Source organism: Aythya fuligula, chromosome Z (genome assembly GCF_009819795.1).
Source record: "Aythya fuligula isolate bAytFul2 chromosome Z, bAytFul2.pri, whole genome shotgun sequence".
Classification (NCBI taxonomy): domain Eukaryota; kingdom Metazoa; phylum Chordata; class Aves; order Anseriformes; family Anatidae; genus Aythya; species Aythya fuligula.
The window spans coordinates 13,761,610-13,905,788 of NC_045593.1; the positions used below are offsets into that span (position 1 = coordinate 13,761,610).

The 144,179-nt window shown below is 40.7% G+C and overlaps 2 protein-coding genes across 6 annotated transcripts in view; one reads left to right on the forward strand and one right to left on the reverse strand.

Annotated features, from left to right (window-relative positions):
• The first annotated feature begins 19,049 nt into the window (after nucleotides 1–19,049).
• Nucleotides 19,050–94,065, forward strand: EGFLAM (EGF like, fibronectin type III and laminin G domains). 2 transcript variants are annotated; one of them, XM_032206368.1, is made up of 24 exons: nucleotides 19,050–19,295; nucleotides 36,919–37,031; nucleotides 38,944–39,027; nucleotides 40,843–40,869; nucleotides 45,238–45,355; nucleotides 46,001–46,136; nucleotides 52,650–52,816; nucleotides 61,071–61,186; nucleotides 61,424–61,760; nucleotides 64,324–64,424; nucleotides 66,906–67,006; nucleotides 68,108–68,252; nucleotides 70,847–71,036; nucleotides 74,704–74,829; nucleotides 75,581–75,824; nucleotides 80,346–80,457; nucleotides 82,268–82,384; nucleotides 84,868–85,048; nucleotides 86,954–86,977; nucleotides 89,013–89,091; nucleotides 89,903–90,046; nucleotides 91,392–91,475; nucleotides 92,474–92,577; nucleotides 93,078–94,065. In XM_032206368.1, exons 1-24 carry the CDS (start codon nucleotides 19,175–19,177, stop codon nucleotides 93,230–93,232), a joined length of 3,126 nt encoding a protein of 1,041 aa, XP_032062259.1. In that variant the 5' UTR covers nucleotides 19,050–19,174; the 3' UTR covers nucleotides 93,233–94,065. The 2 variants fall into 2 exon arrangements, with proteins under 2 accessions (XP_032062259.1, XP_032062260.1); XM_032206369.1 differs by lacking the exon at nucleotides 86,954–86,977.
• An 11,951-nt stretch (nucleotides 94,066–106,016) lies between these two features.
• The window catches only part of LIFR (LIF receptor subunit alpha), a 50,971-nt gene continuing 12,808 nt past the window's right edge, over nucleotides 106,017–144,179 (reverse strand). For 3 of the 4 annotated variants that reach the window (XM_032206698.1, XM_032206699.1, XM_032206700.1), the window contains exons 3-21: nucleotides 135,755–135,909; nucleotides 134,956–135,076; nucleotides 132,746–132,897; nucleotides 130,316–130,479; nucleotides 128,727–128,901; nucleotides 128,176–128,445; nucleotides 125,228–125,357; nucleotides 123,199–123,362; nucleotides 121,849–121,994; nucleotides 118,859–119,024; nucleotides 118,641–118,711; nucleotides 117,991–118,204; nucleotides 114,993–115,172; nucleotides 113,287–113,388; nucleotides 111,549–111,716; nucleotides 110,752–110,913; nucleotides 109,613–109,706; nucleotides 108,977–109,055; nucleotides 107,383–108,149 (exon numbers count right to left, since the gene is read on the reverse strand). In XM_032206698.1, the coding sequence (XP_032062589.1) occupies nucleotides 107,511–108,149; nucleotides 108,977–109,055; nucleotides 109,613–109,706; nucleotides 110,752–110,913; nucleotides 111,549–111,716; nucleotides 113,287–113,388; nucleotides 114,993–115,172; nucleotides 117,991–118,204; nucleotides 118,641–118,711; nucleotides 118,859–119,024; nucleotides 121,849–121,994; nucleotides 123,199–123,362; nucleotides 125,228–125,357; nucleotides 128,176–128,445; nucleotides 128,727–128,901; nucleotides 130,316–130,479; nucleotides 132,746–132,897; nucleotides 134,956–135,076; nucleotides 135,755–135,836 (3,279 nt within the window). In that variant the 5' untranslated portion in view covers nucleotides 135,837–135,909 and the 3' untranslated portion in view covers nucleotides 107,383–107,510. Of the gene's footprint in view, nucleotides 106,666–107,382; nucleotides 108,150–108,976; nucleotides 109,056–109,612; nucleotides 109,707–110,751; nucleotides 110,914–111,548; nucleotides 111,717–113,286; nucleotides 113,389–114,992; nucleotides 115,173–117,990; nucleotides 118,205–118,640; nucleotides 118,712–118,858; nucleotides 119,025–121,848; nucleotides 121,995–123,198; nucleotides 123,363–125,227; nucleotides 125,358–128,175; nucleotides 128,446–128,726; nucleotides 128,902–130,315; nucleotides 130,480–132,745; nucleotides 132,898–134,955; nucleotides 135,077–135,754; nucleotides 135,910–144,179 lie in introns of those variants that run through there. The other variant, XM_032206701.1, reaches the window with a different exon arrangement.

Here is a 144,179-nt window from a genome sequence, read left to right on the forward strand (position 1 = left end):
CTCTGATTGAAACTAGAGCAAATGTGTTTTAAAATGAAATCCTTTATAAGTAAATGAAATTGCATAACTCCAGGAGCTGGAGCTTTGCAATGGACATGAAAAAGTAGGGTAAGCTGGCAAACAAACAGGGTGGACTTCATTATAGAAAGGTAAAATCTCTTCCATCCTTTCCAGACCAGGCAGCAGCACACTGAGACAGCAGCCCCCGGTGACCAATTGGTCTCTGGTTTGTTGCTGAAGCAACACAGCTGTCTGGTGCTTCCTACCCAGGAATAAAGTGAGAGTAAAATGGAAGCCCAGAAAATGGTGTATTACAAAAGCTGTTATTAGATTGGTGCATAAGCGATGTTAGAAAAGGCTCCCACAAAGAGTCTGTTGTCTCTCTACTGAGTATTATGGTGTGGAGCAGCACTGAGCCTTTCACTGTACCAAAATTGCTCTTGTTTGGGTGGTTAATAACCCCCTTCTCCTACCCCAAACAAGCCACTCTCTCTTCCCATCCAGATTGATCTCACATGAACTGCTGGATGCTGCTCTCTTCAGTAAGCAAAAAAAATCACTTCTAACAAAATCTTTAATGGAAAGTGAGAGAAGTATTAATTCACTGCACTGCATGTATTCCATTTCTTTGCTGAAATATATATTAATTCCACACCTTAAGTCACTTTGGTATTCAGGCTTTATGGTTTCCTTTAAATGTTTCCTTTAAAAATTGAGAGATCCAGAGCCCCTGTAGCTTTTTTAAGAGAACTGTAGTTCTGAGCTGGTTCCTTTACTCTCATCTTTTACTTCCTATCTTTTAAATCTAATTCAGAATGAATGTTTCTTTCTAGCACACTCCCTGATCCTGTTCAATGTCCTCTGACCTTACATACCCTGCACACCTTTGCCCTGGAGTTTGCTCTTCACTGGTCCTGTTCCACCTGGCACTCACTTCCTCTGTCTATCAGGATGCATCCTCTTTTCAAATGTGCCTCTCAAATCTTCCTGTTTATGGTTATGCTGAGCACATTTCAGGACTGTACCCAAATACTTCCACCTTTGCCTTGCAAACAGAGTGGATTTTCTCTCTTCTACTGTTGCCTTTTTTTTTTTTTTTTTTTTTTTTTTTTTTAAATTGCCTCTGTTTGCACAGTATATCTGTGTTTATATACCATGCTAAACTGACTGTTTTTCATGTCTGTCTGACAAACATTTTCTGTCTCTCTGGGAGATAAATACCACATAAGTGTAACTATAGTATTATGTTGTGGATGTTAGCACCATTTTCTTGCATGCATCCATTAGTGGTATTTTTTATTTTCTTTTCTCCTTGCGATTCATGGTGGGTATGGAATTACCTTGATTGTGCATTGGCCATGCAAATTGTTAATTAGGCATATTTGCATGCGCTATTTTAGCAACCGTGCATATTAATCTTGCTTTGCAGTGACAGTTTCACTATTTAATAGATTAACTTATTACATTGAAGATCATGTCATTCAGTCACTAGAAGTGATCCATTGCACATCTCCACCAGCTGAAAATACACCCATTTTTACCAAACAGTAATAATCGAACTACACACATTTCTAATGGATGAAATGGAGACTGTCTTCCAGGTGAGATACCATACAAGTAAGTCAAAATTAACATGGCTAAATTGACGTCTAATCAAAGTCCTGGTCCTCCCTTGTTCTGGGGAGGAAGAGAGGAACCCTACTGCCACTGCTGGCATAGAAGTATTTCTCTTTAGCAATCCCTTCAGTTCAAAAGGGAAAAGTTTAGCTGTGGTATCCCATCTTTGACCATCCTTTCTCTGCCCATAGCACAGGAGGAGCAGCTATCACAATGGGTTGTTTATATCTTAGACTTGGTTGCAACACTCTGGGTTGGAGGTCAGGATGAAGGACAGCATCAGCTAAGCCTACCAATTGGTGCCAGATCATGAGGGAGGGGGAAATTTGTAACTTTCCCCATTAGTTTATTTACACAGATAGGAGTGAGTGGATGGGTCAGTCGCTTTGCTTATGAGAACTGCTTTTGAAAAGGCAGATGTCCCAGGTGCCTGCAGCTGTCCAACAATTTTGCTGATTATCCATGTGCATTTTCTCTTTCTCTCCAGTGTATTTTCTGGGGTTTATTTCCTCAGAGTTTTCCAGCCTTATTATCCTCTCCAAGATTTTCCATCAGAGAGACTAACTGACCCATCAAACCCAGGAAAAGAGAGCAGTCCCTAGGGCTGGATTGTGAATCTACAGTGTGGACTGACCTGGACAGGAGGAGGAGCAGAACTTTGGGTGGAGATCAAAGTGTAGACTTTAGCCTTACTTCCTGCTCCTCCCTGTGCTCTGGAAAAGCACATATCTATATCTCTCCTCTGTGTAATTCTTTCCTCTGTCTGTCATCAGCCCTCTACAGTGGCTGGTATGCTCAGGAATGGGAGCAACTCATTTTCCTCCATTCTCTTGCTGCCACTTTTTTAGATAAGTGGGACACAACTTTCCTTTTCATGGTACCAGAAAGATGTCTTCTTATTTACTTAGCCCACTAAGTCAAGGCCATGATGATTTGGTTCTCAAGCAGCATGTCACACTAGAAAATAAATAAACAGACAGAAACAATCCCCTCCAGCTTTCAGAGACCCGCACACTCCGGCATTCTGATTTCTAAGGCTCTTGCTGCAGCTAATTGAAAAGTTCTGTTTATAGTTTCACTACTAATCACTCTGCTTGACATACAAACTATCTTGTGTACATGGAACATAGGTAGTGAATTTAAATGCTTATAACATGTCTGGGTACACATAAGTGTACATGTGCCCATACTCCCACTGCATCCCATTTTTCGTTTGAAATCCTTCTTGTTCAGAAGACAACAACTAGACAATATTTTTATCCCCTAAAACAATTTTTCTTTTTGTTTCTCTAGCATTCATAAACAATAGGTTTGCAAATAGCAAGAGAAGTGGTTACAGCATGTGATTACAACCAGCTGCAAAGCATGTCTGGAAGGATTGCCACAGCCATAGTGACACCAAGTCTATCACACTTGAAGGTCATAGTCCTGCCTTTTGGGTACGGATGTCCACACTATTCCAGCTACTTCAAAGTTTGGGGCATGACTGCAGAACAGTTTGCTATCTTGTGGATATGTTTGTGAGAAAGCTGTGGGTTCTCTGGTGTGGGTTCTGGGCTCTGGCAGCGAGTGGTGCTGCAGGATGGCTATGAGCTGCAGCTTGGAGTGAAGGGTGGTGCAATGCCAGAGCATCCTGGGGAGATCAGAGGAGGCAGGGCGCTGTAAACACCCTCCTTCTGCTACAGCTTTCTGGTTGAGCTGGACGTAAAGTAGGAGTTATTTTAGAAGTAAAGTCTGGTTCAAGTTAGTATCGGTTTAATAGTGAGTGGAAAGGTTACAGTATTGGTTTTCAGCAGTAAATATTGATGCAATACCTCTTCAAACGAAGATGAAACCATGTTAGGCTCCCAATTATGTGCTACATGGGCAACACCCAACAGATCTGTTTAGTCAAGATCTGGAGGAACTGACAGGCTATGGAAGAGGAAGGCATATACAGCTTGTTGGACAGGAAGGTTAGAACAGTGACCCTGGAATAACTGGAATATTATTGCATGTATAGAGGACAGCAGTAGACAGATCCAAGTATCTATCTCAACAGAAAATAGCACAACTTACTTACACAAATAGAAATAAAGAAAAATGTTTCCCAGAAAGCTGTAGAACTATATTCTTGGGGGAAGAGACCTCATTATGCCATCAGCAAAACAGGGTTCAATACATTTTAAATTGGCTTCATCCAAGAACCAGCATGATGCCTCACAGATGTGATACAACAGATGCAAGCCTCTATCTATTATTTCTGCTAACAAAGTGCATCTGGAAGCCTGTAAAGATCTGACAAGTTTTATGGGCTTAAGTTTGTTTTGTATTTCTTTCTTCTGAAAATGTCTTTCTTTTTTTCTGAAGGTAGGTGAAGGGAGTACAAACATGCATATATTTTTTCTCTGTAAAGTAAAAAGTCAAAATAGTTTGTAATGTTAAATATCACATGAGAACATTAGAATGCTTTTAAATATTAAGAAGACATGGTCATCATTGCCTTTCACCTCGATGAGGTGAGAAAAGAAACCTTGAGGATTTTGAGGAAAAGTTTGGAAAAGACAAGCAACATCAACACCAAAATATTTTTTCATGTATAGGCTGTTGATTTCTAGTCCCCACATTGCTGTAGGCTAATGTGCTGAGTTCAAACCCCTGGTCACTGCAGAATACTGTTTTTTGTTTGTTTGTTTGTTTGTTTTTTGTTTTCTGAAGTTGATGTGGTCTCCAGGGAGCTGTCCTGGCATAAACCTACAGAGGATCTGGCTTAATCATAGAGTCATAGAATCACTGAATGGTTTGCTTTGGAAGGGACTTTAAAGATATCTAATTCCAACCCCCCTGCCATGGGCAGGGACAAGTCCTTCTACACAATGTTACCCAAGGCCCCATCCAACCTGGCCTTGAACACTCCCAGGGATGGAGCATCCACATCTTCTCTGGGCAACCTGTGCAAGTGCCTCACCACCTACAAGGTAAAGAATTTCTTCGAAATATCTAATCTACATCTACCCTTCTTCAGTTTAAAGTCATTCCCCCTTGTTCTATCACTTCATCCCCTGACAAAGAGTCCCTCTCCATCTTTCCTGTAGACCCCCTTTATGTTGCAGGAAGGAGGCTACACAGTCTCTTCAGACCCTTCTGCAGGCTGAAGAGCCTCAGCTCCCTCAGCCTGTCCTCACAGGAGAGGTGCTCCAGCCCTCTGATTATCCTCACGGTCCTCCTCTGGACTCGCTCCAACAGGTCCATGTCCTTCTTATGCTGGGGACCCCAGAGCTGGGTGCAGAACTCCAGGTGGGGTCTCACAAGAGCAGAGCAGAGGGGGACAATCCCCTCCTTTGCTCTGCTCGCCACGCTGCTTTTGATGCAGCCCAGGACAGTGTTGGCTTTCTGGGCAACAAGAGCACATTGCCGGCTCACATTGAGCTTCTCACCAACCAGCAGCCCTCAGGTCCTTCTCAGGGGTGTTCTCAATCCATTCTTCACCCAGCCTTTGTGATTGAGATCACCACAGCCCAGATGCAAGACTTGGCACTTGGCCTTGTTGACATCCATGAGGTTCCCAGGCCCACCTCTTAAGCCTGCCCAGGTCCCTCTGGATAGCATCCCTTCCCTCCAGCGGTGTCAGTCACACCACACTGCTTGGTGTCATAAGAAAACTTGCAGAGGGTGCACTGAATTCCGATTAAACAGATGTTAATATATTACAAAAGACAGCATGGTTCATGTACAGAGGACATACATTTATATCCTTATTGGCCATCTGTCTGTTCAGCAGCAGCAGCAATGCTGACATAAGGAAAGGTAGCTGCCAAACAAATATATCTGTGGTATTTATTGCTATTGCAGGTTTAGATGAAGCCACAAACTGGAGAGTTACACAGCAAAATGTGACTTGGTATCTCCTCTTAACAACATCCTTAGAATTCTTGCACCCAGTGGCCATGAGATTTGACTTATTTATGTGAAGCATCCTTTTGTAAAAAAATAAAAATAATAAAAACTAAAAAGAGTATAATAGTGCCATCTAGTAATTAGAATTCTGAAAATAGCTCAGTTTATTGTGCTTAGTCTGTAGTTATTTATATGATCTTTGTTATTTATATTGCTCTTTTTGAGACTGATTCTGAACTGAAAAATGGTAGTGTAAATCTAGAATAACTCCACTGATGTAGTTACACATGGATAGATTATTCTGGGTATAAGCTGTTGTATTTTCATTTTTCAAGCTTTGTAAAAGTCTGTATTTATTTCCTTCTTCAAAGAAGGTTATTTATCTAATTTTTGATAGAACTAATCACTTACTAGAACATAAATGTGAAGTCGACTGTTACCAGATATAGTTAAAGCAACCATTGGTCTGTGTTTTCTTGTTCTATCTGGGAATTTTGTTTGGGCAATATTTAAACTTACTGACTTTTTCTAGGATTCCTGGGTATCAGCTCTAATTTAGCAGGCTGATTAGGCTGATGTTATCTTTTTGAATTTCAGCAGCTTTGATACTGTGTCGCAGTATCCCTCTGGACAAAATGTCCAACATACAGCTAGAAAAATACATAAGATGGGTAAATGATTGTTTCATGGATCAGGGTTCTAGTAAATGGGGTAACAACAGGCTAGTGGATAGTCACTAGTGGGGCTCTGCAGGGCTCAATTTTGGGGCCAGTTGTCTTTAATGTTTTCATAAATAACTTGGATACAGGACACAAATGCATATGAGGTATGTCTATGGACAACACTAGAATTGGGAGGAGCTGTTGAGTCCCTCAGTGGAAGAGAATGCTTACAGGGAGGTCTTAACATGACAGAGGGCTGAGCAATCACCAACAATATGAAGTTTAACAAGAGCAAGTGCCAGATTCTGTTCCTGGGATGGGTCAACCATAGCTATACATACAGGCTGGGGGATAAGAGGCTGGAGAGCAGCACCACAGAAAGGGATATGGGGGTTCTTGTCAACAGTTCAGCATGAGCCAGCAGTGTGCCCTGGCACCCAAAAGGGCCAACTGCACCCTGGGGTGCATCAGACACTGCATTGCTATCTGGTTGAGGGAAGGGATTGTCCTGCTCTGTTAGGTGCTGGTGTGGCCTCACTTTCAGTACTGTGTGCAGGTTTAGATGCCACAGTATAAGAAAGAGATAAAACCGTTAAATAGTGTCCAAAGGAGGGGTATGGGGAAGGTCTAGAGGGGAGGATGTATGAGGAGCAGCTGAGGTCCTTTGCCAGAGGCCCAAAAAGAGCAGGCTGAGGGGAGGCCTCATGGCAGCCTGCAGCTCCCTCACGAGGGGAGCGGAGGGGCAGGTGCTGAGCTCTGCTCTCTGGGGACAGTGACAGGACCCGAGGGAACGGCATGGAGATGGGACAGGGGAGGGTCAGGCTGGGGGTTAGGGAAAGGTTCTGCACCCAGAGGGTGGTCAGGCACTGGGACAGGCTCCCCAGGGCAGTGGCCACATCACTGAGCTGCTGGAGTTCAGGAAGCATTTGGACAATGCTCTGAGACACTTGTTTTGTTTTTGGGTGGTCCTGTGTGGAGCCAGGAGTTGGACTTGTTATTCCTTGTGGGTCTCTTCCAAAGTGGGATATTCTGCGATTAAGTATCCATATCACATCTAGTACATATACTGTTTGTACAAGCAGAAAGCAGGCACTACACAATCCACCTGCAGATGTGTTTCTGAAAAGAACGCTTGGAAAAAAATCAACATTACCAGTGAAATGATTATATTATTTAGTTGTAAAACAAAGTATTTTTGAAACGTGGCATATTGTAAGGAGATCCCTCTCAGTTCCTATAATATGCAGTCTTAAAAGAGAAAAAGAAAAAAAAAAAAGGAAAAAAAAAAAGAAAAAGAAAGAAAAAAGAAAATATTTTCCCCCTTTAATCTTTTATTTTAGTCAGTATTACAGCTGGTTTAGTTCAGCTGTCTTTACTGTGCTTGTTGCATATCTGTGCAGATTTTACAGTCTATAGGAGAGCCTATTAATCAGGCATGTACACCTGAAGAACTGAACAGGGCAGTGTATAGAAGCTCAGATCATAAGCTTCTTGTTCTCTATCTCTCTCTCTCATCTTGATAAGTTGAAGCATAATTTGTTGCTCTTTAACTTTTTATTAGGAAGTAAATTTCATTGGTTCTCTTTCCAGCAGAAGCTGTTGAGAGCAAAGTAGTTCAGAGACCTTCATACTTTTAGGTAGCTACATATGTGCATAGATCAGAAAATGGGAAAGGAAGTTTCTATATTACAGCAGCTGCCCTTTCTTTTCAACTGCAATAGGAGCAGAATGGTTGCAGCTTCTTGTTGTCACAGTCAGAGGGGTGTCATAAATTATGCCCCGAACACTTAACATCCACTTGACAAATGCAAAGTCCACTGAAGTCACTACAAGTCTTTCCATTGACTGCACCAGCTTTGGATCAAGCCCAGTAAGGCTATTGCATTAATAAGGTCTACAAAACTATGTACTCTGAGTTACAAACAATGTGTCTTTTTCATATTGGATCAATAATAACAAATACTAATTCAGAGAAAGGAAGAATCCATCTTCAAATTACAAGCTGAAAATATATTTCTGTCCGTTCTCTCTGGCAGAAAATAAATCAGCAGGTTCAATATGATGAGCCAGAAAATGGGATATCTGGCTTATCATGTCTGTCCTCTTATCTTCACTTGGTGAGAAAGTTGTCATCTCTGTTCTGTGGCATCATGGTCTGTTGTGTGGGACAGGGATAGGCAGCAGTGTGATACTGGGAAGAGACTGCATATTCTGGAATTCCAAACATAACTTTTAGTTTAAAACCACTCTTTCACAGTACCTTTACCCCTGCACTTAGGATGCCATGTTTCTCAGCAGTGGGCAGCAGAGAAGCTAAGATTAGGAAGCTCAACAGTGAAACTGGGCTGTTAGGTTTTGTGGAAAATGAGCTCAAGATACATATGGAAGCAGTAGCACACTGTCATACACCCCACTACCCCACACCATGATGGGGAAATTGAGTAGAAATTCATGCCTCAAAACTGATCCTTGGCATTAGACACCTGTGGTGGAAAACCTCTGGCCTTGTATTTCCAAGGTTGAATCAAAAGAAATTGAGACAAAAAAACAGGCCAGAGGGCAGCACAGCTAACCAATACTTGATGTATTTTTAAATACACTAGACTGGATATTGCACACAATGTGAGTACAGCTGTTCTGTAAAAATAAAATAAAATAAAATAAAATAAAATAAAATAAAATAAAATAAAATAAAATAAAATAAAATAAAATAAAATAAAATAAAATAAAATAAAATAAAATAAAAATAAAATAAAAAAAAATAAAAATAAAAATAAATCAACCAGCTTCAAACTTATGATTAAACTAGCAAAATAGTACCATGATCTTTGGAAATGGTGCACAGACCAGTACTATTTTCCACATAGTGTTTGGCAACTTCTTGTAACTGGTGAGACCTGAAACATGAATCCACTACATAGTCATTATGAATAAAAGTGAAGCTGGATGATGTTTTTTTCATAGCCCATACAATCTTCTGCTAAATGGCAAAGGTTTGTTAGTGGTCTTATGCTACATGGGAAACAAAGAATCTCCTGGCTCTTATATATTAACAGCCTGATCTGTTCATGTGCCAGCAATTGCATGCAAACAATTGTTTAATAACCACATATGAATGATTCTTTCCCTCAAGAATTTGGTGAAATTGGTATTAACCTATGTAAATAAAGCAAGAAGAAGTACTATATATATTTTGTAAAACATCTTTTGGCCCAAAGAACCATGACTTTATGATAAACTGAGTGTCTCATTATTATAGAATCATAGAATCATTAGGATTGGAAAAGACCTCACCAAGATCATCTGGTCCAACTATCTTCCTACCACCAATATTAACCACTAAACCACTAAACCCTAAGCGCCACATCTAACCTGTCCTGAAACACCTCCAGAAACGGTGACTCCACCACCACCCTGGGCAACCCGTTCCAATGCCTGACTGCTTTTTTTGAAAAGAAATGTCTCCTAATTTCCTACCTGAACTTCCCCTGGTGCAACTTGAAGCCATTCCATCTAGTCCTATCAGTAGTTATCTGTGTGAAGAGGCCAATCCCCAGCCCTCCACACCTTCCTTTCAAGGAATTGTAGAGAGCAATAAGGTCTCCCTTGAGCCTCCTCTTATCATTAGCTCACTAGTTTCATATTTACATATGTAAAGGGCTTTTCTGATGCCAAGAAAAGGATAACATTATTTAAGTTAGTCTTACGAAATAAATAATGCAACTTTCTTGTGTATTCTTGGCCAAAATTGGAAAAGTTAAAGGTTTCTTGATTTCTTTACTGTGTAATCTTGTCTTGGTGCTGCCAGTATCTTAATGGCCTATTGATTGGATCTTGCTACCTGCTGTTTTTAAAGTATTATTACTCTGTTAGGGCAAACATGAAAAACTACTTTTAAGGATCTTTTAAATTTTTGTTTTTTCAAAAGCTCCTTATAGAGGCTTATCAAAATTGAAGATGGCTGAAGCTACCTCTACAGTATTCCCTTTGTCTTCATTTCTGACAGAATGAATTAATCTGTGGCAAATAAACTTTTCAGTGATCTTTGGGAAGAGACATAGGAGGAACGTCTGAGATGAATCAGTAAAAAAAAATTAGTAGGAGACCTCTTATCTTTCACATTCATGCAAGCTGGGAGACCATCTGATGCCTAGAAGTTTTTTAAATGTCAGCCCTTGGAGGTGAGCTGGTGTGTGATGGAGTGTGTTGCATACGAGGTGATCTCACATTCAAAAATGGAGGCATCATGAATATGACTGGGCTCCCACAAAGTACTTGTTGCTCATTTTGAAGTTTTTGTCCTGATTCTCCAACTTAGAAAGAAAATTCAATTTCTTCAAAATTTATCTATTTCCTCCAGCACAACAGCACCCTGTTGAAGGAGCAGAAGAGGCTTCCAGAGTCTGTTCTAGAGAAGAGAAAAGACTAGGCCGAAAGGTCTTGTGGCCTTCTGTTTCTCTTTCAATGGCCTTGCTAGGAACAGCATTCCTTCTGCAAATTCATCCATTACCACTCTTTCCTGCAAGCCCAAGTGGTGAATTTCAGAATATGAAATGGAAAATCAGGTAATTCCTTGGGGCACAATGAATTAGTGAATAGGTCCCACAAATGAATAAGGAAAATGAAGTGGCATACATTTGTTCTTGCTACCCTTTGCCTCTTAGAAATGGCATCAGCATAAGAGGGGAGTGATAAAGTGGGAGCAGTATTCTCCCCTTCAATCTTCATTTTTCCCTAGCAGAGATTAATGAAAATGATATTCCTTCTACACGTAAAGCGGAAGCAGACAATAGAGCACTTGTCTCTAGTGTATGGGTACTCCTTCCAACAGAATGGAAATTAACAGCCAGGTTGAAAAAAACATGAATTCTGTTACTTCTCATGACTTGTTTCTGCAGAATCTATCATCTCTCCCCCTTATTAACTGTAAATAAACTATGCAAGTCCAAAGATTTATGGTGTTCTTTGTAAAATCTGGATAAGTTTTTTGTGATCTGTCTCTTCTTTCCTCATTCTGATATCCTGATCAGGAAATCAGAGAAAATACCCCTAGGAGATTATGTTATAAACACAAGCTGTGTACCGGTCTGTGAGACTGACACGAGAGGACAAGAAGTGCATACGTATTACATTAAATAGAAAAACAATGAAAGTAACTCTTTGAAGGTTTTTTTGTTTGTTTTTTGTTTTTTTGTTTTTTTTGTTTTTGTTTTTTTTTGAGAGCAGCAGTAAGACTGCAATGGGAAAACAAATACAAAGATGATGTTCTGAACTCCCCAAAGCACTGTCGATCGTTCATTTTTCTTTATGTCATGATCATAAACTGAAAAGAAATAAGAAAATAAGCCTATATTGGGCAATGCATCATTTGCCCAACACCTCCCAGACTTCCAAATACTGAACGTGTAATATTTGGTGCAAACAAGTTTAGTGAGTGTCTAAAGTAATGCTTATGTTTGTGAAAGAGCTCATTTCTTCTTTTTGATGCTTTTCATTACATTTACCGTAGGTCCCAAGTCTGGCAAGAATTCATTTGCTAACAAAAAGAATGTGCTCCATTAAATCACAATGAACATAACTTGTAAATAATTGACCTGAGATGAGATGATGAGAGAGATTTATAACAATACACTTAGATTCTTAGGTGACAAATTTTTGTAATTTGGGTCTTTGTGCTTCTGTTGGTTCTTTGTGAGATGAGTAAGTGACAACATAGACAGTTTTCTGAGCTCAGAACAATGTATTCTTCACCTTACCAAAACCAAGCAATAGAAGATAAAAGGAGAAGGAAAACACTTAGTAAAACTGGAACCTATAAATCCTCAAACAACACTGATAGAAAGAATAACTCAACAAATTTCTTATAAACCACGAGTGTAAGATTTGGCTTTTACAAGCTACTCATGTTGCTAGCCTTATTGTAAATGAAATGTCTCCTTGTGTTTATTGTTATGCCCATCCTGAGGTTAAATTTGTTCATATTGGGAGATGTTTGGAGCTTATATTTGAGCATTTTTAGCATACTGGCATCATAAACCATGGCCAAAGTACTGTAAAATAACTTGCTATACAAGTAATGAACAGAACTATTTATAAAAATGAACATGCGGGATAAAACTTCAGTATTTGAACACATAGACTACAACATACTTCTGGAGTCCCGGCACAAAGGAGTGATTGTGCTCACTGCTCATTACATTTAGTTTAAACTATAAACAAAGTAATAAAGTGGGGGCACAAGTGGAAGAAAGGAGCATTTAATGTTTATCCAGTATAATATTGTTGTTTTAACAGTATAATGCATACTAATTCTTAATTATAAATACACTATTGATGCTTGACAAAGCATCATCCTATGACTAATAAAAATATATAGCATGTTAGTAAAGAACACTTTATAACATGATAACCAATAATGTGATAATCACTAATGTATATGGGAAAAACTGAAAAGGAGTGAGGGCTGAAGAGTGAGATAATAAGGAACATGATAGCTTACAGTGGCCAGGTAACTGCAGGCCTATAAATATTAATCTGTTTGCTTATAATCTTCTCATTGCTCCTTTGTATTCTCAGCATTTACTGGCTGCATTGTCTAAAGTTTTGGGCACAACAAGGATATTTACATTATCTATTTGTTTCTGTGCCTATAACTACCAATCTTGACTGTAATTTGTAAATCTTGAAAAAGTAGAAGTAACCAGGGACATGTGGTTAGTAAGAATAGCCTGGAATATAGTAGGAAGCAGGGAAGCTCAGGGGCAGAGCTGAGAGCATAAACAAATCAAGGGACAAAAGACTGTAAAGACTCTCATCTGATGCAGATGTGGTCAGTAGAAGCCTTTTTCTGTATTCCTTGCAAAAGTATGTGATGTTCACATGAACTGAAATTCTGGCTATGCCACAGGCAATCTATATGAGAGGCAATGGAAGAAGGAAAGACTGAATGCTGGGAAGGTGTAATGGGCTTAAACTGCCAATATAGTGAGTAAATGTGTGGCAAATATTTATTTAAGAGTGGAAAGACAGAAAAATGATGTTTCTTTGTTTTTGTATATTCACCATTTAACACTTACAAAAGCGTAGTATGTCTCTGATATATAATCATTTTTATACTAATAATGGCAGGCAAAGTTTGGTTTGTGCTCTTCCTTCCTTCCTTCCTTCCTTCCTTCCTTCCTTCCTTCCTTCCTTCCTTCCTTCCTTCCTTCCTTCCTTCCTTCCTTCCTTCCTTCCTTCCTTCCTTCCTTCCTTCCTTCCTTCCTTCCTCTCTGTCTCTGTCTCTGTCGCTCTTCCTTTCTTTCCCGAATTAACTAAGTCTAGTCTCCACAGTTTCATGGAAAATAGTGAGGGAGAGAACAAGAAGGCTCAGTTCAGATCCAGATCTAAAATAATTAAATGGTGTCAGAAGTTAAGAACCTAACAGGATAAACTCATCCCTTTCACCGTTTGTAGTTGAAATTTACATTTGCCTCTATGTGTTTCCTGCTAATATCCTAAGAAGGAAGCCTACGAACTCTGCAGGGAAACTGGTGTTTCCACAGCCCTCACTCCTAAAGTTTGCAGGGCAGCTTGAAATCCATTCCTGAACAGTTCAGCAGTATGCTGGCTGTAGTGCCACTTTCCCCTCTGGAAAAAAAGCTGAATTTTGGAGGCACTCTATATATGTGTTATAGACTTCTCTGGTATTCTGGACAAGAAAAAGTGCTCTTAAATACTCTCAATTGCTATCCTGTGTACAAATCAGAAATCTTTCTATCCAAGACACTCTACTTAGTTAAGCCAGAGGGAAATTGTATGCAGAAGAGTTATGACTTTAGATGGCATATTGTAATATGCACTCTACACGCATCTATGACATTATGTAAGTGATAAATGAAATAATAAATGTAAACAGCTATTAAATTGCAAGCTAATGAATTACTTATTTGTTTTTTTACCAGTTAGGCAATTATTTATTATAATGATTAGTAGAAGCAACAAATATATATATTCATGAAACATTACTGTTTTCTAATTGAATTATAATAAGATACAAATTACTGTGATTTGTTTGTTGTTGCTATAAAACTAAACATGAGCTGCTAAAATAAAGTTTGCTGGTTTTAACTGACATTTACATTTATCATGTTTGTATATGAAAAACTGGTAAGTTAATGGTCCTTCTATTTTCCATAAATTTACCAAGTTGCTAAAGTCATAAAAAGATCCTCAAATCTATATAATTCTATATATCATTATGTATGTATCATGATATAGTCAATATCTCATCCTGGAATTAGTAGCAGAATGGTAAAATAAGTAGAATGACCTTGGCACACTGAGAAGACCTTGGAAGATCAGGAGGTAAAATTTAAACAGGAATCTCTATGCAAATGACATAAAAACATCCTGTTTAGATTGTGATACACTCAGAGAATTTCATTTGGCAGGTTCCAACACAACTTTTAGAAACTCTAATCACAGTGGAGAGATAAGTAAAAGGAATAGAAAAGCTGCAGTTTGGAAGGAATGAGAGAAAAAATCTGTGAGATAAATGACTAGTTTACCTATAAGCAGAAAATGCATCCACCGTGTCTGAACTGGCTTGCTTTATGTTAACCTTTCTGACTTCCTATCATTTGCAAAGTCTAAGAGACTATGTATGCATGGTGAATATTTCCTAGGGTCTCTAAGAGTTTTATGTACTTCTTTTAAGAGAGATCTATGAAAAATTCCTGACAAAAATATATAGTGGATTATGGTTGAAGAGACATAATTTTATGTATTCTGAATTCACCTTTTCAAAATCTGTAGACTATAAAGAAAAAAAACAGAAAAGAAAAAAAAAAAAAAAAAGAACACCAAAATTTTTGAGCCTTTAGTTGAAGAGAAAAAAAGATCCATAATTTGTAATTAAGAAGATGCACAGACACATTATTCTTAATTTACTTAGCTGAGCCCTCCATTGCCATAATGAAAATGTCTAGATACATCTCCCATTTCACCATAGGTGCTTCCATTTCTGTACTTCTATTTCAGAAGACTTCTTCACTGATTTTCTTTTAATCTTATTCCGGACTAATGTGTCCACATATGGAGTTACTCTGGAAAATGCTATAAATTCATACACTCCTTTTATCCCAAATATCTTTCAAGTGAAGACAAGCCCTAAAGCAAAGACATATTTGTTTCCCTATGAATCACAATGGAAAAGCCTGCTAACCCCACTGGCCAGACTCCTATTCTCTGCAGCTCCCAGTCAGCTCACTTAACTTCCTGCACTTTTACCAAATAGTTTTTGGGTAGAAATCCTGCTTTAGCTCCTTTAACAGCAAACTGCTTTGTCAGTGACTTATTGTAAAATTAGTTGAAAATAATTGTATATGTGTGTGTGTATATATGTATGTTATTATATATGTATATATTGTGTATATAAAGCATATATATATAATGTATACATATATGATTTATAGCGATATATATATATATTTAATATATATATTTTACTGTGAATGAATAATGGTATAGGTCATTGCTAAAAACACTTTGTGTCATCATGAGACTTGATGTGCCCACTCTGATGTTCACAAAAATAATAAAGTCATGTTGCACCAGACCTTCAAAAACTGCAAGAGGATCTATTGCCATGTTTGAACATTTGGTGCCTTACATTCATTTTATTTTTATCTCTTACTTCTTCAAAGAACAGGGGTGTCTCTTGATTTCAGCACTTGCAAATTACATGTGACATACCACTGCAATGCAATTGCAAGCTGAAATGAGTCAGCTGTTCTAGACATAGAGAGCATCAGGGTACTCAGAAGTATGAGTGTTTCTTCTGCCTGCCCAGGCTGCCCTCAGACATCGTTCCTTGTATTCCTGTTCCTTTAGGCACAGAGATGTGTTCCCTCTTAGAGAAGAGATATGGGAGAAAATCTCTGTGCACTGTGTTTATCTCCTTACTTCCTAGAGTAAGACACTATGTAGACTGGAGCCTGGTTCCCTCCCATACGTACGGCGTGGAAGAAAAGAAATGGGATATCTCACCTGAACACAGGTCTAATGTACCCAGATTAGTGTGCTGATTTAGAGTCTTTCTGGTGGAGTATGTTCATTAGATAATGATGAAAAACCACTTCCACTCCCACCACTGGACTCCTGGTGTTACACACCCTTGAAAGGTTGTGTCTCAGTCCTTATCAACTATATGCAAATGCTGGTGAGCATGTGGTGAATAGTTTACACATCTACTTTTTCTTCATGGGAAAAAAAAAAATAAATCTCATCACTGTCATGGAGATGGCTCTGAAGATAGATCCAATTGCAGACTATTGGCTAAAGTTGAATGCAGATGAAACAGAATTTCAGATAAGGACAAGGAGAAGCAACGATGCCACCACGGTGTGTCATTCCTGATAGCTGCACTTCTGTGACACAGCAGTCCTCCACAGTAAAGGCAATGTTTTTGTCTGTAAGTGGATGATGTATCTCAGAAAATGGGTTCAAACTGGCAAATGAATTCCTCCTAAAGCTCAGGGTCATCAGATGTACATGGTACACTTCTCTCATCATGTCTTCTCTGAGATGGGTGAGCAAGGTATATATTTGTCTTCTAAATCTAATTCCAGGTTTTAGTTCTAGATACTGCACTAAGACTTTTCTTCCTCTGGAGAGAGGTTGCAATAACCAATCTATGCCAAGTGTTAGTCATGTATGCTACTGGAAGACAACCAGTGACTATGCCAATGAGGACAGAGTAAAACCTTACCAGTGAGAAAGCCACTGGGAATCTTTATGTATTTTGGAGGAAACTCAATAAGCTTGCAGTGGATTACCTTTGTTGGAAGGATTTTCCACAACAGTAACTGTCCATGAACCCAAAACTGAATATTCCTCTTCCTTCTAGTAGAAGGCAAGCTTCCAGCATGGCTGCAGAGATAATCTTCCAAAGCTGTAATTAAAATTAAAAAAATGGCTGAATCTGACAACAGCCTGAAACTCAGAGGTATGAACTTTTGTAATATTTAATTTAGCCTCACTACGTCCAGCTGTTATTTTATCACAGATTACTTTTGGTAGGTAGGCATATGTGAGAAAGAAGACAAACTACAATAGCAGCCAATATGAATGCTGCATGAGAGGGAAGAAGACACCAGAAAAAAGAGGAGTGAAAGAACTACAGATGGAGTTCAAAGAAGAAGAAACACGGAAGTAGCAATGACAGTACACTGTACAAATGCAAAACAATTGCTTGGACACTATATAAAGGACAGACTTAACTTTTGTCTATGCCTTGCCATGACCTCTTTGCTGCTGCTTGCCATGATTTCTTTGCCCTTTTTGACAACAAGTTAGCAATCACATGCAGCTTTTGGACAGACGTGGAGCCCTGAGTTATTTTGTGCCTTATGAAGTACAGGAACAAAATGCAGTGCAGTCTGTGACCCAGCTGGGAATTCCTGCCATGGGCTCTGCACTTCTTGAACATGTACTGATTCCTCCAGCCCTGCAAGGCAGGCTGATAAGGGTGTGAGAGGAAAACCACTGGCATCTCAAATACGCTAACAGAACTATTCCTCAGATGTAAGTCCTACGGCCTTGAGCATGGTCTCCTTATGGAGATCTTTCCAAGACTGCCCTTTCCAGGAGGACCAAGCTTCTGTCTCCTTGCCTTGTCCCCGGGGAACACAAGGTCTGTCCTCTCCACTGTCTCCGGTGGGGACTTTGATTTCGCCCTTAAAAAACTTCTTGAGGTTCTGAGAGTGTTTTTACAGGATATGGGCTCCAACTCCCTTCCTCTGATCTTTTGTCCAAAAGGACTTCATCACCATTTCCTTGTCTTCTCTCGTACCCTGAGAGGGTACAGCTTTCCATATTTTCCTGTCTCAGCATTGTTCCTGCAGAGAGACAGTTTTTATTCTGATCCCCCCCCTCCCCTCCACACCCCTCCCTATGCCATGCCATAAAATTAGAGCCTGAAACTCACTGAACAGTGTCAGTGTTATGAATTTAATAACACTCAGAAAGGGACTGTATAAATATGCATAATTTATATGGACATCAAAACCACTTGCAGCTATCAAAGTGAACAGCAAAACAAACAAATGAAGTTCATTTCCAAAACAAAGCCCACACAAACCCTGAAGACATAACAACTCTGATGTCTCGGAGTTTAAACTGATCTCTAACTAACCGAGATTAGGATGAGACCTAAAGCCGGGGGGCAGGCTTTTTTTTAATCCTGTGTCTGCCTAATGCGAAGTTTCTCGCACCTTCACTCTGTCTGTTAAATTTCAAAGAAGAGATACTGGGTGTGAGTTTTTGTCCCACCAACATTATATTGCTCCGAAGGGATGCTTTGGGTTGCTCCTGGCTCAGCCCTTCCTGTTTTTTTTTTGGGATCCTCGAACACCATGACTTCCCCTTGCCTTCCTCCCCCCATCCCCTCCAATCTTCACCGAGCTTCTATATTAGTCTGAGTGGCCGGGATAGGTCTCAGCCTCCATCTGGGGCGATTAAACTCACTTCATCCTCTTAACTCAGCAACAACTTCCTCACCGAATCCTCTCCCCGCCTTGCCCCGGGCTTGGCTTCCACCCCGGCCCCGGCCCTCCCAGGGGAACCGGGGAACAAGTCCGGAGCCCCCCACCCGAGCTTCAGCTCCAGCGGGACGAGGGGCAGCCGATCCCAGGGTGCCGGGGACCGGGGGGGGGCCGAGGACACCCCAACCTCAGCGGGAGGGCAGGGCCGGGGGGGCGGCACCGGGGGCTCCCTGCGGGGGGCTCTGGGCGGTCCGGGGCCGCCGCCCGCCCCGAGGGGGGCTGTAATCCCATCAAAGCGCCGGACCCAGCCGCCGCCTCCTCCTCCTCTTCCTCCTCCTCTTTCACCTCCTCCTTCTCCGCTTCCCTTCCCGGCTCGGTAAAAGCCCCGCCGCGCCCGCCCCAGCCCCGCTCCCCGCCCGGCTGCCGAACACAGGGGGGACGCCGGTCCCGGCCCCCAGCCCCCGGCCCGGGGGGCGGCGGGGGATCGCGGAGCACATGGAGGTGCCGGGACCCTGTCCCTGTCCCTGCCGCCGCCTCTCCTCCTTGCTGCTGCTGCTGCTGGCTTCGTGCATCGGCTGCGCGGCCGCCCCGCGGAGGAGCATCCCCCGCCGGCAAGGTAAGGCGGGGGGAAGGGGGGGGCGGGGGGCAGATTTGGGGTGCCTGTTCTCCCAGGTGCTCGCTTTCTTCGGGAAGTTTTGCCACCCTTTAAAAGCAGAGTCGCCCCCCTCGGAGCACCCTTTCCCTCTCGGAGCGTCCTCGCCTCCTGGAGCATCCTCCCCGCCGGGACTCCAGCGGGGCCGTGCGGGAGCGCACGCCGGGGATAAATTTCTCGGACTTGTCCGTCTGTCCGTCCTGGTCCGTGAAGCACCGGGCAGGACCTCTGGCCTCCGTGCCAGCCTCCGGTCTCGGCAGCGAGGCTGCGGCGTGGGTAGCGAAGGATGCAAGGCAGGGAGCAGCAAATGTGGGAGAAAGCGCCAAGGAGGCGAGAAGTGCACCTAAACCCGCAGGTACCCCGAACCGAGGCATCCCAGCCGGGCGGTGCGCGGTCCTCGGCGAAGAAAAGTTAAAAGCCTAGACCCTGGGCAGCCGCCACAGCCCCTGCAGCCTGTGAGACGGGGAGGTTAAACCGAGGGGGGACGCGGAGCATGGTGAAATTTGGGCTTCCTGCACTTCCAGAAATCGCGGTGCGCAGCGCCAGGGACTAAACTGGGGCTCAGCGCTGGTTTGTGTCGCTGCCTTCAGCGGGATCAGACCAGTGGAAAGTTTAACAAGTTTAAGTACGTTTTGCCTTGGCTGTCAAAACGTTTGCAGGATGAGACCCTGTCTGTGATAAAACGTTTCTGTCGCTGGTTTTTTTTTTTTTTTTTTTTTTTTTTCTTGCTCTCGGGGGAAAAAAATATGCCCATACAGTTGGAAACTTAATACTTAAATGCAGCCTGAGCTTAAAGCCCTCACTGGACAGATGGCTAATTTTACTGGTCTGACCTTGTCTCCTAGGGATCTAGTCCCATGATCCTTGGTGATCATAATAGCCACAATTAAGTACTTGAGGAAATTAGGTGGACAGCAGTTGTGAATGAGACGATTAACTGATTGCATTAAAATACTGGATTTGTGGAGTTGGGGGTAGAAAAGTGTAAATATTTTTAGAGATTTCTTTAATGTACTGGTCTACTTGCTTCACACCAGGACAAAAATGGTGGAAACGTATTCCTGCGCATTAAATTATAATAGTTTAAAGCTTGGAAACAAATTAGTTGAGGTACTGTGGAGGAGATGAATTAGTATGGTACACACTTGTGCTGTGTGTACCATACTTTTGTTAGCTACATATTATTTTTTTCCTTACTTATGTTCTTTCAGGTTTTGATTGATTCAATTATACATTTTCTTTCTCTTTTTCCATATAAGTAGTCAGTTTTATCTGGAAGCATTTTTCAAAACCTGTGCAAACATTTTAAAATCCACTTGTAGCAAGATTTGAAGAAGGAAGTCTCCCAGAGAGCTTCTGTGCAGCAGTGTATAATTTAAATCCCATCTGCATTCTGCCAAGGGCTATTGGAATTGCAGGCTCCCCAGAATCCCGTGGCTGGGTCTGTGCTGTGTAACGTCGTTGTCAAAGCACCGAGAACAGGTGTAGCTCAAGGTAACCCACATCTCTGTCTTGTTCCTGCAGCTTGTCATATGCTTGACAGCCAAGAGCAAGAGGGAACCGTCATTTACTTGCACATCCAAAAGTCGTGGATGAAGAAGAGAAACAATACTAAAAAGTTCTTTTAAATGTTTCTTGTTCCCCTTTCACTTTGCCTTTTTAATAGCACTGGAAGTTGGTCTTGCACAGAAGTTGTATCTGAGGTGCAAGCAAAAGGTCGTATTGAGAGAAAAGCAATAAAACCAATTTCCAATAATGGGAGCTGGCTGGCAGGTCTTGTGCATTGAAAGAAAAAAGGTAGCCTAATGCATCTCAATTTTTCCAAATTTTTCATTCAGAGCGCAGCTTACAAAGATCAATTTTGTAATTCCAAGAAAGCAGCAGAGTGAAAAATGTATTAGTGAAGTTAAAAATAAATAATATAGGAAAATTGCCATAAATGCAGCTTGTTAAATTCAGGAAAAAAAGCTGTTGTACTCAAATTTGAAACATCCTGATGACTGTTAAACTCATTTGAACATTTATTCACAGTTACATGATACATTTGCTGGAGACAAGGAAATGGTATGCCAGACACTTTGGGAAGGGCTTAAAACAAATCCTTAGACACCGTGTGGTGAGCAGGGTAGTTGGGAACAGATTAGGCTGGGATTCTCTAAATCTTGTTCTCCCAGAAGCTGGCACTCATGCTGCTGCTTTTAAATTGTTTTGTTTTCCTTTTTTTTTTTTTTTTTTTTTTTTTTTTTCCTTTTGCCTTCCACAAAGCCACGGATTTTTCTGTTTTAAGTTTCTATCAACTGATTGAACGCTGAAAAGCCTAAACCTAGCCTGCAATGTGTAACACTACTACTGATATAAACATATATCATTGAATCTTAATGGTTCTATAATTTTAGGGAATTATAGAGGAAAGAGCCAACTCCTTAAGTGATTTCCCATGGATGCTCATTGCATGAACTTGTTGCACTGTGCTGTGTTAATACTTCTTTAGTATCAGAGTGTAAAGTTCCAAAGCCCTATAAAATATTAAAACCCTTGAGTTGGTCTGCATGGAGTAAATAAGATATTCATATCTCATGCTTTGGGATTTGTTGTTGTTGTTATTACGCTTACCAATCAATATAAACATAGATCGGACTTGAATTGCCTAGCTTGTAGCAGTTTCCCAGATGACCATACTGGTAGACTTGGTGTGTAAATGCAGGAAGAATCAGACCTATTAATGTCTGAAGAAGACTTTACAAGAGTGTAGCACTGAATATAAGGGCCAGATTTTCAAAAGGGCTCAGCTCCCAGGTCAGCAGTACAGTATACAACTTTTTTTCCAGAGAACTTGGCACTGAAGTAGTTGAATTCTTTAGAAAATCTGGCTATAATAAGAGCTGCTGGATATGGAACACTTTTGAAAATCTAGCCCTATTTAGATATCAAAATAGGTCAGGCTACCCTGAAAATCAGGCCTACACACACGGAAAATGTATCTGTCTTTGGGAAAGAAGGTTTTTATTTTACTTTTTAAAATATAGTAAATTTGGGGGAACAATACTAGAATGGGTTGTAAATCTCCATCTTATTAAATCTCACATGTAAAGCATGTAAGGATAAGGCTGACCTGCTGCTGAATCCAAAATCTCTTTAAGAAAAGGAATGAGTTTGAAGAAGGGATGATTCCTGATGCTAGGGCTGCAGCGCTGACAGAGACACTGTATATCTGCGACATAGAACCAATAAAGAAAACATGAAAAATATATCTGGGGGGAGATTAATATAATTTTTTTATTTTTCCAGGCATAGGTCAACATGTGCTATCAGAATACACTGTTCAATGTCTTGAATGTCAGTAAATTCAACAAACAGTAACTATGTATGGATTTGGTGTTGTTCGTCATGTAAGAGTATAAGTAGTGTCACAACATTGTGTGACATTTTCATTTTGCTTGGGCTTGGTGTTATAACTCTGTGGCCTGTATTCTGGTAATTGTTGCTAACTTTGATCAATCCCACCAGCACCTTGTGAAGGTGTTTCTTTGGGAGCTACCAGCATTCTCTTAATGATCTCTGGGAAAGAAAATAACCTTTTATCTGGGAAAGCACAAAATTATTTCACTTTAGCATGTTACTTCATATGCCACTGTTAGTCACTCATTTTGAATTATGTTTTCTGATTTTAGTTAATCTTATTCACAGCACAGTGTGTTCAGTTCTGTCCATCCTGAAGTCATTATCTTCCACTGTACAAGGAAACTTTGGCTAAGTGTGTTTCTTAAGCAGCATTTTACTGATGCCGCCTCCAAAACTACAGTACAGCCTTCCACCACTACTCAGAAAGGTAAAACTAGGTAACAGAATTTTAAAAATTGGTGACATTATACCTGTACCAGAGGTTGAGTTTCCCCCAACCTTAGGAGAAGAGGGGTGATGTGGGAGATAAAGGTGCTAGAGTGAGCCTTGGAAAATCATCCTGTCCTGAGGCTGCTACAGACTTGCTTTGAGGCTTTGCCAGTCCTTCTCAGGCCAGGCTTTCTGTTTTAAAAGTGGAGTTAGGCTGGTTTTGTACTTTTATCCTTTTCCAGTCATGCCACATTAAAGTGTAGGAAGACTTTTATATGCTGGTCAACACAGCTCAATTTAGTCAAGGCTGATAGGCTTAATTAATATTATTACCTTACTAATATTGTGTAGGTGAGTGTCTCCGTATCTTGCAGTGTGTCTTGCAGAAAAAAACTCTCCTTTTCTCTGGACGATGCATGGTAATTACACTAATAACAGATATATTGGACTAGGCAGGGCACATTATATAGCCTGTATATCTCTTTATGAGTGAGCACATCTAATGCTCAAATTAATGTTTTTAAGGTTAAACTTAATGTGAAGGATTCTGAGTACTGGTCATCTGAGAGATCAGAAGGAGCAGGAGAAAACCCTGTTTTCTTAGCACAGAAAATTTCAATGGATGAGGTCTCTTCAGTGCTCCACAAACTCATCAGTTAGCCCAGAGTATTCCTGGGAGTTTCCCATTCCTTAGATCAAACTTATATTGGGCTCAGCCTATAACTGAGGGCTTACACCCCTTTGAAGTGGTTAATAATTTGATTATTTCATACATAAAAGTGCACAATTTGGTCCCCTGTTTGTTGGTGAATATGTAGCAATGCTCTGTGATTATGTAATAAAAGACTTCCTAAACCACAGGCATGCAGGAGACTATGTTAACTATGTGATCCTGATTCAAATTTCCTATTTTTTTTTTTCCTGTGCAAACAAATGTTCTTTCTGGAAATAACAAACAAACAAACAAATAAATAAATAAAAAGCAAACAATACCTAAAACCTGTTCTTCACAATTAATTCCAACTGGAAGGAAATACTTTTGGCTAAGAACAGGCGAGAATTGATTTCCGCTTTATTTTTAGTAAAGATACTTACACATGAAAACCAAACTAGTTCTTTCATATAAAACAAAATCCCTATACCTCCTAAATGTGAACAACCAAGACACAGAAAATGTGAATGTTCTTTTTTTTTTTTTTTTTCTTCAGACTTTTCAGGGTCTCTGAGCTGAGAACAATCACAGCAGAGCTCATCTTTGAAAGAAACTGCTTCAGGATGGCATAAGCCACTGAAAATTGGAGGCTTAGGGGGAAAGCTCCATTGAAGCAGTTAGCTAACCCAAAGGTAGCTAATGATACGGTGTGTGGTGATCCATAAAACCCTCCAGGTGAGAAGTGTGTAGTGTGAAATACACTAGGTTCACAGCAGTTCTTCTACAGAGCACTGTGTAATTACACTCAGGAGTAAGGACTGCACATGGGGAATGCTCTTAAGGATTTTGGCCTTGAAATGAAAGAGATCCACACAATATTGACCCAGGGAACATTTTATCCAACAGGAAGAGGACCACTAGCAGGCTGTGGGGAAAACCATTTCTTCTGTTAGTGACTTGCTGGACATGTAATTGGACAATCAGAAGACACTGGCTTTGTTTTCTTAAAAAAGATCTTTCATTCAGGCATTGCCAAAAGTTATCCCGGATAATTTTTAGACCTGGAAGAGATGAACCATGACAAGGTGCTATCACATTCTGGCTTTTTGTGATTCATATGCCAAGTGTTGATAGATTATCTTCTAATATACCTTGCTGTGTTTTGAAACAGTGCAGACAACAGTTGTGTTAAAAGCAATAGCCCTGAAAAGGGAACAATGAGTTCCCAGTGTACTCAGAGGATAGTGAAGCTGGTGTAACTCACAGAGAAAGATCTCCAAGGCTGGAAGAATCCCAAGGCAAATTATCCTGCACACCTCTCATGATTTTTAAAGTCACTTAAATTTTCTGACACCTGTGAAAATTATGGTGCAGTCAAATATCAACATCTGTGTATGTTTTGAACTTGCAATTTGAATTGCCTTTCTAAAATGAGGGGAAATGAGCATGTTGTGAATGTTGAGCATGCACCTTTCAAATACAGAAATTATTCCAATTTTTCTGATGTGTCGGAGGCATTATTGCACATTATAAAGTTATAAACTGAGACCAGCTTTGTGTTGCTGGTCTTCTGAAAATAAATAAAAAAAAACCCTAAAGGCAAAGATTATAGAGAATTTCACTCAGATTATTCCTGCTTACATGACAAATTTCAGCCAAAAGATCATTTTAGGAAAAAAAATCGAACAAAGCCCATACACTGCAAATGATTGAAAATTAGGATCCAAACTTTTGTGATATAATAAGAGTTACCAGAAGCCAGAACTTGTTACTTGGAACAGAAATGTTAGTTCTGTTTCATATCCTGCTTTCTAGATACTCACAGAAGGCAACATCTTTCTAAAAATAAGCAGGCTTTTTACAAAGATAGCTGTTTTAAGAGGTGATGGTTTTGCAGCTGGTTCTCCAGTCATGTACATGGAGACCAGCATCCTGCTGGCATTTTTAGTTCACGTTCTTGTTTCCTGACATTCCTGTTCCTACATGATCCCATTTCATGCAGGTTGCTGCTGTTTTCATCTCAACTGCACAGTCATGCTAGCAGCACCATGGTATGGGGAGGTGTATGGTCAAGAACTGCAACTCTGTTCATATATACGTGTAGGTTAATGGACTTGGCTTGGTAGCTTGAGATGAGAATGTCTGAGCCATCTACATCTGTGGAGTAGTAAGACATATAAGAACAGTGAAAAAAGAAATCTGCAATATATTAGGGGAAGAAAGTCACAAAGGACTGGGCAATGCTTAAAATGATCAGAAATGGGTAAAGAAAGATGCATTTGAACCAGATAATGCCAAGAGAAGGACACAGCTTGTGTGGTGAGGCAGCTGCTCTGGTGAGGTTTAGGGCCAAGGACTTGAGTATAAAAGCTGTGGAAATCACCAGAACAGGGAACACTTTGAGAGGAGCTGGGAGTATTAGATATTAGCTCTGTTGGTATTGTGGCTGTGCATGGGTCATTTGCTGTTTGCTTTTGTAGCCAGTCTCTTCTTACACTGGGATGTATTTCCATGTCTCATTGTCTTGCAGCAAAGGTTTTTTCTCTCACTGTCACTCTCTCTGCTTCCACATACCAGTTCTTGATTCTGGTTCTTCTGATATATGGCCATGTCCTATGCTACTTTAGTGCAGGGATTCAGGTTTAAAAAACAAACAAACAAACAAACAAACAAACAAAACCCTTCTATTTCTGTTACATATTATTTTCAAATAATTTTATTTTACTTATACATATATATATATATATATATATATTCCTGTTAGAAATAGTTTATGGAGAGACTCGCTGTCTGCAGAAGATAGTGGAATTGTCCTAATCCTTATGGAGGAACTGATGTGGAGAATAATTTCCTGCTCCTTGAGAAGATGCCACATTTGTTCCCTGACCTGTCTTCCTGTAGCCTTTAATAAAACCACAGTTGCATTTGTGCTGGCTTCTCCAGTCATGTTAGGATCATTATACAGTGCTATCTAACTATGACTTTCTGTCAATGCACAGAAGTTATGGTGTAGGTTTAGTGCCATAAGTTAGTATGTTGTTACATAACTCTATTCTTGTAGAAACTCAGAAATTTCTAGTCCTTGTCTGAGTTTGCTTTTATATCTATGAGACCCTCTTCCAGAGTAGAGGGCTGGCTCCACCTAAGTGGTGCAAAAGCATCTTTGCCATTAGGTTGGATGTACCCATGAGTAGGGCTTCAAACTAGGAATGACAAAGGAGAGAAGATGCGACCCCACAGTCAGGTGAGGAAGCAAAGGGTTGGGTTGACAAGAAAAGCAAATGTGGGACCCTGAAACCAGCAACTTGGGAATGGGTCCCATCCCAAATGTATGTACACCAATAAAGAAGTGCAGACAGGACATCATTGTAGTGGAAACTTGCATAAAAAGAAAACATACAAGATGTGGAAGCAGGGTAAGGTGACCCAGGAGGAATACAGACTGTGTCTGAGCATGCAGTATTGTGGTTAGGAAAGCCAAAGTTCAACCTGGTAAGGGACATGAAGGGCAACAGGAAGACTTTCTGCAGTTGTCTCAGCAGCAGGATGAACTGTAGGGAAAATGCAGATGGAAAGAGAACTGGTGACAAAAATCATGCAAAAGGCTGAGGTGCATATTGCCTTCTTCACCTCAGTTTTTACTGGCAACATCAACTGTTAAATATCCTCATGAATGACCTAGGTGGTGGGACAGTGTAACCTCCACAAATTGCTGAAGATACCTAACTGTGAGGAGCTGGGTGATACATCAAAGGGTGGAGTCTGCCATTCAAAGAGACCTCAGCTGGATGGAAAAATGGTCTGACAGGAACCTCACTGAGTTCAACAAAGGGACATGTAAAGTCCTGCATCTGGAGAGGAACGGCCACAAACACCAGTATGTGCCGGGGGCTGACTGGCTGGGTAGCCGTGGTTGATGTGCCCTGTCCTCAGCCCACACATTTTTTGCTTGTTGTATGGCCAGCTTTGACCTCTTTGTACCTTAATCTTTATGTATGAGTGCCGCTGTGTGTGTGTACATAATACACTTGTGTTTGTGAGGTTTTTCTCTCTGAGAAATTTCAATTTTTCCAGAAGCCCCCCTTGAATTTTGTTTCTTGTACAAAGTGAACTACTCCTTCGAGAGTTCACTTTTGCATTTTGTATCTAAGGAACATTGAGAGAGAAATTTTTCTTAGGTAAAGCAAAGAGATTAAGAGACATCAAGGAGAGTATTTTTCAAGTAGCATGAACAATTTTGCTGTGGTTCCAATTGAAGATAATAAGCTTTGGATAGTAAACTCCTGAAAAAATACAGCTTTAAGTGTTATTTATTGATGGGAAAATAAAATTTCAAGTTATTTATTTGGCATTCTCATAGTTTAATAGGCCTTTATACATACATATATATATATATATATGAAGCTATTTTTTTTTTATAATTAATATAGCCTTTGATATGTAGCCTTTGATATATTAATTTGATAATTAATATAGCCTTTGATATGTAGTTACCCTATACATTTACCCATAAGGACTAAGAAAAAAAGTAACAGTCTGATTTTCATCCTTATTTTATCATTTTATTTCAGAATAGTAAAAGTCTACTTAGTATGGATTATTTTTATCAGTAATGCCTAAGAGTTGTTTATGAGCTTTAAGCACTGAGTGATCAGCTTTGCTCATGTTCTCTGGTTTCTGCTTTTGATATAGTTTGGAGGGCCATATGTCTCAGTGTGGCTTATGGCAAACATGCTTGCCATAAACATGAAGAAAACTTCTTAATGTTTAGAATATTAGACTAGACTGAATATTATCAGTGTGGATAAATACTAAACCATTGTAAAATTTAATATAAGCTTCTTGTGATAAAATATAAAAGGAAAGAATAATAGCAGGAGGAGTGACCTGCTCAATTTAGGCACATAATCCATTTTTAATCTTTACGGTCAATGAAACAGTTTTGCTAAAGCAAGCTCCCAAATCTTCCGTGTATTTAATCAGTAGTGGGCACCTGTGGAGAGGTTCCCAGTGCCTGTTACTTAAAGAGGGAGGTGGGCACTTCAACCAGAACATCTGTTTAGAAAGGGTCCCTATCCCACCTGCTGTCTCCTCCCACGTCCTGGTGTCCTGTCACTTGCCCTGTTCTGCTTCTGGAGCACATCTCACAGTTGTGCTCCTAACATCTCAGTTACATATCCCACAAGAGAACAGAGAATAGCATTTTTTCTTCCGTGGAAGTGGGTTGAGTTCCATCAGATAACACCCAAGGCAGCACAGAAGGTGAGGGTGCAGCAAGGTGTCTGCCAGGCTGGTGCAGCAGAGACATCAAGAATTGTGGCAGCCTGCTCCAGAGCTGGGGCTTTGACAGATGAAGTGCAAGCCTGGATTTAGGATGTAAGTGTTAGATTTTGGCTCAGGCTTCCAGAAGTACACCTGATGTTATGCATCCTGAGTGTCTTGGTGGGGCTTTTAAAATGTGTCTATACCATGTCTGTACTGGAAGTAGGAAACACTTCCATTCGGAGAACTATTTCAATTAGTATCTTATATGTGGTTATAATTCATGTAATTATTTTAGCCTTCTCATCAGTAATTATCAGAGACAAAAGGTTGTAAGAGTTATGTGGAGATTGCCCTGTCTGTCCCTCCTCACAAAGGCAGGATAGGTACAAACCAGACCTTTATCTGGAGATAATGCTTTACCCTGCTTTTAGCCTTCAGCACCAGGAATTCCCCACAAAGCTGTGCCAGTGCATAACTAACCATGGGTAGACTATTTTTTTCTTATATCTAAGCTCTTCAGAAATTCTTTAAAAAATCAGTTTCTGATTCTTCTCACAGCTGGAAGGCTGGGTCACTGTGCACCATGCAGAGCTGCTGGCAGCAGAGCCTGGCTGGAGGAGCTCAGGGAGGCAGTGGGGCTTCTCTTCTCTGGCCTTCTTTCCTGCAGTCTCCATGGTGAAGGCAAACCAGGAAAAGCCATGATGAAGTCACCACTGACGTTGTGCCTTCTTGTTTTTAATAGGATTCCCTGTGTTGTACTGTAACTTGTTGGGAGCTTTGCCTCTTTTCTTCCTTTTCCTCGGGTTATAAAAACTCCCAAGAGCATCACCTCAAGTGTACCTGGGGCGGATAACAGACAATATATACTGCAACAGAAAAGCATCGTGTGGGTCCAAAACTGTCATTATGTTGATGTTGAGGTTTTCTGCTGGTTTTATTACAGTATTTTAAAGAACTGAGCAAGATGGGGCTCATCACTCCAAAGGTTTGTGCAGTGCAATCTGGATTGCTGAACAACCGTGCTGCCCCTGTAGTGCCATAATATCTGCGGTGTGTGCACTGTTGCTTATGGTGACGACGTGTAGGTGATCCAGTGGGTCTCCTCATGTCAGGATCCCATGGGTTAGCAATGGTGTGAGGATACACGTTGTGCTCTGATCTGGGCTCTGCCAGGACTGTGACTGGGAAAGGAACCAACTTTCTGCCCCATGTGCAACATCCATCCCCTCTTGCATTACTCTCCAGTAGGCGACTCATGCAGAGCAGTGACCATCAAGATTACTGCATTTTCTGATGCTTTCCATGTTGGTGCTGCTGCTCAGTGCACCACGAGCAGGATCAAGAGGGACCATCTGAGATTCCCTTATTTCAGTCATCATCTTTTGTAATTATTGCGGTTGGGAGATTCTTGCTTTCTTATGTACCCAGCAGTGGGAGCTGGAAAATTCTACAAAGAGATGAAAAGATGGCACATTTTTTTCATTTAGGATTTCCTGACCTTTTTTGGTCTGTCACACTGTCTTCGTGCAGCTGTGGTGTTTACGTAACCAAGTTCAGTCTGTAAAAAGCAGAGAAAGGAAAAAAGACCCTATCATCATTTCAGTGGGAGAGTGTATTATGGGCCACAATACACTTTGTTTCAACACTAGGAGTGGATAGAAGTTTTTTCTCAAAATCAACTTTTCATGATTAAGTACCATTTCAATAAAAATCATTTTTTGATGAATTAATGAAATTAATTAAGTAAAGCTTGAAACAAAAAGAATTTCTCTTTCTGGAGAAGATTTGTTCTGAAAACTTCATTGGAGAATTAGTTGGAACTGTCTTGCATAAGGTTTTTATTCCTGTTTCCTTATTTCACGATGTTTGTAGTGACAGCCAGCATTTCAATTGCAAATTTATCTTGTTTCATGGGACACACATAGAAGGCACATCAACCCAGAAAATATAATCCTTCAGTCAGTACCTCTTAGCAGTTATCCAGAGAAATTGACAAAAAAAAAATAATAATGAAGAAACCATTTCATTTTATTGACCCATAGTCTAAAGATTTTTTTTTTTTTTTTTTTTTTTTTTCTGAAGAGGAAACTAATAAAGATGAAATGAATCATCTTGTTCACCTTAAATGAGTTACCACAGTATTGCAGGTGGCTTGTATCCCTTATATTATTTTTATATTATTTCAGGACCATAAGTACCTTTGCCTAACTGCAAGTCTTGAAACACCATAAAAGCTAAAAAGGAAAGAAAAGATCAAATGCATAATATAATAAAATTATAAACTAAAATATTACAACTCTGATTTTTCAGATATTCCATTCATGAATACTTTAAAAACCACCATTATCTGCACCGTTATAGCCTGTTTCCAGTGTAATTCAGAATGAAAATCAAACTTGAAATGTCCACTAAAACATGATGAGCTTTATCCAGCTCAGCTGAAGCACTTTGGTATTGAAGCTTGTAGACATGACGTATGTATTTGTTTTAAAGGTTATTTTTCACCAGATTTTCTCAGAAACTGCTCTCTTCTGTAGTAAGATTTTGGGGTCACCTCTTGACTGGGAGGAGGAAGGAACTTGCCTCTGTCTGCACTAGCAATTTTCTTGCCGTAGCTGGAGCAGGCACTTCTCTGGTAGCTACCTTGATGGTTGCGTGTAGGAGTTCAATGCACGGGCAGAGGACAAGTTGCACGCCTGTTGGCCTCTGGGGGAGAGCAAAATGCTGCTAGGCACATGGCTGATTTGCATGGATGTATCCTGACCTCCTGTCAGCACCCTCTGAAAGGCCACCAGCACCTCATCTCTCACCCATGGCAAGTGAGAGGGAGCAGGAGGACCATGTCATCCTTAAACTTCTAGGAATCTGTCAGTTCTTTGAATACAGATTGACTTCATTGTGAGTGTTTCCACTGTAAGTAATGGAGGGTGAGCTGAATGAAGGCTGGGGCAGGGTGAGTCGCAATAGCAATGACACCTCTATAGGTGGGATAAGGTAGTTATTTGTTTGTTTGTTTGTTTTTCAAACCATTTTTTATTACAGTTGCTCTTGTGAAGGAGAAATTTAAATAATGGTAAAATTAACTCACGTCAAGAGAGAGTATTTATGTATTCTTCTGCTCCCATGGAGAGCTTGTTTGCTTACTTCTTCACAGTTTTAGCTGTTTTTGTGTATTTTAGGAAGTACAAAACCAAATAGATCTATAAACAAGAAACTAAATAGCTGTAAATGGTGAAGCAAATATGAAATTATCAGTTCAGCACTGTTCATCTATAGCTGAGTCCTCATGCCCTTCTTGTATTTGCTATACTCTTACAGCACATAGTCCTAGTATGTGTGCAAGTGCTCCCCCTCGGTTAATGGCTTCCTTGCTTGGGCCCAAAGGAATTGCTTCCATTACTGGTCTCATCAAAGCATTTTGGACAATGTCAAACTTTCTGTGCTTGGCTGGCTGGAAAGGAGAATGACCATGTTTGCACAGAATGTGATTCATTTTATTTTTATATAAATTGTTCCCCCCTTTTTAATTAATTAATTAATTTATTTTTTAAACAGAGCTTTCTGAGTTATTCACAGGATCCAGATTCAGAGGACAGGACATTTGCAGGGGGGACCACCACTGAAACAGGTCTTCTGTCTGGCAAGAGCTGAGGCAGATGGACTTGTCTGAGGGACAGGAGCAGGGGAAACCTGTGAACATTTGTCCCTTGTTCCAGATGTGTTCCACGGCCCCACGTTGCATCAGCAAGGTGACAGTGAGTGGCCAGCCAGCAGGCAGGCTCTCCTCCAGCAACTCCTTTAGGTTTTGCACTGAGCAGGGTGATGCCTAATTAATTCAGAGAGATTTCATGCTGAATATTGAGATGAGGGGTACTTCTGACCTAAACTGTAGGGGGAGCTACAAGCATCCAGAGTTTTACCCTTGAAAACTCTAACTGTATTTTATAATCTAAGCATGATCTTTGTATTATACAGCCATAAATGTTTAGACCAGTTTCCACGTCGTTTTTAGTGTGCTTACTACTTGATGTTCTGTAAAATCTTACAAAATACCTCAGGCACGCATTTATCTCAAAATAATGTGTTAGTAAAGCAGTAAACATATTGCAGCAGTTGTGATCAGCTGACAAAATGTTTTGATATAATGCTGCAGCATGGCTGTTTGGAAGCCCTGACATCTTCTGTATCTCTGTGGCATAAACATTGCTTGTGTCAGATCCTGCAGCCCCTTTGTCATGGTTACGAAGGAAACGTTCATCCAAAAATGGACATTCTTTGCTCTCTGCCAAGCTGTGTGAAATTCGGACTCTGGCAAGCAAGAAGCATCTCTGAATCCCCAGACGCCCATCAATAAGCTGCAAGATCGGTGGCGGTGACCATGGAAAGCTGTGAGGACAGCCAGGCAGCCTTGCCGGGGCTGGGTTTTCCTTTTTCTCTTGGCTCCTGGTTTGGTCAGGAGGCAGCTGGGTACCAGGCAGGGTAATCGCACACACTCCCCAGGTATTGCTCAGCCACTGACCATCAGCTGGGGCTGCTCCTGGAGGCAGTGCCAGGCTCTGAAGGCACCGATGCCTGATTCCCCAGCATGGGGAGAGATTTTTTAGGGAGAGTCAAGCAAAGGGGATAGAAGCATTGACCTCTCTGGCCCCTTGCTCTCATTTTCACTGGCATAAGTTAGGACTTTTCCTGCAGTGACAATTTACAGGCTGGTGTAACTTAGGTCAGTATTTGGCTCTCTGTGACTCTTTGATCATCTGCAAACTGAAGATAATAGTGTTTAGTAGGGCTGGGTGAATAATTCATGGTGCAGCTCTTTACCAACAGATGTTACCTCTCTGTGTTTGCAGATAGTCTGCAAATGGTTCGCATTTTTTTTCAAATTTATTTGTTGTTCCAAATTATTCACCACATACTTTCTGTAAATAATTTTATTGGCCTACAGTGTGTTCAGAATATGAATCTGAAGCTGTTTTACATGAGTATTTGCCACTGCTGGTTAAAATCTGTTATTTCAGCAACCGTGCCTCGCAGCAAACTTGTCTGATCGAACCTCCCCAGAAAGTAATGTATTAGTTTCTGGCACCTCAGGAACAAGTATAAAGGCCTGTGGGTTGCTCAGCTGCATTGCCTGAAGCACTGGCTGGTTGTTTGTTTAGGACGTGCTCTGCTCCTCCTCGTCCCTTCTCTGGGAGCTGGGTGAAGGGAGGTGCTGACCTGTCCCTGGGAAGAGGCTGAGGGAGGCTGCAGCTCCTTGCTTACTGCCTGGGAAATGGGACAGGCTGGGATGCAGTCTGGGAACGCGGCTGGAGGGTTGTGTTTGTGGAGTAATGCTCTGCTAGCACAGGCTGCAATTCTTTGCAATGCTTCCGTTAACTCTGCTTACACCGTCCTAGTGAATAAGGACAATTCATGCAGTTAGAGCAGCAAGCATGTTTTCCCTCCGTAATGTACAAGTGCAGCATTGTCCTATTACGTCCACAAGATGCTATAAGAGTGAGTTAGTTTTCAGGATTTCTTCCAGGCTGAATTGACAGGAAAGATTCTTGGGGTGTGTAGGAAATGCAAACCTGTAGCATACAACTGGTCATGCCTTTTTCTGAGAGTGTATAATTTGTTTGTTTTCCTCCCCTGTATTGTTTCGATAATAAAATAATTTTTTTTCAAAGACAATTCTTGATGAAGTGCCTGCTGGATATGGCCCTTGTACAGCCTTGCCCAGGACATGGTCACCTTGTTTCCTAGGGATTTTTTTATTATTTTATTTTATTTTTTTAAAGTAAGAATGGCTGAAGCTTCAAGCATAAGGAATGAAAGGGAAAAAAAGTTTGGCCCTCTTAGACCTTGTTTATATTTATCCTTTCATGATTGCATGTAGCACTCTCTGGGACTTCTTGCAGTGGGAAAGAAAAATAAATAGGCAAAAGGACCAGGAAAATAAGGGACTGATAATGTTAACTGAAAGACATAGACCCTAGCTGGTCACCTTTGTTTGTTGCAGTTTAAAAAAAATCATAAAACAAAAGGTTTCCTATCAGTGGGAAAATGCAAGATCACCTTGAAAAGGGACAGAATATCAGGTTTGTTCTTGGTTTAACTTCTTGAGTATTGATATTGATCAATACGCTGCAGAGTTTGTAAGCTGCTAAGTTTTGTATCCAGCTTCAAATCAAATATGTTGGTGGAAGTGACAAGTGTAAATCTGATGTGGGCTTGCTTCACATCTAAAAATGACCTTTACCGTAGCTTGGTTGCTCTTGATGGTTTGTCAGACCTAGGGGGGAAGAAAACATTTTTTCTTTGTCTTTATTTACAATTTTCATAGGTAAGAGAATGCAAAAACATAAATATAATAAAAACATTGTCTAGGAAAAAATGAAGCTGCTGTTAAAACATTTTAATCAGTACTTTGTTGCAGCTGTTTGTTGTATGGGTTTGTTTTCAAGACACTAAATGATGTCTGTTTGGAGAACTTGTGCTAAAAACTTTTGCCTGTTCTTTTCACAAAATGCAAACATGGTCACACCCAGTACGATCCCCACTGATTCACACAGGAGCATTGGTTGGGAGGTCGCCGCCTTGCATGATGACATGTATTGTATGGAGTGGCAAGTGGCTACGTTCCTTCAGGCGGGAGAGCTGCCCTTGCCAATGCTGCCTCTCTCCACAAGGGATCAGCTTTTGCTGCTAGCCCCATGCCACCATTGCAGCACCTTCATTGTTTGTTTTGCCCACAGAGGGCTGATGCTAGCCCCATGCCTGCACAACAATTATAGGAGAGGCCCTGGGCACAGTCTCCCTAGGTCTGATGAGAAATGGAAGAGTTTCTTCTCAGAGCCTCTCTCACTTTGAGGGATGACCGTTTTGTAACCAGCATAATTTTACTAGACAAAGTACACTCGCTTTTCTTTTTATAAACTAATGATATTCCTCAGTTAATTGATAAGGGTTTTTGGTAATACCATCAATGAAACATTACATATTTGAAAACCGGGAACTCCCTGAGGATTATCTCGGTCTCCTGTGTAACACAGTGAAGTTTATATTGCACTGCAGATTTGCTCCAGCTGCAGAGCAGACAAGATCCCACACCTGCCCCTTTCTCAGACATCAGATGCAGCTGCCTACATGATACCAGAGACAAGGAACTCAGGGTTTTCTCATCTTCTCACATTTTTTATTTGAAGCAAGAAAATTAGCCACTGTACTGAAAGGCCAGCCTGTTCAATGGAAAGATAAGGAGGTGGTACTGTGAGGTCAACATAGCCAGATAAAAGTGATGGCAGTGATGGCAAGACCAGAGAACCCATCACCATAGCCTGCAACCAGAGAGGGACAGCAGGAACAGGTCCTTTGTGCTCTTCTCATTGGGTTAAACTTTGCTTCTTCAGCGATTACCCTTTCCATGTATAGCTGTTGTGAAGGGATTGAGGCTTCAGAGGTGGGTGGTCATCAGGAGGCTTCCCAGTGTCTTGTAAAGGTGGATGAGGCAGGGGTTGGTTTGGATTTGGTTTTCCTCACACCAGGATATTTCTGTTGGACGTGGAGCTGCAGGGGGTGAGTTGTCTATGAGGTGTCCTGATCTGATTAACAGCTCCTTACCACCGAGGGGCTCTTCCTCCTCTCTCATCTCTCCTGGCCTCCCTCCCACTGCTGCCTTGGGGCAGGGAGGAGGAGGAGAGGGTTCATGCAGTGCAAATACAAGTAGTGGTCCATGTCTCATGGTTTTTTAAAGAGGTCAGCACATCTCTCCTTCAAGTAGTAGGTGCCATGTGAGCAAAAGGGTGTTTTTCTGTCCCATGGCTTCTGATATGCAACTGTTTTTTTTTTTTTTCTTTTTAGTAGATAGACTGGGGCCTCCTCTGGACATACTTCTGGATTCACTGAACTGCACAGCCTTCAGTGTGCAATGGAGGATGCCAAAGCAGCATGCAAACACCATCACGGGATATACAGTAAGTGATCTCTCATGCTGTTAGCAGGGAGCTCTAGTGCTCTGCCTGGCCTCGGGCCTGTCCGCGAGCATGGCAAAGCAGGCAGGGGAGCCCATTCTCAGAAAATAATGCTGACATTCAGAAAGTGTTCAGGGAATGGCAGAATAGAGCTGACGGAACTGCAACTTTAAGAAAGAAGTGGCTTGTGTGTTAAAAGCAAGCTATGATGGGAATTGGGGTTGGATGCCAAAGGCTTATAGAGGATATAGATTGCTTTTCTTTGGTGGTTTTCATGCAAGCATCTCAGTGCTCTCTGCAGCTGATAAAGCAGTAAAATACAGCAGAGCAGGTCGATACTATGCTGTGCAAATGAAGGGAGTTGCATGGTGATTTCAGGGCAGCTTGGACCCTTTGATTCGTGCCTCCAGCCTAAGAATCTCTTTAGCAGGACTAGCTATTCCAGACTGTGCCTCTTCACCTTCCTAGCCACACAGCAGGTACAGGGAAAGAGCATTCCTGTGATAAACTCGGGTACTGCCTGTACTGATTCCCTTTTATTGGGAATAACAGAGTGACTAGCCAAAACTGGGTACCATTTGAGTGTGCACACAGAAAAACAATGAACATGAATCTGCCATTTAATTGTTGACAAAAGGGGTGTTTATTAGGTTTCCCTTCAATAGGTGTTTCGTGGCAATGAAACTCATGCCCCAAATGGAAGTTAGACAGGACTTAGCATCAAAGATGTGGGATATCATCTAGAATGGGTTGTTTTCCCTCTTTACCAAAAACAACAACAACAACAACAAAAATCAGAATCTAAAACTTAGTTTTATTTAAAAGGTGTGAACAGAAAACTCCTGACTACCTTTAGCATTAATGTTCAGTAAGAGACTGGAGGAGTGAGCAACTTCCCAGAAATTGGTATTTTTTGGTACACATCTCCCTTCATTCCATGGTCACGTAGATGACTAATGCAGCCCAACAGCAGAGTTCTTTTTATTGTTATGGAAGTGCTTGTACACAGAAGCACTTGCTGCAGTAATACTCTGCATGTCACTGCGATGATGGATATTGGAATACAGGAATGTTGGTAACAGTTTTGGTATCCGCTCCAAGAGAGGGATATTGCAAATTCTACCAGTTTAAGTGATGTTTCTGTGATTCATAATATTTTTCAAAGTAGTTACAGTGCTTTATAGTCACAAATTATATTATTATACTTATTATAAGTATATTTATATACTTATTATAAGTATTATTAATATAATCACAAATTTTAAGTATTTTTCATTGATCATTTAGTGGATCAAATATCCAAGCCCCAGCTTATTTTTAACTCTTGAGCTCACGCATGGTATGGTAATTAAAGCAATGACAAACCTAGCATTGATTGAGCTATACCCAAACCATCTTCACTTTATGTTAGCTTTTGGCCCTCTGGCATTTCAGTGTCTCTGTGTATAGGAAATCAAATTCTCTGTGGTTCGTTAGTCTTCTGTATGCGGCAACAGACGTGAGGAGAGACATTTGTGATACAGCAATTTTGATAATGGCATAATCACATAATGTCTTCCTTATATGAAATAAAATGCCAAACTCGTGCAGACCAGTCCCGCAAATCTGCAGCTGACCAAGCTGATCACGGCCAAATCACGCACAATTCAAGTTGTCAGCTCAAGTCTGCCCTTAAAGCTGGGCTGTGTTTCACATCAGATGAGCATAAACACCACAAGATTCTGTCTTTTAGTCATGCTGACAATTTCTGACAAATATGAAGGAAATGTTAAAGGGTGTTAGCTTTTCATGCATTTGAAAAGAGGGTCACAAGCTTAAATGCTGTCCACAATGTGATAACATTGCACTTGTTTTTAAATCATTGTGAAGCATTGTAGTATTCCTTAAACTGGCTTGATTATATCTTCTTTACAAGGTCTTCTACTCAGAGGTTGAAGGTGACAAAGCAGTTAAACAGCTCTCACATGATGTTCCCCTGAGTCTGGATATGCTGGGCATGGTGAGTGTTTCTTTTCATCAGCAGTAAGAGCACCAGAAGCGGAACTTGCAAGTGGGAAAATGCAGCTCCCTGGTTGCTGCTGGCCTGTGAATTACACCGAGGATCCAAGCCCCAGATTTGCTCTGGGCATAGAGCAAAAAGGAAGTCATAAAGCTTTTCAGTAATCCACGCAGAAAGCTGTGATACACTTTTGCTCCTCATTGTCTGACTAATTTATCACATAAAACTTTGGGAAGTTGCTGGCATCTTACTAACACTGACCTCTGGCTTCTACTGAAAAAAAGAACATTTAATTGTGAACGTCCATTTTCAATGAATGACTTCCACACATGGAAGGGAATTTGCACAGCCCTGCTGTTATACACAGCAAGAAACCTAAACATCAGTGCATTGTGATGCCTGACACAGTTGAGTGTATAAATTAAAGAGGACAAATAGCTTAGTGGTTGTTTTATGTGTCTGTGTCTGTGTCAGATTGTGGCCTCCTGAGGTACAGAATTTAAAATTCAATTGTGCTGTTTTAGTTGCATTTGTGCAAGTCCAATTCTTAGAAGATCCTTTCAGCTTCTTTTTTTTTTTTTTTTTTTCCTTTTTTTTTTCTTGTTTTGATTCTTACAAGCACTGACTTTTCTCATTGCTTCCTATTTTTTCCCTTTCATTTAATTAAGTTTTTCCTTTTATCTGTCCTTTACACTTTTACTTTGCTTGTTTCCCTCTCTCCTTCTCTCTCCTCCTTCCCTTTCTCTGTCTAGCCTCAGCTTCCTTCTCCACTCGTGAACAAATGCCTCCTGTCCTCTTCTGCTGCACTGCTTAGCAATTAGTGCCAAGATGAAAGCAATGCCTTGATGCTTCTGAGTAGTTTTAATACTGTCTGCTCTTAAAGGGTGTTCTTGAAACACACTGGTGTCTTGTCAGTGGGGGGAACCTGCTCTTTGAGTTCAGCAAGGCAGAATCAGTGATTTTCCAGCCTCTGCTTGGACAGAGGGTGAAGGAGTGTCTTGGGGTGGGTGCTGTGAGGGAGCACTTTCATATTGTGCTCTGCAAAGAGCAGAGTCTGCCCATAAGACAGTAATGCCTCCAGCACAGGAATCAAAAACTGATGTGTGCACACAGAGCATTGCAGGTTTCTGTGATCTTTATTTTGTGATCCTTCTTCACAATTTGATTTTTTTTTTTCTCCTTTATCTTCTGCTCAGCATTTTTCTTCTTTATTTTCTCACCTCTCTTTCCTGAGCCTTCCCTTCTGCTGTTCAATGATGTGCATTCTCTGGTACTTTCTGACCCATGCTGGGCACTGCTCAGAAGCCTTCTCTGTAGGAAGCATGGGCGAGAGGGATGCTATGATTTCCTGCAATTTTTGGTCACTCAGTTTTGGTTCTGACTCCTGTAGGTTTCTGAGATCATGGTGAATGAAAGCATCTCATTGCCGTGATATATTATTTCTTTGTATATGTGCTATTTTCTCCCTTCTGGTTTTTATGTCTGTATTTCTTACTTGCTTTTTTCACCCCCCCCTAAAAAAAAAAAAACAACAAAAAACCACCACCACCAACAACAAAACCTTCTTGCTGGTAGTGCCAACAAAGATCAAACAGCACATTGTTGTTTTGTCTTAGTCCTGACAACAGTAGTTCTTTCTTACTGGGAGAACAGAGTCTTCATCCTTGTACTCATAGAGATTAATAACAGTCTCAAAGAATACAGTATGATGCAGCATTAGCCTTGTTTTTCTTCACTGACCCATTATTTATCTGTATTTACCATCACTTTTTAGTATGTTACTTCATTAACAAGTCCTATTTCTCTTTTTGCCAGGGTCAGCTTGAAGGACAAGCAATTTTTGTAAGTATTGCTTCACACGAGGTTCGGTCACAGCTGTGATTTAAAATAAGGCTGAACTTTTCTGATCTGGGCTTTCCACAGATTCACACGCCAAAACGTCTCCCTATTGATCTCCAATGTTGATTCTACTTAGCACTTAGACATGATCTTTTGTAGTCAGAATGTGACAAATAGTGGATAAGGCTCAAAATCCAGAGGTAAAGAGAGGGGACACTTCTGGGTGAAGCAGCTCCCGTTTGAGAGATGGGTAAACTTTTCTGCTAGTCTCCAAAAGTGTTTATGGATGGCTTGAGCAGAAGAAGTGAGCTATATTCAGGTGAAGACTTAGAGGAGACAGGCACAGTTGGGTAGACAGACTCAGGGTGATGGGAAAGAGCAAAGCAGCCTGGCAGTGGGAGATGAGATGGGGAGGAAAAAGTCTGAGCTCCTCTGGTGGGAGGAGATGAGGAGGAGCATGGGGAGAGAACAGCAATGCCGGTGCCCAGCAGGAGGGAGTGGGAGACCAAAAGCTCTTGTAAAATAGGTCTGAAATGGGTTTGCAGCTGCAGAATTATTCACATTAATTATTTCCATCCCTGTCCATTCTGCTTCCTGTGAGCAGTCAACAGACCGGGTTTATTGTGAAGGAGGAAGCAACCAGGAGGTGCTTGCCTTGGGGTAGGGTACGGGCAGTGATTTTGGTGTTTAACTGAAATCCTTCATCAACAACCTCTTGCAGTTTTTTTTTTTTTTTTTTTTTTTTTTTTTTTTTTTTTTCCTGAGATATTTGAAAAACGGAGAAATGCTGGTGGATCCAGCAAAGCTTTCACTATCAGAACTAGCAGAGGTTTGGTCTGTAAGAGGCTGATGACCAGGCAATACCTCAGGATGTGCTTGAAACAGGACTGTCTGGTTCAATCCCAGCAGAGAAGAGTTTGGATTATGGCATTTTGGAGATGAGGTTCCACGCCGGGCTCTTTTTTCTGCTTGATAAAAATAACACTTGTGAGGAGAACATGTGGAGAAGTATGACTGACTGGAATTAATCAGCTCCCAGCTGTCATTAATCCTCAGGAAGTGGTGTTCTTGCTGAAATGCTTTCTGTTATATTCATACCAAACACAACAGAAATCTGCAATAGCTTTGTGGTTAAGTCTGCATAATTTGTGTTTCCATCAGTAAGCCTCCTCTGCCGGTGTGGGTACGAACCCGCTGCTTTCTCAGAAGCTTCTCTGGAACCTGCGAGGCTGTCATAGTGAGATGCCCTGTTCCTGTGCATGTGTGTGCGCATGTGCCTGGGCGTTAGTGAAGTGGATGGTGTCTCGTATTTGTATTACATCATATTTTAATATAGTACACATACATGAGAGCAGCCTGGAGAAACACAGAAGCAGTACCGTTTACTAAGGCTCTTGTCCTACTCTGCAAATATTTGTGTAGTTCAGCACAAATATATATACACAAACACACACACACACACACACAAAAAGGAAAAAAAAAAAAAGGCAAGAAAAATTTGTGAAGTTAAAAAGTGGGAGGTTTTAGGTCTGGCACAGAGCCGTAGCAAACAACAAGCTCCCTATCAGATCACCAAACACACATACAAAATGGAAAGTGACCAGCTGAGACCAGGGAACAAGTAGTTAGGGATTCAAGTGGCATCACAAACAGCTCTGCTTCTTCTACACCTGTGTTGTAATCCAGATGCTTTATGTTTGTGGTTGTGGGTTTTTATTATTAATATTATTATTTTTATTAAAACAAAACAAAATGGAAAATGGGTTCCCTGGAAAATGTCTTGCAAACCAGGTTTCTGTGAGGCGGCTTACCGCACAGCCTCACAAAAAGTTTCAGCACAGCTGGAGGGAGCACAGGCTGCGCAACAAGGCAGGGAGGGGTGCATAGTTCCTGCCTACACCTGGTTCCCGTGCTGCAGAAAAAATATCACATTGCTTCATCCTGTTCAAGAATGTGAGATTTGTAATGAGAATACCAAATGTCATTTTGCAGGGTTTTAGCAAGGGTGTCATGTAAGACAAGAAATTGCATTTTTTGCTAGTAAAGCTTCAATATAGCACCTATATCACCTAAACCTTATCTGTAGTGCTGCTGTCTCCCCAGAGATGCCAAAAACTTGGTTTTAAGACCCTTGTCATAAATACAAGCAGAAGAGATAGGAAGTGGATGCTCAGGCCCCTGGACAGTGGGGTAACAAGGGATATGTTTCTTCTCCAAAATCTCATGTGAAACTGCCCTGGTGTGATCTGGAAATACCCTCAGATTGCCACAGGTCAAGGTAGCTTGATGATGTCTTAAACCTTTACCCACTCATTAATATCTTGATTTTAGAAGCTTACAGGATACTTTATCTCAAAGACAGCCTCTGTATATCAAAAAACTATGTTCACAGAGAAGATGTTGCTGGAAGAAAGGGGCAGGTAGACACCAGCATGTGTTAGGCAAGAGAGCATTTTACTGAGGTTTTGAGGATAAACGTGTTGAACTTATGTATCTCAATAGCACTTCAATTTTGATTGGCTTTGCAGTCAATGAGGTTCATTCTGTTTTAGTTTGTTGTAGTCTTGAGTTGAGAGGTAATAGTTACGAAGCAAATACATCAATACCATATTGTTTGCTGAGGCCAAGTTGATAGCCAAGTGTGAAAGCAATCAGACAGTCAGACACATGATGAAAGATTTTTCTTAGAAGAATTAGTGTAATAAAGAGGGATGCTTGCAGAAACAAATGCACACAATTCAAACACAGATGTACGGTGTATGTGGCATGGCAGGTGGAGTGGCAGGAGCAGGATCATCAGTATTGTCAATAGGAGAGGTGCTGGGTTTTCAGCAGCCGTCATTTCAGATCATGTTTTGAAAGACCTCAGTTACCTCAAATATGAGACTGAAAAAAAGCAGATAAATATTTTGGTTTGAGTGTTCTTGCTGCCTCTTTCTGGGCAGTTACTTTTTCAGTACTGTTATCATCTCTCTCAGATGAATCCAAATCATTGAAGCAGATAGAGGGTGAAGGATGGAAAAACAGGATAATGGTCAGGCAGCCCATGTTAATAGGAAATCAGTGACAGAGCTCCAAAACCGTGGAATAGAGAAATGACAGATGGCAGGGTGTTGCTAAATGATGTTATAGTAATGAAATATGTTCCCCAAAGAACAGAAAGGGAGAGTTTGTCCAAAAAATTGTCATAAGAATGTTTAGTAGATAATAAAATTTTAGGATTGTTTACTATTTTACTGCAACTGGAAACACAGGTTTAGACTCTGTTCCAGCTTGAAGAGAAAGGAGACCTCTTCATTTTCACATGCACTGTGAGTAATGTTTTTAATATCAAAGAACAAAAGACAACCAAATAAAAAGATCTCTGTGCAACAATTTTCTATAAATGCATTTTTTCACACCATAGCAATCTGTGGCATAGAACCTGGTATTTCTGTTTACTTGCTTTAGCTGTCAGAAATAATAGAACTAGGATTTTTATCTGTAGAGAGATTACAGGTAAAGAAGTCTGTTTTTTTATACACATGTGCTCATGCTCCATTAAAGGCCAAATCTAAACATCTGAAGCTGATCAAACAGTCACTAATGAAATTGTCATTGAAATGTAAGTCAAACAGTCACTAATGAAATTTATTTTTTTTGGCAACATTTGCTATTTCTGCAAGACTTGAGCAGGCTCCTCTGAAAAATATTCTGCAGAACAAGCTCTTCATGTGGAGGTTAGCATTGCCTTCCTTACAGTAGTTGGCTGTGTGTTAATCTTTCCATGTTTATGGCAGAAGGACAAGTAAAGGAAGTGGTTGCTTCAGGTCAAGGCTGGTAGCATGAAGAGAATTGCAGGCTAGGAATATCATGAGTGGTAATGGGATTTGTCTCTGCTTTATGAGAAATTAAAGATCCTCAGATCACACGGCTGCAAGCTGCTTCATTTTCAGAAGCTCCTATGGTCCATGCATTTAAAAGAAAAGAACAAAAAAACCCATCCAATTACACTGATTACAAAGCCCAGCAATTGGCTCAAGGGAGGGAACAGTACGTGACTTCAACTCCATCAGCAAAAGCATGACAGAGAATGCAAAATCTCTTTAACCTTGTGAATTATGCGGAGAAATGGGTCCAGGTCAGCCCCATGGATTCCCCTGGGGAGCTGCAGCTTGCGAGGAAGCACGTGGTGGTGTTTGTGGTGCTTGTTTCCGAGCTGAGCTGGGAAGGGGGACAATCTTCCCAGGAGGCTGAATGGAAAATACCATGTCAGATCACAGTGCTGCTCACAGTTGTGTGGGGAAGAGCTTTCACAATGCTTTTTGTCTTTTTTTTTTTTTTTTTTTTTTTTTTTTTTTTTTTTTTTTTTTTTTTTCCTGGCTCTGGTAGGAAGTTGTTATCGGGGATTTGAAGCCCGGCACCCCACATCGTGTTAGCGTTGGCGCCTATGGCTGGTCAGGTAAAGGACGGCCCAGCATGCCAAGAGATGTGACAACCTTATCACAAGGTAAACCCTCTCTACATGGCTTTCTTTTGCAAAGCTGGCAGGGCAGGACCAGTGCAGTTTTTTCACAACACTGGCAGAAAAATACAGACCATGTTATAACCTCAATTTGCCCAAAGCCATGGATGAGCAGAGGGCAAGATATATCTGTGATAGCAGTGATCAAAAATATGTCCTCATCCCTGGAAGTATTGAAGAGTTGTGTAGACATGGCACTGAGGGACATGGTTTGGTGATGCGACTCAGTAGGTCAAGCTGATGGTTGGACGTGATGACCTTGAAGCTTTTTTCCAACCTATGTGATCCTGTCATTATCAATGTTTTAAAAGGAAAGTGGCCATCTGATAGTTGGGATGCCTTATGAATCTTTTATAAATTTCTGCTAGACCATTTGAAAAAAACCCTTTATTTTTACCCCAGCATATATCACTTCTGTAAAACAACAGGACATGCACACATAAATCCCTGTCACGTGTGGAACTGCAATATTTTATTAATATTATTATTTTTCTACAAGTGTGGGGCTCTAGAGGGGCAGCAGGGGAAGGAAGAAGCCTATAGATTTGATTCCTAAGTTTGTGAATGTTGGGTTTCTGTGTTTATTAGACAATCTGTACCTCTAATGCTGTTTTGTTTCTTCTGGCATAGATAACTGCATGCCCCCTGCACCACCCTATCAGCCCCAGATCGTTGTCGTCTCTGATTCAGAAGTTGCATTATCCTGGAAACCTGGAGCCAGTGAAGGAAGCTCACCCATCCAGTACTACGTAGTGGAGTTTATCAGGCAAGTTTTCCAGTGGATAACTGAACTTCAGTGTTGGTGTACTACATTTTGCTTTTTTCTAAGTTGTGCTATTGTACTGGGTATAGCTTCTTCTCATTATTTATTTACTTACAGTATACAGTACGCTAGGTTTTGCTCTCAATGTGTGTTGAATTACCATGAAAATTTAAAGACAAAGGAATAATCAAAACTGATGTAAAATCACCAGTAAGTCCTGCCTTCTGATTGAAGAAAAAAATGCCTAGTTTAATCTGTTCCCTCTAAAAAAAGCGTGGATAAATAAAGTTTTAAGTTTCTCCTGTCATCAACCTCTGTTGAATCATGCAGTGAGAAAAGGGTCTATGGCAGAGCAGTCCCCCTGAGCAGATGTGCCCTTGGCTGATATAGGGAAAAATCCAGGGACTGCAAACTCAGTATGTTGGGTGGTTTTAACTGACAAAAGCATTTTGAGTCTTGAATTTGCAGGACTCAGACTTGTTGTTTTATTCCAATGCTGATGAAGTGTCCATGAAGTACTGACCTTTCTTTTGAATTATGGATGTTTTGTGTTGTTTGGATTTGGTTTTGCTTTTATGTTGAACCCTTTAAATTTTGCAGTAATAGACGTAAACGGTGAAAAGTTGCCAGGCAAGTTGCTTTTATAAGATACATACATGTATAAAGGGTCAGGAGCAGGTGATTGTATCTGGATGCTCAAAGACATATTTGTACCTGGCTGTTCATATGCACGTAGAAGCTAATATTTGCATACAAAGCTATTTATTTTGATGTGCTTACCCCTCTGTTTACCATCACTGTGAGTGCAAAATTCAGCTTTGGGAAGTTTAATCCTTTGGGTGAACACATGGTGACAGGTTTTAGGTGAGGTTGCTTGATAAGAAGAGAGAATTGCTTCTTTAACTACTCTGAGCTGTAGAAGTCAAAAAGTCACTCTTCAGAAAAACACATCCATTTTTAAAAAGATTAGTTGTTGTAAAAACAGACAGAAAGAACTGTTGGTTTTCAGTGCTTAAAGTACGATTATGGTCTAGGAGATATTGATATAATGAAAAGAATTCCCAGGCTGAAAGTCTGCTTGTGAACTTACGTTGCACTTTGTGTTTGAATTGAAATGCCCCATATTTAGTGGGAAGCCATTCAATGTTCACTGTGCTGGGAGGCAGGACACGAGGGCTGAAGATTTATTATGGCCATAATGTAAACTCTGCTGTAGAATTATCATGCAGTTTCTTCAATATCTATTTTTCCAGCATAATCATTATCTGAGTATTTATCTCTTCTCCCCACCTCTTAACTTTCATTTACTCAGTGGATAGGAAAGGGATATTGTTGGGTTCTGATTGACTGCACATCTGTTGTTTCTGTGCTGTTGCTAGAAAATGGAGCCTGCAGGTTTACGTACACGTCTTCTTGGCACCAGGGGCCTGCTAATGGAAGAAGTGGGCATTGTCATTTCCACCTGGCATGTCAGAAGCGCACCTTTTTTCAACCAGAGAGTAGAAAGGTGCCTTCACTGTTTAAGTCAAGAGATATGAGTAATTGAAATTTCAGTGTTTCGTTGTTTTTAGACTTTGGGAAAGAATTTGCTAACAGCACAATGTTTTGATTACACTGTTTAGTTTGAGATTTAAAGCTAATCTTGAAGTATATTTGTTAAATTTGGGATTATACTCTCTTAGACTTGGCAGCTTGAGTATATATTTGGAGAAAGTTCAATGAGCCATAAGCCCTAATGGCAGTTAGAGGTAAAGATTTAACTTTAAGCTTCATTGTCTTTTGCTGCGTATAGCTTTAATTACTATGAAGTGTATTAACACAAGATAAAACTATTGAAATTAAACCAATGTGAAACCAAAACAAAACTGTGCAACCTAATTCAGAAATAAGTCCTCTTATGTCAAAGAAATACAATTCTGATACTGAGCTTTTGCAAAATTAATAACTGTCTTATGCAAATCTGTGATTTCTCTTGGGTACAGCACAAACCTCTAGAAACCATGACATTGAATCATTTTGTTCCCCTTAGAACTAAGTTTTATTACTTTTACCCTAGGAAAAAAAAACATGCTGGGAGACTGAGATGAGGGAAAAACACTTTTATTTTTTCAGCTGTGATATCAGGGATTAGAACCTCACATTCATTCAGTACATTAATTGTTTGCACATACCAGATTGTCATCAGAACCAGAGCTAACCTGCTGTCTCCTTCTGCTCAAGGGCTGAATTTGGGCCCTTACTTAGGCTCTAACAAGGATTCCCTTGGGAGTTCTTGGGAGCACTTGGTTTGCCGTAGGCAGTGGAGCGCCATGGATGATGTCAGATATATGGTGGGCTGAGATAACTCAGGCTCTGCACGCTCAGTTTGATTAAGTGCATAAAATCAGGATGATGAGTGTAGGTCTCACTGCTATCAGCACAGTTCATACAGAATCTATAAAAAACAAGTTGAACTTAAAATAACTCATGATGTCTTTGGAAGCTTGCAGACACAAAGTAAATCGTCTATTGGTTTATGCTGAGAGATATTTTATGGCAAACAGCATTCATATGGAAGTCCCTATAACATCCTGGACTTTAGTTTAGGTTTTTATCTGCGAGATATTATATATAATATATATATATATATATATATATATATATATATATATATAAATATATAAATTTAAAAAACACCTTCTCAAAAATGCCCTAGGTATTTTCACCGGAATACCCAGATGTCTAACCTATTTAATGCCTACCAGTCTTTTAAACTTGGGGACAAATTTATTCAATTTTTTGTTGTCTTCTACAGAACCACAAGTGTTTCAGCAGCCTGTCTCTTAAAAGGAGTAGCTTGCTTTCTATCTGCTGATAGAGTCAATGGCTTTCATTGTTAGTCTTGACATGTATGAAAAACTTTTCAACGTCTCAGTAGTGACATGAGCCTTCTGTTGCCATGAACTAGGCAGCTTCTGCCGATAAAACTGGGGAGATTTATCAGTATTTTGATGTTAGGATGGAGGAGACTCAGCATAGTGGCATGGGCAGATTTCTTGATTAGTTTCAAGTCTGCCCTCCAAAAAAGGTTTATCCTTGAATCCGTTTTGCGTTGAGCTATCTGTCACTGGTGCTGTGCTGAATCAGTCATATTTGAATATCTCATGCTGAAATGTGGTCAAACCATCTAAAGGAAAGTTTGTCTCTTTCCCAGTAGAAATCATTTGAATGTACCAGTTTTCATCCCAGAGCTGGAAGAAAGCTGAACAAAGAAAAGTTACATTTTCATGTATGGCAGGAATTGTAATTTTCTAGTAAGTCAGCTGTGAACTTTCAGACCATGAATGCTGGTAGTGGTTCAATGGTTGCTTTCATTTGTAACGAACCCTAAACAACAGTTCAAATGGTGAAGACACCTCCTAAAGACCTCACCCGCCCCCCCCCCCCCCAAAAAAAAAAATCCAAACAAACAAACAAACAAACAAAAACTACCACACACACCTTTTATACAGCTTTCCTGATGAATTCATAGAACAGATATATCTATTTCAACACTTACATCACTGTTTGGAAGGGTTAAATCCCTGAAAAGTTAATTAAGGAAGAAAGAGGAGAGTTAGATACAGAAATTAAGAAGGATATATTTAAAAAATGTTACCATCAGTATAAGATTTAACAAAGGAATATGTTTAGAAGATAGTTTACTTTTCTTCTGTTGACCTAGTATATTGGTTGGGATATTTTGTAAAAAGCATCAAAATAAAGCTAAACAGTAATAGTAACTAAAAATAATATCCTATAGTGCATTATTTTCTACATCCAGCATTTTCCACACCAAATAAGTACTTGTCACTGTATTTATTATTTGTAGGCATATCTTAAAAAGTATTTTGCAGAGCTGAACTTAGATGAACAAAAAATAGCACACAAAAGAGCAATCAAATACCTTTTAAAAATTGATTATTAGCAGGTGCTTTATTCTTAAATCATTTCTACGTGATTTTTAAAAGGAAGTTCAAGAGGGTGTAAAATTGTTGTAATCCACATCAGAAAGATTTCCCTTCTTGAGCTGAATGATTCCCCAGATCACAACATAAAGCAATAATCCAAATGTTTGGGGCAGATTTGGGGCAGAATTCTACTCTTGGTTTTTATCTGTTCAGTCCTATCAACTTTACCTCTATGTTTATTATTTTAAAAACACTCTGACTCTGTCTCTGTTCAGATTCTTACTGCATAGCACTTCTGCATGGAGATGCACAGCTGTGACTTCTGCAGCAGAAAATGCCTTGTGCTCAGAGACATCCTCTGGAGCAGCTCTGCAGAGTCCCAGCTGGAGGCAAACCTGTACTTGGTCCAGGGAAGGTGATTCTGTGAGAAGATGAGAAAAGTGGCATCAAAATGAGCCTTCTAGTGTAAAAGTTGACATGAAGTGAAATTCAACAAAATTCTGAGCTTAGGAAACACAGGAGTTGGCTGCCCCGAGCATATTCACCAGCTGAGTTCATTGTGTTCCTCTCCCCATCTGTTTGCCATTTTATCGTCTTGTACTGATTTGTTCACACAGGGAACGTTCTGGAGAAATAGCAAAGGTCAAGCGATAAATCTCTTTTTCCCTCTCCTTCAGCTGCAGACACTTACACATTCACAGACGTTTCCTCTGTTACTCATTTCTGTAGAAGGAAGTCTTGTGAGAGGCGGTGAAATTGAAGACTAGCCTGTGGTTTGTGGAGTCGCGATGCTTTCTCCTAAATCTCTGCAGGGAGTAATGCCTCCTTTGGGTCCCTCAATGTTGGGCATTAATGCTGACACGCTCTGTAGCAAAGCCACTGTAAGGCCATTTTGAATGAGTAGGAATTCTTTGGATTGTAATTAGAGACAAAAAAAAGATGTGTGTAGGAAAACTGAGAACATGGTGCTAAGCAAGCATGTGGATGGAAGCAAAGTTAACAGCTTTCATTTGGAAAACACTTAAAATTTTACTTTTTTGGGCATCAAAAAGTTGGGAGGGGAACAATGAAAAAGCAGACAAAATAAATGCCCTCCTGTCTACCAGGAAACGGTGATAGAAGGTGACTGAAGATGGTCTGTTTAGCTGTCATTGCATCTTGTTCTTTTGTCTGATTTTATTTTTAGTGAGACAATACAATATTCGCATCCTGTGTGCCATTGCGTAGAAGCCAGGCAGCTGGGAGATACAGCTTTGTCAGTGCATTTGCTGTGCTGGCACAAAGAAATGAAACCTCGGTGATCAATAAATCCTGTATTGACTGATGAAAGAAAACATACATTAACTTTGGCGTTTCCTTCCAGCTGCAAATAAACAAATACAAAATGCCTGCCCTGTGCTATAATTTTTGTTGGAAGACTGTTGAAGTCATTTGCAGCTAGTCCTATGTAAACATCAGTAGCATCAGGGAGCATTTTGAGGTTATTTCCTGTAATAAATACCACAAGCCTATCTTAGAAAAGGACACTGGAATAATTTTCTCTGAAAGGTCATTTATATCCCTTTTTTTACTATCATAAGCTTCAATTCGAATATTTTGGGTGGCCTGGATTTAATGTTTACCTTTTGATTTTGTTTACATTCATTTACCTTCTCATTCCATATTCCTCCTTGATGAGACCACTTCTAGTGAGAGCAGAAATGGTGTGAAAGCATCAGGATGCTCTCTCAAAGTATTTGAAGTAGCCTTTCCCTTTCACATATTCCTCTGCAGCTGAACTTAAGCATTTCTAGTTTTCTTATGTTGGTGTTGAGATGAAACTGCCATGTGAATGGTTGTACTGATGTCAGCTGAATGGTAGTGGCATTTATTGGCAGCTGGCTTCCAGTATGGATCAACATATAAGTAGGCATAGCCCAAAGGCTATGGGATTAATTATTTAATTAATTAGTTTATCTGCATTATTATTCAGTATTTTTCTCATTTCTGGGGAGAAGGGTCTAGATCCAGATTTTCCAGTGTGGGTACATTAACCTAGGTGCCTGGGAAATCAAATGCTAGATTCCCATCCTGTTAGTGCGCTTGTGTATGTTTGAAGGGACTCAGTGGTATTAGAGCACAAGCTTTTAGGAATAAATCAGAATCTTTCCCTCTATTTCAAAGTATTGCATTACACAGCCAAAGAGGAGATGGGGAACTGGTGGTGATGTAACACCACGCGAAAACTGTGAACCCCAAATCCATAAAAACAGACAAACAGAACTTGATTTTCAAACTGTCCTCTAAAACATGTTCTTGGCTTTATAAGCAAAATCAGAACATTGTTTTTGTATCACCATGTAGTGCAGTGTTTCCATCTCACAGGCTTTTGTGGTTGCACAGTCTGGCCCCTTAAGAACGAAGGATTTCAGTCAAGATTTAGCAAGCTTATACCTCATATATTTGGTGTATTTCCCTGGAAAGTTTAAAGGCAATGAATTTCTACAGCTAGCCTTAATTATTTATGGTCTTTCTTTTTTTTTATTATTATTATTTTTATTTTTATTTTATTTTATTCATTTATTTATTTTCTATTTTAATCCTGAAGGCCAGACCTTGACAGCAATTGGACTGTAATAAGAGAGCAGATCCAGATGGAGTCCATGGTTCTCAAGGGACTTCTCCCAAATACCAAGTATCAGTTTGCCGTCCGAGCAGCAAACTCCTATGGATCCAGCCCCTCCAGTGCACCAAGTGATGTTGTCCGAACATTCAGTGAGTAAAGACATCATTTTCTAATTATAGCTCTATATTGGGGGAAGCCTGTAGTGGACAGCTGGGGAAAGATTGCTTCTCCAAGTCAAGGGTGTACATGCACCCCTGGTCCAACACCTGGTGTTGTTCCTGTCCACAGCGCTTGCAGCATCCTGTGAATATTGAGCTGCAAGCAAAGATTTGTAAAGTTTTCATGTTGTTTCTCTGTTCTGGAGGTCACTGCTAGATATTTTTGGATCTCTGCTTACTGACTTTTGTGCCGTCTTCATGCAGAACTTACAAGTGAATACCACGGGGAGAAACGAGTAAAACAAGTCTATTGTTCATCTTTTTTATTCTGTTCTTTGAACTATATATAGTACATGTGTAATTTAAACAACTCTGACCAAAGTAAATCTATTGTGTTTTCTGAGTAGTTAGGCTGTTATACTGCTAAGAATAACCATGAAAATAATGATATAACAGGTAACCATCCCTTTTTTATCAGAAGCCATGTAGGAAAATATTAAGTGGAAGTGCATTCAAAATTTGCACTTACATTTGTGCAGCCATGCAGGCCATGCACATTGCAGCAAGGAGTAGGTCCCGTGCACATTCCTGATGGCCTTCTTAGGGTATAATCCTTTGCCAGGGATTGTATCTCTGTGGGCTGATTTGTAGATACTGTTGCTCATCATCTCCCCTTGAGCTGTAGCTGTGTGTGTGGGCATCCTAACCAAACTGAGACAGAGCACATCCAGGACCAGTATGGCAAAGCAGAGTCCATACAGGAGGCTATGAAGATGTTAGGTAATGTGGACTAACAGGATTATATCCTTAAAGCACTAAACTTTTTTTTTTTTTTTTTTTTTTTTTTTTTTTTTTTTTTTTTTATAGCAGCTACAGCTTTTTATGGCTTCAGTACTGTAAGCCCCAGTTTTGAAGGTATTTACAGGGGATAGAACACCAGGCAAGAAAATGCCAGGGTATAGTTTTATCACATTGATGAACTCTAAAAAGGAGCTACAAGACTGGCTTTTTTCTTTTCTCACCTGTACACCCAGTTGCAAATCATTTTTAAGTAACCAGTAGAAAATGAGCAGCTGATATTCAGGTGGGATTGTGAACTCAGCAAGAACAATTTGCATACTGCAAAAATGTGGACTGCATCTTTAATGATCAATTTAACCACAATTTATATCTAGATTGCCTCCCTATATTGAAATCCCTTGTCTTCATTGACCCTTAAAGTCAGCTTTCATTTGCTTTTCCCCTCTGCCATGTTTTGAATCCCTTGAATGATTTGCATGAAGTTTATTGTGGCAGCTGAACTCTAAGTTTAACTTCTGAAGCAAATGTTTATAAAAATGATGAAGGTGCAGTGTGTTGTGGGATTTCTTGGTTTCAGATCCTCAAGGTTCAGCTCCCTCCACCTTAAGCACACTTATGTGCTCTTTAGTATCCTGTTTACATCTGGATGTGAGTGTCTGCATTCTTTGGTCAGAAAAGATAAAGCTAATAAGCGTGGAATAGTCATTGTACTGCACTTATTACTGTAGTGCTCTTGGAAAGGCACTTTGCAAGTTTGAAAATTGGAAACTGCCCGTTCTGCAGAAACCAGTCAAGATGGCTTTAAGCCAAGGATTTTTGTCAGCAGGGCTTAGAGTCAGACTCACACCTACTGTATATAAATGCTGATTTCTGGAGAGGTTCCTACTGGGCATGAGCTTGACTCGTGTGTCTGGATCAGATCTGAAGAACTACCATGCTGTAGTTGCACAGCTCCGTGAACAGGCTCAGAAACTGTTTGCTGGTCTGTGGTAGGTGCATGGATGAATCAGTGACCAAAAGGTTGGTTGCGTGCACCACAGAGCTGGCAGTGCTTGGAGAAGACCTTCATGAACAGACAGAGCTCCCACATCCCAGGGATGCTGCGTGTCCCTGAGGCGCTGCACCCAGCCCTGCAACTGGATACTTGAGGGCCTGCCTACACCTGCATCCAGCCCTACACCTGGCCACTTAAATTCAGAACTACTTCAGCAAATCCTGGGCCCTTTAGAGAATGCAAATCTGGTTGCTTTCCCAGTCTAGTGTTGGTTTTCAGGACAGACTTTACAAATAGGCTTCAAAACAGCCAGCATGCCTGAAAGCTGGTTTTAACTTTTTCTGGGTAACTCTCTTCACAACAGCCTTCTTTTTGCAGAGCAAGAAGTAGTGTTCAAAGGTGGCAAAGCATGCATGCCCTTAGAAATAAGTTCTGCAGCTTTCAGGAAGTATAAATTATAAAGCTCTCATTTGGCTTTAGTATGTGACGTCTGTATAAGAAAGTGGTTTGATGTTAACCAGACACAGGAGTACATTATATATTAGTAGGAAAGCTAAACTTTTGCTCTGAAAAAATGTTCTTGACTAAAGCAGTGCATAGACTGGTCATTTATTTTTCCCTCAAAACAAACAAACAAAAACCTAATGTGATTTATACAGCTGAAAAGTTTAATTTGACAGAAAAATGCACGTTCGGTTCAAGAATAATCAGGTAAAACTGACTCCTAGTTCATATTTTCTTCAGGTACTAAAATATCTTTCCCCATCTAGTAGCCAGAAGGGCAATTGCTGTCTTCTTTGGCCTATCTAATCATTCAGTTGTGTTGCTCAGATAATGACATTTGGTGTATTTGAGATCCTCTGGATTATACTGGCTGTTTTTTGGCTGTCACAACACAAGGCATGTACCTCCTAAACCTCTCCCAGACACCTGCAGTCCTCTGGGGATGCCTCATGTACCATAATGGATCTCAGATGACAGCAGATGGCTGAATCTCTCAAAGTGCCAGCAGATAGCTCTTACTCACCTACTGTGGTTGGAAAGGTGTCAGACCGGCGTCAGCATGTCTGAAATTGGAGCATCTTCCCTCTTCAGGGTGCCTGTTGTAGGAATTACTACCCTCATTATTACTGTGGCTCCTCTTCCCGTGTAAGCAGTGGAACATGCCACACATATTTGGTGCTATTTTCTGACTGTCTGGGTATTCCTCAGAAATACCTGAAATATCTTAGGGAGCTGTCAGAAGTCCTTACAACATCTGGGTCCTTTGTACTACACTTTGTCTATACAGTGCTGGGGAGCAGGTGTCTAGTGTGCTTGGATTTTAAAATTTTGTTGCGATACCTTTGTGTGTCCTGGATGTTTTGCTTGTTTAAAATAATAAGTAATCTTCTGATGCTTATTTTAACTGAAAATTCCCAGCATTACCTCAAATGCAATGCACCTTCAGAATTTGTGTTGCATGGTGCAGTCCCTCGCAGCTTTTCCAGACAGGCTGTGACAGCGGTGAGTCCTGCAGACACTGGGTCCATGATACCCAGGCATTCTTCCTGCTGGGGCTTATCTCATTATGTTATTCTCTTACTTTGGTTTCAAAGATGGCTGGATTTGTAGTAATTCTGACTGCATTGTTTCAGGTCAGCATAGGAAATTGTTGGCTGTGCTTGCTAAAATGTTCCTCTGACGGGTTGTTGACTATCACCTAATGTGACAGACCTCCCAAGATCCTTGCAAGTACAACATGTGGCCTTGATTATCAGACTTTACACCCTTACCTAGTAAAAAAAAAATGCATGCTTGGTTTACGTTACATTGATCCATTTCCACAGAGGAAAGAGAGGGCAAGTTTCCCCAAAGGTTCTCATTTATTTGTGGTTTGTTTTCATTTTTTTTTAATAGAAGGAAATGATGTAATAAACCAAGCTGTTGTTGCTTTTCTTAATTACAGACACAGGTTATAGTAATTTCACTAACACGGTTGTGGTTTTTTTTTTGTTGTTGTTGTTGTTTTCTTTTTTTTCTATATCAAATCTTTCAAAGTGTCATAAGCACTTTACCTGAAAACAAAAGTTTTCACATATCAAGTTTAGTAATAACAAAAGTAACGAACTGTCCCAAAGAATCAAACAAAGTGTCCTCACCTGCATCACTTAAATACCCTTCATCTCCTGGGGAAACAGATGGGCTTTGCACTGTGCCTGGAAGGTCACCAGCCTTGAGCTTTGCCAGACCCACAGAGGAAGTGTCTTCTGTTAAAAATACCCTCCTGCTTGTCTCTGCAGCTAACATGACAGAAGTGGATGCTTAATTCAGGTACATCCCTTCCTCTGGGCCTGGCCATCACTGTCTGGCTTCTTACAAATGGGGGCATCCATATGCTCTGGCTCATGCTGAAAAAGGCATTGGCACAGGTGCTTAAATATTCTGTACACTGCTTGGACGTGTCTGCTGAGGCTCAGGCACAGGAAAAGAGCAGTCCCTCAGGCCCAAACCTTGATTTAAGTGATGGTGATGTGTCCTGAAGATAGTAGATAGAGAAGGTTTTCTTCAGAACTGTTTCCCACAGATCTCTGAAGGCTTTACAAAGGCTGCATTTGTATTTAATGTTTCCGTTATACAAACAGGAACAAAAAGCAAGAGACAGGCCAAGAGATATATAGTGCTTCACTCTGAGTCACTGGCATGAACAAAATTCAGATAAAAATGCCCTGATGTATTTAAACCTGTTAGGCCTTGTGTGTGAGGGTGATCAGTCTGTTAACACTACATTCAATCTGCTTGCTTTGGTCTATCTTCTACCCTCTTATGCGTCTCCTAATCAGTATGTCTCTGGATTGGAATGTCGGTGGCCACCTAATTGGCAAAACAGAAGTTTGTATGGCTTTCTCTTTGTTTTGAAAAAGATATCTTTGGTATAGCTTAATCCCTAATTATTTGGAAAGAAGATGTCTTCATTTCAGGACCCCCCACAAGTTTTTCAATTAATTATAAAACAAGATTATAAGACCAGGTAGAGAGTCTAAAACAGACTTCATCTTCTTTTACACCGAAACACTGATTTAATAAAATATGTCACACATAATCTCTGGAGTTGTTTCAGCATTTGCAGCATACCACTTTGCTTTATTTTTGTTTATTTGCCACCCATTATCAGGTGAGCTCTCCAAAAAAGCTATGCAGTGCTCTCAAGAAGTGGGCTGGCAAGGAGGTTTGTCTACATCAAGTGCTGCTGGCTTCTCTGCTTTTTGTTTGTTTGGTAGTTTTGTTGCAACCTTGCATGTGGGTATCATGTCATATCCAATGAGCCAACACCAAATGCAAGGCAGACCAAAGCCATTGAGAAGACAGTGGGTTGTTTGATAGTCTCATTGTTTTTGTGTCTACTGATCTGTATGTATAGGTAGGAGTAACACTCTTTGCCTTCCTTGCTCCCAAGTGCAATTACATTACAAAAACTGCTTGCATGTTGGCAGGTAGAGTAATGTAGCATGTGCTGGCTGAAACTTAGATGGAGCTGGGAGAACAAGTAGGGGGATTTTAGGCCATGTTAGAGATCTGTGAATATTACGGCACCTTCTTATGTTATACTTTTCCTGGTAATGCCAAACTTAAATTCTGAAGGTCTTTGAAGAATGGCTTTTCTTATTGTGTCTTTTCTGTCAAGACACAATAAGCTGTACCTTCTTAGCTCTCTCAAGAATGTGAATATTTTGCAAGTTCAATAGAGTAAAAGAAATTACTGTCTATCTCAAAATTGTGGGTACATGCTGTTCCAAAGGTCTTCCTTTGGAAAAGCGCGGTACATCTTGGTTTACCAGGTGAAAGAGGCACAACTTCTGCTTGGGGAACTGCCCATGTCTCCTAAGTTACCAGGTCTCATTGAGTGTTGGTGGCTATTGATGTAGTTCAGTGATAATTTCACTCAAGACAGGAGAGTTACACTTGAGCAAAACAGCATGGCATTAAGATTGTGTATTATACATGTAAGCTGGTCTGCATATCTGAATGCAAAAGTAAGAACAAATATTTTTGTACATGTGAATATACAGATACTCCATTGTCTGCATTACTTCATCTGTACCATCCTTTCTGAATCTAAATCCATTAACCCAATAGAAAGTTTGCTTGAGAAGAGAAAAAAATGTGGCAAAATTTGGGCTATAACAGATGTTTACTTTGTAGCTTGTGCCTTTAAATTAGAAAATTGAGTTTATGTATCACAGCCTGAATACAGATTGGACTGTTTTCCTTGACAAATGATTGATCAGTAATGTGCAATTTTTTATTTTTTTTTTATTTTTTTTTTTCTCAGCTTAGTTTTATGACTTTTGTTGCTCTTAAGTAAATTACAGTTTCATCCATTAGAACTGAATTAGTTCTGAAATACTTTCAGACATGCAATATGTGCACTCTACTTAGAAGAGCAAGAAGTAATATTACAGGTCCGACTTAAAGAGTATTCCAGTGAGCTGAAAATTGCTGCATCTGCTAAGAGCTGAGTTTGTGCTGGGCTCTGCTTCATTAATATTACTTTCCAGTAAACTACAAGTGTCATTTATAAGGTTTCTATTTGGGCACATTGAAATTCTTTTCTAGAAATGAATGTCATATAAAATTGCATTTGCCAGAGAAAGAGATTCTAATGCAGTGATAGATGGAGGAGAAGTGACCAACTTGACTACCTGGAGTAAATTTTTCTGGTGGTGCTAATTAATCTTAGTGACTTTTCAAATGAATACTGGGAATATGAAGTGTGCTCCTGTTTTGCTAATACGTGTTTCTTTCCATATTGATTGCAGGACTGGGTTGAGTTTGTAAATCTGCAGCCAGTTTCTTCAAGTTGTTCTTTGCCTGTGCATTCACAGTCACTAGCAAAAATAATCTGTTTGTAGTTTGTCCAATTGGCCTCACCTCATCACCAGTTGTAATGCTATGAATTCTCTGCTTAGCTCCATTAGTAGGACTCTATGCTGTGTACTTCTACTTAATTTACAGTTAAATTGTATTATTTACAGATGATTAGGGATACATGTTAGAGTGCAGAAGCTTATACATATTATTTTCCTGGTCTAGCATGCTGCTTTGCTTGGAAATGTGTGTGCCTCATTACCTCTGCTTGTTTGGCTCTGCATTTTTTTTGTGCTGATGTAGCATGTGAACCCCACTGCTGAGTAGCTCTGCAGGAGCGTATGGTAGGTGGCCAATGAGCCAGCCAGGGCACGCACTCGTATCTGGTGCGCATATGCTTGATTACATAACTGTCCAAAAAGTCTGCTGAGCCTCGTTATCTTCTGCTGGCTCCATCAGGTTGTTCAGAGGTGGTAGTGGAGCTCTCACTACCACCAAGTGGTTTGCTCGCGTTTTTGGGCTGTCAAGTCTCCTTCCTGCAGACAGCCCTGGCCCAGCTGGACTTTGTGACTCAGCCTGTAGTGGTGGGAAGGACCTGATAACTCACAGGAAAACTTGGGCAGCTTACGGCTGCTAAAATAAGCAAGTACATGTGGTCAGCCCATACAGAGGCTCTGTAAAGCAGGAATTACCTGTGCTGTTTTTAAGTGACTGCAGCATATTTTATGGAAAAAGCATATGAAGTCCATTGTTTCACTGGTTACTATATGTTTTATACTGTTAACCTTACTGAAATGTCAAGGAATGGTAGTGATGCAGTTACCCTTATTATATTTCCTCATGACTTCATGTAAATTTTACTAGCTAAAAAGCAATGTTTAAACAGATCTGTTGTGTAAAGTGCAGAAGAACACAGATATTTTCTGCATCGATCATATTACATTTTTAAATGGCACTTCCTAGCATGAAGTCCTTCAGAGCTGCTCAGCACTCCAGGGAGAGGCAGATTGTGCACACAAAAAGCAAGTGGTGTTTGTGCACCTTTCTTGTTTTCCAGGTGCTACATTGCATTTTGAAATACAATCTAAAAATACACTTAGAGTATTAATTTCAGAAGCTTTGGAGCCAGTGTAAGCAGATCAAGCAGAGGGTGCCAGAAAAACCCCAGCTAGCTGTACCTCTGTGCTGTTCCAGTTATTTGGTTGGCAGCAGGGTGAACAGCGGACTGTGTATTTATAAAAGGGAAAGGTTTGGTCTAAAAACAATACAGTTATTAAAGTGTGGTTAATGCTGAAAAACATTCAGAGCCTTTCTCCTGGAGGAATGGTAGATAAAAGTCAGTTTGCAGTGGGAGAACTGAGTTTTTCCCACTTTCTTAAAGAAACACAAGTGACTAAATGGAGGTCTTCTTTTGGTTTGTTGTGCATGTATCACATGTGCAACATGTCCCATCTTCTGGTTGAAATATGCATCGCCTGTACAGAATGAATATTAACACCACTTCTGACTTTAGTGTGCTGAGCCAGGGGGAGGTGAGATTTGAGTTGCTGTATGTAAAGAGAAAAAACGTATGAACTGAGTATATTAGTTGTGTCTTTTCAGGCTCCGAGGAATTAGGAAGTGGAAGCTATGGGCATCGGTATATCACCGAGACAGTCACTGGTGATGATGAAGGATTTGATGTTGATGACTCAGACTATGACATTTACATAGAAGAGGTAAATTTCAAGACTCCAGTTTGACATTTTTGTTTTCTTTTTAGTCTTTTAAAGTGTCTGGTCTTGTCAGACAGATATTATATGCTCAGATATTATAATGTGGTTGCTTCTTTTTCTTCAGTGAGTTGCTTCTTTTTCTTCAGTGTTACTTCTGATCCATGGCATGGAAAGCATTCAGTTCATTTCCATGTAGAAACATAAGTTTTACTGAATTTGTGTTTGTTTCTTTCCCTTCAGCTCAGACCTCTCCCTGCTATCAAAGGAGGCAACAGAAAATTTCTGGTTGAAACCAAGGTCACACCAGGGTCTAGTTCCAGGCTCCTGTCGCGGCTCCTTACAACCACTTCTGAGCCCACCACTTCCACTCCCACCACCACACGACCTTCTACCACAGCAAAGGCGACTACAGCCAGGGCCACAAGAAGGGGTGGCGTGTCTTCTGCACTGCGCCTCTTTGATCTCTCCTGCGATGAGACCATCTGCTCTGCAGACAGCTTTTGTGTCAACGACTATGACCGGGGAGGTTCGCGCTGCCACTGCAACTTGGGAAAAGGAGGAGAGACATGCACAGAAGGTAGGTTTCTGAATGCCAAGCTCCTTGTCTGACAGTGTGTGGGGTTGTGCTTTCTTACTGGCTTCCAGATAAAGTGTCCCTCTTGGGTTAGCTGACCAAATGTCTGTGGCCTCCGTGCAGTGACAACAGAATTCAGGAGGACCTGGCTGTGGCCCAGGCTGTGGTCCAGGCTGGTGCAGACCAGCTGGAGGTGGATTTCTGTTCTCCTGCTGGCTTCTGTTTGTCTGAGGAAAGGAGCAGCTGTGAGGTAAAACAACAAAAGTACATTTTTGGGATAGCCGGCTGAGTTTAATAGATCCCTAAGTAAAACAGCAGATTCCATGTCCCAGTTCAGACCAATCCCCTCATTTTTCTTTCCTCAAGTAAGTTTGAAGAAGTTACTCTAATAAAATGGGGAAAGATTAATGCAGACCCCATGTAGCTGTGCAGGGGGAGGTTAATCCTCCTTCCCCCATATGGGAGAAGAGGAAGGGAGAAGCAGCCAGGCATGGTGGTAGGCACCCAGGCTTGGCAAGGTCCATACATGTCTTCCCCGGCATTCAGCCCTCTTGGACTGCTGCTGAGACCTCATCTCTCATTTTTGCCAGGTCTGACATCAGTGCTAATCACCTAATGAGCCTGGTCAGCTCACTTAGCTTGCCTGAAACAGATCTTTGTGGTTTCTTTTTTTTTTTTTTTTTTTTCCTGATGCTTTGGTGACCAAGGGGTCAAATGAATATTAGAGCTTGTGGAAAATGAGAGGTGTGGCTGTGCAGGAGCCGGGGAAGGAAAAGGCACTGACCTTTTCTATGCTTCCTAGATCTGTTCAGCCCTAAAGGGACAGCTACATGAGGTGCCTGAGATGACCCGTCATGGCCCTTCAAAGTGGTGGGCTTACTTTCTCAGGCACTCAGCATCCCAGGCATCACTTCCCCATCAAGTGTCAAACTCTTGATAGCAGGTGCTGAAAGTCACAACAGAAGGTTTCAATCAATGGTAGTAACTAGCAAAAAAAAGTAAATGAGGAGAATGATAGAGAAATTATACCCCTTATATTGGGATGGTGGCATGACTTGTGTGTTATTGTCAGTGATGAATGCAAGTAGTGCTGAGGATCTGTCCTGTTACTGCTGGTAGTGTCATCCCACCATCTAAAGAAGACCACCAGGCACATGCATTTCTTCTGCAGGCTTGTTCTGAACATTCCTGATGTGCATCAGAGGTACAGGCATGGGAGTTATTTGAGCTTCTTCTCCCAGTGCTGGAGTAGAGAGAGTTCATTCTGAAAACAATCTGTTGTGACTCAGCCACATGGAGCAGCTGCAGATGTGATTTTTGGCCTTGATCAAGTATGAAAAGTCAAGGATGTATTTGAACTGACATAACTGTATACAGCCTGTAGAACTGGTTTGTTAATGTGAGTCCAAAACCACCATTTTTCACAAGGGAGTTTTTTATTCCTTGGTAAGCAGTAGCATCACGTACCAATACTGTCTTGTACCCTATTTCTCCTCAGCAGACAGTATTGTTAAATAATATATAAATCTGAATGAAAACAGACTTTTCTTTACAATCAATAGCTGCATGGCTCCCTGGTCCAGTCTGTGCTGTTTGTGATCAGGGCATGAGTTAATCCTGTCTGCTTATGGTTGCATTCAGGTTTATAGCACCAATTCTCTCCACCTCAGTCTCAAACATACTTTGGCTTAATAACAAACAAACAAACAAATAAAAAAGGTGAAACTATATCCAGATCCAAATATGCAAGTAAAATCCACTGAATATTCAAACAGCAAAGAGAAAGGTCATGTCTGTCGTCTGTGTTTGTTAGGAAAATGTGCTACAAAGGTAGCAGTTAGACCTCTCTCTATGTTGTTTTTCTACTGTGCTGGAGCTGGGATGGTGTTGTAACATACGACAGCAAAGGCTGAGGATCGATGATGCCAGCTGACAAGCAATATGAAGGGGCACTGCTACATCCAAGGATGGAGAGATGCCTGCAGGGACTCTCTTTTCCCCACCCCTCTCTGGACTGTTTGCTCTGAGCTAAATGAGAGCTGCTGGGCTCCTCAGAGCCACCCAAGGATTCTCCCGATGCTGGACACAGCAGCTATGGAGCAGCAGTGACTAATGAGGCGTGGAGCCTGGCCCAGTGTACATTTCCCACATATGTTTTTGCAATCCTGCATAACAGAAAATTACTTTGTTGTCTCTGTAATAAGTGAATCCTTAAAAGGAGATAAATATAGTAGTAAAGTAGACAGATTCTGTCTTCTGTAACAGAGATGAAAATCTGGAGATAGTTCCACTGAAACCAGTGATTAAATTGTTGAGCAGTATTTGGCCCTTAGTATCCTGTTTCTTTCCAAGTTCACCAGATCCTTGGGAATAAAGGAGTTAGTTGTGAAAGGTGGTGGGAGGACAAGGCAATAGGTTAACTGATTGTTGACTGCTACTGACTAATGGCCGTCTCTGGAGAAACTCTGCCTTGCATTTTCACCTGATGTTATTTAGTGCTAAATGCGTATATCGATTTTTATATGGGAGAAAACTGCTAAACCACATTTCTGTCTTTGCTTTTCAGATATTATTATCCAGTATCCTCAGTTCTATGGCTACTCATACATCACATTCGAACCACTGAAAAACTCCTATCAGACATTTCAAATTACCCTTGAATTCAGGGTAAGTTTAAGCAATTTCAAGCTCAGTTAAGAGCTCCAAATTTTATTGTCTTATTCTGATTTTACTGACACTGGAATGGTAACTTAGCTTCACTATAACTTATAATGTAATTGTGATGAGTCTATATGTAAACTTCATCTCTAAAGATCTGGCTTCACATCCAATGAATGCAAATTAATTTGGTAATCTGAGCTAAAATGTTTGTGCCCATTATTAGTTGTTAGTGCATGAGAGAGTCCTTGAGACTAGCGATATCAGGCATTACAGAGTAGTGGCAATGAACATTGACAGGTCTGTAGCCATGTGAATGAGCTACAGGCCAAAGTCCATCTGGGTGATTTTGTTGTACTGAGCCAAAAAAAAAAAAAAAAAAGCCTTCTGTCCAGAGTTCCTTTCCTAAGCTGCAGTATATAAGTAGGCATTATTTCCCACCTCTGAAGTTTGGGACACCTGCAAGATGCTGGGCTACCTGAGCTATAGGTCTGATGTAGTAGGTGTGGTGGCTTTACCCAGCTGGGCAGCTGAACTCCACCACAACCAGTCTCTCACTCCCCCTCCTCTAAGGGAAAGGGGGAGAAAATATGATGGTGGGGTCTGGAGGGTTGAGATAAGGACAGAGAGATCACTCACCAATTATCATCATGGGCAAAACAGACTCAGCATAGGGAGATTAGAAAAATTTATTACCTATGACTAACATGCTAGAGAAGCGAGAAACAAAGAAATGAAACTAAAAACACCTTCCCCCCATCTACCCTCTTCCCCCACATCCCCCTGAACAGAGCAGGGGAATGGGGGCTGCAGTCAGTCCCTGACACTTCATCTCCGCCACTCCTTCACGGTCGCTCTCTGCCCCTCTTCTGCTTGGGGCAGAGAGCATTAAGTATGTTCTCAAAGAGATGCAAATAATATCACTTATTGGCTTGGCTCTGCTCTGGGCAGCAGCGGGTCATTTTGGAGCCAGCTGAAACTGGTCCTTATCCAGCATGGGGCAGCCTCTGGATTCTTCTCACAAAGGCCACCCCTGCAGCCTCCCACTATCAAAACCTTGCCATGTAAACCCACTACAATAGGGCATACCCCACACGGGCTTGTTTGGTGTCTGTGTATTAGGACAGAGCTGATTAGGGCTGCTTGTAGGGAAGGTGGGCCAGCTCGTCCTGTAGGTGAGCTCTCAGCTGCACCCCTGCTCCCATGCAAGGCAGACTGGCCAGCATCACAGCCTAGATATGAGCAATTCACTAGAGTAGTAAGCGATCTGTTGCCTCATGTGGTGATCCAACGCTCTTCATGCAATTAGTCAGCTCAAACTGTAGGATGGCTGTGAAAAGCCACTGTGTCTGCTGTTATGCTCATATGCAGAAATTTTGCCTGCACAGGTTGTTCAGCTTGAAAAGTGTGAGGCTCATTGAACATGTGAAATAGGGTGTGTGTATTCATGTGCAGCAAGTCTAATGTGTCTATGCTTAGCAGGCTTGCTAGGGTGTCCTTGCTAGACTTTGTGCTCACAGTTTTCACATTAGGCATTAAATCATAGAATCATTAAGGTTGGAAAAGACCTTTAAGATCATTTGGTCCAATCACCCCCTAGCCACCAATATCACCCACTAAACCATGTCACTAAGCACCATGTCCAACCTTTCCTTAAACATCCCCAGGGATGGTGACTCCACCACCTCCCTGAGCAACCCATTCCAATGCCCTTTCTGGAAAGAAATGTCTCCTCATTTCCAACCTAAACTTCCTCTCGTGCAGCTTGATACCATTCCCTCTAGTCCCATTGCTAGTTATTTGTGAGAAGAGGCTGACTCCCAAGTTACCCACACCTTCCTTTCAGGTAGCTGTAGAAAGCAATAAGGATTTCCTTTTCTCCAGACTAAACAACCCCAGTTCCCTCATCCGTCCCTCACAGCACTTGTGCTCAAGGCCCTTCACCAGCTTCATAGCCCTTCTCTGGACACCATCAGGGCCACAATGTCCTTCCTGTAGTGAGGAGCCCAAAACTGAACACCGTTCTCAAGGGGTGGCCTCACCAGAGCTGAGTACAGGGGGACGGTCACCTCGCTGGTCCTGCTAGCTGCACTGTTCCTGATACAAGCCAGGATGCCTTTGGCCTTCTTGGCCACCTGGGCACACTGCTGGCTCATGTTCAGGTGAGAATTGACCAGCACCCCCAGAGCCTTTTCCAGTGCACAGCTTTCCATGTCTAAGTTTTATTCTTTCAAGCTTGTTGCTAGATCTGATGGTATCATACTGTAAACAGATGTTTGTAAACCATTTAAGCATAATGACAATATTTTTTATGCTCTTCAAATGCAGAATTCATAATGGATCAACCAGTTTCTGATTTTGTTTGAAGCTTAAAACTTCATCTGAAAGATCTTGTACCCTTTCTGGAGAACAGTCCTCCAGTGCTACTTGTGTTTATCTGTCACTGTGAGGCTTAGACTTTGTTTTTTCATGCTTACATCATCATTGCAGGCTGAATCAGAAGATGGTTTGCTGCTATACTGTGGAGAAAATGAACATGGCCGTGGTGATTTTATGTCACTGGCAATCATCCGACGGAGCATCCAGTTCAGGTAAAACATTGATTTCTAATAGGCTCACCTCCATGCTAAATCTGATTTAAAGAAAAGGGGCTGCCTTTGGTCATGAGTATCTGTCATGTCTATGACTTTTGCACAGTGTAGTGCTCAGAATGGATAGTATTGCTTCATGGGACAGTTCTGCGATAGTTTCTTCTCTCATCCTCAGTGTGCTGACAAGTGACCTTTTGAACTCATTTTACTCAGACCTTGGTGTAAAGGCAAAATGATCAGTTTGGGGTATTGGTCTGGGACTCATTGCTATGTCACCACATATGCCAGTGAGCCACTGTACTTGTTGAGCTTATGCTGTGTCAAGCTGTGCATAGTCAGTGTTTTTGCTTCACAGCAAAAGGAGCAAATCATGTAGCAAAATAAAGGACTCCATGCCACCAAGGGGCCTGGAGCTTCATCCCATACCCTTTGTTTAGATGGGAGTTGTAGATTTTTTTTTTATGTGACAATGGAGGGGGTTTCTGCATTGCTGTGGATACTAAGTGTGTGAGGGAGTATCTCAAGGCTCTCCTTATTTGGGAAGCTGAGTCCTTAGAAAGTGGGGAAAACCAGAGTGGGGACGTGCCCTGGCTCTGTTTCTGTTCACCTCCTGCACTGAACAGCAATTAGAGAAAATGGCACGTTTTGTGCATGGCCAGATCCACAGAGACTCTCCAGGAGTTCTCCTTGTCAATCAGCACTGAAATACATGAGTTTCGTACAGAATCCCAGAGTTTTTAATACAGCTCTGCCTTTCACTAGGGAGCTAGAGAAATTCCCAAGAGAAATTACTGTGATAGCAGGAACTTGTATTGTAATACCCTGCATCTTGAAACAATTTTAGCTGTGGGCAAGCTTTGCAATGCATGTGATATGGCCAGAGGATGCAAAACTTTCTCCATGAGAGAAAGGGGAATAATAAAATTGGAAACATGTAATAGATCGTACTTAGACCTGCTTTCTAATTTGCCTGTTGCTTGTTAATATGCATTGTGAAAAAGAGAGTTTCCCAGGAGTGAAGGGAATATTCAGAGTCTAAAAACATTCAGTATTTGGTTAATGAAAAATTGTGACCCTGCCCTCTCTGTCTCCTGCTGCCAGGTTTAACTGTGGCACTGGAGCTGCAGTTATAACAAGTGAAAACAAAATAAAGCTGGGGAACTGGCATAGTGTCACACTGTTCAGAGACGGGTTGAATGGCTGGCTCAGGATGGACAATGATGCTCCGGTCACAGGAAAATCTCAGGTAGGTAATCCTGCACTTGCAGGTCAACCTGGGGCTCTCAATATTGAGATGAGTTTTTGTTTTTGTTTTTTTTTTTTTTTTTTTCCTTGTCTGTAGAAGTCCGATCAGATTTAAAAGATTCACTTTTAATTTTCAGCATTGGGACATTCAGTGAACCAGAATCAACATACAGATTACTTTTCTACATACATAATCTAGAATTCACAGAGATAAAAATCCCAATCCTGAATGCCATTCAGGTTCCCGTCATGCTCCCTCCTTGCTCTGCACCCTCCTGCTGCACTGTGCTGGTCTCACAGACAAGCTGCTGTGAGAAGTTTGCCAGGTTTTACAGCTGCTGAATCTGATTGCTTTCTTTTACAAGTCTCAGCTTCTCCCCTCCCTCAGACAGAAAAGACTAGCCATATGTGTTTATGTGTATATATTTATGTACAATATACATATGGCCACACAAGATTTGTATAAAAAAGTGTAATTAAATGTATACCATGTACATAGATTTAAGCATGGTAATGGAGATAGACATTTTGTCCTGACTGTTGGTAACATCAACAATTTCATTCAAGACCAAAATATAATAGAGGAAGATGTTTTGACTTGCTCATCTGTTACCAAACCAGAGAACAGAAGTGAAATTAAGGCACTGAAAAAAAAAAAAAAAAAAAAAAAAAAAAAAAAAAAAAAAACGACAATTACAAATTGGTTTGGATGCCTTTCCTCCTCTCTTTGATAACCACTATTAGCATGCCATCCCTGGACTTGAAAAAAGTGGCTTCAAACACCTTATTAATTTACACTTTCATGTGCAGGCTCTGAAACAGAAAAAAAAAAATAATCTTGAGGACTTGAGTAATAGGAAGAGGGTGAAGCCTGTCAGCTTAAATGCTCTATGCTTGGAGCCTAATGGCAAGAACTTCTGCTGCGCTTTGAGTGCTCATCAGCTGGCAATGACAGAGGAGAAGGATTTTAATGTCTGTCACGTGTCACTATGTGTTACCAGTGCTGTGAGGCCATGCAGAAGGCAAATGTGATTCCCAGAGGAACAGGAGATCTGTCCAGTAGAGACTAATGCTGTTTTTGTGAGACTGCATAAGGATCATACAGAGCTGTGATCATCCATACCCAAAATAGGTTTGATCAAAAAGTTGATCAAGAAGAGGTGCAAGAAGGTGGATTATGGTCCAAGAGGATTCTTACAGTGAACACACACTTCTCTAGGTGCAGTTACACCAGAAAAATAGTTAACTGCTCCAGGTGTTGCTCTCCACCAGAACTTCTTAGTTAAAATGACCTGGATTAGTATCAGCAAATGATAGTCTTTTCTGACCTGGTTCATTTTAACTTGAAGGGGTTAGAGAGTTCCTAAACAAGAAGAGGAACTTGACTGATGAAGGCGGGCAGGAACATCAAAGGCAATTGGAGATGGCAGTCAGCTGGAGGCAGGCTGGAGGGCTGTGTGCCCTGGGATGTGTCCACCATGAAATCATGTAGATGTCTAAACTCTCTCTAGCCACAAGCCCCACCTGAATTATTTCACCCTCCTGAAATCTGGATCTATCTGATATATTTCTGCAATGCACTGTGCTGTGAACACCCACAGACTCAATAACCTTGGCTCACTTAGTCTGGCCAAATAGAGCCTATGGGGCTTTATTGTTATTTATGGGGATTTATTGTTATAAATATCATGGAGGCAGGGCAGCAGTGAAAAATCCAGAAGGAGTTTGGCCTAACGATCATGATTATTGAAAGGCACATTAGCTTAAAAAAAAAAAAAAAAAAAGGCTATGAATAAAAGCAAGAATTGTAAATGTTTTCTTCTAAAGGGCACTGAGGTTTTGAAACAGCCTTTGAGTAGGAGGTGAAAGACATATTTTGATCAATTTATGAAAGGAATTATGACTCAGTTGCCCACATCAGGAAGAAGTTTGATTCAATTATCAAAAAAGTTCTGTTTAGTTTTCTTGTTCCTTCTTGTGCACTGCAGTAGTAATAGTAAACTAGTGTGTGTAGGTTTCCATAGTCAGATTAAGGTCAAATAAAAATAAATAAATAAATATTTTTTTTTTTTAAAAAAGGAGTAAATTTTGTGCTGTCAAAGTGTGCAGAATCCCACTGAAGTTGCAGCTGTATCATTTTTTTTCTTGTTTTGTTTTTTACTGTTCTTTTTTGTAATTTAATTATTTTTCAACACTTGGCATTTGCTGAGTTTTGTCCAAACGGCAGTACTACATTGGTTTGTGTCCCCCAGGGCCGAGTTGAGAAGACAACAATTTTGGCAAAAGCAAAAGAAGAAATTGCAGCAAAAAAACAGATACCAACAATGTGTCCTTAGAAGACAGTGATTTTTAAGCTTTTTTTATGTTGCATTAAATAGCTCATGTTATCATGATGGATGCTGGTGCAAAAAGTAACATTTAAGATGATAGACAGAGTGGAGGAATGAGCAATGGAAAGGAATTACCAATAAGCAGCCTTCATATCCCCTGGGACAAGTCTTCATGGAGAAATAATTGATTATGCACAGTGTGGCTTAATTAGTTATCCTTTGTTATGTCTGTTCTACATCATGCTGTGCTCTGTTTTCCCTTTAGGGCCAATACAGTAAAATTACCTTCCGGACTCCCTTCTATGTTGGTGGTGCCCCCAGCGTGTACTGGCTGGTCAAAGCCACAGGCACCAACCGAGGAATTCAGGGCTGTGTTCAGTCGCTCAGCATCAATGGGAAGATGATTGATATGAGACCCTGGCCATTAGGGAAAGCTCTCAGTGGTGCTGATGTGGGTAAGTGTAATGGTGTGGGGTTTAGCACTTTAAGCAGTGCTAAACCAATTTTTTGCTTAGTAGAAAAAATTGAGCAATGGTCCGTGTTTGAGAGGGGGAAGGTGTGGTCTTGACTTTTGGGGTAATACATCTCTGTGTCTTTGTGCGTTGCTGCAGCTATGTCTGTAGTAGGAAGGTTTTATAGCACTGTGCATGTAAATGTCAATGTGGTATACCAAAAACCCTTGTGGATACAGTTGTCAAACACAATTGTAAAACCAGCTCCCATGAGCAAACAGGAAACTCAGTGTTGCTGATATAATTATGTCTGCACCAGTGTTTCTGCCAGGCTACCTCTCTGTGCTCCTGACTGACACAGTCATCACCAGAAGTCAATAGTATGCATGCTGTCTTTTTGTAAAACACTATGAACACAACGAAATGTGTTTTGCCTACAGGCATCATTGCACTTGTCCAAAGCAAATCTTTCAGAGCAGTGCTGTGGCCATTAAAAGGGCTTTTCCCGTGAAACCCCATTACTGCTGAGGCAAAAAGGCCTTCAGGCCAGTTGACCATGTATTGACCATCCATAGGCCTGTCAACCATCCATTGTTTCCATTTCCAGAATCACAGTATGTTTAAAAAAAAAAAAAAAAAGGAATCCATCATTTCAACATCTTTGTGGGGTCGCATTATAACATTATCCCCCTTCACAGATGAAAAGGTGAGTTAATTAACTGAGCCTGTCTTCTATATGTATTTATTAATCTCTGCTTCATGTAACGGGCACTCAGAAAAAAGATAGGGCAACAAAATCCCTTCTTTAATGACCTCCCAGTCTAAACAGTTTAAAGGGAAGGGTAAACCCCAAGTCAGAAAGTGAGTGTTAAATGCAGGAAATAGATCCCATATTGCTGAACTGTCCGTGCCATGCCTCAGCCACAAAGTCATCTTTTTTTCTCCTCTATAGCTTTGCATTTGTCATTCCAAGAAGGAAGTGATTAATGAGAAACTTCCTAACAATTGCTCTATATTCTCTAGATAGCATGACCAAACCTCTATGGCATACAAGGAGGGGAACAGAGCAGCCCAAGAAATAGATGCTGAAAAGAATAAGACTTTGGAGGCAGAGGGTAATTTCACGATAGAGTGAGAATCTATGGAATTTATATATAGATAGATAAAAGCCTTGCTAAAGTTCTCCGAGCCCTAATCTCTATTGCCTCTTGGGATACAGCTGGCTTCATTCCCATCCATGAATGCTTCACATACTACTGCATTAACAATCAGCATCACTGAAAATAAGTGCTGGGCTCTGCCATGTGTGACTCGAAAATGAGCAGTAGAGCCTTGCTGTCCTTATGTGGCTGCACACACTTTATATGATACTGCACCAGCAGAGATTTGCAAACAACATGTGGTATGCTAAACTTGAAATAAATAAATTATAAATGAACTCTGCTAGGGCTTAGGGATGTTTTTTGCTAGCCAGTCTTTTATTTCTTTTCCAGTGGTACAGTGTATAAATCAGGGGTGCTGTGGTACGTGGACCACAGGACTATGGGTGGGGAGGAGAGGGGTCCATACTGTCCCTGTTCAGAAGAAGCCTCCCAGCATATAATGTCAAGAGAACAGCCTGTCCTTGCACACCAGGGAGCTACAGCTCAAGCTGTCCAGCTTGTCCGGCTGTTCTTATCATCTTTGTCCTTTTCTAGTCCTTAAAGATTTAGTTTAACTTTGGTCCTTTTGAAAATACTACCAGCATTGTTATTACAGCAGTTGCTCTAAAGACAAGCATCACATCTGAGTTTTTTGTTCACATCTCAGATTTGATGCTTCTCTAGTTCACCCACATGCCTTAGCTTGATTTCACCATCTGAAAAACTGAGCTGGTGCTGCTTGTTAATGTTGACATCATGATAAGTATTCGTAGCCATGGGGGATTTCAGTAGGGCTGGAGAGGAGCTTGAGGAAAGGTGCAGATTATTGTTTTAAAATGTTCTTTCTTTTGTATAAGCTTGGAAATAGGACTTGTATATGAAAGATTTTATTTAAATCCTATAGAAACTGTCTTTTAAATTCCACTGGAGTACAGTTAGGTAAAAAACAGTGAGGAGATGCCCATTCCCCTCCTGCCCAATTTCACTGTTGCAGTTCAGAAGAGGAAATGATGGCTAATTGAGCATTGTGAGCACCCATGATCCTGTGGCTGGATACAGGGCAGCCATTTGAAGGGGTAATTCCATGCTGAAGGAGAATCAGTTCCCTTCCAGAGGACTGGTGTGCTTTGGTTATGCCCCTTGTGTGAGCCCTGGAGCTTTGTTGTGTGTGCCACACTCAGACCTTCTCTCTGCAGTAAGACACAGGTCTGGCAGGGGATTTGTACATGTACCTGAGTGATACGAGACAGGTCTGTTTGGGCAATGAGCCACACCAGGTGCCCTGGGGGTTATCCCTGCCTCTGCAAGTCAGTAGGGAAAGGTGATTTTCCACCTTGGGTGACAGTGATGAGGATGAGCCAGTGCCTCAGCCACTAACAGGAGATCCTTCACTGTGCTTTCCTTCCTGAATATAGGATAGGAACGCTGATGCTGTATTGATACTAGTACCTTACTGAAGTTTTGTACAGCCCTGGTCTGGAAATTATCTTTAAAATCAGAGTACTGTATTTACACTAAACAAAGCAGAAAGGATATATATCCTACTTACAGATATTTTGTAAGATTTTCCTGAGTGAGTTCAGATATCAATACTATTCCCCGGTGTTTATTGTCAGCATTTCCTTAGCACACCTGTGTTATCCTGTAGGTGATAGTTCAGTCTCAAAATAAATGTGCAGTTCATAGTTTGTCATAAGCACTTTGCCCTTCCAAATGACGTACATACACTTGTGCACCATGAGTGTATTATGTAGGCTTTCTTAACATTTAAGATCAGTTCATAACTATCAAAAAGGGGGGAAATATGTAAGCAGAAACTATCTAAAATAAAGGAGAAAAAATCAACTAGTACTTTATCAGATGTACACATGACCAGTGACAAATCTAACTTTATAGACAGTGGTTTTCAGAAGAAAATAAGTAAGCTATTAATTCTATGACAATTCCAGTGTAACTCCAGCAAGAATAAATCATTTATTTGTTATTTCAGGTGATGTGCCAAAACAGTAGGAATACTTATTAAGAAGCTCATATGCTGATGATATGGATTCCTTGTAGTGCAGAGAGGAGGGCTCACAACCTCATTTTAGTTAATAAGATTAGCTGCTGCTGATTAACACCTCCCAAGCCTACCAAGGCAGGAATTTACAGCGAATAAAGAAGCACTTACGGTAACTGAAATAAAACAAGCCACAGCACATCTAAACAATCCAGAGAGTTTTCAATTTATGTTTAAGAGAAAATAAAGATAGGAATGAGGGAAGAAGAAAAATAATGTTTGGAAGATATGACTGTCATGGTTTGTTAGTGAGGGCTAATTTCTCCTATTTTAAATGTTTTTTCCTTGTCTGGTACAAAGCCAGTGCTTAAAAGCAACCTCCTTTGTCTGAACTGTGCATGGTCTGACATGCGGGGAAAGAACCTAGCTAGGAAAGCAAATTTCATTGGTTACTTGCAATGATCAAAAGCCAAATCCATCTTCTTTGACAAAGTCCTCTAATAAATCAATGTTGTGGCACTGTGTTTAGGTGAGTGCAGCAGCGGAATCTGTGACGAGGCATCCTGCATCAACAGTGGTACCTGCACTGCAAGCAAAGCAGATTCGTACATTTGCCTTTGCCCTCTTGGGTTTAAAGGTCACCATTGTGAAGAAGGTAAGAGAGTGCTGGATTCCTTATATTTCTTTTTATGCTTTTTAGCTTTCGGTGTGTGTTCCAAATAGTGGCATCCAAGAAGGTCTTATGCTATTATACTGACAGAAGACAAGTACTTATTTCACCTTATTGAAATCACATGGTGAAACCCTATCTCACCAATCAGTTTGGGGCTACATCCAGCTCCTATACAATCAGTGATTCTCAAACTTATTTCTTATTTCGGTTAATTATAATTAAGCTTCCGAAACTCGCTTTTCAGAAGTAACACTAACATACTCCACAGCTGCACTTCAACATTAAAAAAAAATAAACTAAAACTTTTCCTCTAAACAAGTGTCAGCAGTTTATTTTAAAGTATAAAGGGTAAATTATCAATTTCATGTTGAAATTGTAGAGATACAAAGAAATTGTCAAATACACACCATGAACATTGCTTTTCATGACACAACCCACTGTAGCATGCTTGCTACCTTGAAAAACACTGCAGCAAATCACTCCAGAGTAGTGGTTACAGAAAACGATAAAGTTTTTTAATACATGGACAACCTTGGAAAAAAGAGGGATTAAGGAGATAAATGATGTAGGTTACAATTAAAAATATTTCTAATTTAAATGATGAAATTCCTTGGTTGTTTTCCTTAGTGTTACCTTAAAGTACAAAAGCGAGGGAATTGACATTGGTTGGTAGGTTAGTTGCTCCCTTACCTTTGAGCTTCAAGTGACCTGCTTGTGTATTCTGGATTTCCAGCACTCACCTTGGCCATACCTCAGTTCAACGAATCCTTAAGATCATTTGCTAGCACACCCTGGCCCTTGGAACCACAGAATTACCTTTCATTCATGGAGTTTGAGATGACGTTTCATCCAGATTTAGAGACTGGTGTCCTTTTGTATAGCTACGACACAGACAGCAAGGACTTCCTCTCAATCAACATGGTGGCTGGTTACGTGGAATTCAGATTCGACTGTGGTTCAGGAACGGCTGTCATCAGGTAAAACATCATTTCTCATATTTGTCTTCCAAGGATGCCAGAGTGCACATCCAGGAAAGGAGTAAGCTGGAAAGAGGAATGTCCTATAATGATATATGGGAGCCCATCTATCTCTCTAGTGCCTGTTTCTTGTAAGAAGGCACAGAAACACAAGGCGACAGGATCTTCTTCCTCCAACAGTTTGTGTCAAAGCATTGTCGTCAGTGTTACCTTGTCATGGCACCATCTTACTGCAGATGTTTTTATTTCTGCATGGTATTACTCTGTGACATTTTCCCACAGCTGATAAGGGATCCATAACTATTTTATACACATGCACTTTCTAGCCATAGGATTGTACAAGGGCACTTTTGTGAGCATCATCCTCCCTGTTCTTCAGTTCTGGGCAGTAGGTGCTGGACTGGACATGTCACAAGACTCTCCATGTCCCCTCTTTCCTCATAGTGCTGTTTTTCAGATGATCTAAGGGTAATATCCAATTTGCCTAGCTTTAGCAGTCTTAAAGATAAATACCTGGTTTAAATGAGTCATCCAGACTCCCAAAGACAGATCTCCTGGGAATGATTCATCCTGACCTAGAATGAAATCCTAGGACAGGAGCAAAGAGATGCCTCAAGATGAGCTTTTCTCTGTCTGTGTATGTGAGTGCCTAGTCCCTGGACAATTGTTCCCTGTGCTCTGCAGAAAAGGCAATGATTTGAACAGAGGCATTCAGTACCTTGGGTTTAGTCCAAGAGGCTGCCAATTTGACCAGGCTGATGTAATATATAGAAATAATCTATGTAAAGCTCATGAAAAATGTGTACACTGCCTGCAAATCTTGCATACCATATGTTTCATGTGGACATCAGGAATTTTGGCTATACTGTGATTGGGAGAAATATCTTGATTTTCCACTGAATGAGGACTCATGCAAACAAGCCCATTAAGATTATAAACTGAGAGATGAAATCTCAAGAGAACAAATGCAAAATAATGTACAAACCTAAAAATACACAGCTGTGGTGATGCTGTATTGTCAGATAAAGATCCTGGAGTTATCATGGTGCCCTGTACAAGCAACTCCTAGCTGCTTGGAGACAAATACAAAACTGCAAGTACAGTGCAGAGAATTCTTAGGAATGGAATAAAGAAAAATGCCGCTACAAAAATCCATGATCCAGAGTCTTGAAAACTTCCTGCAGTTCTGGTCACCTCATTTTGTAAGAAATAAGCAAAATTAAAAAAAAAAAAAAATAGCATTGATATCCAGAGAAGGGAGAGAAGCAGATTCCACAAGCACAGTAGGACCCTTCAGCTTGGAAAACAGTTTGGTGGAAGTATGATTAAGATTTATAAATTGTGAATTACATGGAGAAGAATAAGGAATGATTATTCTGCAATTTTTCATTAAGTGAAAATCAGAAGGAGCTCAGTAAAACTGTAAAACAAATGATATAAACAAAAATGAGACTTCTTTTTTTTTCCTCCCAGACAGCACGTAAATAAGTTGTGGAAATTAATTGTCACAGTACGTTACATATGCCAGAACTATAAATAGGTTTATAAAAAATAATAGACAAATTTGAAGAAAGATCCATTGAGAGAGATCAAACACATTTGTACGGATGCAGCCTCTGACTCAGGAAATTGCTAAATGACAAGTTGCCAGAAGCTGGGAGGATACATCAATGGAAGTATCACTCCAAACTTGCCCTGTTCTTTCCTCTGGCTGAAAACCATCAGAAATAGCTTATGTCAGAGACCTTTGCTCCAACCCAAAATGGCTCTTCTTACAACAGCCTTCAATCTCTTCCTGATTACATCTGTCTAATTCCTATTACTGGCAACCATAAAGTAGACTTTTTTTTTTTTTGGTCCCTGAAGAATACTCTAGCGCTGCAGAACACCTTGGATTAAAGTTCAGACACGATGTATGGAGCTTTTAAAATGCAGCAAGAGTTACAAGCATAGGTTTGAGGGTTGTCAGGATTGCTCCACACCCCAGAAATGTTGTTAAACTTAAATGTACATGTGTTTGGTGAATACTATGCAGATTTCAAGGCCAAGCACTGAGATGAGGAAATGCCGAGCTTGTAGTTGCCTGTGCACCATTGTATTTTACAGTGGCTCCATTGCTTTGGTCTTTTTTAGCAAGGTAATATTGAGGAGGCACACTGCTGACACACAGTGCAATCCTTTTGAGCCTATATATGTAAAACAAAACCCATGGATCCTGGTTCCTCTTGAATGGAATTGATTATGTCCTTTACACAGCATCACTCCCTCCAACTGGCTGCCACCTCTCTCCCTCCCAACCTGCTCCCAAAGCATGCATTCAAGCTTCAGGCAAGGCAGTAACATTTTTGGCCCGAACACTATGAATGTTGTAGTGAACTTGCCCTGGCTGACACACATCAGGTTACTATTTTTCCTGGTTTAATTAACCAAATCTCAGCTGCTGGACCCACTCACTTCCTCACGGACTTTGCACCTCTTTGCACATAGCCCTGTCTCCAGTTCATGTCCTTTTTTTGGATAATGTGGGCAACCTGCACCCTGTCATCAGCTCTGTCAGTGCTTAAAGAAGTTAAGTAGATTCCCTGTTTGTCTTGCCTGTTTAGGAAATCGCCACATAAAAGTCTGCCTTGATCTTGGTCATAATGCTTCACACCGAAACTTTTGGCCTAAGTGGAGGTACAGCCCTGGTCATCCTGACTATTTTTCATACAACTAGGCTGTTAAATATTAGAATATAATTGGAAAGCAGCCATAATGGCTTTGTAATTAAGGATGAAGTAAGCTCATTTCAGTACATGAACAGTAGCAGCAGGCAAGCTGACCTTGATGAAGGTTGCTTTTTGCCTTAGGTGAGCTAGGCTGGAAGAAGCACGGTGTGTGCAGCAGGCTTCAGGAGGAGCAGGGCTGCTGAGTGGACAGCTGAATGCAGACACTGAGCTATTCACCAAGATGAGAAAATTTGTCAAAAGAGAATTTGCCATCTCTTGGGATTTCCCATAGCCAGACATTGCAGAGTCAAGAACTTCACCACCTGGAATATTTCCTAAGGTTCAGTGTGATTGGGAAAAAGTAATCATTATCCCCATAGTATGTGAAAAAACAGAAGTTCCAGGGCCTGCAGCAAGCACTACCAAACTCATACTAGTTTCAAAAGGCCTGTGAATCCAAGAAATAGCTTATAAGTCTCAAGTGACTTTGCAAGGTGCATGTCTGTGTGTCTGTGTGTCTCTATGTGTCTGTGTGTGTGTCTCTGTGATCAAGTTCTGTTAGCTATTGATTTACTCAAGGTAACTAAACCTTAAATGCTACCAGAGAAGACATTGCTCAGTGAGTGATATATTTTCATTGAGGTTGTCAATGTAATATTGCCATTGTCTTCTGAATAGATGAAAATGGACTTTGAGAAAACTTAAAGGATCAACATAAATACAATAAAAATAATTTTAAACTAAAGTTCATTTTTCAGAAAAAAATAAAAAGATAAAATTGTTATTTTCATATTTTCAAAATGATACACCTTTTAAAATTAGCATTTAAGGCAGCCTGAAAATACAAAACATTATTTCACCCAATCCAATTTTATATACATATTTTTTTTCATGGAGAGAAAGCTAGGAAGTCTTTAGGTGTCCCAAATAACACTGTTTTTGATTTTTCCAGCTTGACCAGTGAATCAAACACAAGTTTTCATAGCTCCTGGAAGAAAGTCTGCAAGATAACATTTAGATGTAAATGTTTTAACTGGTGTAATAAATAATGCACACTTGAAAATAATATGCAAGGATCTGTATAACTGCTAAAGGGAGATGCATTTTTGCCCACCAGTTATGCTGCTATTCATATTAGTACTGAGCTAATAAGGATAGTAAGAACAGTCTTCAAAGGCTTCCATTGAGGCTCGTGAATGCTTTACACAAATGGGTATTATTGTTCCTATTCAGCATCTCATCACATCATTAGGATCATATTTTAGTTACTTCCCTTTAATGTATGGCAGCCAGGCCATGTGTGTATGCGTGTAGATGTCACTGTAACAGGCTGCATAATTAGAGCTGGTAAGCCATCACAAAGTACTTCTGTTTTAAAAGAAGGTGGAGAATGTGGGGCTCAACTGACCATTAAGTGGGAAATTTTTTCTGTGGGCTTATGGCATTGTGAAATGAGGATGTATAGCTGATCCAAAGATTTGCCTTTATGCCTTATAAATGACTGAGCAGAAAAAGTAGCTCAGAGGTAGATGAAGTGCATTCTGATTATTGAAATATTTCCTTTATAAACAAACTAGAGTGTTTATTGTTCAGTGTAGTAACATGATCTTATTTTCATTTTCTGGCAGGGCTCAGGCTGTATATTGCTTCCTTGTAAGTAAAGAAACTCAGTGGATTTTTTGTTGTTTTTGTTCTTGGGTTTTCTAGAAAGTCACTCCAAGAGGAACTGACCTATTAACATGGCAGTGAAATCTGAAAATATCAGAAAGACAGAAGTGTAAAACACTTAAAATTCTTCTTCCCCTTAAAATAGGAGTGAAGAACCTGTCAGCCTGGGTCAATGGCATGAGCTGCGAGTGTCTCGTACAGCGAAGAACGGTATACTACAAGTGGACAAACAAAAGCCAGTGGAAGGGATGGCAGAGGTGAGCGTATAGCATTAATATATATGTAAGTATATATATGCATACAGCTGTTAGTTTATAAAATGAATGCATGGTAAGCTGCACAGGCTGCCCTTAAGAGCTCCAAAAAGCACATGTGTCAGGGCAGTATTTTCTTAAGCCCAAAGAGGGAAATTTACACATGATGTCTTCCCTCTTAGGACAGGGATCCTATAAAATCAGCTGAAATCGTGGCCTCACCTTCTGTTACTATGTAGCTGAATTCACATTTTTGGATGTTCATACATGTTCTTGAGATTCTTTTCTTGGTACTTACTGTTTCTGGATGAGTTTGTTGCACAAGCTGTGCACCATGAAATGCTTATCTGGAGAAGGACGAAACAGAAAATTATGTGCACAAAGTCCTGTTTTTACTTTTCTCTGAACGTTATGCTGGATAGATAAGCCAAAAGAAAATTATTTCCTTGTCTTGTCCTTGCAAAAGTAGTTTTCAGGGTAGAGTAAGGGTTGGACTGCTGAAATAGTTGATGACTTGCATTTTATTCTTCCCTAACGTAGAGTTCGTAGAGAGTTTTAATAAGATGAAATGCTGCTTGCAAGAACCCAGACACGGTGTTTCACTCAAAGCAGATGCACTCAATTGTGCATATAGAAATATATTTATTTTTTTATCCCAACAACCTCAGACTAGAACTTCTTAGAAAATATCTTTTATTCTTTCATAATGTAAAGTCTGGTCAGAAAAAGAAACTCCAAATTCCTTTAGCAGAAGAATCTCTCTTTCTTTCTTTCTTTCTTTCTTTCTTTCTTTCTTTCTTTCTTTCTTTCTTTCTTTCTTTCTTTCTTTCTTTCTTTCTTTCTTTCTTTCTTTCTTTCTTTCTTTCTTTCTTTCTTTCTTTCTTTCTTTCTTTCTTTCTTTCTTTCTTTTAGTTCTTCTTTATATTTATTTATTTATATATATATATATATTTATTTAATTTATTTATTTAGTCATTTATTTATTTATTTTCCTGTGAACTGGGAAACTATTTAAAGGAAAGACTTTCCTTTAAAAATTTAAATTAATTGAAATGCCCGTTTTTGGTCAAGGAGCAGGTTGAGTGGCAAATATTCAAGCAGAGCAGTAGAGATGCCTCTATGTAGGTGGGTAAAGGTAAGAGCATGTTTTTCTTCTGTAAGTGCTGCAGTGCAGCTGCAAAAGAACGCTGGCTGGGAGCTGCCAACAATTAAATTAAATCTGGGATTGAACAGTTATCCTGTCTTTAGATATTAAACTACTTTCCATTCGTACCATGAAGCTGAGTAGACCCATCAGATCCTGAGCAGCTGCTTCTAGCAACTAATGTTTCTTCCATTTAGCCTTTATCTTCCTGTGGATTTGCTTTTCAGATGTTGGAAACATTAAACGAGTCTCGGTTGCATGGACCTTGATTTGATTTTAACTTCATGAATCTCATTTGAGTCCTGGATTTCCATCCATGTACCTCAACTCTGCAAATAGTTAGGTGTGCAGACAGCAATCAGAATGAGAATTGACTAGTGAGTAAGGAGAGAAGAAACTTAGTATTGTTTCAGAACTCTCCTTCCTCTATTCCTTCAGTTTTCCCATTCTGAAATACTTGGGTTTTTGCAGCTAGCTTAGCTAAGGGTAAAGCACATGCAGTAGAGTGTCCTGTGATTTCTTGAGAAAACTGCAAAAGAAAAAAAGAAATGCAATTAACGGAAGTAACGAGGCATTGAAGTAAGCTATAATATCTAATTTAAGCCAGTCTGAAGATACAAACTAGGTTCCAGCTACTCTAATAAAACATTATTGCTATGTTTCTTGCAGGGGGCTTTCACACAGATTAAGTGCAGCTCTGAGATATTTATTGGCGGAGTCCCCAGTTACGATGCAGTGAAGAAGAACTCAGGGATCCTCAGGCCCTTCAGTGGGAGCATCCAAAAGGTGTGTGCCCAGAGTAGCATGTTGAATGTGTTTCTTTTTATCTCATTGTATATCCTATCCAGTGGACACTTTAGGAGAAAACCTGCCCTTATAGCACTGATAATATTCAAAATAATCCAAGAATTCATCTCAGGAGCCCTCCACAAAGTGCTTAAACACATATTTGCAATGAAAGGTCTGTCAAACTTTAATAGCCAGCAAGTGTTACTGCTGCTATTCTCCCTATTAATTTCTGTTCTGTACTAATGAATGAGTTAAAGCCATACAGAAGCAAGTAGAGAGAGATGCCTAATACTATGTCAAGATTAGAGCCCTTGGAGTGCCCTTTAACACAATATATGAATAAATGAACAGAAGAGATGTTCAAATACTTAAAGGTATACACACTGAGGTAGCTATAAGTACAATAATGAGCAGAAAAGAAGGTGCAAATTAAAGTGGCTTCCAGTCCAGCTAGAATATTTTTATGCCACCCAAGAGCAGCTCTCCTCTCCACCTTCCCCTCTTACTCTTTTATGTGGGGTGCACGAATGGGGAAGATCTTCTTCATTGTTGGCAGACTCTAGGGACTATGTTCCAGTACAGTCAGCTTTACCTAAGTGAAATCATTTTTGAAAGAAAAAAATACATAAATTTGTAAAATATTCTGAATAAGTAGTCAAAAGAGAGCTCAAGTTGAATTAACAAGTGCTCTCCCTAGATTTAGCATACCAAAAATAATCTGGATAAAGCTCAAAGCTTGGCCAAAATCTTCAGTGTTTAAAATGAGAAATTCTTGTATGAGATATAATTAAGAAATAAAAAGCACTAGTAGTGAATCTAATTGATCAAGACAGAGATGTAATTGCAATTTAGTGTAATTGTTTTCATCACTTGGTCCACCTTTTTCAGTATCTTTGTAAGTTATCTAACAGAAAACATGAAAATCGGAGGAGTCTGTAATAGCGGTGGAAACAGGTCAGTGACATGAATGTATTTGGAATGATGGGCTTGAATAAACAGTATGCAGCTTGGAGAGCGAGATAGGGTAGGAAGCCTGGGAACAAAGAACTTAGGTCACACTTACATGATATGGGACTGTACCCTAAAATACAGAGGCACTGATAAGGATTTGGAAATGCCGAGCATGCACTCATATTTTTTTTTGGTATAGTTAAGAACGCGGATGGGATGTCAGGGGGAGCACTGCCTGCCTCTCAGGTACTGCAAGACTCTTAGTTGACTGCTGTGTTCAAACACAGCAGGATATTGGAGGATGTTATAGAAATAAAGCTGTAAACATCACTAAGTCCTGGAAAACGTGCCAAGTATAGAAAGATCTCAATCTTAGGTCTTAGGAGACCTATGATCTCAATCTATTTAGGCAACTCAGATAAGGGTAAGAAGTGACTTTGTTGTGGCTTGCTAATTTCTACATGAGGATGGGATTTCTCTGAAACAATGCAAAAAAAAGGCAGAATGTGAAACAATGGCTGGAGGCTGAAAATAGTTTAAGTGAAGAAACAAGCATTTTTATAAGTGGGGGCTTGTTAACTAGTGGCACAATGTAGCTGGAAATTAGATAGAAGCTGGAAAGGTAATGAGCTCTTCACTGATCCATGTTTGTGACAGGACTGGATGTTTTTCTACTGTTGAAGTTGCTTAACGCTGTCTGAAACAGAGTATAGGCTCTCCTTGCAATCTTCCCTCCCCACATAAACCTCCCTAAGGTACATTATCTGAGTTATGTGGGAGCCAGGGTACGCAACTGTTATAATTTTCACTTCTGCCTTTAAAATCTATTTATTTGTGAAAATGGACTTCTTATTTTGATGTAGCTGAGATCAGAAGCTACACACACAGATGTAATTTCTGTGCTGAGATTTTGAATCTTGGATGAGATTTTACAAATGTCAGTTTTATTGGAGAACATATGTTGCCGACACACTGGAGAAATCCCAACATCTAACAATTCTCTTTGGTTTGTGCACAGACAGTTTTGTGAAGTCGTTAATTATGTTTTTCATCCATTCTTAACTCTAGCTTCTTTCCGGCAAAATGAGGTACTAGAAAGCAATAAAGAGCGTGAAAAACAAGCTGTTCTGCATAGTATTTGTGTTGTCAACACTGGTCTCCTGGGGGTTTTCCTGATCTCAGAAACGCTTTTTCTCAGCAGTGCTCATCTGATTTTACAGTCCTAGATCACGGCTTAGTGTTCAGAGACCAGACCGGTAAATCCCACACCACTTCTCTCCATATAGGGTTGCCTAGTTCTGTGTCACAAAACACAAAAGAAATTTCATCACAAATGGGTCAGGGTGAATGTGTTGGACCTGTGCCTCAAAAACATTCTGATCCCAAGGAACAGATTGTGGGCCAAATTTCTAGTGTTAACTTTCTCTGAAGTCTCATAAAGAAGTCTTCTGACTAGCAGAGCAATACAGATAGCCTGGAAGGCTTTAGCATGTGTTTTATATCTTTGTATCTTTCTTTTTAACACCCAGATTATCTTGAATGACCGGACAATTGATGTGGCACATGATTTCACTTTTGGAGTCAACCTAGCGAATGCAGCCCACCCCTGTGTGAGCTCACCATGTGCAAATGGAGGCAGCTGCATTCCCAAGAAGGACAGCTATGAATGTGACTGTCCCCTGGGCTTCGATGGGCTGCATTGCCAGAAAGGTAACAATACCCACATCTCAATCCAGAGTTCTTTGCAGAAATAGCAGACATTTAGCAACTGCAACTGTTGTACACATTCCTTGAAATAGAAACCCTGGAGGTCAGAGCTCCCTTTGCATCCATGCATGGTCCACCTACCCAGGCAAGAATTTGCTTTGTTATTTACGAACATCATAACTGTTTTCCCAGCACAGAGCAGTGATCCACAGATAGCAGCCCACTATCAGGTTGCTCACAGTGGACAGTACTGCACGCTTCATATACCTCCCTGGTTACGCAGTGCGTTACAAAAGGGGAATTCCTGCCAGCGTCCTTCAGCCAGTGATTATCTTATGTACTGAAGCATGAGGATTGATAACCCTTGTAATTTTATCCTCCCTAGAGCTAACAATAAATTTGGGTCTCATATACAGCAAGGTCTAATCCTTCTGTAGACTCTTACTGCTCTGTAATTTTATTGTCTGCACCTTGGTACCGTAGACATCTTGGTACCAGAGAACATCAAGGAGAAAAACCTGCTCAGGCACATGTTGTTTTTTTTTTATTCAGAACCACTGCAATATTTCAAGCCTTAGACTCAGGAAAGTATTTTGACTGCATGAAAAGCCTTAAACAAAGGAATATATGTTGTACCACTAGATGGAGATGTTTCCCTTCAGTGTTAGGCTTGATTTTGAAAAACCCTGAGGAACTGTTGCAATGTAATAGCAAAAACGTTAAAAAAAAAAAGATGAGTGACATTATTGTCTTTACCCACTCTTTCATTTATCACAGGCATAAACTTCAAAGTGAAAAATAGTGGTTTGATTTAAATCATGATGAATAGATTGGCCTTTTCTTCCGAAAAAAGACAGTGTCTTAGAACAAAAACATATTATTAAAAAACAATGCAAGAAACTGCTCTGCTTACGTTATTGTGGTCTAAGTATTAGCAGGAGGAATGTCATTTATCCTGACTTCTCAGTGGGGAGGAATTGTGATTTTGCAGGGTGCTGTGCTCCTGCTTTGAGACAGCATACCCAGGTCTCTAGGGCGGATTGAGGCAAGTAAACGTTTTGCAGCTTGAGTGTTGACAGAAGTGCAGATAGTATGGATGTATCTCCTTCTGCACCTCATTCAGGACAGCCCTGATGAGCCCAGAACAGATTTCTCAAAATAATCATTACCTGTACCTTGTCAGTAGTGTGTAGACACAGCTAAAGCAGGATTCATGTGTATGGATGCTGCTACTTTGGCACAGGGCTTGGCTGGTGCACTCAGCTGGTTTGGGAGAGGCTGGAGGTGCAGCCTCCATCCTGCTTGCTGGTGGGAGGCTGTAACCCCAGGCACTGAAAAAAACAAAGTGCTTGTGTGGGACTATGCCTCCTTCTCCAAAATAATACATGCACTTACAAAAATTCAACCTAAAGATTCTGGTATGTGATACGAGTTATCCATTTACACCATAATGGATCATTGGCTGAGGATTTCATCAGTTTCTGCTGGCATTGCTGTGTTTTATGTCTCCTTTCCAAGCTGTGATGAGTGTTTAAAAAAAAGTAGTTGTACTTAATTGTAACATAGAGTGGAATGGCAAATCATTGCTTTCCTCTGGGTACAGCTGATCTGTTCATAAGCCATGGTAAGTCACTAGCACTTGTAAACAGCAGAAAGGTTTAGTGCAGGTCCTACCTGGCTGCACCTTTGTGTGTTTTAAGCAGGCATATATATATATATGTAGTTGGGGTAAAACTATTGAGTGCTATTTTCGTAATTGATTACACCTGCCTATAGAAAAGGGAAGTGGGGTTCACATGTTTGTGGAAAAGTGGGCATGCCACTAGATGGTCGGTGGAAGGGAGATGCTTATGTTATAGAAAATAAAACCAGAACATTCTTGTTTTGTTTTGTGCTGACTCGCTGCAGAGTGTGGAAGTTACTGCCTCAACAGTAAGTACTGCAAATGATATGAAAACTGCTCTGTCATTGTGCGCCTGTGTCTGCTCTAGCAAGCTGGATGCTGGATTTCCATTAAGTCTGGCAATTTTCTGTCAACAATCCAAAACATTTTCTGGCATTATGTAGTACTTCCTTCAGCCTCATCCAGTCAATATTTGAAACTGCATCCAGAACACCTGCCAAGTGCAGCATGGTGGCTGTAGAGCTGGCCCCTGCGTTTGCAAAGCAGTGGGGCCAGGCAGGTGCTTTGCAGGGGTAGATGCTCCTTCAGGTCACTGCAGCTGCTCAGACTTTGCTCCTGCTTGTCATGAGAGCTTTGGTGCCTCTTGGCTGAATAGCAACGCGAGGGGAGTGAATGTGTTTGGTACAACATCTCTTTACTGGCCCTAGTCCTTTCCAGTTGTGAAGCTCCTGCATGCATTAAGGGTACTGCTCAAATTACCTGGTTTTCTGTGGTCACACTCCATGCAGCCAGTGAGAAGCACAGTGAAGAGCAAGCAGAGATAAATGGACATGAAGTGCTACTATGCAGAAGAAATCAGTGAGAGGGAAAGGGCAAGGGCTGTGCACGGCACCAGCCTATTCCTCTGCCGCAGGCAGAAGCAGCTAGGTGTTACTGCCAGCACGGGACACGCACAGGGAGGAAAAAGGCTCTGACACCCTCTGCCTCCATCCGCTGTGGTCGGAGACTGTCCAACACAGAAAGCATCAGAGTGAGCAAGCAGTGTCTGGCCAAGCCCAATGCATCTTTTGCAATCTTACAGCACTGCTGGCAGGCTGCGGGCTGTGGTGGTTTCTTTAGACACATTAGGCAGCTTTCCTGATTTCACTATGGATGGAAACAGACATTTGTCACTATCTAAAATTCTCACTCTTGGCACTTAAAGCTCAATTTTGTATTGCTGTTGTTGGCTGCCAGACTACAGCAATTGTTATGTATCTGTGTTACAGTGAGCTCTTAAAGCCTAGCCAAACTCAGTATTGCACAAAGAGAGCAAACATCCATGCACTGAAAAGCTTGAAATCTATATAGATGGGATTAGCTGTGGGTTGAAGGGATTAGTTCTCAATAGGAAAATAGGATGAAGTTAGCTATTTCAAGGAATTTATAAAACTGGCTTATATTAATGCAGCAGGCAGCTATGTGAGCTCAGCAGCAAGCTGTAGGATGCTCACTCAAAAGTAAATCTGTTCAGGACAGCACTCACAGGCTGCCAGCAGGTCTATGTCAGGCATGTTCTGTGATTTGCATCACACATCTGAGTTAATTTGTGAATGTTTTTTTTCCCAGTGGGAAGCAGTACATGAGCTCTTGTGCTGGTTGGAGTACAAGCTGCCCTCCCAGTGGGGACTGGGACTGCAAACCACAGCTCTGCCAGGGGCTGTCCCTGGGAAAGAAGCTGGGGGAACACCAGTGAGGTCTGGGCAAGACATACTTACCCTGCCAGACAGCACTGCTGTGCGTGCTGAATGCACGGGCCAAGAGGCTTTGCACGTTCAGCCTCTGTCCTACATCCTTTAGAATACTCTCGGTTGCTTTTGGTAGACATAATGGGATGAAGGGTGGCTTGGATGTCCTTCCCAGAGCTAGCCTCTTCCTGCAATGCTTCCCAGAGGTGCTCCACTGCACCATGGAGAATCAAGGAATACGAAAACAGGGATTAAAACAACAGCAATAAAAAAAAAAGCAGCATTTTCCCAATACTTCATATTTTCCTTTACTAATGTTTATGGTGGAACAAGACAGTAGGCCCATGGTATAAAGTCAATGGTTTGAAATTCCCCAGCTACTGCCCCTGTATTTATATACAACCTGATGGTTCCTTTTTGGAAGTCAGTGTCCGTGAGTTCAGCTGGCTTCTGGGCCATCAGCAGGTACCTGTCAATGCAGGACTAAATCAATAAAACAGCCTTTATTTATTTATTTATTTATTTATTTATTTATTTATTTATTTATCATTTTTTTCCTTCTCTTTCCATGTCAGCTAACATACATAATTTTTATTTATTTTTTAATACTTTTCAGCCATTACAGAAGCAATTGAAATACCACAGTTTATTGGTCGTAGTTACCTCATATACAATAATCCAGATATCCTGAAAAGGTAACGTATCTCCTGTGAGCATAAGTGATTGTACTGGTTCTTTACTGTTACAGTGTTGGGAGCCTCTTGTGGCAGGAAGTTGTATATTTAAGTGTTTTAAACTATTTCTGCCATAATTGTATATATTTCAGGAAATATATATTTTTTATACATTTGCTTATGGCTTAGCTTGTTACAATAGATAAGCATCTTGTAGCCTTTGAAGAAATATCAGCATACATCTGATATGGAGGAGGACTGGTGTGTGCTTTTTGAGAACAGAGAATAAACATACAGATACTTCATCCATTGTCCAAGGGTTTAAACTCTTACTCTAGACTAAACTTTAGGTCCTCAGACTTCTATTTGGCTCCTCTCTAAAAGATGTCCAAATTCCAGCAAATTTTGCAAATTTTATTCTAGCAATACCAGCCTCTATTTCGACCACTGCTTCTGGAAGGTTTGCCATATGTCCTCACCTGCAGATCCATACCTCTCACCTCCCAGGGCACCCAACCTACCAGACGTTCTCAGCGTCTACTTGTGAGACTGCATCTCACATGAGATGGGGAAAAAAAGTATTTTCTCTTTCTTGCATGGAATAACCCAGCGTTTGGGATTCTGGGGAACCAGATCCAATTCCACCACCCTGAAATGCTGGAAATGGGGCTGTGAACCACAGTCCCTCACAAATGAGAATGTAGGCAAGTTGTTAGACAGTGTCCAGCAGGATGGGGGGACATGAAATGCTGCATCATCTTCTAGGTTTGTTTGAAAGAAGACTGGCTCAGTGCAATATTTTACTATTATTTCCTTCTCTTACATTAAACAGGGTATCAGGAGCAAGAACAAATGTGTTCATGAGGTTTAAAACCACAATGAAGGAAGGTCTTTTGATGTGGAGGGGAGACAGTCCCATGCGACCTAATAGTGATTTCATTTCTCTAGGCCTTCAAGAAGGAGCACTAATATTCAGGTAAACTATCACATCCTTATTTTTACTGCATACAATGCACTCGGTGCTTGAAGGAACCAAGTTGAAGGAACTTCAACTTATGTTTTGTTCAGTGGTAGATCCAGTTCTTGTCTGGGAAAGGATACAAGCTGAAGTAACACGTGGCCAATTTTACATCACTCTTCCTCTCTCTCTAACAATTCTTAAAACATCATATTTTTACAGTGTTTTTGGTAAAAGTCACCCTCAGAGGGTAAGAGTGCTGTCATTAACTCCCCCCATTGCTCTTGCCATCTTAAGTAAGTAGACCAGGTGTAGGGCTTGCAGAGAGAATGAGGGTCAAGGAAAGAAATCCTTGCTAGTGCCCATGCTCACTGTAGGCCTAGTCTTCATTGGATACTTGGGTGTGCACATGGGAGCAGGACTCTCACCTTCTTAAACCCCAAAATAACCCTCCCTGTTACACAGGGACAGCTGGCACCAGGCTTTGTTACTGCCACCACTAACACAGCCACTTGTTTAAGAAACAAATAATATTATTGTCAAAAAGCAGTGTTGGGAAATGGCTTGTCTCCTGTTCTTGCTCTCCAGAATTGTTTTCACCCTTGCAGACAGTTAGGCAGAATCTGTGCAATGTTCTGCATGGTGCTTTATGGGACTCGTGCCTTTTGAAAACCATATCTTTCCTCATGATCCCACTTCTAGGTAGCATCACCTCCAATTTGTGAAGGTAGGCTCAGGTGTCTGGAACCCAGAAATTAAGATGCCTGAAGTGTGAACCTGATGGGGACGTAGTGTCTGTTGAGTAATTTCACTAGCAGCAAAGAAATACTGAGCTTCAAATGAACCCTGGAAGTTCATGATTATCTCTGTATTTATATCATTAGGTTTCATCCTTTCTAACAACACAGGTCTCAATCTTCTCTGTAATGCATGCTTTATTTGATGGGTAATAGTTTATTTAGCAATGGAGTTTAGCAACCTCTCTCCCATTAGGCCAAGGATTTGTAGGTCACTGACCATCACAACCTCCTGGCTCTGGGAGGAAATGCCATGTAGAAGCCCTCTCCTTGCTGCCTGTGCCAGTGATGATGTGGTACGCTCTCTGACCTGGGCAGAAGGGAGCTTTGTGTGTTCCTCCATGAGCCTGACTTTGCAAAATAAATGCATCACCACTGGGTTTCCAAAGGAAGTTACGTGCAAAATCTGATCCAAAGGGGGGCTCTGGGGGCTGAGCAGATGTATGAAGCACAGAGCTAAGGTGCTCAATCAGTGTGCAGGGAGACAGTCTTTGCAAGGGAGGTGGTGGTAACACTTTACATTATGGTTTGGCATGTGTGGTTCTTGTTTTTCATTTTAATTGCAGCTACAATTTGGGCAGTGGTGTTGCTTCCATAGTGGTGAACGGCTCTTTCAGTGATGGGCGGTGGCACCGGGTGAAGGCCGTTCGGTAAGTGGCCCCGCTTCATCCCAGAGGCAGCACCGCAGAGGAGCCACCACAGCTCCCTCCCTGTTCTCGTGGCACTTTGGGGCTGAGCCACGAGCAGCTCAGCTGCTGCAGGAGGGCACACACAGAGATCATTGTACTGGAGGTGGTGGTGCCAGCTCTGAAGGCCAGCACAGCTCCAGGCAGGCTGCCAGCGTCACGCGGGGCTGTTCCCAGGCGCTGACAGGCCGTCTCTCCAGCCCATACCGTGCGGGTTAACTGCATTTCTCTTCAGCGTCTGCATTCTGAAATTCCCTAGTGAGCACTCCGAGGACTGGCACAAGAGCTGGAGCACGGACCGTGGATGCCTACTTTCTCTGTTTGGGGGAGGTGCAGGCATCTTGCAGTGTATATATAACTCACATTTATAACTCATTACCTCATGGGAGGCCAGCGTGCCCAGTGGGGAAAGCACGCATCTCTGTCCTTGTGAGATGTCAGTTCCCTGGAAATCACAGACTGATGTTAGCACGGTTTGTCACCAAATTCAGTGAGAAGAGAAGCTGACAAGTGGCTTTTCTGTCAAAGCAGTTATTAACCATTTATGAAGAGGAAGTGGCCTAAAAGCTCCATCAAGAAAGGGGCCGTTTGAGCAGGGTGCTTCTCATGTTTTACCTCAGCTTGCCTTTTTTCACCTTTCTTGTCTAAGCTTCTGCAGTTTACTTTTTATATCATGTCTGATTTTTAAAAAGCACATCAGCACCTGCCCATCCTCCCCTAGCTGTGCAATTTACTCCTTTTCCAGTTTATTTCTCCTCCAGAAATGTGTCCCCACCTTTGCAGGTCCCTGAAAAGAAACACCCTGAGGGGTCAGGATTGCCATAACCTGTCACTGCCTCAAATCAGCCCCATCCTCCACCAGGCATTGAGTCCCCTTGGCCTCCTGGCAGGGGGAGGATGCTGCTGCTTCTCCCACCTGGCTGTGGGCTGGATGCCTAAGAGCTGTTTGTTTTTCATTTCAGGGATGGGCAATCTGGCAAAGTAACTGTGGATGATTATGGAGCCAGGACTGGTAAATCCCCTGGCAAGATGAGGCAGCTAAACATCAATGGAGATCTCTATGTAGGTGAGTGCTCGCTGTCCATGTTCAGCACCCAAATGTGTTTTTGTGCTTGCAAGAGTGGCTACAAGCCAAGGCATTCCAGCTCAGTCTGAGTCCAGGTGAAGGCTCCATGCAGCAGCCTCTGATCCTCCACAGCCTGGTTTCTGAGGGAAGGGGAGCAGTGGTAGGAGAAGGGACTAGTACCAAGGTGCTCATTGTAGTCCCCAGCAAGTAACATTAGCTGCAAACCCTGCACATTAGTGGGAGCCTGGGCACAAGCTTTCCCAGTGCCCAGGCTACTTATTGCTACAGTTTCTGCAATAAGTAATCAGGATCCACTTTCTTTCTCTTCTGCTTATCCTCTCTGAGTGCCCAAAAGCTGTATTTAAAAAGCACAGCACAACCCACAGCACAAAAATCACCTCTGAGGTTTGCTAGGAAGCTGTATCTCATTGTTGGGCATGCAGTGGGCTGAGCAGGAGCACATGTTGGTGAAGAGTGTCTCATTGCTTCCTTTTCCCCAGGTGGCATGAAGGAGATCGCCCTGCACACCAACAGGCAGTACCTGAGAGGGCTGGTGGGCTGCATCTCGCACCTCACGCTGTCCACCGACTACCACATCTCCTTGGTAGAGGATGCAGCTGATGGGAAGAACATCAACATGTGTGGGACCAAGTGACAAGAGAGGAGACCTGGAGCTGAGGACCCATCCTGTGCTTGCGTGTGCAGCTGAAAGTGAGCTGGCTGCCGCAGCCCTCCACAGCCAGACCACAGTCACCATCAGAAGATGACAGAGCCAAAGGGAAACCCTAAAAAAGAAAAGAACATTTTCCCTCTCCTTTCCTCTGCTGACCAAACCAAACTGAGTATTTTGTGTAGGAGCCGTCCCCTTTACCCGCTGCGTGTTTAGTGAGTGCTAAAGGTCGTGCGTCAGTGCAAACGGCAGAGAACTGTGTGGTGTTATGAGTAGCTCAGTGGCTGTGTTGTGGTCCATAGGTTGTCTTTTTTAATGTCAAAAAGGGCAGTCTTTAAACACCTGCATTCATTCCACCTTGCAATGGTACAACTGTATTGTGCAACAGATACATGAGCAGGCAACGTATCTATGCATTCAAATATATGTCCCCAAATCAGCAGTTCTTCTCACCGCTCTGATTTAGCTAAGTTATGTTTCATCCCATGTAAATAACAGCTGCAGTGAGTGGTTTCAAAATGTTGTTGTTTGTTGAGGAGGAAAGTTCTTAAAGTCTACTTTTTTACTACAAGCAACAAAAAACAACGAACCAATTTTATAGGAGTAATTTTATACTTGTATATTTTTTATAGCAGCAGCAGACCTGCTTACATGGTATAACTTTTGACATTTAGGTGTACTATACAATTAGCTCTTTGCACACTTTCCTAAAAATAGCAAAGTGACCTGTGGTTTCAGTTGGTTATATGGAAGGCTCAGTGTCTGTATTATACAGTTTTGGTGGAGATACTTGTGAATTATAACCAGTTTTAAATCTTTTTTTTGTTTTGTTTTGTTTTGTAAATTTTGACAGTTTAAAATGTACATTTTGAAGTTTTCCTGGCTTAAACAGATTAAAAGGTTAGGAGGAAAAAAGTACAAACTCTTGCTGCTGTGGTATTTTAAATCACAATTTTTAATACTGAAAAATGAGAAAAGGGATGTGCAAGAGACCTCGGTAGGTCACAGACCTCTTAAAATAAAATATTTTCTAGGCAGTGGACCAACACTTGTGCAACCTTGATTGCCAAACTGTAATTTAAGCAGGCGAAAAGAGTGCTGTTGAGACAGTAAGGAAATGATCCAGAATTTCATAGTTTGGAGATTTCTGGGTTTGTTAACTCTTTGTCTGAAGCAGAACTATGAGCTGTCAAGGGGCAGAGGTGCCCGAGAAGCACTGACTTCCCTGCCAGCATGGGCTCACCTGAACGGCAACGTGCTGGGAGGACCTGATGTGGCAAAAGCAATGGGAAACAGGATCATTTGGCTGCTTTTTTACTGTGCCCAGGGTGCTCCCTGGGAACCAAAACACGTTTCTGAGTCTCATCCCATCTAGAGCTGGCTTTGAACAGCTGCAGACTGTAGGGAGCAAATGGCAGGTGGTGCTAGATGTGAGCACATGTGAAATAGCTGCTGAGGAGACCACAGCCCCTCTTGTATGTACTGATGGGAGATCTCAATTGTTTGGGGTGATGATCTTGTGCTCCATGCAGACCTGGCAGCAGTGGCCGAAAAGAGATGCTGGGAGTTAGAAACAGAAAGAAACAGAAGAATATATGATGGTGCCAGCATGTAGCATGTGCACCTGTGCTCCATCCCCTGCTGAAATAGCACTGCAGAAAAAATAATAAGGAGATAAAAAAAACTAATAATCTAATAAATAAGCAGATGGCAGATGAGCTGGAGACACACATAGCTTTTCTCCCAGGAGAAACAAAGTGTTTTTTTGGTTTGTGGAGCCCTATGGGGACAGAGGTGTATGGTCATGAATGTATGGTGTATGTGTGATCAGAAGAAAAAAAGGATAGCGTATGCATCAAATGACACTGAAGTACATTGTCAGGGTATGGCTTTAAACTGAAGATAATTGGAATTTGATGCTACTGGATAAAAACAGGAAAAGTGTTAAGAGTTTGAAAATGGGGTAAAAAGGAAAAGCTGCGGAGGCTTGCTGGCTGCTAGAGAGGAAAGAGTTGTGTTTTATGTGCACTGGGGTTTTCCCAAGCACCAAAGACCTGACCCATTCCAGCACATGGCAGAGAGATCTGGCCAGTCAGACCCCTTGTCCTGGGGGCCACTGTGCTGCTGGTGACAGGGGCAGCGTCAGTCCCAAAACTGCATCACTCCCTGCTCTGTCACGTGAGCCTCTTCATTTCCATCCTTTAGTTTCTGTTGCAGGGTTGGAGAGCAGTTCCAAGGCAAACATCTGGCAGGAGAGAACTCTATTTTAAGATAATTTACTGCAGAGTAGCTGGTGTTTTGGTACAAGGCAATATTTCTCCAGAACAAAAGCTACTCTTTGAAAGGCAGGGAGGGGGCCAGCTGGTAGGAAATACCTCTGTTGTTGTTGTGGAGAAGGAAAAGCAGCAAGCTGCAGCTCTGCGAACGCCTCTTCCCAAATGTGTGTATCACCACGCGGGAATTTGGCGCTGGCGGCATTGCCCCACCACAGCGCAGGCTGAGCATGAGTGACACAGCTGCACGGCGCCGGCGGGGGGCGAATAGCAAGGATGCTGTGAGGCTTGATTGCTTTAAAGAAAGAAAAAAAAAAAGAAAGAAAAAAAAAAGTAGTGTTTTCTGGGACTTTTTAGAGTGAGCCTGAGAAAATTCCAGATGGAGAGCATCCCTGCACATGCATTTGTGGTCTTCCTGGCAAAGTTTGGACATGCCCCTGGGCTTCCAGCACTCAGCAGGCTGAGCAGAACACTGGTGCCAGGAGTGCAGGCGCGTCTGACCAGGTGCAGGGGCTCGGCCACCCCTGGAACTGGGCTAGGGCAGGAGAGGGTAAAAGGGAAGGCTGCATGGCAGAGCACTTAGTCATTTTCCCAGGAACTGGCCTTGGATGTGTTGCTTGCTTGCCAACGTTCTTCATTAACTCTATTATTTATCACCCAGTATATATCTGAGGCTCAGTGCAACCCTGGCACTGCAGCACAGCAGGATGCACTTGCACCCATTGAAACTCCTGTGTCCTTTTGCTGCAAGTGCCTGGCTTTTCTGGAGTAAGCTGCAGGGCATGGAGACTGCTCACCACATGGCCACCATTCCCATGTTCTGGCAGGACTTTCTGATGGGTCAAACAACAGGCTTTTGAATTTGGGGCAACTTCAGGGGCTTTTGCACATCCACTATAGCTCCAGAAGCCCGTGGAGCTGGTTTGTATCTCTTTGGTGGATTTTGTCACTTTTGAGTCCTGCTTTACATTTCAAATCCCCACGGCAGAGGTGGCATTCAGGGAATAGCTGTCCATGCCTGGGCCCTGCAGTGACCTGTGAGGTAAGTGGTGGCTCTGTGTGCTTCTGAGCAGACTGCTAAAAAAAAAATAAAAGGGGAGGGGTGGAGGGAGGGTGGGGGACAGACAAAAATTCCTACAGAAGAGCCATGGAAATGCAGCTTTGTATCCCCAAATCCTTGTGCCTCTCTTTGCAATGTAATCCCCTTCCTAAATCTCAATTCTTAGTTTTCTTTCTGATTTTCCACACTGATCCTGAAAAACCCTGCTTGGTGCCAGCCTTGGATGGGACAAAGCAGGGTCTGTGCTGTGCCTGGGAACCCAGGGGACAGTCAGGATAAAAGGGATGGTGGTGGCAAGGGAGAAGGACGCCCACCATCTGTTTTTGGAGGCCACTGACTGTTTTTGGGAGCTGCTGCCTGCCTTTCCTTCCCACAGGGCAGCATGCCTTGCTGTGACCCAGCCCGAGCCACCTCCCCAGGGTCCAGCTTCTTCAGCAGAAAAGCCTGCTGAGGACAAGACCAAAGGACAAGGACAAAGGCTGTTGAGGACAGGATAGTCCAATTTTTGTGGTAGGCAAAGCCTCACTTTGGTGGTGGTGTGTCCTGGGTGGTCAAATTGAGGGGCCAGGAGCTCTTCTCCATGCCAGTCCCCCCACCTTGGCCCTGAGGTGAAGAGGAGGGGGCTGCTAAAGTTACGCTTTTCATTACCCAGACTTTGCTTCTGGGAAAACACTTTAAAGCACCGGATAAAAATGCATCAGTGGTTTACTCAGGGAGAGCAGCAGCCCCATCCTATCAGCCGGACACTTCTGTCTGTCAGCAGCTTACTCCAGGGGCGGAGGGGGGGGGGGGCAGGCCTCCCACTCGCTCCCATTTTCCTGCAGTTTGAGTCACTGCGAGTGCCCTCTGTCCCCGCGGAGGGGTGAGGACGTGGCTGCCACCCCCGTGCTTGGGCTCACCGGTGAGTAAGCAGCAGCGGTGCCAGGGCCTGCTGCTCCCAGCAGCCTGCAGGCACTGGCCCTCAGCCGTGTCCCCGAGCAGGCCAGGATGAACCCTGCACTGGCTATGGTGTGTGAAATGATATAAAAGATCACCTCTTCAAGTCCCTTTTTCATCCTCAGCTCCACCAGCCCCAACTCATCTTTGCCCTCTCATAAAACCCTGCCATGGAGAGTGCCCAGCAGCACTGCGGGCCTATTATCCCCATTTCACTTGTATTTCCCCTCGCTGTTGGAGCATTATTCTTTGTTTATTGTGCACAGGACAGAGACAACATTGTTCCTCTCCCCATGTCTTTTTTAAGCTTCCTTCACTCTTCCTCTCTGAGGAAAAAGTGGTGCTGTTCTCTCAATGCCAGCCTCACCGGCTGCTTTTTCCTGCACTGCGCATGGTGGCGAGATGGCAGGAGTGGGAGTGGGGATGTCACTGAGGTTGCTGTGGGGCTGGCAGCCACAAAACCTCGGATTTGGGGACTGGGTGGAAGAAACAGGGCAGCAGAAGTCCTGTCCGGCTTGGAAGACAGCAGCTTTCAACCCCTGTGTTTGTTTTGCAAGTCCTTAAATATTTTCCAGTGGCAACAGCAGCAACTTTTGTTGTCACCTTTCATGGACACAGAATAGTTTCCCTCATTTTTTTTTTTCAATTTTCTTTATCTTTTAAAGACACAGAGAGGTAATATTTAAAATGTTCTTTACAATTTCTATTGCTTCCATTTTTTTCCCCTTGCAACATCTTTTAATTTTGGCATCAACGAAGCCGAATTCAAAAATGAAATCACCAATTCATCATCCAAACAAGCAGAATACTTTTTTTTTTTTTTTTTTAGCACTAATAAGTGATTCATACACAGGGACTCTTGCCTTTATTCATGGGTTGAGAATAACTTTTTTTAACAGCAAATGCAGGGAAACACTGGATGCTACTGCTACAGGCAGTGATGTGTTAGGAGCAGCTAGCACTGACAATAAGCAAGAAATACAGTTAGGCAAAAGAAGATGGTACGTGTGGGAATGAGGACAGGAAATAATGACATCTTGAGTCATCTCTCTGCACTCATGTCCTCATGGTGAAGAATGGGACCATCCCAACTCTCCATCACTACCTAACTTTCAAACTTTGACAGTGTATTGCTACAGCACAAATCATATTCTTCTGAAGGCCCTAACACTATATGAAACTCAGAATCCTCCTGGCTCTGTGATTTTTAATTATGTTTTAAAAGTGCCTGTATTCATAGCTCCCAGGTAGCTCATAGAGTGTGAAATGCACTCAAAATGAAAAGCTCCAGCTCACAGCTGGCTTGAGGTATTTTCTCCATAGTGGCTGTAAATTGAGCCCAACGGGATATTGTTAATAACTGATATCTGCACTGGTTTCATGACTAGAAAACAAACAATGCTGGAGGTGAATTCTCACAATGAGAGGACGCGTTACACGTACAGTAAGGAGCACTGCTGGGCTATTTGCCACATTGGAGCTCCATGTGGTGGGGCAGAGCTGATGGTAGCTGTGAGGAGGTCAGAGACCACCTTGTGTCTTCAAGGGCCAACACTCTCAGCTGAGCTAAATTGGCTCTGTAGTGGTGGAGCTCAGCCCAGGCTAGCTGGTCTGCGTCCTTTATGTACTTGGCTCAGCTCTGGCTGTAAGGACAAAGAAACCCACTACTTACATGTTCCTCTGGTGCTGCAGTTGCATGGCTACCTCAGTGTGAATGGATGGTGAGCCCCAGCTGTCCAAGCTGTGCTAAGAACCAAACAGACTTAGGCTGGTTTTGCCAAGGTTTTAATGTCCAGTGTCTGAACAACTGCTGAACTGTTTGGAATTATTGCAATGCTATCACCCCTTTGCTTCTTTTAATCCTAAGGCCATAAGGTGATGGAATGAGACCTGCCTTGCTCTCATCCCTGGTATTCCTCCATTGGCCAAAACAGTTGTAGGGCTTGGGAGCAGCTTAGGGATTTCACCTTTAGAACAATCAAAACCTTTCCTCATTTCCACGTCTCTATTTTTTGAAGTCATTTTACTGATTAAAGGATTTAGTTCCCTTGGTCCCTTACCTGCCCAACATTGTGTGGAACTCAATGGTAGCTACCAAGGTAGCTCGTGTCACATCAACAACTTGCCCCAGCCATCTGCTATGGCAAAGACAACGAACTGACTCCAACTTTGGAGACTGCCTCAGCAGAGATGGACTGAGTACAGTGCTGTCATGCAACCATGGCTTTTCATGGTTTCATGATGTGTTATGGCACTTGTCTGTCCACACGCTGAAAACCCAGTGGGTCGCTTGTGATTCAGATGCTGTGGTTAAATGAGCCACAAAATTCCTTTGCTAGTTTCAAAGTGCAGTAACATAAATAGCTTTAAACATAAAGCCCATGTTACAGACACCATAGAAGCTGATCATCTCACTATGAGAAAGTGTCCTCTATCAACCAAGCCAATCCCATGGTGTGCAGCTTGGACCCCTTCTTCCTGCATCGTTACATGCTGCGGATAGGAATGTCTGCCATGCAGAGCCATCCACCAGAGAGCTCTGGCGCTCCAGCTGGTCATTTCTTCAAGCCTTCAGCCCAAGCCTGCAGGGAAATCATCGCTCAACACCCCTTACCCCGTTGTCTTAGAACCACATGCCAAGGACATGGGTAAGGAAAGTGACCTTCTTCCTCTTGTCACATTGCATGACATGAACCAGGAGAACTTCAATGAACCATGAACATATGCACTACAAAATGCTGTGCTTAGGAGAAGCTGCTCAGAGAGTACTTGTGTTACTCTGCTGATCAAGAAACCAAGGCTGTGCTTGCCAGATCCTGTGGTTATTTACTCTGGCACAAAGTTAAAATATCTCTGTTTATGCTAGAGCATGAGCAGAATTTACTTCTTATTTAAAAATAAACATGCAAGCAAGAAATATCAAAACATGTAAGAGTGTAAGAAAATATATTTATTAAATTCCATGGCAATACTATGGTAAAATTGTTAAATACATGCGTATTTTTAGACACACAAGCAATACAACAGGAGTTACAACAGCCAAGCAAACTAGGCGTAAAATGTATGCAAAGTTGGTATCTTAGTGTTAGGTTAGTCTTACATGTCATCTGCCCCACTGGAATATTATTTCCCCAACACAGTCCCATGCTTCCATTTTCAAACATGCATTTGTTTAATTGCTTAGCTAACAGATTTTTGTGTTGATACATGTTGTTGAATCACTATTCCACTTGGTATGCTACAACTTCATTAAAGTGCATTGTGATGATTTTGTTTAAATTGTAAAAGACATCTTTTTTTTCCATAACAGATCTGGAAGCTGGAAAACTTTGTTATCATTCAGCAAAAGAAATATGTTAAATGACTGATTAGGTTTAGTGTGTTAGGTTGGCTATTTTGTCAGTTTGATTTATTGATTTATTCTCAGAACTAATTTCTATAGATGACCATTTCAAATTGGGAAACAATATTTTCACTAGTATTCAACAAAAGTCCATTAAAATCTTTGTAAAAACATAACATAAAAACATCTCTAAACAAATTACTTATGCTGTAAAAAATATGGTATAAAAAGAGCTAAAAAAACATTGAACCTGTTCACAGTATATATTTTGAAAGTTACAGCATTATAGTACAACATTTTTTTTTTTCTTCAGGTGACCTGCATGACTTCACTAGCTCCACTGCTTTGTGTGCCATAGCCAGACCAAAGTTCAAACTATCTTTACCTTCAAGTAGGGTTTCAGATGAGAGGTGATTCAGTTATCTTCCTTTTTGGCCATCCCTGCTTTACAAATGTTTCTGGCAGGCTATGAAGCATACGGTGCTGTTCATCGTAAGCCATTCTTAAAATCACATTAAGGAAACACTGTCTCAGTGAAATTCAAGATTTTTATTTATTTATTTATTTATTTATTTATTTATATTACTACTAAAAACTGTGAGACCTTACCAGTGTCTATTTTACTTTGTCCTATTTGAGCTTTTGGAGCTTTTCTCAGCCCAAATAAGGAAAATGAAAACATTTCAGTTTTTACATAGTCTCTGGTTAAACTTTGCTCTCTGGGTACTATGGTTTTCACATTAGACCAAAGTGAGTTGAAAAGGTACTGAAACGTGTGGCAGGCTCATGGAAGCTGTGCATCTATTTCCACTGCAGCTTGCTTTCAGGTAACTCCAGTTGAAGTGCAGCTTTGGGACTGTCCAAAATCCTATCTTGAGACACCATCAGGTAACACGTTAAGAAATAAGGATGGCTTCTGCGCTGGCTCATGACAGAGTTACCCAGGCACAAGGGCAAGATGAGTCTGGCAAGCAATTAACACCATCCCTCACAGAGCACCCTGCTCACAGGCCAGCTCACCTGCAGTTGGAAGCTCAGCCCCCAACATATGAAATACAAATACTCTCTTTAGACTTTTTTTTTTGTTTTGTTCAAAAGAGAAATCAATTAATAGACATTTTTGTGGGGAAAAAGCATTGTTATGCACCCTGGGACAACTTGTAAAGTTACAGAAAACCCTGCCAAAATCATCTGAGGTTTGTTTGCATAACATGCAAAAAGGAAATAAACACTGGCTATCTTAGAAACACTGGGGAAAATCCAGAGTTATATAAATAGGAGAGGAGGGGAAAGAAAATTGTTATGGAAGAAACTGTTTTCCAGCTTCTAAGAAGGCATTTACAAATTTAAGACAGGCCTAAGCATGAGGAAATGAGCTTTTAAACACTCCAATGTTTCTGAATCTCAGCATTTGGGGTCCGGGACTGTGTTCCCAGGCTTGCTAAGGACAAGTCAATGAAGAAGCCAACAACGAATCCTTAGAACTGCAGACATTGTCTCTGAACAGCAGGCAGACAGGTCACTGCTAAATGCATGGCAGCATGAACTCTGTGTAGGATGGCAGGAGGAGTGTAGATAGCAACCATTTCCTCTAGGCGAAAATGCACCTCCGAAGGCATTCAAGTACAGGACTCAAAAAAACATGCTTAGGGAACCGTAAGCCAACTTCTTCTGCAATACGCACCTAGTTACACAATGCTGCAAGCACGTATTTGCCTAAGGAGTTAGGACCTTACTTAGTGTTAAAAATACTAATGTCATTTGATCTGAAGTCTTCATCAAAGTCATGGCGGAGCAGAGGATGCTATTTACATGGGAAGCTCCTGATGTATTTATGGTACAGAGCCTTGTTAGGAATCTGATTGTTCAAATACTACCCATATTTTTCCTATGCATTTCAAATTCTTTTAATATATTTCTATCTACTCATAGGTACAAATATTCTATTTACAAAGAAACAATTGTCTAAAAATAGACCACACAATTTCTCATTGCCTTTTAATAGTGATATCCAATCACCTCCCTCAAATGCATTCAATTGTCTTCATTTTTGCTACAGTTCATGTTCAACCAAGTGTCCAGGAGGACAGCATAAGAGGGAACCCCACAGTCTTCCACTTCAACTTTACACAGTTGTACTTCCCAAAAAGGGAAAGAAAAGGGGGAGAGAAGGAGGGAGAAAGGGAGAAGGAGAAAGAGAGGGAGAGGAGGCTTGAATGTGCCTCTTCAGAGCAGCTTGAAACTTGAGCTGAGCAGGAGCACTCTGCTGCCTGCCCTGTGCCCAGCAAAGAAAAGCTCTGGTCCCCCACATAAACCAAAGATGAAGAAACATGTTACACTTGCCAATTGTGCCGTGACAGACAACACAGCCACTGGTTCCCTTTAGAAACAGCTTACCCATGAAAGCAGCAGCTATGGATAACAGAGACACCTACAACAACAAATGTCAGTGATTAGGTCCTAAGTCTGCATATGCAGCCACCACACAGCAGGGGAGATAATTCACTGCCTGCCCATAACATTAGCTTACTTGTTGAAATATTAACTAGTAGTTCTGTGAGGTATATCACATTCAAATCAACAACTCCCAAATTTAAGACACAAAACCAAGATCCCAGATCAGCCCCTGCACATCAGAACAGCAAAAATAACCAACACGTCAAATAGGAGAGTGCATGATATTACATCAAACATGACCGTTGTTCCATGCATGAAGTGAACAGTACAAAAAAAAATTACAAAAAACAAACCCAACTGTCACATTTGACAGGCATGGCTCAAAACAAAAAAGCAGCAGCACTGATGATTTGCTTTGGAAAGACATTGTTTGACATTGGCACCCTGCATCTCTGAACACTGATCCAGCCAGAGAACTGAAGCATTGAGTTAGGAGTAACAGTGTTTTGGATACAATCTCTTCTGCTTGTATCCCTTCTGGAAGTTTTTTTTCTCTCTCTCTTTCTTTTTTTTTTTTTCCTTCTTTTTATTAAAAAAAAAAAAAAAAAGAACTTTCTATTCTTTTAGAAAAAAAAAAAAGCAAAAATTTAAAAGGACTAAAACAAAATAGATGTTCAATAAAGGAATAAGATCTTTCAGAAAATTACTGTTATGAAATACAGGACTACAAGATTCCTAATAAGTTTTTTAAAATCAAGGAGAAGGAATTCTACTCACACCTAATTTGACTGAAGAGGCTCACTGGGAAGTCCAAAGGCACTAGTACGAGGAGTCTGATCCCCTTAAAGCCCAAAGTTTTAATCTTACAATTGATACCAGTACATCTAGAAGCTAAACAGCACCACACTTTGAAAGTGAATTTGGTATGGAAGACATTCTTAAAGATGCTTTAAAGATGGTTTAACATGTCACTCAGGCTCAGCCAGTAAGACTGTGCCCTGACAGTCCTTGTCATTCATTCTAACTACTGCATGCACCTAAGGGTGTCTTCATCTGGTTACTGAATTAGCACACATACTCTCCCTGCCCATCTAGTGCATGGATTTGCTGCAGAAGATTTAAGACGGGCATTTGAAAGGAGTCCTCACTGGTAGCACTGAATAGGCTCGATGGGAACCACATAGTGAAAGTAACTGACCTTTCTAGTGCTGGAATGAAGACTACTCACTGGTTCATAACCATTAAGCAACAGTAATCAATGCTACATATGCTGTGCAAGCCTGTGTCTCTCCCCTACTTGCCCCACTGTAGTGCTACTGATACAAGATTAAGGATATGGTAAGCCATTGCTATTAACAGGACTCTTCTGCCCTACATCCTGGAAGTCAGAATACCAGACAAATAAAATAGATATTCAAAGTTTAAAAAAAAAAAATAAATAATAAAAATAGCAATGACAGATAATTACATTCAAGTGCCTTAATAGCACTGAGGCAGACCCTAACTTTGGGGAATTTTCCACTACCTGATCACTAAGAAATGAAGCAATTGAAAGTGCTTCTGGCTTCACTGAAAAGGAAGAGCAGCGTGAAGGAAAACCTGAATATGTGATAGTTGTGTTCAACTATCATAAGAGCACTGTGCAGGGTGTTAGGCTGATTTCTGTGAGCTCCAAGTGTTCTCTGCATTCAACCTGACTTTTAGTCTGGCAAGTTAAAATTTGACAGTACTCCCTAACTTCAGTTTGGTGTTACTTCTTGCAATATACAGCCATAAGAAAGCACTGTTGTTCTTCTAGATCAGTTTTCTTTTTTCCTATGAATCACCATACTAGAGTAATTGCTCCTCTGCACTGAGAAACAGCTCCATTAAACACAAACACAACAAACCACTATCCATGCACTCTGTTCTTGACATCTTCTGCTTCAATTAAAAGCATATGGCAGCACAATCTAAAATTCATCTTAGGAGATAAATATATAAAGAAAAATCTGCCTTAGTGAAAAGAAATCATTTCTAAATGAAGCTTTGTGAGCTTTGGAACAGAAAGAAAACATGGTTAGTATTAGGGTATACCCACTGCCCAGCTATAAAGCACAAAGAGCAGAACTGCTTCCATTTATGTATTATTTTAGTGTTCTGAATAATAGGCAGTAATAGGTTAGGCAGGAAACTTTCTCTTGCAGGGATGCCTGGTGACAGATGGACACCAGCTATGCACACTGCCTTTCTTTTCACTTGCAGCTCTGTTAATTCCAAGATTCATCCTCAAAAGCAGAATCCTATCTGCACTTTCAGTTCTTTCAGGCAGACTGATCTGGTTTTACCGGCTTCACATTTCACTCTTCCAGAAGGCCCGCACAGGCAGTTGCTACTCATGATGATTTGGAAGCTATTTAGTGTTTTGCCTTTCTGTCAGTCTTGAAATCCCTCTGCATTTTCATTCTACAGAGATGGCAGAGACTTTCCAGTAACTGAAACCACACCACCCCTTGCTGTGACTAGGTTTAGCCTAATGCTTGTTTTTATTTTGATGGCCAGATAATGCAGTTTTGTAGACTGAACATCTGTTAAGCTAGCCATCCTGCTGGTCTGCTCACACACCTTTACAACTAGCCCCTTAGCCAACTCAACCAATTCAACCTCTTTATTTGGTCTGGAATCTCATTTAGAAATCCACTCATCTTACTTATTCCAAAAGCCACAATCTAGTTCAGGAAATCAAAATTAAAAAAAAAAAAAAAAAAAAAAAAGGTTTAGTTACAACTTTATGAAGACCCTTTCTGATCAAGCATTTAAACAATTGATCTCTCATTACTGTGTTTTACTTATAAAGTGATAAGGAATAGGTAAATTAGAAAGTACTTTGTCTTGTAAGCTAGTGAAACTCATAGCATGCCACAGTCTGAAGTTTACAAAGTGAAATGTTACAATTACAGCTGCCTATAGATGCATATGCAAAAACAAAAATTTTCAAAGATGATTGTTCTGAACACTTTTTTAAGCACACAAATTTACATAATTTAAGCTATCTTCGCTTCACATGTCTGGTAAAGGAGAGGTAGAAGTAGTGGCACTAAAACCTCTTGGGTTTCTCCATGCCACTGGAGCAATCCCACTTTGTACTCCTAGATAAGGTTTGTAGAGAAGGTCCTGTTGTATAGACATTGTGGAGAACAGCCAGGCAGCAGGTGGCAAAGCTAATGCAATAAAGACCATCCAAAGAGCAATTTGTTCTCAAGGAGCTATAGTACTACCTCTAATTTCTGGTGCCAAACTGCTTGGACAACTAGTGTTAGTGGACAGAGACTTCCTCATGGCTTACATTACTGCATAGTCCAAAGACTGCTGAATACTGTGGGGGAATGGAGTATTGTACCACTCTGAGGCAGGAGATCTGGAGCTGAAACTATAAAATACAAAATGTATTAGTGCAATACATTAGGAAACATTAATTCCTTAACCCAAGGATAGAAAAAATATAGAGCATTCAAAGTGTTTCTTTTTTTAAAAAAAAGTTTAAAACTTCATGCAGTTCTTGCTGAGGTTTAAATCAGTGTTACACTTTTTTCCCAAGTTTGTACCCCTGAGTCAAACATTGAATAAACATACAGTAGGTACAGGAACTAGTGTCTAGTTAAAAAGCAATAGATTTGAAAAGCCATTGCTTCAGAAGTGTTAAGCAGTGACAATACCCTTTTGTATGGGAGAAAAAAAAAAAGTAGCACTTTGATTTGTTCTTAGTTTATCACTAGGTAAAAGATCTCAAGAGTTTCCAACCATATCCTTTCCATGCATTAGGCTGAGGTTTGTGATAAATGAAACCCTCAAATGAGTAAATCTGTTGGGGATACACTGTTTGAGTATGCACGGTTGAGGACAACTACGACAAAGCAAAGCAATCTTTCCAAGTTATAAGTTGTATGAGACCATATTAATCTTGGAACACTATGTGAAGGTAGGCAGAGTTCTTTGACTACATTTATCAGGAGATCTAAACTCAATACCCCCTATATCCAATATACTTTACTAGAGTAATAACTAAATTGCTATAACTTTGGCCTCTTAGCCTCTATTAAAATGGAACATCAACACTTTCACTAACTTAAACATGATAACATTCAGCTTACTAGAACCTCTGCTGACTGTCTCCGAGAATAATGCATGCTTTTTGCACTTTTCTTCCTCCTTTCTTTACAACATCAGGAATAAGAGCTTATTTAGAAGGCAGGTTCAGGTGCAATGTGGAGTCACTTAATCATTTGGTTTGTTCTGAAAGAAGTGTGTAAAGGACCACCCTATGTTACTGGGTTTGGGAGAATCTTCATCATCTTTTGGGGGAAGCAGAAACTGTCGGGAATTAATAGAGCAAGGGCTCCCAAAAGATGCATTTTCGTTGTTGCTTTCAACTGATCCAGGAGAGTCTGGAGTGTCCATGTTCCAGGTATTTGTGTTTGCTTGAGGTCTGTAACCTGCAGTTTTATCTGATTCTTCCTCTGCAGGTGAGCGACTTTCTATTTTCAGAGCACTGATAGGCAGCTGCATTTGTGGCTTATAGCCTGCTGTAGTCACTAAGTCTATTTCTGACTCCTCCTCTGGTTTAATTTGAGGCTGATACATTGACTGGATGTCAATGTAAACCACCTGAGATGACCCCACAGATTCATCCATAGGGGGATTTGAGATTTCCTCTTCAATGATAGGGGGGCAGTAAGACACAACCACATGGTTTTCTGTTTCTGAGTCAGATCCATCTTCAGGTACAACAGTGTCTGCTGCCGGGGACATCATCTCTGTATCTTCAATCTTGGGAGCTGCAGACCGTGTTTCCACCACTTCAACACTATTGGGTGTACAAGGGTTCATTTCCAGTGTTTTTAGAGTCTTATTTCCCTGAAGTAAGAAAAAGGAGAATGGCGAGAGACTAAACCAAAACTTGGACGTCCGGAAAGCAACAGTCTGCCCAAATTAAACCAGTATGCTGGCTTGTGGCTTGCATTCATTCCATTGCCATTAGTACAATATAAAATAAAAAAAAAAGTGTTTTACTTCTCATTTTCTGGCTCATCACAAATTCCTGTTAATGTTAAAGCATTTCAGCCAAGTTAAAGAGAGTCCAGATCTTGCAGTAAGTGTTTGAGAACCATTTCCCCAAATCTCAGCTATGTATAATCCATTCCAGAAGGTTCACGGAATCACAGAATCACAGAATAGAAAGGGTTGGAAGGGACCTCCAGAGGCCATTGGGTCCAACCCCCTGCCAAAGCAGGTTCCTTAGAGCAGGCTGCCCAGGTAGGCACCCACATGGGCCTTGAATATCTCCAGAGAAGGAGACTCCACAACCTCCCTGGGCAGCCTGTCCCAGTGCTCCGTCACCCTCACCATGAAGAAATAGGTTCTTTAAATGTTACACTCAGTTCCAACTATGGTGCCTACCAGAAAGTTGGAGATGTGGCACATAGACTTTCCACTTCTCCTAACACTGTGACAAAGATAACAACTAACGGGGAGTAATATACCCATCTTCAGAGACTTCCTATTAGTGTGGCAAGACAGGAATACATTGCAATACATACAGAAGTCACGCAGTGTCTTGCCCTGCTCTCCTCTGCCACAGAGTTGTTTTACAACAGGAGCAGAAGACTCAAAACTTGCAAAAGTCTTCTTTATTAGCAATACCTCTTAGAAGTTTAAAATGCTAGATTTAAAATCAGGTTTACCTCACAGATGTTCTTCTGAAACTGCAGTGCCTTACTGTTCTCAGGATTCGGGATCTCTGGATAAAATGTTTCTTTAATCCTTTAAGGAGGAAAGAAAGAACTTTTAAGTTACTAAGCCCTGAAACAGATTGCCAATACACTGACAGGGTCAGGACATTTCCCTTTAATTCAGAATACTGAAGACATCTGGCATAAAAATTTAGTGTGTTATACTTTCACTGAGTATTTAATGGAAAGAACAGCAAACCATTTTTTTTTTAACTAGGGAACCTGATATGCCATGTTTACGAGAAACTGAAGATGGGATGTCTACCTGAGTGTTTGTGGGTAGCTCACAAATTACAATATGTTGCCAGCTTATTTCCATTTTGGAACTATTTATAAACAGTACTCACTGGGAGACAGGCCCCTGTAAAACCTTTTTGCATTCCTAACTCTCCCTTATCTCCAACTTAATTTCAATTTCTTCCTCACCTTTTATGAGGTGTTTTTACCACCCCCTTTTATGCAAAGGTCTGTAAAAGCCCACTGACATCTTTGGGTATTTGCAGAAAACAAAGATTAACACAAATAATGGAAAAATCTAGCACTGAAGCAAACACAACCAGAAGATCAGAACTGAATGCAGGCATTTACCATTCCCTCTTTCTATAGCAAAAGATGCTCGCCACCACTCCAAGCAGAACAACCACTGCCACAGGGATGAGAATTGCAATGATTAGTCCTACAGCTGGGGGGACAGAAAAAGAAAAAGACATTAAAGATATCATCCAAAGTTGCCAGCAAGGTTTATGCCTTTTCTAACAGTCCCACAGAGTACAGACCATTTAATCTAAGCAGAAACAGCTAACAGTGTCTGTGAGCAGTGACCTGTTCCATAAACTTCACCTTTGCTGGAAAGGCAAAAATCCATCTGTAAATAGAGCTGACTCAGTCATAGCTACTTCAGCATCAGCAGATACCTCCTTCTGATTGCTTAATTGTGAAAGGCTTCCATTGCCACTGATTGCCACTGCTCTCAGGAGGCACTGGCATTGCACTTTCAGGTTACTTGAGCTGACCAAATCTCTGGTAATGGCTCTTACAGGCCAACTGCACTGCACTGCACAAGTTGTGCTGCCTTTTAAATGGTTTACAGTGCTTCTAATCCCCAGGGTTGCTCTCTGATACATTCCCACTGTCTTTCTTCATGGATGTTAAGTGCTTTCATGTTTGACTTTTTTGTGTATTTTAGTTGCACCCCAGTGTTTAGTCCTTTCTTCCACATGGAATACTTTTTTTAATTCTTGTTCCTCAAAGTCAACATCTTTTTGTAACTGTCTTTCTGGGTTTGTTTCTGTCAGGGGATTGATAAAGCTGAATTCAAAGCAAAGAGGCATCTGTTTATAATTCTGAAACTGGTAAATATTTCCATAATGTCTTTCTTCCCATCACGTATTAGCAGATATTCATCATGGGAAACTTGACAAGAACAACTAGATGCTCGAGAAGAGTAAATTCAGGCTCTACCATATAGTAGTAGTTTAGAAGTTATTTTTCTTGCGTAGGTTACCAAAAAACTTAAGATAGCTGTAATAGGAAATTAGTTTTTCCTCACTCTGAACTGTAACATTTTTGTGTTTAAAAACAAGCAACTAAATAAATAAATAAATAAATAAATAGGCTGCAGGCCCAGTGTACATAAAGGGACCAGAAAAAAAAAACAAACTCAGCTTTATATACACTGAACAGCCCCTATGCTAAAGAACATTAATGATCAGGGATATTCAACTTACAGTCTTCCTTTGTCACCACATAGAGGCTGTTAGGAGGGCTCAATCCACCAGCTGTGTAGGCTTGTAGATCCAGTTGGTAACTTGTTTTCCCTTGAAGATCAAGTATTTTCAAAGACTTTTTTGTTAGGTCAGTGATATTCTTAACTTTAAGTTCTGGATTCCCTGTTTGTTTAGAAGAAGAAAGAAAAGCATACCTTGTAAGAAAGGATTCAGGGGGACAGCCTCAGCATTAGCAAGACATTCTTGAAGTCAGCTTACTAAATCTGGAGAACTCTCTGTGTAACGACAAACTGAAACAGAGAATCCTGGTCATGCTGCTTGCTTGCACAGCAGCAAACAGCACAGGCCTGTGTTGAATTTTTTACTCTCATGCTTGTCCTCTTTTACTAATGTGCGTTATGTTTCAGATCTGTAGAGTGTGCTCACAAGATGGGTAGTGGAAGAATATAACCTATTAGACATAGCCATGTAACCTCCCCCGTATGTCGTCCATCCGGGGCATGTCTACGTAGGGCAGTGTGCCACACTGCCACTTAGTCACTACACAGCTCCACAGCCTCAGTGAACCATATTTTTCTCCAATTTTTGCCTTATATTAAAAAACAACTGTGCTACCCACACAAGGAGTTGATTATTTCAAATGCCTTTGTCACATATCAGGGACCAATTATACCAGTGACTAATGCAACTGAATTATGATAAAAACATTTTTTTTTAAAGTGAAATTCAAGTATTGAGAAAAAGAAGAAGAAGAAAAAGCTTAAGCAAGGAAGTTACCATCTATAGATTTCATTTACCTGATTCCAAAAGTCTAGGCTTCAAGGCATCTTTTTCACCTTTTGCAAAGGAAAGACGATATCCTTCTAAAAACCCCTGACAATCCTCAATAGGCATGTCTTCCCATTTTACCAATATTGAATCTGAAGAAGTTTCTTCTACAGTAAAATTTGGTGCACGTTTTGGAGCTGTAAGGAGAATTATGAAGGAGAAAGCTAGTAAGATAAACCCTAGTACTAAATGCAGAATCTGGGTAAGTGTTGCATCAGTTTTATCTCAGGTCTGGCATGTTCAGCTTTTTCTTGAATATCTTTCCCTCACTCTCAAGAATATTGAAAAAACTGAGCAGGTGACACTACAAAGATATAAGTTTATTGCTCTCCTTGTTATTAATTACTGCAATATTATCTACTAACAGAAGCTGAAAGAAAAATCTCTTCTTGGGCTGCCTTGCTAGAGACCCATACACATTCTTCCTGCAACTAACGCCAGAAGATTGCATAAACATTCAGAAGTTATAAATTGCCTAGGTTTTAAAGGCTTTAACTTTGTGATCACATAGCTTGTCTTCCAAACTTCACATTGCTACCATGGAAATCTATCTCTGCTTAAAAGAACTGCTTAGTGGGTATTTTAAGTCCTTACTGCAATTCCTGGACCCCACAGAAAGTGTTACAGCAGGTGTTGTGTAAGGTCACGTAACAGGACTTAGTCCGATGTTACTGCTGGTGCTGAACTCATGTTTTTGAATGTATCTATTTTGTCTTGATGGTTATTTGACCAAAGGCAAATCTGATGTTTTAGAATAAATCTACACTCTTGTGCAAAGTGAACATATTTCTCAGTTTCTAATAAATTTCCTCCATGTGTCCAGTGTATTCTTATTCCTACAAAAGCCTTTATCTTTTTTCTTGAAAGCTTCCAAGTCTGTTGAGAATGTACACTGAAAATTCTTCTGGGAGACTGTACATTATTTTTACAGAGATGCAAATGGCTGAAGGCTGAGTTTCTGGTAAAATCGCCTTATTCACACCTTCAGCTTTAGGAATGAAATAAACAATGATATTTCCAAGGGATCAGATTAATTCAGCAGCAAAATTTTCCAAGCAAAGTGTCCTAGCAGAAAACACATCAAACTTCAAAGGAAGATGGGTGCTATAGTTACAATACACTTTACACAGGAGCTGTTAAAGAGTAAGACAAGTTCAGATTCCTGGGAACGGAAAGCATTCAGCCACTAATGCATTTCCATGTAAGTAAGCCTTGCTCTGGATCACAACCACAATAAAAGTGGTGAATGCAGTACGGGAAGTGCAATTCTCAGAGTGGTTTGTACCCTAGGGTCTAGTTCTGGTTTATAAAGTTCTTATACACAGAAATGTTGTAGACATCTTTTACTCCAAATGTGCTTTGACTTGACAAATCCATGCAAGCTGCCTCCTCTCCTGAAGAGCTGACCACATCCCTGTGGTTCACCTTGTAACTGTGCCTTCAGCTCTGAAGACTGCTGCCTACAGAGCAAACTTCTGCTCTGTGGTGGCAAACCCTATGCCACCATACAAGCTGAAGGACAGGGGGATATTTCATGCTGGGACCTGAAGTGGCTGAAGAAATATATTACAATTATACATAGAGAATGAGCAGAAGTCAGTAGCACTGTATGAGGATTCTGGTCTCAATCTTCTGCCAACACTGAGCTAAAAATAGACACAGTCTAAATTCACTTTGTAAAGATCCTGAGTGATAAAGTGCACTTACGCAGCTCTTTCGTATACCCAGTTATGTTTTTCAGTAACTGATATCCACTGGATTTGCAACCATATAGTGAAAAGTTGTATCTCACTCCAGGTCTAAACAGAGCTGTAAGAGAAAATCAGACAGTAAGAAGATGTCACTTATAAAGTGTGATGCTTTTAACTTTCACATGGCACAGACTTATATAAATATGTATTAAAAAATGAGTCTTAGGCTACAGCGTTAGGTATAAACACTATCCATATTTGCAATTCTTATAAAAGAGAGGCCATCAGGTGCAGTTTAGGACCAGTAAGCAAATCTAGGTCTTGGAGAAATTTTGGTTCTAAACAAATGGAATTCAAAACAAGCTACTCAAACTGGAAAAATTACTCTTTCCATGAGGAAACACAAACTGAAGTTACCAGAAACAATCCTTTTTCTTTCCACCCACAGCAGCCATGTAGATCCTGCCTCCTCCTTGGAAACAAAAATGCATTTTGAAATACATAGACCTACTGCAACAACGGTACAAAAAAAAAATAATTCAGAGAACTCACAAAAGTGATACTGAAGCACTTCAGCAATGAATTCTAGGTCTGGAATGACTCCACAAAACCCAGAGAGTCATCAAACTTCCATTTTATTTGTCTTTGAAGGGGGCATAGGTGTCTGATACATTGAGTAAATGATTTACCACTCCCTGTGATTTCTGCAAGTCAATACCTTCACAATGAAAATCCATCAATCTTTTTCTAAACAAGATGCCACTGTGGACCACTATAGAAGTCAAGTGGATCTTGCAACAGTTGAGGTCCAGATGGAGAGATTCTCCCAGCAGGACCAAGCACAGAGGCAAATCTGCCAGCTTGAGCCCTGCCCTCGCAGCCTGGAAGCTCCACGCTGCAAGAAGCATCCCAGGAAAGAGCTCAGGAGTCAAGCAGTGCATATAGGACAGACATGGTATTGTCGGCTTAGAAAAAGCAAGCTCTAGCCAGCACAAACAAAAACATGGACACTGCATTGTAATTACAAGCAGGAAAACATATTGCCCCCTTGACAAAATTTGCCCTCACCCTGACTTTCCAATGCACACAGTTCCAAGTTGATTTCTCTAATGGAGGCTTTATATGCTGAACTCTTCTAGAAAGCAAATATATATATCCTTTTAGGGAGCAATGAAAAATCCATCATCTTTCTTGGGTCCTCTCTTTCCTCTTCTGCTCCTATTAGTCCCACCGCAGCTGAGTCTCATTTCCCTGATCTGCCCACCAGCATCTAGAGACCTGGAATGTGCCCTGTTCCAGGAAATTTCAATTGCTGACAGCAAGCCAACACATGGAGGTCACACTTAAAAAAATCTGCCTGATGTAAAAACAACGGATTAGTCTTTCCCTCATCCTGAGCAAGGCTGTTTATGTTTAGAATCCAAATAAAACCCCACTCCCTAGATTAACCATTATGCGTTCTGATGAATTAAAAATTTGTTCAGTGTAGCTAGAAAAGGTAATTTTCAAAATAGTTAATAAACAAAGGATGAGATGGTATTTGGTTTTGGCATGGCTACATAAGAAATTAAAATAAATGCAACGCTAAGAACAGTTTCATTTGTATACATAAGCACACAGCAGTGCAACAATCTTTGATCTATAGTATTGGTGCTGCTATCATTTCACTTGCTGTTCAGGCTCTGACCAAGAAAGAATCACAAAAAACAATTTCTGACTTACCAGATTTTATCACTGCATCTGTTGTATTGGAGGGAAATTTCTGCCAGTCCACACTGCAGGGTTCAGACCCAGATGAATGACACCATTTTACTATATAGCCACAGGTCATGTTGGGGTAAGAATTCCAAGAAATATAAATTCCATTCCCCATTGCCACGGCCCGATCTGTTTTGACATTGTCTACGACAAAGACGACACAAAAATCCATCAGAGACTAGACACTTATCTGTAGTCCAAGCTGGAAGAAAGGCTTTCAGCCAGTGCACAAAGGTTTTATAAACTGCAGTCATTTCTAAGAACAAGAAGTGCACTCCTGGTACTGTGAAATTCGAAGCGGTGCACTCAGCTATGCTTTGTGAAATGCTGGAAATCAGATGTAGCCTGCAGCAATCCCACAGCCGGTCTTAAGTATGATGACGAGAAGTACTGCAGCTCAGGACTGGCTAAAAAAGCACTTTTTCAAGGTAAGGACTTACAGCAGATGGCAGGTTCAAATCTGACTTGACACCAACTTGGCAGGAGCCTGCAGCTATAAATTCCTGCTGTTATTTCATCTAACAGCTTGCTTTGTGTTCCTCTCAGACTGTCTTGCTGTCACTCGCCCAATCACAGACAACAATTACTCACTGGGAATCAACAGCAAGAGTTGAGTCCCGGGTGAGCTTTACCGAGATACCAGTCTCACCACCAGGGTGAACAAACAAACAAACAAAACAGCTTTGCTTTTAGTTCTTTTGTTTGTTTGTTTGTTTCTGATTATTATAGGTTTGGCTGCTCTTGAACTGATCAGATCTGGGAATAACTTCTGATTCCTGCAGCTTTCCTCCATGGCTGGCTGTCAGACGGGACCCTGCAGAGCTAAGGGATGTTTTCCAAAGGCCATCACAACAGCTGTGGCCCCACAACAGATCTTCAAAAACAGTCTCAGGGTTTGAGTTTTTCTCATTTATGCTCCCTACTGAGGCTATTATTTCATGTCATTAAAGCTATAAACCATGGAAGGCTGAAGGGCAATTTTTAAGAAGCAACATTGTGAAAACTTCACTCTCACAGACAAGCTGTGAATGCTGAAGGACTGCCTTATTCTAAATAATTTTAACAGACAGCTAAGTGTAAAATCCTTTTCTAATTTGCTCATGGCAAGAAAAACAAATACTTAAACAAAGTAAAGTCAATGCTAGAATCTTTCAATACTTTTCCCTAAAAAAATTATTACACATCCAATGAAATTACACTTCCATAAAGCTGGAAAAGAACATATTTCTAATGTTTCTGCTTTAATTTTCCTATTTACAGGAAATACTTTTTACAGACTGTGATTACAGCCTCTAAAATGCTTAAATATTCCACATTCAATATTATTTCCTGAGCCAGAAGACTAAGCTTCACCCAGGACAGTACCGCTCATTTTGGGGTATTTATAGCTGCAATCTACAGTAGTAGAAATAAGTACCAGCACTACAGCACTACTGCAGGAGGAGAGCCAGATTATGTGCCCCAAACTCTGTACAGCACTTTTCAGAGACAGTAACAGATTAATTAAGGCAGAGTACCCTTTGTTTGTGTTTTCAGTTTTCACAAAACCTCAACAGATCTCAAGCTTCAGAGCCACTGATCTCTTACAGACATTAAAAGCACTTACAGACTGCACACAGGAAGCAGCCAGAAAAGATGTTTGGGTAGAAATGTCATCCAGTTCAGTAAATGAGTCATCTTTCATGACTCCAGTCAGTGACTCAGACAATTCCTATACCAACTTGGGAGCAAACCTTCAACGAGTGCAAGTTGGGTAACACCAAGGAGAACCTCAGAAACCCAAGTGCTCATTCCAAGAGAAAGCTATAAAATGATTGCAAAGCTCCAGCTGCCATCAGCTGTCCCACACCACAAACCTATTACAGAGACCTCCCCAGCTCCCAAAGTCTAGCTCTCTTTCTGCTCAAGGAGAGCTACAAAAGCGTTTTCATTCTCTTATCTGTCCTATACTTTTATCTGTTCCTATTACTTTTCCCTCCAGGGAGCAAATTGAGAATACATTTTTATGTATTGCTGTTTTGAAAAAGCACAAAAAACCATTAAGAGCAATGATTTTCTTTTGCATAGAAACAAACTCAGTTTTTCTCTCGATGTGAATCTCATTCAAAGCATGCTTCTTCCTGCAAGAGATGGCATTTTCTTATCAGAACCTGAGCTGCAAGAAGGGTGACTGAGATATCTGCTCTCTGGGTGGGGAAGAAGAAGCAGTACCATACATCCTCCAGGCAAACCAACTAAAGGAGCCAGGCGTTTCATCTTTGGGAGATTACACTCTTCCTGGCGTGCAGAAAAGCATGGACTCTCAACAGTAATATGCGATATTATCTGCTCCACAAGCTCAGTGTTAAGAGCAGAAAATCATTATATGGCTCAGCTACTTTCCTTTACAAAAGCCCGCAGCAAGAGTGGCAGTGTTTTAATTGGGAAGCTGAAGTCCTACCTTCTTTTCAAACCCCAGCTCCCAGCACAAGGATGCCAACACTTTACTGGCCAGCCTAATTAATATTCTCCTGCAGAGCTCAGAGGCACTGAACCGAGAATTCCCTTCTTAAAAAGGCAAAAAACACCACCAAATCCTTATTCTGATTCTCTTTGGCATGTAACACTTTTCAGCGTCTCAACAAGAATGCACAGAAATAAATTGAGATCCATAAATATCAGAGAACTACACTAATGCTTTGAAGCTTCATTCTTGTTGTTCCTGGGAGGTCTTCAGGAAAGTGCAACATAGGCTGCACACTATCACCCTTCTTTTATGCAGGGAGGGCAATTAATTGGAGAGACACTACCCTAAGAACAAAGCAGTAATTTTTTCCTCCCATCCAGCAGAACTGAGTGGGAAAAAGAAACACAAAACAAAATCAAACAAACAAAGCAAGTATCATCTAATTTTCAGTCATCAAACTCAACAAGGCATTCTCCAAACTTTGAAGGTGCTTAGCTCTCCACTGGGAGTACTCACCACTTGGAAGTTCTACAGTTGTTATCCTTGAAGGAGGAGATGAGCCTGCATGATTTTTGGCTACGACACTGACTACACAGTCATTTCTTCCAAGTTTTATCTCAGTACTGTTTGAGGGCTCTGTGACTTCTTTATACTCCAGTGGTTTCTCTAGCAGGTAGCAGGAAACTTCATGAGACACTATTTTTCCATTGGCTTCAGAAAGGGATAAGGGCTATGAACAGACACAGAGCACATTACAACAAAAATGGAAAAACAAACAAACTAAAAGAAGTCATAGGATAATATGAATTTAATGTCTCAGTCGTATCTGATGAATACATTGGACTACCAGGCAGAAAAGACAGTTATTCAAGTGTAACTTTAGAAATTAATATATAAGTTTGTAAGTTTTTTGTTTTTACTGGGATGTATTAAAAATTTAATTGTTCCAATAAAATGCTTCTCAATGCAAACCTTAAATTATACGACTTCAGTAACTTCCTGTTTGGGCGAAATATTTATCTCAGTGGATAGTTATATAAAAAGTTTTTTTTTTTTTAAAAATCTGATTTATTGACTATAAATTTCATTCATTTATAAATTCGTAGGAAAATAGATTTTCATAGTTAGATTACACAATATATTAAACCTTTAAGTGTCCTATCTACCTTCCAGAAGATTTTTAGACTTTTTCCAGAAGGACTTCTCTCTCTCCAGATATCTGGTCCTCTTGCAGGAGCTAAGAAAAAAGAACATATTTTTTTTCCACACTGCATAGTAGACAATTTAATATCTGTCAGAAAACTGGCTTTTTAGATAGCTAATTTTAAAAATACTTGGCTTCACAAGTTCCACACTTTATCATCAAAGAATTGAATACACTTACGGGCTTCCAGTGTTGTGTGCTCCTCTATCCTGCTCCAGTCACTCCATCTCCAGAAGTGATCAGCAGCTGAACAGCGCACCCTGAACCAGTATTTGGTGTAGGGGTGCAATGTGTTCAGCTGAGCTGTATAAGTTGAGGATTTTCCACCAGGCATGGAGACATTGTGCTGTTAAAAATTTGCAGAATTTGACATGCTACATATATATTTTTTCCTTGTAGATTATGTTGAAAGTCAACATTTAAAGAAAGGTGATATTTTCCCCCAAGAATACTGACTGCGTGAAAAAAAAAAAAAAAAGCTGCAGTCAAACCCTACGTAGCTATTGCTTGCCTGATAGAAAGCAGTCTCTCCAAAGACAGACAGAGCATACAGAGAAGCAGTGTGAGAACCCAACTGTCTGTCACTGTGAGAACCTCAGCTGTCTGTCAAAATGAAGTCATATATAGCACAGAAATATGAAATACCAGTCAGTAGCACGTCTGAGTGAAAAAGAGAGAGAACATGGACTTCACTTCCTCTGCTATAACTGTTCCCTAAAAGTGTAAGCCGTCAACAGGATGAACTCTGCACAGAGGAGCAAGCTGCTGCTTCCCACCAACCTCGTCTAGGCCCCCTCTCTTCTATAAGCAGCAAAATGTTTGTGCAGGAGGCAAGCCAGGATTTCACCTTTAGTATTCAGAATCTGAACTCACATCGTGCTTGTGCACAGCAGACTGGGTGGACAAAGGACTTTCTCCTAAGACGTATTCACAGATGCATGCTAAAGGCAGTCCATCTGCACAAGAAGCTTATCATGCAACCTTCATACTAGACAGGGCTTCTTCCTTCAAAACATAGTATCCAAGTCATACCCAGCTGGCCTCTATTCACAGCTCTTACCACAGCACTAGTCTCTCCTGTTATTCTTAAAATGGTGCAAGTCTATAGAACATCTCAGTTTCACGACTACATAAAAATCCCTAAGCCTGGGAATATGTTTTACTGATTCTAATTATAACACATGTGCACCACAGCTGCTGCCAAAAACTGGACTCCAAGTGATTTTAAGCTGCAACTAATTGTGCATTTCTAAAGCCAAACGACAACTTGAAAAATACAAAAAAGCCAACAATCTCTCATATGGATGGAGAAGCTTCTGAAAACATCCTCAAAATGCCATGTAAAAACCCATAACAATTTCACAGCTACTTTTTTATTACAGAGGACACTTGGAAGTTTTTTATTAAGCAACCAAAGACAATGTAACAATGTTGTAAAAGCTTCTACCAAGCTGTGTGCCATGTTTCAAAATATCTGTAACACAGGGCTCTGATACAGGTGCAGAAAACTTTAAAGTTTGTAGTGGATGACCTTATAATCACTCACTGCTCCAGATTACTGACCCCATACCAGTGCTCATAAGCAATTATGCACCCCAGGCTTCAAGCAGTGCAATTCAGGCTAAACAGAACTATGTAAAACTTTTATTATTATTATTATTATTATTATTATTATTATTATTATTATTATTATTATTATTATTATTATTATTATTATTATTATTATTATTTTATTTTAAGCTGAGCTGGGGGTGGGTGATGCTCAAGCAATTATTTCCACTGCTGACTGCTTCAGAAACAGTAACTGTTGGGAGCAATGAAACACAGACAACTGTGGGTGAGGATATCTCACCACCACACCAAAATCCAACACAGCAGAGCTGTCAGAGTTTGTTATTTACATGATAAAGCCAGTTTCTTCCTCTGGTAATTCCCAATACCTATGGTTTTCTCCGCAGTGCCTAGTCTCTGGGTACTACTTAGCACATCATTACAGAGCAAATACAAAATCTTAAGGCTTCCACACTCTGAAAATGCTTTGAAAGCATTTAAAAAAATACTCTTATAAAGCACGCATTTATTACCACCCTATTATTTTAGAGACAATGTATATAACAATTATGCTCAGTGTTAGCTGCATCACTTCTGTGGCTTGAGTGACTTCATTCAGGGCTGTGCAACTAAATGCAACTGGGTAAGAAAATACCTCTGCTAAAGATTGACCTGAGGAATAAGCATTGTTGAAAAGCAGCCTCTGAGTTTAATGTGCTCATATTATAAATTTGGGCTCTGTGCACCGAGACTGTGTAATTCAGCATCCACCTACCTGAGCTGGTCAGAGACACTCCATCTGAACACATGAACAAAGAATTTGGGGGTAAACCTCAGAAAAGCTGAACAGGCAGTTTTGCCATTAGGCTTTCCCACTGACACAGATCACCACGTGCTAAGTTAGGCAATAAGGATGAAGGGCTCCAGCCAGTGAGACAGAGCACCAACACTGGGCAGCAGCTGGAAACCCAAACACTAGGAATCTGAACCCCACCCAAAACCACCACCTCCTACCCAGAGATCCTCACCAGGGATTTACCTACTGATATGCCAGTGGGAGAATCCTTCCTGATCCTGCCTCTACACCACTGACACACGAGCAGGTTTAGCAACTCCGTATAACAGCCACACACGTGCCAAGTGCTGACAGCAAGCAAATGAAATGTTCTCTGAGGAAAATGGGGGGAAAAAAAAACTAAACCAACTAAAGGTTACTAGAGGCAATCAGAAACAACCACTGTGGAAGTCTGCAGGGCAGCAGCAAGACCTGGAATGAATGAATGTTAATACAGTTTGCAACAGGAAGGACAGTCCGCACAGTTGGCAGATTGTTGTCTAAAGGGTCAGCATCAAGTGCTGTGCATGAAGGCATGAATACACCATCTCAAAATACCAAATAATACAATGGTTAAACTGACCTTCCCCTAAACTACCTAAAAGCAACCAACATAAGGAAAGCAGGCAACAATGGAGACAAGCACAACTTTTTCTGATTTTACTAGATGAGCTCCTAGTCATTACTGTATTCATCATTTAATAAGATGACCATAATGAAGCTCTGAAAAAGATCAATATTTGAGCCAAAATAATAATAATAAATCAGTAAAAACAACACTTACCAGTTTTTGCTCAGAGTGACCATTGCTAATTTCAATTTGACACAGAAGCCTGATCTCAGCAAAACTGCCATTTATAAACCAACGCAGATGGACGCTTGTAGAGCTGTTACCAGAAACAGTTAACTTTTCCGGAGTTTTTGGATGAACTTAAAAATTAACAAAAAACAAACAACAAAAAAAACACTTACTATAAGAAAAAATCATTAATTTCAGTTCAGAAAAAAATGTTTTTAAAAGATTGAAGAGGATCAGAATAAATAAATTATTTGATTAGCACCTAGAGTATCTTGGGCTTCAAAGACACCTGCAAGCAGCCTCATTCCTAAAATGCTTCTTAGTTACCAAATGTGAAAACAAATTTACTTAAGCTGCATGTTTTGGGCATGCATGATAAGGAGACGGAGATTCAAAAAAACATTTCATCTTCTATTTAGTTAATCAAAACAGTGAAATGTGGGGTATTTCAGAAGACCACAGTGACACATGAAATTCACCCAACCTTGGGAACTTTGCAAGTTGTAACTTAAAATCTTCAGACTAGGATAGGGAGGGACTCCTGGATGAACTCTCCCTGTCCCAAACTCCCTCCATGCTAAATTGACCTGCCAATTTACTCTTACAATTGCAGTTTCAAGGTAGTTGTCATTAGGATATAAAAAACACACAAACTTGAACTGCAAATTCAGTTTTTCAGATAGGTTGGCTGAACACTGTAAGTATTGTGAAGCCTTGAATACTAAGCTGTGATTGTGGAGACAGAAAAGGATGGGGAAGAGAGTCAGCAGCAGAAAGGTGGTTGTCTTCTCCCTTTCCTTGATTACACTGAGTGTGCAATGAAATAAGTTCATGACTGCAGATGATCAGGCTATTACCAACAGCAGGTAATGCTTCTGCTATTTTCTTTTAGATCCACTTCTTTATGCTTCAGATGCTTTTGATGTAAACCTGCAAATACTTCGCCTTATAAGCAGACACTGAAATACAGGGTCACTCACAGTTCATGAACTTATGCCTAAATTTTAATTATTAATGCATAATAGAATATGAAGCAACACATAAACAGCAGTTGTTCATTATTAGATCACTAGCAGCATTTATCCATCCAGCATTGTATCCAATCTGGTAGCACTGCTGGGGAGTACTGAAATCTCCTTGTACACCTAATCTTGCCTCAGGACATGCCCTAAGTTTTCTTTTCTTATTTTAAGTTCACATTACCTAAGGAAGCAAAATACTTGTGACAACAAAGCAAAATAATCACAAGCATACTATGTCAGATTTCTTTCAAACCCCAAATAAACAAATGTCTAGCATGCAGTAACCATATCTCTTTCCCTTTATAACTCTTACCTCTCTGACTTATATCAACCAAAAGTGATGCTTCTGTTTGTCCAATAGGATTGGAGACACCTAATAGGAAATTGTAGGTTTTTTGATCACCCAGTACTGGAAAGCCACAGACACGCTCTTTGTTCATTTCATTTACTTCACAGGAAACATTTTTTCCAGATATCCTACAAATCAAAAAAAGTGGGGAAACAATTTTTAATATGGTATTTTCTAGCAACAGTCAGAAGTCTAGACTGAAAACACTACAGAACAATGGGTTCACTGACACACGGCTTACAGAATGATTTGATTGCAGTGACATATCTAATACCTCAACACAGGTGAAAGTGGCATCAGTTGTGACTTGCCCTGTTCTCACATGAAACTCATCTTCCACTATCATAACATTTCCATCCTCTCACTTGTCAAAAGCTTGGAAAACGGGTAGGTCCTGTAAAACCACCTCACAAGCCACAAGTAAGACTCTGATTTGAAGTATCTTTGTTCAGATCAGCATACATTTGCATTGGAAGTATGTTCTTAATTGCCTTCTGAACTAAGGAGATATGACATATTACATCTTTCTATTGGCCCTGCCAAATGTAAAGTAAGATTTGTTGCCTGCGTTACACCCACAACTCCCAGCCATTTTTAAATCAAACGCAGGAGAGGCAGTCTGGTAACACCCAAGACCAGAGCTACATCTTTAAGGGTAAAAAACAAAGTGTCTACGTCTATGTCTACGTCTGTGTCTATGTCTATGTATAGGAGTTGCTTTAATTACCATCAGCATAAACCTCTCATTCAGTTGCACAAGTTTAATTTCCTCCTTTGGACTTTTCTATTGGTGTGTGTTCTAGCTGAGCTTTGGGCTTTCTCCACGCCACATTCTCCATTTCAATAGCTCAGTGTGGGCTGATGACAAGGATGAGAATATTTATCCTTAAATGCATCATATTCATTTCATCACAGCTTTGGACTGTGCAAAGCAAGCTGGAACTACATCCTCACTAATGAGCTGAATATGGGAAGCCAGTGACTAGCGCTCCTTTCCATTGAATATCTGCTCTGTTTCACCCACCTCTTTGTACTCTACCCAATGACTTTTTTAGCACTAGCATCCTGGACAATATGCGTGACCATAACACCTCATTCCTTCTGACTTGCTTCCAAAGCCACCATGAAACTCTATTTCCCATCTGTTGGGGTGACTCAGGCCTCTCCTGTCTCCCTTCCCTGACTGCTCTTCTGGCATTAAGCGGAACCCTCCTCACCATGGGAATTTTGTTAACTCCTCAAAAGCTTCTAATCATAACTACCATGGAATCCCATTTGCAAGTGGGATTCCAAAAATAGTAATGATTTTTTCCAGAGTAATGATTTTTCACTTTTAAGGCTTTAGATGGACTAGCATGGAAGACAAACTAGTAGAATATCAGCCTTTGCTTCTCTCTGTGGATGTTGCTGGTGTTACTTTTCCTTTTCAATATCTTCCAGGTATTGCACACTTTGCTTGCTCTACACGCTCCAGTTTATGATGCTGGGAGAAGAATGGGAGTAGGCTTATTGCTATTTTCCTTAGCAGAGTTTGGGAAATGCCCCCTGGTTTGTCTTACAATTGCTCCTTAGTGAGTTTCTATCATCCTGCATAGCAGAAGCTCAGTAAATGTCCGAAAGATCTGACAAGGGCAGCACATATTTAAAAATATATATAAATAAATAAATGAGTAAATTAATCCTTCCATCTCCCTGTTTTCTCATATTGGTTTTATTCACATGTTGGCAGCAGTCTGACACAATAAGCCCTTTATTTTGTCATGAGTCCATAATGGCAAAAGTCTTTGGGAAAAGCCATCTTTAATTTTACAAAACTAGGGTAAGGTTTCCCAATTTTGTTTTTGGAGTTAAGTTCCAGCTTCCACAAAATATGTTAGGCTGCAAACAATGGAGACTTTATCTCATTTAAGCAGACATGGAGCAATAAGTAACAGGCAGCAATGGATATATTCCAGTTCTACCTTTCCACTCCTACAATGCTGAATTGTTTTACCTTTCAAATAAGCTGTACTTTGTTCCTCGTTTTCCGTATAGTCCACTGGGTCTACCTGGTTTCCAGGTGCACTTTATTAACTCAAAGTTGGATGTTTCACAGCTGAGATTTTGGGGAATATCAGGGGCATCTGTAGCATAAAAGGAAACCAAAACAGTTAGACAATGTATTCTCAACCAAGTGTGACAGTTTTGGGCTATTAGTTTTCTGAAAGCATCACAAGTAGTTCTGTTTTTCTAATAGGTCTAGACTGTGTGCTGCAGAACACATAGTAATATTTACTCTCCAACCATATAAATAACATTCTTAAATGAATAAATAAATAAATAAATGGATAATTACTATCAGCCCCAACTGACTAACACTTGACTTTAGACTTCTAAGTGGGTGGGTAAGCTGGTAAATCACATGCAAATATGTTCACAAGCTCTAGGCTCTGACCTGGAAGTGTTTCACTAAAACTCTGCCAAGACATTTCCAAAATTGTGAGCGTCAGTTTAGCCACTGAGCAATTTACAAATGCTGTCAGTTACGTATCACGTTTTTTAATGTGCCATCCCCGCCAGTGCTTCAAATTCTTCAGCCAAGTCACGTTAAGAAGATGTTCCCTTTGGCATGAATTCCACACTGAGTTTGAAAGTTAAAGCAAGCCCTGAATGTCTCATTTTCACCTTTGCATTGAAAGTGATTATTTTTTTTTTTTATTTTGTTCTTTTCTCCCATACTACTGTAGACTGCCCTCCTGGGATGGTAGCATAGATGGGGTAACCAGGCTGATGTGAGGCTGTGCAGAGCCCTTATCTGAACTCCTGTACACATTTCCTCAAGAGGTAGCTGAAAAGCATCCATGTAGCTGCCTTACCAAAGGGGTACTAACACAAGAGGCAACAGTGTCAGGTGTAGTTCAGAATATGAGCAGAGGGATAAAAAGAATACTTACTTTGCCAGAACTAAGCTAAGTGGTTTGGAGACACATTTATTTCCTCTACCATCTCTCCCTCAAATGTGTCTCATCAGCAAAAGCATCCTGACAAGTCTTCTCCCTCCCCACTAAGTAGGTACGCTGGCAAGTACCAGAAACAGTGACAAGAAACAGAATTCACCATGTCCCAGCTCTTACATTTTTCTGCAAAAACTACTGCATGGGAAAACCCTAAGGGATTGTCACATACTTCATACATGGAACACTGACATATATGTGGAAGGTTCTTGCATAGAAGCAAACAGTGCACAAATAATGTAAAAATTGCATCTCACTTTAAAGTCATAAAAGGTTGGATTCTGTTTTGCATTTGCTATCAGACAATGAATATGCAAAGTTGGTGAGAGGAGGCACAGCCTCAAACTCGGAACACATTTTCAAAATGAGTCCCTCAATCCCGAGGACCCTAAGTTCAAACATAAGAGTGTGCAATGGGGAACAGGAGCTATTGGAAGATGACAACTCTTGTAACCACTATGGGGAAAACACACAAAATGCTGAAGTGACCAATTATAGGAAAGAAGAACCATGTACTTTCAACAGTTTGTTTCAAGAGGTAGCTGAATCTGGAAGAGATTTCTGAGGCTGGCAAGGTTACACAGAGAAGATGCACAATGATTCAGCATCTTTAAAGAAACTTTTAAAAGAATATTTAAAAGATTATCCAAGGAAGATGAATTGTCAGCTGCATTCCTTCACTATCGTTAGTTCCCAAGAAGCTACTGCCTGGACGAGCATCTGTTACTGCTTCAAGTCTGTTTTATTACTTTCATTTGACTGGTTGGTAAATATTTTTTTTTCACTTACTATTCTTGCTTTTCCTCTTACTTTGTTAAGGACCAAACTGAAATTGATGTAAATTGAAAGTGATAAAAACTGAGTACAAATCTTCAACTGTTAATAAACTACTGAGTATTTCAGATAATGGTGAAGTGCATTATGAAGGGATATCAAGAAGGAAAGCTGACACTACACCAGTTTATAGGAGAATCTCACATGTAGTTACATGAATACTCCTTCCTCTCATCCTCTCAGCCCTTGTCACCTCCATGTGATGGAGTTTCCACAAACAAGTTTGATGGGTCAACCCTGGCTACACATACAGACTGAGGGATGAGAGGCTGGAGAGCAGCTCCACAGAAAGGGAGTTGGGAGTTCTGGTTGATGGGAAGTTGGACATGAGCCAGCAGTGTGCCCTGGAAGCCAGGAGGGCCAACTGCACCCTGGGGTGCATCAGGCACGGCATTGCTAGCTGGTCGAGGGAAGGGATTGTCCTGCTCTGCTCTTCCCTGGTGTGGCTTCGCCTCCAGCACTGTGTGCATCCTTGGGTACCACAGTATAGGAAGGACATAAAACTGTTAGAGAGTGTCCAAAGGAGTGCTACAAAGATGGTAAAGGGTCTAGAGTCACAAGATGTGTGAAAAGCAGCAGTCCCTTGGTTTGTTCATCCCCGAGCAGAGCAGGCTGAGGGGAGGCCTCATGGCGGCCTGCAGCTCCCTCACGAGGGGAGCGGAGGGGCAGGCGCTGAGCTCTGCTCTCTGGGGACAGCGACAGGGCCCGAGGGAACAGCATGGAGCTGGGACAGGGGAGGGTCAGGCTGGGGGTTAGGGAAAGGTTCTGCACCCAGAGGGTGGTTGGGCACTGGGACAGGCTCCCCAGGGCAGTGGGCACAGCACCGAACTGCTGGAGTTCAAGAAGCGTTTGGACAAAGGCTTCTCAGACATAGGGTTTGATATGTGGGTGGTGTGGAGCCAGGAGCTGGACTTGATGATCCTTACTTGTGGGTCCCTTCCAACTCAGCATATTCTATGATTCTATGGCTGTAAGTAAAATCCCAGCTCATCCTCAGAATCTAAAAACCAGAAAATAGCAGGGAAGCCACAATAGCATCTGCTTACTAGCAGAACCCTAGGGTTCTCAAAATTATTTTGATTTTCGTAAGGTTAGTAAACATAATTATACATACATCCCACAAACAAGACAGTTCCATCCATCCCATCCTCAGACAGACTGCACACTACATTTGTCCCACTGGTGTCTGAAGCACTGGCATTTAGCACTCTGATTGCACTGCTCCGACTGCTCAGACGTATTAGTGGGTATACTTCTGGTCCATAAGTCATCCGTTTTATCTGCTGTCCTTCTTCATGAACACAACAAATTGTCACATCTGAACCAACTGCCACTACAGTGTCCTGAGGAAAAACCCCACTCCCATGGGGCTCAGTATCTTTTCCTAGCAGAGAAGGAAGAAAAGAAAATAAAAACAAAAACAAAACAAAATGTGAACAATTAGCTACAAATATGCTGTCAATCAGCTAAAACATGTCTCAGGAGTACATCAGTGCACTCAAATCAATGTTTACTAGGTTTCATTAACCAATGGTTACATCATTTCTCTATTCAAAATGCCCCCACAAGCAGCAAGTCATCAAAGCCTAAACACTTTCCCTCTCACTTTGGTTTAGTTTTCATAAAGCAATCAAAGTCTGTGTGGTCGTACGGGAACAAACATACCAGGGGACACTTCTACTGGGCTCCAGTCACTCCAATCCTTGTGGCCAACAAACTGTGTTATGTTAATAAAACAGCGAATCTTCACATAATGTGATGTACACTCCAAAGGCATATCTGATGTCCAGTTCCAAGAAAGAATGATGTCTTCATGGGTCAGTTTTGAATAATAAGTTACCTATAAAGTTTTCCCCCCAAAAAACAAAGAGAGCATATGAACAGTTGTTAACAAAGACATACGATCTTAGAGCTGTCAATGGAATGGCAAATTAAGTGAGGTAAATAACAAACTCCTGAGAGGTGGTCAGGGTGTCTCACCTAACTTTCAGTTTCTTTGTGAATTTACTTGAATAAAAGCCCGACATGCTAAACAGCCCTCCAGCCAGGTAAGCTACCTGCCAGGAATACCATAGGATAGACATCTGAGGGATAGCAGGCAGCTTGTCATACATTTCAAAAGGTCTATGTTGCACCCCAGAACACAGAGCTTCTCCTAGACTGGGTTATGCTCCAACATTTCCAAAACAAAATTCTTCCAAATTTCAATACCAGGCTACATATTTTGTAGTTTCTCCAACCTAAAAAGTATAGAATAGGTCTACAAATTCACCTAGAAAAAAGGTGGGTTCCATTTGCCAAACTCTGGTTAAATTCATGATATTGAGCTGTGTCCTCAGGATACCTGCTGGTATATATATATATTGCCTAATGACTGCTGAAAAACATAACCTTTCAGAAAAGAGTTTTTTTCATGTAATGAAAGGTTACGGAATCTAGTGATTTACTGGTGAAAAAACAATGCATTGTTTGAAAGAACAGTTCTGGGGTAACTGGAATTGGCTTTTCTATTTATTTCAAAGAAATCAGTAAAACCTGAATACTCACTGTCAGAACAAGTGAAAGAAAGACCCATTTCATATGAAAAATCTATGGCTTCCATAAATAATATACAGAAGCATATTAATTTTGATATCTGTTTATCACCATTCCTGTAAGTGAGATGTTGCACAAATAACAGAAATTACAGCCCCTTTCCTAGGAATTTTTTAAAACTCCAGAAACTGATGCACAGCAAAGAGAATATCCTTTAAAAATGCATCAGAGACAAAGAAAAAATAATTTATTCCCCTGTTTTGAGTAAATTGCTTGGTATACTTAAATAGACAAAGAACTTATGAATTAGTTTGGCTACATCATCTGGACTTTTCTTTTGGGAAGGTATCACAAGGAAAAGTCACAAGGAAAAGCAAACAACATTCGCAGACCACCAAGACCTGAGACACTACTGGAGAAATAAAGCAGAAACAATCGTGTAAAATATCTGCCAAATTCATAAGCAAGTTCTAAATTAAAAAAAAAAAAAAGGTACTAGATTTAAAAAATAAGAAAAAAAGCTGTGTAAGTACTGACAGCATAACACCCAGTGTCTGCACAAAACTTTGAAAGCTACCAAAAAGTTACCTACCAGTAGCATGACTACACATGGGTTCTGCAAAGCCCTACAATCTGCATTACTGTCAGCTTTCTCCAAATGACCTCCTACATTACTGGGGGCAAAAACTGCATATATATGTTTTTCATAAAGGACTTACTTGTGTGACTTTTTCCATTGTTTCCTTACGGAGAATCTCAATCTGCCAAAAGGCATCCAGTCCATATGGGAAGATTGATCCGTTATCACTCCACTTCAGAGTTAATGTGGAAGTTGGAAAGTCAGGTGTTAAACTAAGAATGTGTGGAGCAAGTGGAATAAATGCTTGAAAAAGAGAAGGGGGGAGGAAAAAACCATATTCAAGTTATTAGTCAGCAACACTAACCCTACAGGTGTTTAACAGCCACATCTGTGCTCTGAATTGGCTACTAGCCATACAAACATGTAACTCAACCTCTGTGATTAGAACAAGATGTGCTCTGTCATTACTTGAACACCAAAGTTCCCAGGAAAGCACAGGTGCTGATGAGTCACCAGGTAGCAGTTTCTTCTAACATCTCAGCATGCAGACATGTGAGTAAGTGATTGTGAATATAACTCTTCATAATGTGCAGCAAGGAAGGCATGGTATTTTTCACAACTTTCATCCAAAGCCACAGAGAGTGTACATGATAATTGAAGTATACACAAGAATTCAACTAGGGAGGAGGATATAAAATCCTCCAAAGAAAGAAGGGAGTGTTCCAGAAAAGGGGGGATTCACAACAAAAGCAAGAGCAGAGAGATAGGAGAGCAGAAGCACAGTGTGCAAGAAGCTCACGTGAGGCTCTGGAGAGGATCATGAGGAATATGATTGTAAGCTACAAGAAATATAAAAGGCATGACATGGTGATGGGGACAGGACAAGGATGTTAAACAGAAGCATCTCTTCTACAAATGGGTGGTGGTGAAGCAAGAGGCTGAGAAGCAGGCAAGGTTACAGCAGTTCAAGTGGAATTGGGCCTGGTGCAGGATAAATCCTGTTTTTTAAATGTGTGATTTATCCAGCTTGGGTCCTGGCCAAAGCTTTGAGAGCCTGCAATATGTTCAGCACGATTAACACGCTATGCAGGATATCTTGTGAGGAACTGGAGAGGCCCATCCTGCCTGGAGGCAGCAAGATGCTGGGGGACCCAGTCTGTTCCCCACATATTTTTTAGTTCTGTTTTGTTCAAGGTTTCTAAGCTGCTTTCAGTGGAAGAGAAAACTGAGCCATGGATAAGAAGGACTACTGAATTTAGAGTTGGGGTGCATTAAAGGAATACGGAGGCAAGCAAAAACCAAAGAATAAATTATAAGCAAGTGTGGCAGATGGTGCCAATGCTTACAACTTATGAACCTGGATGATTAATGAAGCTGGAACTGGAACTGAGAAGCACCAAAAGACATAAAGCTGAAGGAAAAAAATAGCTGTCGAATAGTCCAGAAGTTTTAAGTTCTGCTTCTGTAAGAAACACTTGGAAGCAGCTAGTGATGCTAAACCTGACCAACAGGGAAAAGTGAAATTGGAAATCCACAGCATAATGCCAATGGCTAAAACCATTGGAACAGATTGCATTGGAGTAGGAAGGGGAGATAGAGATTGCTATTTTAACAAAACAGCTATAAAGATGGAGAATGCGTAAGTCTGTACACTTGCTGAAGGAAACTCAAGGCAGGGAGGCTGCAAGCATACATATTGACTAGGATAAGAGAATCAGCTTTTGAACACTGAAATCCAAACTTGGGGAAATTTCCTCAGAGCAAACCAAGCCACAGTGCTATCATCTTGGTAGGAGGCAATGTAGAGCACAGCTGCCTCAACCTGGAGATGCTTTCTTGCTTTTTTATACCTATAGAAGAAAGGAATTAGGAAAATTTCTTTGTCACTGACTCCAGTATGATTCAGCCCAGCTTCCATGCATAGATGTATTTGCACAGTTTCATATGCATTTGAACAGAATGGTTACGTTGAGTATATTTTAAGAAAATATGAGCCTGTGAGGAGTGACACTTCATATAACTACCCTTAAAGTATTGCAAAATTGCAGGAATAAACTACTTCATTCTGTAGTGGTTCAGCATTTCAGAGAGGAGAGAGGGCAAGAGGAAGTTTAATCTGCCTTTTGCAAGTCGAGTCTGAGCAAATGCACTTTATGCTCTGTGTAGGTACTTCAGAATGTGGAGTAGTAACTATTTTACTTTTTTTTTTTAAAAACTTTTTTCTTTTAACCTATTTGTATTTAGAGTAGTAACTATTTTCTTTTTCCATGTAACAAGGAAAACAATTACACAGATTTATTAGGGTACTGTAACAGTATTGGGCTTTGTATTATCCTCACTTTCTGTCCCCCATTTCTCTGCTAGGATATATGCATAGAGTGGTGTTCTTTTTCTCCCTGAGGGAGGAGAGAAAGCAACCTTTTATATATGCATAGATTCATATGGACTTAGCACATCAACATTTTAATACAGGAATACTGCCAAAGAAAACTGCAAGCATATACAATCCAAGAGCATTTTTAATCATAGTATAAAGGCTTTATGTACGTACATAAAACCTGACACTTACAGATGTCTTTCTTGCGAATTTCAAATTCTCTGGTAGCAAAAGGAGTTCCAGAAATGCTGTTTGTGGTTATTTTAATGGTGGTGGAGCTCTCTGGGACTGGAATCTCGACCCTTTTCTCCTTAGTTTTAAAACACTCTGTAAGAGGGTGGTCACTGAAAAAAAGCAGAGAGGATTAAGCAGGTATTTCGGCTGATAGGAAGTTCAGACAAGTTAAGTCTTGTTCCTAGGACAGCAATAAAACACAAATTCCCTGAAATATAATGAAAAGAGCTCCATATCAAGTCTTATGAAGGAGTAACACTTGTATGGGCTTTGGTTAGAATCAGATTAACAGACCTTCCTTCTTCTTTCAAGACTCTTTTCATAGTGGCAGACCATGCAATAGCTGTATGATTTAGCTACCCAGCTGTTAAGAGAACACATCAAAGTGAAAAACTGACTTTTTAACCAGAATACACGTTTCTAGAACTTATAGTCACCATGAATCAAAATAAATAAATAAAATATCAAAATAAACTAAATAAAAAAGCAAAACTCAATAGTATTCCTGTTCTTTCCTTGTATTTCCTGACTCCCTCTCCTTTCATTTCTTCCCTAAGTGATGGTATATGGATGCAAACCACATGTTCACCCATCTGTGTCCCCATCTCAAAACAAATTCTTCAGCTCCCTGCTGCTGTTCAGCTAGTGGGGAAAGAGCAGAGGGCAGGGGAGAGAACAACTAAGATTCCAGATGGAAATACAGTCTGCACATTATGTTTGTGCAGTGCTCAGCACAATGTGATCTGGCCTTTGTCTGGAGGTCGTAGATACATACCTAAAACAACAATGCATGGGTCAAGTCCCTTCGCTCATAATCATTGATATGCAACTAGAAAGGAAAAAAGTTTGGAAAAATCCAAATCTTCCTCTTGGGGCAATGATGGGAGGAAGGAAAGCAAAGAGAACAATGCCAGACTTCCTGCTGAGAGATTATTACTCACTTATGAACTGGAACAGGACCTTGGAACTCCTATCAGCTAGAGTCAAGAGCTTGAGTTGGGCTTTCCAGATTCACGCAACACACTGGACTAGTGAAAGCCAGTTGAGACCTGAGTGCTCAGAACAGCATTCATTCCTCTTCTGTACTGGGATATCACTAGAGATTGTTTGGGAAACTGAAAAATAAAACCTCTTTCCCTCAGGGAGGTCTGCACAAAGCTCATCCCTCAGACTCTGCTTTGGGGTCCCAAGCTTGCTCTGCTTTGCTAAGGAGAAACAGCAGCAGCTATTTAGCTGTTGTTGTTCTGAGGGCAGTACCTCGTCAACTCTGCACTCCTGAACTCTGGCTACAGTATCACATATATGCAATTTTTGTATAGAAATGATAGCTGGCAACATGGGAGGAATAACTAGACAAAGAAAAGCATGTAGGTGGAAGAAGTGCAGCCAAGTCCTGGGACCCCAAGGAAAAGTCTGGGCTGCCTGCAGAATTTACAGGAAAAAAGACAGTACAAATATCTGGACTGGGGGCAGGATCAAGATGCAAAAAGGATTTGAACTCATCCCTAGCACATGATAAGTATTTGGCAGGCCCACAGCATGGGGAATTGCAGATGTAGTTCTCCTTAGTGAAAAACATACTGAAGATTCACGTTTTCTAATGTTTTTTGAAATTTTCAACTGTGTGTTTACTTCCAAGAGGCTATTGCAATTGTGGACTCATCTTCATGTTACCTCTAACACAATGATCTCCAGACGACTTAAAATTCATATATAAGACAGTCACCAAGAGATTTTTAATGTTTTTCCACGTGAATCTTGACACTTATGTCATATATTCTACCACTTTGGCACGTAACATCAGGATTTTCTTCTTCCAACTATCATTTCCTTTTGGATTGAGTATGGTATGAAGATGTCCCTTATGAAAACTCTGAGCAAGGGATAGGCAGACACACAGAGAAGTCTGAGTAACTGAGAGGATCTTCCAGCCCTTTGAAGAGAGCAAGCAGGAGATTTTGGCAAGAGAATTGTTAGCATGAAAAAAAACTTTGCCAGAAACCCCTCCATTGCCTGAATTAACATTGCCTGAAGAGAGCACCACCCAAGGACAACTGACAGGCAGATTCTTAGGAAACAACAGCATCACAAATTCCATGGGCTGCGACTGAGTCATAACTATACTTTCATCACAGTTTGGTAGTTTGCAACCAGGTATATATACTTACTTGGTAGTGTAACAAAAGTCAGTTTGTCCATGTCTTCTTCTAGAAGAGACATCCCATGTACAGACCATTTTACGTAAATTGTGTGTGACACATTTTAAATTCTGGGGGTCCTCTGGAGAACCTGAAATCATATAAGAACTTCAGTGAACAACTGCAAAACAACTGCTATTGTTCATATTTATAGCCATTAATTTTACATGTTTACTGCATACTTGTCTGACTGGTATTTTAAAACTGTTGTATGATTTTTGTGTGCCTTATTACAGACAGCAACAGACTGTGACAGCCACACTACTTTCTAGAAGTACAAGAAATCTGGGTTTATATTTGTGTGCAATGACACAGGCAGCTGTCTCCATTCCTAGCCTAGCCTAATAAGCAGGCTTGGGGCCAATGGCAAAACCGCAAGCTTTGATGATAAACTTAATGAGTTTTTTGCTCTCCTCTGTTGTCCCACATGGAGGCCAATTAATGATAGAAGGGCAATTAATGATAATGTGTGAAATTGTCACAGACAGCTGACATATACAGCAAGAAGGTCTCGATGCAGACATTTACACCAAGTGCATATGCAGGCTATCACAGTTACATTGTGCACCCCGTTTTGCACTGGTTTACAAAATGCCACTGGTTGCTGGAAAGCAGAGACCAGGCCTAGCGACACCTCTATCCTGTGGACAGTGGAGGGACCACAGAGGTGAAGATTTTTGAACATACATATACTAGGAAAGCAACATAATTAAGTGTTATCAGTACAGAGATACAGAGAAAAAGTAGATGTTGAATTATATACACTCACCTATCTCCTGACTATGTACTAAGCTTGTTAAACATAAAATAGCTAGTGCTAAAAGACAGCGGAGGCTTGGATTTTTCCTCATTCTTCTAGTGTTTGTTTTCCAAATGGCAGCTTCAAGTAGGAATAAGTGTCATCTTCCAACAAGCTGGTCAGTTCTAAAATTAAAAACAAAAACAAACAAACAAAAAAAAACTTTGAAATTCCAGACCTGGCACTCCACAAACAACACTTTTTGTTCCATCTATTTTTCTTCTACTGTGCTGCCCCCAGGCATAGTATTGCCTTTCCTTTCTTTGTCTGGCAAACAAACCTTTTTTGCTATTTTCACTGTCCCAAGCACTTCCTTGATGCATGTTTTTTCAGCAAGGCATTTCAAAGATAACTCTAGGAATCACACACATGGAAAATTCAACTGTCCACAGACCTCTGTCAGGACTACCTGATGCCAGAACAGAACAGATATGGCAGCATATTCCCCTAGAACAGTTTGTGTTTGCTTTTTTTTTTTTTTTTTTTTTTCCAATTTAGATCATGTGTCACATTTACAAATGGTCCTGGGTACCATGAATGCAAGTGTCCCCTGCTTTGGGTAAAGGTCTAAGGGGACAGCGTAGTTCAGATTTCCTCTGCTTGCTCCTCATGTTGTTGCTACTCAAAGCCATCGGATGCCTGAGATACTGCAGAACCAGAGCTGATCACCCTGGATACGTGCTGCTCTAAATATTGACCTTAAGATAAAAAAAATAATAATAATCTAGAATATTATGTTTAATGTGTTCTTTGAAGATTAATGAGTTGCATGTTTTCCAAAGAGAAGTTCATCAGGATCTGAGGAGCACATTCAGTTCCACCCACATACTGGCCAACATCAGGTTTTGTTCTCAAAAAGAAAACTGCAGGAAAGCTTATCTTCAAGCTCAGCCAGTCCCTGAAGCATTGTTTCCCAAACCACCTGAAAGCTTTGAAAACATGAGCATCCTCTCAGAGACCACTCCATGTATCAAAGGGCCTTCTTGTAGTGACAAAGATCAGGAGCTGGATAATTTTCACATAGGAAAACAGCCGAGCCACTGTGTCCTACAGAGCAGTCTTCTATAACTCACATTTTGTTCAGGCTAGTTCTTTCAAAAGATGTCTCAAGTGGAAAAGCACCTGACCTTGTCTTAGAAGTCTTCCAAATCTAGATGTACATCACTGCCAGAATTACAAGCTTTGTCTAAAGGCTTCTGGTAATTTTAAAAGAAATAAAGTCCTTTTAGTCTTTATAAAGTCCTTGAGTCTTTATAAAGTCCTCTGCAGTCAACAGGAGGATGTTCCCTTGTGCCTCTTTTTTCTTTTTTTTTTAATTATTAATTTATTTTTTCTTAAGAAAATCTCCCTCATGGATAAACTGGTAATGCTACAAACGCTCTTCTGCCCATCTCCAATCTGTCTGTGCTATGTGAGAAACAGCAGCACTACATCATACAATCCAGACCTGTTCACAAATGGCCCCTTCTCTTGGTCTGCAATAGCCACACTGAGGGAAGGGCCCAGACAACACACAAGCTAATAGAAATGCTATGTTAAAGGTCAATATTATATTTGGAAGGAAGAAACACCCTTAAAACTTACAACTTATTCTATTTTTACCATGTTCCCAAGTGAGTTCTTCAGAACTCACTAAACATACACTAATTTAAACTATAAAACTCCTAGACACATTAAATTCTTATTTTTATACATTCCTAAACTGTAATATCCATGCCACGTAATTTGGTAAGGGCTGTATAAGGAGTGAGGGTTGACAAATCCATATTCCGGTAAAGATGAATTAAGAACTTGCCAGCACTTCAAATTTAATACTCTCAATGGAAGAAGCACCCCACTTCATTTTGGCATCTCTTTGGGGCTTCATATCATATTTGTTCATGTTACTGATGGAAATCCATGACATAAGCTCCAGGCTTGAACTTTGCTCACAACTCTCTCACTTTAGCAGGAATGTGAAGACCACTTGGAGAGACTTGGGAGTTATGTGAACAAAATGACTAAATTCCATTTGAGATATATATATATATCAAACAATGGCTTGTTTGTCAATACTTAAGGTATTTCTTCAAAGGCCATTTCAAGTTTGCAGAAAAGTCCATAAACAAAACTTCAAGCTTTATATCAAAATTAGATGACAGTGCCCTGTTAGCTTGTAGAAACCACGAACAGAATAGAAAAAAGGGAAAACACCGATACCACTTGAAGCAGAGAAAACTGTGGATTGTGAAGTTAATTAAACCTCAAACCACTCACTTTCTAAACACACAGCTGTACAGGACTGTGCGAAACCTGTTTGGTCATGCCAGGTTTCCGAGGAAGAGTTAGCAACTACATGTGTGTGTGATTCAAGAAAATCTGCTTCTCTGCACTCTTTACTTTACCCCCACATCAGAAGTTTCAGTAGTGACATTATAAAAGTGAATTACAAGAAATTTGAGTAATTTCTCCTAAATCAAGCACAGTTTTAGTTTCTGTTTCAGAGTTAGATAGAGGCACCAAAGGGAACCTACGTACTTTCAGGCAAAGCATGATGAGTATCTTGAAAACCGCAATGTTTCATAAGAAGTGTAGACTCCATGGCTCTTGCTGTCTCATAAACATATTAGAGCTTGCTGAAAAGTTGGCAATTGAAAGACTCATGTCTGATAATTAAATCCATTAGTCAGGAGAAAAGATCCCCATTTATAGGCTTGTTTTAATTATAAAGTTACAAAATAATTGGAATAATTTTAAAAGAGGAAGTTCACTATCTTTGGATGAAAGTTTCCTTCCATCGGTTCCAGGCTAATCCAAACAAGACATGGGAGTTTTTCCTTACTCTAGAGGGTACTGAAAAACATGTTACACTCTAGGTAGAGGTACTGTTAAGATGGCATTGGGCTATATAAGATTTAGAGATATAAATTTAGGACAAGAGAGCTGATCTTTGTGAGGGGATGGCAAAACCTTGACCAAGACTGGCTGGAGAACAACAGGAGCAGCTGCTGCTAAGTGTAAAGGCCTTTAAGTTTTCTTTTCTTTTTTTTTTTTTAAATGAAATGAATCAGGTAAACCCAGTTTCTCCACCAGAAAGAGCAACTGCAAGTAAATCCTTTTTAATTGATGTCCATCCTAAAAACCACCACAGACAGGACATCCCATAACAATCTCATCTCCCTGGGCAATCCATTTGTGTCACTTCACTGGTACCACACTTAGGATTATTCCCCACCTGCTGCACAACCGTCTCTTGCTTCTTTTCAAGGACATTACTTCATCCTGTCTCCAGCAGGCAAAGCACTTTTATCATCTGCCTTGCAGCAGCCTTTTACACAGAAGATGACTGACACCAGGTTTCTACTAGCTCATCCCTTAAAAACTCACTTTTTTTCGCATATACCGGTCTCAATTGCTAGATTTCTGATCATTCCTGGAACATTTCTCTGTGGACGAAATCTGCTGTATTCTCAGCTTCAGAGTTTCTGTCCCCTGAGCTCTCAAGCATTATCAAGCACAATGAAAGAACTTTCCTAAGGCAAACCTATGCGTAGCACGTGTTTACACAGCCCATGCCATATTTGATTTTCTTTCAGTGTTCAGACCTTGTTGCCTCAATTTCAGTTTGTGATCCAGCCCCGGATACTGCTGTATAAAGCTGCCACGTAGCTGTTTATTTAGTACTTCAGACTCCAATCTCATTCTCAGATGGACTGCAAACCTCCTGATTTAGCATGAGTAGATTTGCGCAACAAATTCTTAAAAAATTGCCTAAAAAGTTCTTTCACTTTTGAAATTTTAAAATAAGGAAAACACCTCCATAATTCTATGCTCAGGAATAACATTGTGTGTGAATCCAAAAAATATTTGCATGCAAATGTATGCCATACAAGCAGCAAAGGCTTCAGTATATAATTGCCCATATTTAATATCAGATGCTAAAAATAAGATTCCACAATAACTGTGCTGAAAGTTATAATATACGAACGTAATCTAACTTCTGCTCAGGGCTCTGTGGTGTGGAACTGACCTTTTGTCCCTGTGGTCAGTCATTTTAAACTGCTTTTTATGCAGATAACCTAGCAGGGAACAAATAGATTCAGATTCTTAATCACGGAGGTCAGTGGGTGATGGCCCTTACAAAATTCAGCGTACACATGCACACATATGTATGCTCACAGAGGAAGTAGCCTCATGCCAGCCAAGAGAAGATCAATGCAAACTGTGGATTTTTAAATGGCTTTTAAAGATGTTGTCGTGTATACAGTGTACCTACTGGCAGATGAGACAGATTAGTGAGAGGAAATGTGCTCCCAGGTCAATGTGCAAGGAAAAATATCTATGTACATCTTTCGTTCAAAATCTTGACAACCGTAATGAAAGTTAAAGGTTCTGTCACATGCTGAGAAAACAAGTGTAGCACCAAGTATCTATCAGTGACAAACTAAGATATTTCCAGCCTCTTTAGACTTAACCTTGCAAAGGGAAAACCAGAAGATAACCAAAATATCTCCTACGGACTATATTTCCTGTTATGTATTTCTTGGTTTAACTGTTTCTGTGTATTAATTACAAAATATAGCTGATCAATTGCTTGGTTCTGTTTAAAAAAAATAATAAAAATAAGTGTTTTCTTAGTCTGTTGTAACAGCTTAGTTCTCTAAGTGTAGAACTTCTCCAAAGCGGTATTAAGAAACTATGGAGAAAAAAAAAAAAAAACACACACAATTTTTTTTTGTTGTTTTCTGGCCTCCGAATGTATTTCATTGTCAAGTGCTTGGAAACCACTTTGAACACAAACAAACAAAATTGGTTTAAAAAAAAAATCAAAAAGTCTTTCAGGCCTGCTTCCTGCCAGCAGTCTGATATGCCAATTGCGACTCTCCAAATTTGGTTTAAAAATCTATGAATTGAGGATTAGTGGCCAGACTTTTCATACCTATTTTTGTGGTCCACAAGCAGGTATTTGAAAAGAAAAGGTTAAAATTCAACTTATAGGAAAGTTTTAGGGACAATGGAGGATGCTAGATGAGACCATGAAGCCAGTAAAACATACATGTTAAACATAACAAATCTGTACATCAGTACATTTTCTCAAGTTAAACTATACTTCTTTTTTTCTCAACAGTTAAAGGTATTATCATAATAATTTACCACAAAGTAGAACATCAAATGGTCTCATAGAAAATGATCATGTAGGACAGCACCAAAAAATTGTAGAGACTGATGGCAGGCTCAGTTTTCAGAGATACTGAACAGCCGTCATCCCAAATGCAGCCAGGCAGAAACATGGGTGCTAAATATATGTCAGGACCAGAACCTCAATGCTAGAAGAAAAAACTATTTTGCTTAGCAGGTGGAGAACATTCATTCTACTTGGTTCTGACATTTTTTTTTATTATTATTATTATTTTGTAAAGGTACTAATTTAACCTTCAAAATGAGAGAAAAAGCTCTTATATTCATATGGATTTATCAAATTACACATCTTACTATTGCCAACACAAACCTTCCAAAGAATTCCCCTATCTGAAAATCCATGCCAGAAATACGCATTTCTGGGAAACAAAGCAAATTGCCAATGCAGCTGACAGTAAAGACAATGAACACAGAAACAGAAGATGAACTGGCTTTCTTTAAAACAGCTTTAGTGACCCCGCAGCCTTCAGTCTTTGACTCTAGAGATAACTGAGTAATATAAAGAAGAAAAGTAAAATTAACAAGATTTATTTGAGGGAGTTTTGCTATTTTTCAATTGAGTACATTCTTCCACCGCCTTAAAAAAAATCCCAGATTTGAGACAAAAATCTCTCTTTAGCAATCTGAATGCAGGCTTTCCCTCTCTGTTTTATAACATGGCAGCATTCCATGTTATAAAAGATTTGCACGGCACGAATCACTAAAAATGGTTTATAAATGAAGGATGAATCCCATTTGGGAATCTGGCTTTCCCCAGTTCTGAGGAATTAATTTAAGAATCTACCATTTCTCTTTCAAAAGGCTGATAAAATAATTCAGGCTGCCTATCTGCACCAACACACCCTCCTAATCTGCAGCTGAGGAAAAGGAAACAAGGGGTGTTAAGATATTACAATGTTAATGTGCAGGAGTGCACAGGACCACATTTTCAGTCCTTTGAGACAAACTTTGGTGTGTTGCTTCTGCCAAGCACAAGTAGCAAAACTCCCTCCTCACTGTTTCCTCTGGCTGCCGAACAGCAGCAGCATCTCTAAGAGTCTGGGAAGCTTCCCCAGGATGCTCCGACTCTGCAGGGTGAAGTGAGACATCAGGACGCAACATACAAGCTCAACTCGAGGACTGATGCTTTCACAAACTCATTTTGAAAGCCACTGGTCACCATCACCATCTACCAAGCATTTGGGCAGGAGACTTCACCAACGAAAGTAGAGGTGCGCTCCAGATGAAGCAGCAAACATTTCACCTTAAACACTCTTTGGAATAAGATCTTCATGTGGGGAGAGTGATGCAGGTAGACTGCATGCAGGACAGAGGTGAGGTGTTGAGGAAACTTGATTAAGAAATCTGTGAACAAGTATCACAATTCAAGGCTGATTTTAGGAAAGTGTTTAGTACTTGTTTGACAGCACAGCACAAATATATGTACAAAAACTGAGACCCAGATCTGTTTTATAAGGAAATGAAAATGTACAGGAGAAGCAGATGTCAAATAGTATAATCATAGTAATGGTATAATCTTGAAAAGGATTTGGGAAGTACAGTAAAGACTCCTTGTTAAGAAAACAGCACACAAACACACAAGAACAAACCAGATGTCTTATAGAGAAACTAGAGAAAAGCATCCCTACTGGGGTAGCCAGGCTGGAGAGAAGAAAGATGCATCAGTTGGGCAGAGCAATACCTGCACTGCAACCAGATGCTGTAGGAATCAATGGTTTATTTTTACCACAGCTTAAAAAGAACTTATTAGATGGCACTTGTGGGATTTTCAAACCAAATGTGTATTTTGTACATTTTGCCTTCTGTTCTCACTGAATTATTATTGTTTTCAGTTAATTTCTAGGTTAATTCAGGAACTGTTACCACTCACAGAGTTATCTACCATGCCTTGCCCAACACACTCCATGCAAGAGTGGTTCCCAACCCAGACATCGCATCTGATGTTTCCAGTGTGGGATCTTCAGAAGAACAAAGACACTTTGAACAGAAAACTGGATGTCTAACTCCTGGTCGTATCAATTACCATCAAGCATGTGGCTAACTACAGGTACAGTAGGTATAGGTTCTCCTTTACTGCTAGGAGGACACTGCACAGCTCTCCAATGGTAACAACAGAACACAAACACTTCTGAGGAACACAATGAACCCTAATACTACCAAAACTAGATTGAATACTTTTGGGTATATCGACAAGCCTCTTCATGATTTATTGCTGTTATGAATTATCCAAGTGTTAACATAGATTGAAGCTTATCCCCTAAGCCTTATTAGACATCACAGGAGGCATGCTGGAGAGGCCTGGATCGCAGTCCACGGAAGTCTGACTTCACCCTGCAGCCATTTCCTCAGTGGGGTCTCTATATCCAGATGCAGAGTTTCATAAAGCTTTTAAGGACATCTTATTTTGAGACCTCACCTCCTCATTCTCAGTGAAATGAACCTGGGCAGCGTGTTCAAAGGTTATGGCAGGGGTAGGAGGACAGACAAAGCATTATCAGATATGCCTGACTTCCTTAGGAAGTCAGCTCAAATTAACAAGCACAGATTCTTCTCCCATAGAGGTGCAGATGGAAAACACCTAATCATCTGAACAAAGAACAAAGTGGAGGGGTGAAGGTTAAGGGACACTATTAGCCAAATAAGAAACTTAACCTCCAGCTATTGTGCTGCGCAGTAGAAGGAAACTGCTAGGAGTCATTTACACTCTAGTATTTTAACCCATTCAAAAATCATCTTGATACTTACTACAACTGCCAAATTAAGACTGCAATAAGATGAAGGACTCAACTAATGTATTTGCGTAAATCTGATACAGCTACACACATTTCCTGATATACTTGAATTTGGTGACCTCATGGTCACACTTCCTTGAATTCTTGCACTTCACAACACAGCATGGAACAAGTACACTGACCAAAGGCACATAAGTCAGATTACTTCGCGTATATACAGAACACAGCTTACCATGAATGCCTACAGCTATCTGTTATGCCTTTCAGATACTTAATACCAGGACAAATCATAAAAACAAATATAACCATGTTTTTAGCAGTGCATAAACCTAGAATCAAATGAAATTACGTAGACAAACTTTTCCTCTTGTCTGTGTTTTGCTGCATTTTAGTGATTCATAACTGAAATAAAACTCAATATTCCACAGCACTTTTCATTTTTGAGGGTAATGTTAGTTTCTGTGTAGTTCTCAAGACAGCATCTC

Excerpts from the sequence above, each read along its gene's own strand:
- EGFLAM (XM_032206368.1), top strand. The coding sequence starts at position 19,175 with ATGGAGGTGCCGGGACCCTGTCCCTGTCCCTGCCGCCGCCTCTCCTCC. Across the intron at positions 61,187-61,423 it reads ATGACATTTACATAGAAGAG|CTCAGACCTCTCCCTGCTAT; the intron begins GTAAATTTCAAG and ends CTTTCCCTTCAG. Across the intron at positions 80,458-82,267 it reads CAGTGGAAGGGATGGCAGAG|GGGGCTTTCACACAGATTAA; the intron begins GTGAGCGTATAG and ends TGTTTCTTGCAG.